The sequence below is a fragment of the Diadema antillarum genome, unplaced genomic scaffold (assembly GCF_040938485.1).
Source record: "Diadema antillarum isolate AM-2024a unplaced genomic scaffold, OU_Dant_1.0 seq00001279_RagTag, whole genome shotgun sequence".
NCBI lineage: Eukaryota > Metazoa > Echinodermata > Echinoidea > Diadematoida > Diadematidae > Diadema > Diadema antillarum.
In genome coordinates this window covers 15695-142500 of record NW_027272059.1, presented here as the reverse complement: position 1 = coordinate 142500, position 126806 = coordinate 15695, and the positions used below count along the sequence as shown (strand labels likewise).

The 126806-nt window shown below is 37.7% G+C and overlaps 3 protein-coding genes across 8 annotated transcripts in view; all 3 read right to left on the bottom strand.

Annotated features, from left to right (window-relative positions):
• Positions 1-5276: 5276 nt before the first annotated feature.
• On the bottom strand, positions 5277-88414 carry LOC139745610 (kinesin light chain-like). 6 transcript variants are annotated; one of them, XM_071656008.1, is made up of 15 exons: positions 88174-88412; positions 69286-69715; positions 58411-58641; positions 55977-56046; positions 54799-55030; positions 54038-54125; positions 50117-50218; positions 46042-46125; positions 45427-45669; positions 35473-35539; positions 33937-34058; positions 30704-30907; positions 29630-29713; positions 12705-12756; positions 5277-10808 (listed from the first exon to the last, which is right to left on the bottom strand). In XM_071656008.1, the coding sequence occupies exons 2-14, from the start codon at positions 69544-69546 to the stop codon at positions 12742-12744; spliced, it is 1803 nt and encodes a 600-aa protein (XP_071512109.1). In that variant the 5' UTR covers positions 69547-69715; positions 88174-88412; the 3' UTR covers positions 5277-10808; positions 12705-12741. The 6 variants fall into 6 exon arrangements, with proteins under 6 accessions (XP_071512109.1, XP_071512110.1, XP_071512111.1 ...); XM_071656009.1 differs by lacking the exon at positions 29630-29713 and having other exon boundaries at positions 30731-30907; positions 88174-88410; XM_071656010.1 differs by lacking the exons at positions 5277-10808; positions 12705-12756; positions 29630-29713 and adding an exon at positions 14818-15342 and having other exon boundaries at positions 30731-30907; positions 88174-88410.
• A 5493-nt stretch (positions 88415-93907) lies between these two features.
• On the bottom strand, positions 93908-108991 carry LOC139745609 (eukaryotic translation initiation factor 5-like). The gene is made up of 11 exons (XM_071656003.1): positions 108914-108991; positions 108599-108788; positions 104589-104847; positions 103903-103984; positions 102433-102605; positions 101493-101723; positions 100532-100678; positions 99502-99663; positions 98034-98198; positions 96915-97034; positions 93908-95609 (listed from the first exon to the last, which is right to left on the bottom strand). Exons 3-11 carry the CDS (start codon positions 104658-104660, stop codon positions 95478-95480), a joined length of 1284 nt encoding a protein of 427 aa, XP_071512104.1. The 5' UTR covers positions 104661-104847; positions 108599-108788; positions 108914-108991; the 3' UTR covers positions 93908-95477.
• A 12019-nt stretch (positions 108992-121010) lies between these two features.
• Positions 121011-126806, bottom strand: part of LOC139745585 (lysocardiolipin acyltransferase 1-like) — a 12630-nt gene continuing 6834 nt past the window's right edge. Inside the window, exons 5-6 of the mRNA XM_071655978.1 lie at positions 121985-122116; positions 121011-121519 (exon numbers count right to left, since the gene is read on the bottom strand). Coding sequence (XP_071512079.1) covers positions 121017-121519; positions 121985-122116 — 635 coding nt within the window. The 3' untranslated portion in view covers positions 121011-121016. The remainder of the gene's footprint in view (positions 121520-121984; positions 122117-126806) is intronic.

Genomic DNA, 126806 nt, shown 5'->3' with positions numbered 1-126806 from the left:
CATTAGGCCTTCGTCAGGACCTACCAACAGAATGATTATTAAATGAATAACCTGATGTGTCATATAATATATGATACAATTTCATATATTACCAATCTTCTAAATCATTTCCTTTATATATACAAATCATTCATTCAATTCAATACAAATATCCAATCTAACCTCAAATCATCATCAGAATAACATATGTCCAAAAAAATATATAAATAGATTCTTATATCATAATGCTGCCATATTAATCATATCAGGGAGACTAAGATCGAGAGCAACGTCCCGCCTCAGTCCAATTTCTTTCAATATATTGTATACATATATATGTATATATATATATACATGTACATGAAGAGTTTGTTCACAAAAACCTATAAGTCCATATTTGCCAAATGGAGATATATGTATTTGCGATTAAAGGTCAAGAAAAATAAAGAGAATGATAAGAAAATGTTTGCTTCTTTTGACCATAACTTCAAAAATGTACCTTTATATGTAATGACCAATATATCATTTAAAAGGTATAACATTTTGTACTTTATGGCAGAGACCGTAGTTCAAAATCTTCAAAAAATGGACTTCTCGGTTTTTGTGAACGAACTCTTCATATATACATATATAAATCTTTGCTCAAAGTTTTCACTACATATATATATATATATAGTCCAAACCTATGGTCACATTCTCATGACCAGTTAGGCAACTATTCAAAATGAAAATGAAAAAAAAAATGATGGTACTATATTTCACATCCTGTTTTAGATGCAGACTTTAGACCATCAGGTGAATGTGTGAATGCATGGTTCTTAGTGGCATTAAAGGGATGGTATAGTAATGGTCAGGTATGGTATTGGTGGAGGTGAGGATGGGCTTTTAACTTTTTGTAAGTATCCCAAAAACCACTTATGAAATGGTACCGAGCATACCATTCTAAGAGGAATTCAAAGTTTATTCAATAAAAATCTGGTTTGGAATGGCTGAGACATCCAAAAACAAAGTAAAATAAAGCTATCGTAATAAAAGGTGGGTCCACCTAAGTTTTAATAGGAATTTCTCTTTTGGATATCTCAGCCATTTCAAAACCAATTTTCATTAATTAAACATTGAATTCCTCTTGGAATTAAATGCTCTTTCACATTTTAAAAGAGTTTCTCATTATTTCACCAAAAAATGTTAGAAACCCGGAGTTAGGTCTCAACCAAAACTATTTCGATTGTGTGTATATGTATGTATGTTTCTGCACTTATGTCATGCAGTGATATACAGTGGATAATACCAGGATGGAGGTGAGATGCATTTCGTCTCACCTCCCTGATAATAACTATGCCTCATACACAATTTGAAGGGTGTTTTTTCCATTTTAGTATTGGTAGTTTCACAAAGTTTATGACAAAGTTAAAGTGTTCTTGCTTCATTTCTAGGATAATACTTCTCAGAAGAGATTCTTGAGTTCCCAAGCTAGAATAAAACAAAAACAAAACAAAGCTGAAACCTAAAAGTGAAGGGTTTTATCGCAAAACGAGCTAACTCCATTCTTGTTAAGTTGAGATATCTGTGATTAAAGCTGCTAAAAAACAAAGAAAATGATAAAAGATATCCCATATTTTTTATCATAACTTCTAGAATATACCTTGTTATATTACAGGTGAGGTATCACCGGAAAGGTTTTATTTTGCTCTCTCTGATGATGGGCATACTTTAAAATGTTTTAATTATTTATTTATTCACAACATCTTTTAACAGGGACATTCCGTTCAGTTCTGCTGACAGCCAGCAGACCTGCTTTTCAAGGAAGCCCTGAATACAATGCATACATAAACTTTCACATTAAAACAAACAATAGGTGACCTACACACAAAAAAATATATATATATGTATAACAGTATTTACTAATCATTCTTTACAAGTACATTCACAAAGGGTACTAGATGGGTACCAGTGTATTACAATAGCATGTGGTACATAAACAACTCAATATATAGTCAAATAAACAAAAAACAAACAAACATTATTTTCTATCATGCTTGACAACCTAAGATCATAAAGTATGTAGCAATGGTCGACAGTGTTTCTTGAGAAGAGGCAAAGAACTCAACGTCTGGACGGGAAGGGGTAACTTATTAGAGAGCATTGGACCATAATAAGAAAAGCTACATTTTTTGTACTCAGAGTTAACCTGAGGGGGAAAAAATGGCACTTAACTCATTGTGCAATGAAACTATTTAAGTTGTAATTCTAGGTCTGCTAAAGGAGAGTATTATTTTCCACATACTGAGAAAAACACAATAAGAGTTGAAAACTGAAAGTTAATGAATGGGTACTGCTAAAAGTCGTTTTAGCAGATTATGCTGCTCAGTCATTTTCATTTCACATCCTTTGGGAGGTGCATTGAGCAATCCTCATGGTCATAAGTATGATTGTGATTTTGCTAACATAAGACTTCTTACATGATTAATATGACAATAATAATACTCATTTATACATTTTCAAGAAATATTTTCCAAAAAGCATGTTTTTTCCTCACATAGCCAATTATACTCTCTGAAAACTGAATGTGTTTTTTTTTTTCAAGCCACATACTATATTTGTGAAGTTACAATTCTCCTGAATTTCAGGATCTTTATTCATCATACATTATTATATATTGCTGATTAATTCAATTATCACAAACATACTCCACAGGAGATGGGACCCGAGTCAAATCACTGTGAAATTCTATTTCACATTAAAGTTGACATTAAATCGCAATGAAACAGAAAATACACATGTGGATTGAGTGAATGCAGTAGTGTTAGTAGAATGCAATAGTGAAATGCAAGGACAACTGGACAATCCATTAAAAGGTGTATCAATTTTTAATGAGATGACTACTTTGCAGTTCATGACATCATATGGAAAATGAAAGAAAGTATAAAGCAAATTCCCCAAATTCATTTCTTAAATGAAAAGAACACCTTCCCTTGACTTGTAACAAACATGTTCAGGGCAATATTTTTCCCCTGCTTTCTGAAAGAGGTCAGACAAGTGCTAGCTCTTTCATTATGCTATGTTAAAAATGTGAAAACATGCTGAATTCTCTTCATACTTTCTTTATTTTCTTGTCCATGCATGACATCACAAAGATTTGTAGTCCTCTCATCCAGCAATGGCTTGCAGTGAAACTTTAAAAATCCATAACATTTTACAGGATTGTCTGACTTTCCCCAAACTTTGCTATAATGTTGCATAATATGGGGTATTGTTCCATTCCCTCAATTCACATATTATATATTTGGGGGGTTTCATTCTCCTGCAAGCAATGGTGTATAGGCAGGAGGGTACATGTAACAATTTTCATCAAATCATATATGAAATAGGAAAGTTGGTAACTTTTTTATTTTCATGCTTTTTCATGAATCATGACATTGGTTAAAGTCGCATATTCAAGTGTCATGTTGCCTTACTTGTGGATTTGTTTCATTTCGTGTTTTGAAGTGAAACCTGAAGGAAGAAATCATATCCTTTATATCATGTTTTACACTTGATATGTGACAATTTAGCAATGAGAGGGTGGTAGTTATGAATCATTGACCTGAATTCCATAACCATCTTTCATATATATGCAAACAAATGGACAAAAAATTGAGGCAGTGACATTATTGCTACTGAGTTTCTCAATTGTTTAATGCAGTTCCAACCCTCTATTACTCTAGTGCGAAAACATGTCAAAGTGTCATGAGGAACTGTAAAATTCCAGAACATTTAAAAAAAAAAAATTTAGGCCCAATATTAAGGCAATCTGTCACTCTTCTATTCTATTTCACTCCACTAATCATTAAAATAAATTTGACTAAGGAATAACATGTCTGTAGAATACCAGACCAAGTCTGGTGAATGTATAGAGCTATGAGCCATGGAGTAATTACACTGCAGACACTCTGAATTACATACATCTAGACCAGTTTGTGTCATTGGCTATGGCAGGGGATTTGGGTAGGAAGGGATCTCGGTCTACACACAACACACAACTTACATCCAAAGTGGTCCTTTGAATCACATCACACTACCCTTCACTTATAATGCGCATATGTCATTGAAGAAGCCACAGTCTGAATGTTTGGGTGTGTATCGTGCTCATTAGCCAAATACAGGTCTGAAAACACAGGAATGTAGTGTCCTTTCTGGCTCTTCATTAGGTCTCCATTGTCTGTGAGAATGGCAAGAAATAAAACCTCTCTCTCTCTCTCTCTCTCTCTCTCTCTCTCTCTCTCTCTCTCTCCAACATGCATCACACCAAAACTTGTGAAATTATAGTGTTTGTTGATGGTCATAAACATATCATTGACATGGAGAAAACATGTTATGATATTCTTGCCTGCTGTAATGTCCATGTTGATGTCACTCTGTGTTGACAAGTAATGCATCAAATGCTCATAAAAAAAAATAATAATTGGTATGTTGTTGTTTTTCCCTGCATCCTTGCCCCAGTACTTGTTCCCTTCTCTTTATGTCACCAGCTGGCTGGGAGCACTAGGTTTTCATTTCCAGCATACACTACATGAGTTTGATCTCAAAAACAGGTTAAGCAACATGCATTGACTAAAGTAAGGCCATAATCAAATAGAGCATAATAAAACCTTTCCAATGTTACCTCAATAGTCATTTGTTGAATAACAAGGAATGCATGTATTCTTGAAGTCATAAGTAAAGGTATCCTGTATTTTCTTATCTTTTTTCTCATATTTTAGCAGGTTTAATTGCAAAATATCTCAAATGGACAAAGATTGGAGTTCACCCATTTTGCAATGGAACTTTTCACTTGCTCACAGATATACTACATAATGTGTTTACAAAGTACATTTCTGATGTGTGACACTCAGATTAGAAGATAATGAACGCAGAATAAAAAAGTTGCTGAAAACTGTTCATCCAATGATAGCAAGCCAGTGGAGTAAAATTGAGTGAAAAGGGGCCTGAGCTTTTGATCCTAGCAGAATTTTTGTCCAAGGATACTGAAGCAAATGTTGAATCAGTGGACTCGTGAGTGCACAGTCACTTTGGAAGGTGCATAATCTCACTGTATATATCAGGCTTTCCTTTTTGGTTTTTATTTGTTATGTTTTTCCACGGACTGATACTTGTGAGTGAAAAGTTGTTTTTACAGGATTTTTGTATCAGGAAGAAAAAGAATATTGCTTCACACACATCAAATACAAGACACCACAACAAAACATTTCAAATTTTAAGTACCAGGAAATTAAAACACCTCTTCAGCAGGGAAAATGAACAAATAAAACACAGGCAAGTAGCACTTACATTTATATCTTTATTTGCACATGGACCTTATTTTTTCATACATATGTGTCATCATGTTCTTTTGCAAGCATCACACATTAATACACACAACAATGACTACACTGATTTTTTTTCCTGTTGTTTAAACTTTTATACAAGTACTTGTGGAACTCTTGAAAGAAAATGTTCATTCTGTGCTCAAGATACATCTGCTGTACATATTACATAATATATCATTAGGTATATTTCAACTTTACTGCAAAGTATGAGTCTAAATTGAGAAGGAATGCAGTTTGGGGTATGGATGCCTGTTTAGAAAAAGACTCCACTCAAAGGCTAGAAGATATACTGTAATGAAAAGCAGCTACAGCAAAGCTGAGGGCTAACACAGAATCTACACTCATCCCAAACAGTTTTGCTATTGACAAGCTTAACCAAGTAACTTCAGATTATCTAATACAGTAAGTAAGCATCTTGGAGCACATGTCAAGATACAAAATGTGGACAACTTTTTTTTTTTTCTTTTTATATCTCCTCTTGTCCTCTCTTTGAGCTACACCTAACCAGATTATGGTAAGTCACACTTGCGAATGGCATCATTATTGCTGCCTCACCACATTTTCCTGCAAATTCTGTCATCAGATTCAACTATATTAGTTACAAAACACTTTATGTACAGTCAAATTATCAGAGAAGTGTGAATAAATAACTAGCATCCGTCTGATAGATTTGAGCGTAATAAATGCAGATTTGATGACAAAGCTCTTATTAAATTTTACTCTCCCTTTTACTGCTTCCTACATCAAACAGAAGCTTGATTGAATAATCAAGTACATAATAAATATGTTGACTGCTGCCATCTTGTGGTGAGCATACACAGTTACCAGGAACTTAGAACATACTTTTATCATCTTATATCTATTTTTTGCTTTACAACCAAACCATGTACATTTATCATCATTAAAAAAAGTCCTGAAACAGAAGACTATAGTTGTGGGGGAACTTTTTGCAAGAGTAATATTCCACCTGAAATGTATAATATCGGATGAAAATGCAGTCTCCTTACACATCTACATCTACTGGACAACCTAGGCCCTGTCATTATGTGTTGATTTATTTCTCTAGTGGAATACATCATCATGAAGAGACGCCATAGCCATGGAATAATGCCAAACCTTATGAAGCCTTGAAACACGTCAACAGAGTGAGTAATCTTGACAAAGTCTTAACTGATGGAAAAGGATTCTAGCTGTTACAAAGCGAATGATAGTAGGCAGCAAAGATGTTATCCACGGATGTTCAAGCTGCACTTTACAAGCCTACCTAGACTAGAGTTTGAATTTCTACATATCAATTGACCTGCACATTATAATCATGGCAACACTGACTTCACAAAAGTCATAGCACAAGGTTTTGATGTGACACAGTCTGCACTGATTCTGAAGGCAAAGTGTTCCTTTTTTTTCAATGTGGCAGCATTATTTTGCGATAAAATATACATTTTCCTCCTGACTGAGCATTCGTTCCTGATTTGCACTAATTATCGGGATACACATCTAATAATGGTACACACTGCATTGCATCTCTATTAATGACCTAGAATAAATGCCTCTCACATCTACTCAAAACATGACATATAATGAGATGATTTCATTCTCAATTTGATGCAAATGAATTTGAATTAATTTCTTGCAAATTGTGCAATAGCATGGACTTCACCACTACACTGACATGGTTCACAGCCTTATGTGTTTAAAACACAGCGAAGTTTGTTGTCCTGAATGTTGATCTGCCGTTTCACCAAAAAAAAAAGAAAAAAAGAATGATATAAGAGTCTACTTCTATGACTGACACAGTTACACCACTATCAGTATATACATGTACAGACAGTCAGTAATCTAATTTGATGAAATATGTTGGCTCTGTGAACTAGGCAAGTTAATGTTTCTTACGCTATAATTATAGACAGCAAAATCTATATGCACAATATTTATGAGAAAAATTACTCTTTCATATCTATATTTCTTTTTTTCATTTACATATCACAACATAAATAAGATCTCTACACACAGACCATCTTCAAGGCACAAAATAAGAGCAAAATGCATCTAGCAAAAGAATCATTTTGAAGCATAACTATAAACCTCATCAAAAAATGTTGTCCAAAATGTATCAATCCTTCTCCTTGACTCTCCCACCATGTTAAGATCCTGCCACGTTAGTCAGGCATATCATCATGGTTAACATAGGAAAACAACAACAACACCTAGCTTCATCTTCTATTTCATAAGAAAAAAAAAAGGTTGATCACATCCTGAGATTTTTCTTCTGTTAATTCCTTCAGTCACCTTCAGAGCAGGCCCAATAAATTGTTTATGCTGATGCATCACATACATTGAGCTGACACAAAATATTTGATAGAAACATACACTCTTTTTTTTCAACTGCCTAGAGTATTCTATACATGATTAAAAATGAGTTTCCACTGCATCAAATCAAATCAAAAATGGCAAAGCTGATTTGAACCCTACTAGTTTTCCTGTACTCCTATCACCACTGTTGTCTTATGGCTGCTTAGCAGTGTACCACATGTGTGTGTGCGTGTGGAGGTTTACGATAAAGAGGTTTGCGTTTTTAGGCCGCTAAGAGAAGCTGTAATTCAACACCATGATCAAAGACACAAAAATACACTGCTACCTTGAGCACAGACATCCTGGTCAAAATATCCCAGTAACATGCAACTATCTTTATTATTATTACTTCTTTTTTTTTACATAGAGTCTCTGGAGACTCAGGGCTCCTTTAAAAGATTGTTTGACTGCAACATGATGATACATCCAAGTTTCACTTGTGCGTGGGAGGATCTAGCATTTAAAGTTATTTGATACACACTGAGGTCTTTTAATTTTGTACGACCTGTGACTACCCAAGGCAACTCTATACATTTCTATAAAAAAAAAAAGAATTAAAAGGTTGACGTGTGAATGGAAATCAACCTGACATACCGGTGTACAAAAGCATACAACCAATGATTCCTTTTTCTGCACAAATGCAAGTATTATGCGGATTATATACAGTAATCTGTCATTATAGAGAATCAACTTTCAGTGCATGCATTTGTTTCATTCCTGGCACTATGTATACTGCTAACTGCACAAATTCATATGTAACAGGAACAATGACTACCTAGTGGTACTTTGTATTTAATGCACACACATAACTAGCTTTGTTGTTTTGGCTGGAACTGCACACTCCTGCAAACAAGAGAACTCTCAGTAGCCTATATTCAGCACAATCTTTTCTTCAATTCATAATGCCCATGATATCATACTAGCCAACTTGGGTGTCATTATTTGCTCTGTAAACAATATGGGCTTGTGTCTTCATTACCTGCACAAGAGGAAATGCTAAATGTGACAAATGATGTGAAACAATTACCATGAAATACTGTGTCTTATCACAACATGACAAAGTCTCTACTTGGCAGTCACTCTTTTCAACCAGTAAAACATCACTCTGCTTTAATCTTACAGCCTTTGAGAATTGAATGTGTCTGTATCTTTCTACATGCAGCAAAACCTTAGGCAAACATTATTGCAATGCACTCAGTTTTCCCCAAAAAACATTACTCTGCAATTGACAGGTTTTATAGAATGTGTGTGCACTGACCTCATTCAAAGATGTAACCGTAACTTCACAGATTTAGTGATTTTGCATCCATAGAAATTGTACAAGCAAAAGTGATGACATCTTCTGTTGTAGGAAAGTAGTTTGTGCAAGAAAGGTTCAGGGTTTTACAGCAAATTGGAGCAAACAACAATTCACAGGTTTTTTTATGTACATGATGCTGATTTCACTTTGGTTTGCAGAGACTAATATGGACAAATAGTCCCAAGCTGCTGAGGGACTCTACTCTTCAAACATACAAATATCACAACTCAGACTGCACGGCTGGCCTCACAACTGGAAACAGAAAGCCACTGAAATACTCCACAATACAATCAATTCTCAACATATGAATTCTTACCTCATGCACACACACAAAATAATCAATCCAGAATTGACTGATTCAGTTTAAGTGTCCAAAAATGTCACATATTATACCAACATAGTATGACTCAACTGTGACTCTCATTAGAAAGGAAATGAAATGAGGAATTTTAGAGATCACTGTAGTAACACTCTTATCTGATTTTACCACATAATTCATTTCTAATATAACACAAATCTAAACAGCAAACCCTTAGGATATCTTTAAACAGAATAGCAACTCTTTTCCAAGGATGCAAAACCAGTGAGTTGAGGATAAGTTGAATGGAAATAGCTGATCTTTGTACAAAATCTACACTCCTTGAGAGCAAAGAAGAGATGGGTGAAATGCAAATAGACAACTGTCATTGGCAAACAGAGAGTACAGTGTATATCACTGAAGAGAATGCATTCATCCAAACCTCACTTCATCTGGATTCTTCAGCGTTCAAATTACTGAGTTTCTTTTTACAATTCTTGATTTGTTTTTACAATCAAACTCTATACTGCAAAAGTTTAGATAAGATTCTCCTCCTGGCTAAATCTCGCACTTTATCTCTGAGACTAAATCGATCACGCACACTCTTTCACATCTACAAGTCGATCACATTTGAGCCTCATCATCCGCTTGATTTCATCATCGATCTGTCAATTATGAAGTAAATGTACATGAAATCAAATCAGTAGGTGAATTTGAGCTATACAGTCTATCTAAGTTCATTTAAATACCAATTATGCTACGTACACGCCACTTTGGTATGGAATCTCCAAGGAAAATGACAACATCAGTCAGTCAGTATATGCATGATCTCATATGCTCAGTCAGTAAGGTCCAAAAAAATCAAACACCGCACTGTCAGTATCAATTTGTAAACATCAACGGATGTATGCTCAACATTGAAGTTTAATTGAACAAAAACTTGTGCCTCATCTATCTCTCAACTCTGTAGACCAAAGAAAACTGTCAACAATGAAACACTTGGAATTCAGTGGAGAAGAAAATTTTGCACAACCAGATGGAACGCATAAGAAACTTTGAGCACAATCTAAAATATTTGAATGTTCAGTCTTTGCTTTACTGAAATCTAGCACGATACTTGGTGAAATGATGCACATATATTATCAGTCTATATTCTGGTTTCAAACTTCAGTGATGAGCACATGTTGAAAAAAAAAAAAAAGAGGCTGAAATCTTCAAACATATACTGGCAGTAACATGTTATCAAACTGGAACATAGACTGCTGAACAAACTAATACTAAGTCTCTAACCATTCGTCAGTACAGCCCTAAAGAATGAGGGGGAGGGTGTGGGAATGGGAGAAAGAAATTATTTCAACTGCCAGGAAGGACTAGTTCTCTGCTTCAGGGATGATCTCAACTCTAACATTGTGCAATGGATGGAGGTTCTGATGAAGGGGTCATCTCAGAAGTTTCCAGACTGTCGACGATGTGATAAATTGTCATGGCTTCCAATGCGACCACGCTGACTGAGTTGAATAGGTGCTGGTGTTGACTGGAGAGGAAACCAATAGGCATGTTGATTTATGACATACAGCACTTCATACATTTCATCAATCTATCTTAATGCCAAATCTTAAGACTGACTTAAATGTCTGAACATCTTATGTATATCCAGGACTAATCAAAACCAAACAGGACTTTAAAATGCAAAACTCCTTTAAATATCAATGAAAATAAAATGAAAACTAGAAATGTCGCTATGGCGACTGGTCCGCCATAATGCATGATTCTCCCAATAGGTGTATAGTACAATGTCTTCACAATGTGTGATGACAGTTTCACATAACTGGCAAAATACTGAAATGACAGGTTTGTCAGATATGTCTTGAATGTTCACTTTCCTTGAACTAGGTTTGCTATAGTTGTCTAAGAGTGCAGGTACATGTATTTGGGGAATTGAGGATTTTTACTTGACTTTTGACCGACCCTTTTATAAGTTTATGCATTGAGTAATTTTCAAGGTATGAAGAAAAAGTGTAATTACAGTATAAAATTATTATAGTTATTTTTTTTTTTTTTTGCATTTTAGCCTGGCCTTTGACCCTTAACCTTTGATCTTCTGGCAGAAAATTTCCCAGAGAATCTCCATTAGGTAATACATGTATATATTACGTTTTTAAAACAATCCTGCAAGCATTGCAAGTAGTATATGAGGGAAATAGTGAAATTTTGAGGAGTTGACCTTGACCTTTGACCCCTGACTATTGACCCATGACCCCTAAATTCCCTAGATAATCCCTGCCAGTCAGTACATGCGTATGTACCAAGTTCCATGAAGATACATTGAACCATTTACGAGAAAATTGAAATTGTAACATTTTCACCTGACCTTTGACCTTGTGACATGAAACTCTCTCTGGAGAATCTTTACGCAGTAGTACATGTCTACACTAAGTTTCAAGAAAATACCTTTGGGCATTGCATAGATATGGGGAAATAGCAACATTTTTAGCATTTGACCTTGACCTTTTGACCTTTGACCTCTTGCCAATTTCACTTAAAACTACTCAACTAATTGCCCCATCATACGTCATCCTTGGACCAAGTTTGGTGAAAGTCGCTTCATCCAGTTTTGAGTTATCACATAAACAGATAAATTTCAGGATTTGACATTGATTTTTGACCTTTGACCTCTGTCCGATTTCACTCAAAAACTAATCAAGTAATTGTCCCATCATACGTCATTCTCGGACAAAGTTTGGTGAAATTTGCTAGATCCAGTCTTGATTTATTGCGTAAACGGATACAATTTCATGATTTGACCTGGACCTTTGACCTTTAGCCTTTAGCCGATTTCACCCAAAATCTAATCAAGTAATTGCCCCATCATACTTTATACTTGGACCAAGTTTGGTAAAATTCCAGTCAATATAACTCAAGTTATAGCGTAAACGAAAGCGGACGGACATACGGACAGACGGACAACCCGAAAACATAATGGCTCCGGCACCACTTCGTGGCGGAGGCATAAAAAAAAGAAACTAGGGAATTGTGTATGACTTTTGACGAAGGCATGATGCAAAGTAAATTTCAATTCATGACTGGAACTGTATTTTTGAGCATGCTCCCCTACTTCGCAATGAATTTGGAAAATTCTTTGCTGCCTGGCAGTTACTGTTGAAAGAAAATGCACATCACAAATGAGACTAGAATCACTTTGCACTCAACACAAGAGGCCAGTCACAAAAGGTTAACTAACTTCCAGAGATAAATGTTCTAATCTTGGAGGGGAATCCTCGGACTGGGTGTGTAATAGAGAGCTGCTACTCTGGATATACCCCTGACAGAATGAACAGACAGACAGACAGACAGACAGACAGACAGACAGACAGACAGACAAGACAAACTATCAAACAGAAGAAAGATCAATCCCACTTAGGTATCTCACCTCCTCATTTCCTCTGCTTGGTAGCACTGACATGGAACTAGCTCTTTTCATGCTGAATGGTAGATTGACAGGAGCAAAAAGAAAAATAATGAGACAAAATAATGAATATTCCCTTTTAATAGATAATATACTGGATTCTAAATGGTTACATGCCTTAAGTCTTTCAGAATAGTGTCTATTCATCTTATCAACAAAATGGACGATGCACAGAAGGACAATGTTCATTCCAGTCACTCTCAAGATTAAAATAAACATCTGCATGTTAGTCATAAACTTCTAATTCTATGAAATAAAAATGTAAGCAGGGTTTATTCACATGGCCCTTCTCTAGAACAGAATTATCATCACATTACTGTTCAAAAAGTAAATCAAAATCTTGACTGTAGTAGCATGCATTACAAATTAAATCAAAAGGTCAAGTTATAGGCAAGGTCACAGAAATTAAATAAACCTGTATCCATTTGCACAGAATTTAGAAGTAATAAAAATCATAAATGAGAAAAATATAAACATAGTAAAGCAATTAAACACAACAAAAGAGAGGAAAAAAAACATATGGTATGAAAGAATATACAGGAACTCTTGTTCTGGGGAATGATTTGGGGGTTGCTATGATATCACAAGAATTGGAGTACAGAGTAACAGTTGGGATTTCATTTTTTCCTATGAATGTGAAATATATCCTTTTTGTGTTTGCATGTGGAATGGTGCTTTGTAGTTGTATACATCTGTACTAATATTGTGAAACTCAAAACAGTCAGTGTATGAGTTCACATGAAAGTTTGCTATGACAGAGGAAGTACCGGTAACTATTATTAATATAAATTATATACTTTTTGAAAGAGTGTGGGTTGGCATATGCTCACTTGAGGTTGACTGTACAATACGAAACACAGAGGGCAACATCAATAACACACCCAACCCCACTGCATCATATACAAACATGTTCATATTCCCCTTTCTTGTGCTTTGTTCGATACAGACGTTAGATATATATTAGTAATGAGTTGTATGTATCCTTCTGTAGAAAAAAAAAATCCATGTCATTGATAATTTGATGGAATGGAAAGGCCATATTGCAATGTTACGATGTTAAAGTGGTGCAGATGTGTTTAACCTCGAAAAGTTTGATGTGATGATATTATGATAGATAGGGTAAAAAAATAAAAATGACTTTAAAATAGAATGGCAATACATCCATATATATTGCATGTGTGGATGCTGTTCCTGTGTCGTCTAATTACCACATACCTGTGAGTTTACAATATCAAACATGAGCAACCTTAAACATTACTTCCCATTCTCTCATCAAGTGATGGCCTTAGTTTAAGTTTGGTTTGGGTCTTAACATCAATATCCTAGGTCACAGAATTTCATTCCATGTACTTTCCTCTCTTGGCTTTGGTGTGAACAGCTTTTCTGACTATATTCCCCTATGATAACTTTCTTGTGTCATGACAGGCACAACACACGAGCTACTATTGCCTTATAGCCGCAGACACGCACTAGTCACATTGGAAATATCAGTTATAACTTGAATGTTACAAATGAAAAAATATAAGGGGACACGAATGTAAATAAATTAGGAGAGTATAAGACATCAACAAACAGCAATGAGATCTATGCAGATTCACAATGTAAATATAGTGGAAGGTGCAACATCATTACATTTATGGACAGATGGGAGAATGATTTTAATAACTGCAAATGATAAATATAATCAGACTGATTAAATAAAGAGCTTAAATTATAACAATGCATGCAGCCTGTGTATCAAGTAGCCATTCCAGGAACCAACATTATATGAATTAGATTTAGTCCAACATGATGGAAGCACGCCAGACTGGTGTTCAAGAAACCATCTGACACATATTGTTTTCCCAGTCTAAAGACGCATAAATTTGATACACACCATGTAATATTTGGTCTTGCATTTCCTTTCCTCTCTAAGAAACTTGGAATGTAAAATTCACTCTTAAAAACACCAGGCTGACATGTAAAGAAGGATATAAGCTCAAAACTGTTTCTATTGCTCAGTATTTTGCTCTGGGGAATCATATGATACAACATGCAGGCCCAGGCACTTATACATGATAATCTAAAATGCCACAGCTTTATCAAGCATAAATCAACCTGGATCCAAACAAGCCCAATTTACAGGGCTACAATATCTTTGAGAGAATGTTTGCGTGATGAACATTGGACGTGCATGTTGTATCACGATACACTCGCAGTCTGCTGATACACACATTTCAAAACAAAAACACTTTATTTGTCAAAAAAGCTGCTTCCATGGTAACCACAGTGCCTTAAAACTGATGCTGGGCAGATGAGAACACAAAGATTTGAGTTAGGTGTGAGACAAGGCAATACACTAGGGGATATTTCAAGTTACAATATCTCTTGGCACAAGGATGCAGAGAAGCAAGTCTGACACAGAGTTTACCACTAAATTAAACAATAGTCAAATAAATAAGATTCCAGGGGAATACGGCATGCAGGCTGGTCACATGACTTGGCCGGACATGCATCCGCCGTGACTACGAAACGAGCGAGGCCAGTGAGTGGCTTACGTACATATACCTCTACAGGGACGGAGTGACTTCTACACACCTCTATTCCATTACTTCTACGGAAACTGGCCAACCAACGTGAGGAACAAAGATAAAGGACAAAGATAAGACAAAGATATCAAGAAGATCAGGGCTGAGACTGTGAGGATCAATGGCAAACAAATGTTTCAAAATGTTTTTTTAACTGGAGATTCTCTTGAATCCTTTGACTGACAGTCTGGTGCTGCCGAAGGCCTGCACCTTTTGTCTCACAAGAAAAAAAAAAATCATGTACAAACCAAACAAGGTTATCAACTTGCAAACTAATGCACACTCAATGCCATGGTGAATTTCATGTTGCTTGGTAATGTGTTAATTGCATCGCAAGATGCTTCAGAAGTTGTGTATGGTTAAATTGCCACAATGCAAACAGAACAGTAGAGGGCAGCCTTCATCATTTCCAGCAAACCACTAGTTGCTTACAAGTTTACCAAATGAACTGTTGAAATAGCATATACAATCGGTTTTTCTTTTGTTTTGTTTTCTAATCACATATTTTGCAGGAGACTTCACGAAAGTTACTATAAAATGATAAAGATGAGTTTTGTCTTGTGTCAGCACAGAAAAACTGCAAACACCCATGTTGCCCATCACGTTTTTGGTGACTGACATCAAGATTACACTGTACTTCCAGCCACTAGATACTGAATTGTACTTACATCTCCATGGCATGAAATAATCTGCAAAGACACTAATTTCATCCTCTACCACTTAGCTCTCTCGTTCAATTCCACCTTGGCTATCTAAATGACCTACCTGTCACAAATCATAAAGTTGTTCAGAGAGTAATTTTGATTAGTCAGCTCCTGCAAACCTTTGAATAAGAATGTCACAATTCTTGATGGTCTGGACAATCACAAAATCGGAAATGAAAAAAAAAAGGAAGTCTGAAAAAAAAAGAAGTTAAAATCAAGACAGCTCATCCCTATCTAATAGCTGCTATATGTAGTATCTTTTTAAAAAGAAATACCAAGACAAAACATCACAGAAAAGCAACCAATCCCTATATTTTCCAGTAGAGCCCTCTCAATTTGTTTGTTATCACTGTTAGTTTCTTTCCTAATGTGTTTTTGTTTTCTTTTTCATGCAGAGTTTTTGAATTCAGCAACAAAGAATTTTTGAAAGTATCACATGCACATATCAGCAACGAGAAGGAAATTGGTGATTGTCAGGAAATGGAAGTAGCACAGGAATAAACTGAGGACAAAGAACCAGAGACATTACAAGAAACAACATTCACCACGGCAACGATTCCGAATCACAACGGGAAACAGTAACAAGACAAAGCTATCCCATAATGCAACTTTCCCTGCTATGGACAGGCAGACAACAGCTTGGTTGGTCTCTAGAAAATTATTAGTAGCCTCTGATGGGGGTTTGGGCTGGGAGTTGGGGTGTAGGAGCTGGGGTGTAGGAGCTGGGGTGTAGGAGCTGGGTGTAGGAGCTGGGGTGTAGGAGCTGGGGTATAGGAGCTGGGGTATAGGAGCTGGGGCAAGGGAGCCGGGGCAAGGGAGCCAGGGTGGGGGCGCTTTACCTTACGCTGCTTCTGAAGCGCGACTTTCACACAGGATTATTGTGGACAGAAGGTTGTGTCTGGGTAATTCACAAGTACAACTGCTGTAAACACGCACACAAAACACAAGCAGGTATTTGGGAGAAGGGGGTGTAAAATTAGTTTAAAACTATACTTCTGAAGCGAAGGGTTTGCAAAGCACTGAACAGCTGTTACACAGGGATATGACATATCACACAAATTGAAAGTGTGAGCCAAGTGTGTGCTAGTGTAAAAGTGTTACACTGATCTGTGTATAGAAAAGGAAAAGATTACAAATATAAGCACTGTGGTACCATGAAAGCTCAGCTCTCAGTTAACTTAAAGAGCACACCTTTCAGACAAAAGATAAGTAAAAAACAACAACAAACAAACAAAACAAAACAAAAAAGGAAATACACATTGCTATAGATGTACAGCACTGCACATCACTTTGAGTTGGAAGGGGTGACTACATTTGGAAATCACAGAATTATAATTGCGCTACAACTTACCAAAATCTTCATTTTTTTCCCTCATAACTCTAGAAATATGTGAATAATATTGAATAGTTGCCTTCTCTTTCAGTATGCATTAATGCCATACCCTAGTCTGGGTCTTGTCTCCTTTGCTCAGAGAAATCCAACATTTATTTCCACTGCTTTGCTGTGTGAGATCACTTAGAAACTGTTGTGATATTCACTAGAAAATATGATGTCATCACTTTCAAAGAAATTCCTTTTTGGATCATCAGTAAAATCAAGACCATATTATGATCTACCTGGTGTGGTGTTGTGTTGTGTATGTGTGTGTGTGTGTGTGTGTGTGTGTGTGTGTGTATTACAGTCAAACCTGTCTACAGCGGTCACCCAAGGGAGACGAAAAAAGTGGCCGTTGTAGACAGGTGGCGGCTATTACAGGGTCATCAATATGCCTTTTCGGGGGGGGGGGGGGGGGTGTGCTTAGAGGTCGCATACAGCAGGTGGTTGCTATAGATGGTTGTCGCCATAGACAGGTTTGACTGTAGCATATGAATGTCTCAACATGTGGATAAAACTGCCCCTTGGTTAACTGTGGGCACACATACACACTGCTTTTTGAATGTCCTCTGTTGCTACATAGATCTTCTAGACTGCAAATTGGGTAAAAATGCAGCTGATATGAGGGAAATGGGGAATTCATGGCCTGAGGCACTGGTGCTGATGTAAGAAAATCAAACCTGTGTCCTGTCTACTATCTTGCTCTGGTATGAGTAAACTATGCACAATAGACTGCTGTTCAGTAAATCTTAAGGCAAGTATCTGAATGTGTGTGTGTGTATGTGTGTGTGTGTGTGTGTGTTGTGTGTGTTTGTATATGTGTGAAAGTGCACCGATGTACAGCAAAATTGAGTGAATATTTACAGCAATTCATACACAATTTGTCTGCAAATATTAAGAAAAGGCACAAGATATTGATACACTCTAAAAAATGCCATTCACATTAAAAGCCACTGACATAATACCAATAGGAACAAAGACAGTAAATAAATGGTTATTTGACATCAACAGTTTGCAGGTGGGGGAGAGCTCACAAGCAGGAATTAAAAAAAAAAAAAATAAGCGAGTTCAGGCAACTTTTATGAAAATATTGAAGTACTATGCACACATTTTTCTTTCTTTTTTTTTTCTGATCTGAGTCTTGACAAGAAGATAGCGTTGAGAGAGCCACCGGGACCTGAACACCAGACAGAGTGTTTGGGTGAAAGATGCAGCACATGGACCTAACATCATCCCAACACTAACAGCAAATATACACCAATCAACTATAAGCACTAAATATATACAAAGATGTCATCAACTCCCACCAATAATGTGTCCTACATAACTTTCTCAGCTATGTTAGGTGATTTTGTTGCGGGGCAATCAATTATCTCCTTCTACTATTCTTCACTTGTCTTCTAGCACTCAGTGCCATGAAAGCATACTTTGTATGACACAGAACAAACACAAAAACTTGCTGGAAAAACAAGCGTCACCCTATAATTAAACCAAACCTTGTAAACACCTCTTTGATAATTGTTTCTTTTCTGAGCCAACGTCCATTCAAACTGCAATAAACCATTGAGGCAACTGAGCTAGAAAGCCAAAGGGCCATTTTTTAGACTCAATGGAAAATATAAGTGGGAAAAGTCACATGTGACACACCCAAGGCAGCATCATTATTCCAATCAAGATGTGTTTTTATAAGTCCAGTGCTTTTCCTCCCACCCTTACACTCCATCCATCAAAACATTGTCAATGAACCTATGCTTTTAGAAGGGCTGGGTACAGTTGATAAGACGCGACACCGATTCTAGCTCCCCCATAGGCACACAAGGCACTCTACACGAAAAAAAAAAAGTATATATACACCAGCTTAACAGGCTGGACTCACCCAGTTTTCACCATATCCATTAAACCATCAAAAATGTCAGACCTTTTGGAATTTTTTTCAAATGTTTGCAGGGAGTGAAAGGAAATAAAAATGTGGAAAAAATTATTAAAATACATATTCTCTGAGATCCTAGAAACAGTTACTGGAAGACGCAGAAGACAACCAAAATGGCAGCTTACAACCCTGACACTCCATTCCTCGACATTGACATGACTTACCAAAAAAGAAAGAAAAAGAGACAAATAAAAAATTCTACACAAGTTCTGAATCTATAAAAAAGCACAATAATTGCAAGAGCTACACTTGGTTGTCTGGTAAGAGCCTTATCTTTTCAAAGGATTGTCACTGCTTTGATTGGTTAAAGGGACTATATAGTACTGGATGAGGTGGGGATTCAGGTTTATAACATTAAGTAACAACTAAGTGAGATAATGAGAAACCTCTTATGAAATATGACAGAGCATGTAATTTTAAGAAGGATTCAACGTTTATTTGATGAAAATTGGCTTTGAAATGGCTGAGATGTCCCAAAAAGTGATAAGAATAAAAGGCGACAGGCCACGCCTTTTATTAGGATCTCTTTGTTTCATCTTGTTTTTGATACCCTTTAGAATTGCATGCTCTTTGACATCTCATTGAGTGGTTTCTGAATATCTCACAAAATGTTACAAGCTAAATCCTTACCTCAACCAAAACTGTACACAATCTTTCATACTAACCATAGTTACTGAACTAGTGACTTTTATCTACAGGTAGAAGCTTCATATCTAATGTATTTGAAACCACACTTTGGAGAGTTAGACCAAAAGATGACCCCCCCCCCCCCCCCCCCCTGGTGTTACCTGCATAACTTTTAACTACAATGGTTGATTTTATCACTTTGGATGTATGCTCATATATTTTGCCCAAAACACAATATCTGGGCAGATTTTACAGATCTGGAAAGATTTTTCATTCTTTTCTGATCACATGAAACATCAGTCCTCACAACCTTATCCTACATCATTCTCCACAACCTTTTTAATTTTCATTTTGCATTAATTCAAAGAACTTTTGAAATTTCTACATAATCATAGACATTGTGCTTGAAATATGTTTTATCTAGATAGAAGCTTAATAGCAACAAGCAGTGTCTGTCAAATGGTATTATCGAAAAATGATAGTTGAATTCTAGAAGCCCAAGTGTACAGTGCGTTCAAAAAAAAATACAATCAGATTTCCGCATTGATAACTTTTAATATGATTAAAGTGTCTGAATGCTATTTAAGAGTCTGAAAATATAACATCTTACCTATATTTTGCAGATAACCCTATTCAATTTGGTTTAGAGGTCACAGAGAAATGTGGATCGTTGTAACGCATATCATGGGTCTGTTTCTTTCAAGTTTAGCACTAGGATGTTCTTACAACTGCATATTAACGTGTGAACACAATTCACAAAACTTGGAGGGAAGGGATTCCTGACATGCTCTACAAAGATCCTCATTTCTCTTTGACCACTGAAGCAAATCGGATGGGGGTTTCTGTAAGATGTTGGTAATAAGTTACAGTCTCATACCCTGAAATTGTATGTGGAGTGATTCACTATTTCTATAGTTATCGTTGCAGAGGGTCCCATTGTATTCTTCTTCTTCTTTTTTTTGGACATATGGTGTATATACGGACAGGACCTTCAGTGTGTAGTCACCATACAGGTTGATTTGAAGGAGGTAGAAATTAATTTTCATTAAAAAAATTGTCAGTAGCATAGATTTACAGTATGGTGGTCCTTTGTAAAGACACTATCCCTGTAATAGATATGGTAATGTGTACTTTCATGCTAGCTGAATGATACATATTTGTAGGTGGTAGAAATAAAATCAAGTATACAAAGATAATCCCATACAGACATAGGTAAGAGTATTAGAAGTGATTTTTAACATGCCATTCGTTATGTTAGTGATGTGGAAAATACAAAATTCTAGTTTTTCACAAGGTAATGTGGCACAGCAAAATATAACACATCCTACTGTTATGTCATCATTTGCACACTATCTTACAATGACCTTCATTTTTGCTTACAGGTGTAATTAAAAACAAGTCTAACAATTAAATGTGCCTGATGACGACAGCATCACTAGGTTAGAAATCTGTATCTCTGTTCTTTGTCATATTGTGATTTACAGCAATGCTGTGATGGTAATCAAGAGTAGTGATTTTACACCTATAGGTATTGGGAGGAAAGACTTAGGTTTGAATCGAGCGTAGCTGTGATACACACCTCCATCATCGTCCGACTCACGGCCCTTGAGTTTGTTGAGGAGCTTAGAGCTGGACGCCGTACCGAGGCCCTGAGCTTTGACAGTGAACCGCTTCTCCTTAACTTTCCATCCCCATTCTGACATGATAAGAGAGACAATATACAGGGTTGGGTGTGACATGCAAGCATGCTGGGAGCTTTTTAATTTTCCTCCTTCTCTCTCACTCTCTCTCTAACACCATGTTTATTTCAGTATACTCCACCATTGATGGTGTACATCAACAGCGGAGCACACTGAGTCCAACAAAACGGATTTTAGTCCGTCACATCACTCGTACCACAGCACGAGGAAGGAGAGAAAAATGATGCCTGGAATCTATCTGTTTGCAATAAAATGGAAGGGGTTACAAGAGAAATGATATCAACATGTATTAAAAAGTGACAAATGAAATCATAACCGACAAGGACTTTGGAGAAACGTCATTCAAGGCAGCATGAAATTAAAAAAAATGAAATGAAATTGAATGGAGCAATAACCACAATAAAACAACAACTACTGACACAGCAGAGGAATGACTGTGAGCCCTTGTATCATACCAGAAAATAAAATACTGACATTAAAACCTCATTGTGACCACATTATTTGATTTCACAGAATGCAAGGCAAAATGTTTCAACTGAATTTGTATTAGTGTTTCACAAACTTATGAAAGATACATTGAGGGGAAATATAAAGCCATTTTGATTTAGTAGGGGCACTTCACATTAGGAAATAACTTCTTGATACTAACAGCTATCCAAATAGCTGGAGTTGAACCAATCAGACACAATGGCAAGTGTTACTACAAGAACTTAGAATGAAATATATACCAGTATGTAAGTTAATAGTGTCCGATTAATGTGTCTTGGAGAGCAGTGGCAGACTTTCTGCAAGGTTTTATTTTTTCTTTTCTGCTTGATTGCTGCAACAAACTTAACATTGCATTCACTCTGTCTTTACTAATCTTAGTATATTCCAGGTACTTGACCTCTTTCATAATGTTGCTTTTAAATGTGACTTAATTTTTTCATGAACATGAAGGGATGCAGTTTTCTATTGCACTCACACAAATCTAATCAAGTCAAATTCAGAAGCACGAGAAAAGGTAACAATGATGCATATCATCATGATATATCCACCATTCATTACACAGGAAATGGACATTATTCTCATTTTAGATTTTTGGAACAGAATGTAGAATCTTTCTGCACAGCCAAAAATCAATCTTCTTTGTTCACAAAACAGCTGTACCAAAGGGTGAGTTGAGGGGTCTTCCCCTTCACTAAATCACTATAGAATTTTCCAAAAATGGGACAACAAATCATGTCACATCCAAAAGGAATTAAAGCTGAATGATGAATTGTGTTGAAAAATATACCATTTTGTCTTTACTCAACAATCAAGCACTTTGAAGAATGCACAAACCATTGAACAGCAATAAATCCTTTCTTTGATTGTAGCCCACAAATTTTCTCCGTTTACATGTCATTACATTTTCCCCACAATAATGATAATGGTTTGTGTCATTTGATTACTCTGTGTAATAACAAATGAAAACTGCATTTCATTTTGGAACTCAGAAGCATGGCAGTGTTGCGCAAGTGCATAATGCAGTGGTGAAACTTGATTTGCGACATCAGTTTTGGTCATGTGAGCATGCTCACCAAAATTGCACATCAATAGAGTGACACACACACAAACAAACACATATACACATTTGGGGAACACTAACACATAGAGGTGCTATAATGGGGCATAAGCATGGTATTCTCTTCAAATGACTTCTAATCTATCATGTACAACCACATTTGGGGAGTGCATTCCACGTTGGTTGCCTACTGAGGTATTAAGACTAAGGGTAAAGGAAAGCTGTGTGGTTCACAGTCAGAAATGGTGATAGGAAAGAAAAGATCCTATGTGCTCTTTTTTAAATACAATCCTGACTTGACCAAGATCACAATTCAAATAAACTCTACTATGGTGGAAAACATAATCTTTCACAAAGTGTTTAACTAGCCCCTATATACAGGGTGTGTAAATAACTAATAAAACTGCAAGTCATATGAGCAGTCATTCGAATGACCTTGATAAGTTGGTCATGACTTCAATCCACACTATTTAACAATGTCATGAACTAAAGTACAAGAAAAAAAAAGGGGGTTGTGAACACCAGTTCACTAAAGTTCAATCTTGTCCCAACGGATTTTTATCACACACAAAATTCTCTTTTTCCTTTTCTTTTTTGACCATTCATAGCAAACATCAATATGTACCTTCTATGTAATATAGTCATATGTAATATCATCATAAATAAGGCAAATTATGTAACAAGTAAACTATAAATTAAAGCCTGGTAATTTAGCAAGTCAAAAAGGAACCTTCAAATATTTGACAGAAAGAAAAAGACCTCATGGAAATTGCACCCAGATAAAATTCTTGAGATGAACTGAACTGTCCATACACACAGTCGCACACTATGCCTTCATCATAAAACTTCCACAATGAACACAGGCATCAGTAGTCTAATCATATCAGCATGACAATGGTACAATGGTAGACTAATCACTCATTAACATCAGATGTTCACAAAACCTTAACAAGTGCAAAGGTATTTAACACAAATGACATGAAAACCAATGACAAATGGTTCTTCTTCGAACCTCTGTAACCAGATCTTAGTCATTGTCCCAATGTCCTCAATGTTATCATATTACAGTTATTGCAAATGTGTGCATTTTACTCATTTCATTTCATAGACGAAAGCATGGTAAAGATTATAGCTGTTTACAAAGTGAATAACACAACAAACGAGAACGACACATAACACAGACACAGAACATAAGAGTTACGAGCCAGTTATTGGATCCCTCAGTTGTTGGTGTTTTTTTTTTTTTTCTTTTCCTGTTAGTTTTCATCTGGTCCTACGTGTATGCATTCCTTGCCAGGGAGCTTTGATCCTACTCCTCAAACTGGGTAAGATCCTTTTCCCTTGGTTTGATACCATTTAATGCTGCATAAACAAGATATTTTCTTTGGCATGATAACTCGGGAGATGTTTTCCTACATGAATTGGCTTTCAAGGCAATTAAAAAATATATCTATGAAAATTTGATGGCAATTACAATTATGATCATCTCATTGTATTATTTTCTAAGTGTGCAATCCTTCATACTTTGATGTTACCAAAAACAATGACGGGTCAGCATGATTAATTGAAGACACATGGCAGAATTCTCCAGCAGGCAGCTTCGTTTGCAGGATGACAGAAACATGGATTTGATAGAATGAGAAATATTTTTTTCTTTACACAGAGCTCAAGACAAGACGAGGGCATGATTGACAGGCATGCAGGTGCATAATTGGTTTGATCTCTTTAAAACATGGAAATGTAATATGCCGATATGACATTTGTCCATGGAATGACTCTTGAAAATGCAGTCATGTCACACTGGTCTCTATAGAGGGACTCAAGAACCACATCATAAACATAATATCAGCATAATCAATGGATGGTATCCCTGGCAAAGAATGCACACTTATGTTGTAGATTACAACCAAATGAAAGAAACAAATCAATACAAACACAAATAGTGCAGACACAATACAATTTATTATACATGGATGTTAGGACAGAACAAACATTTGACATAAAGTGAGAGTTTTTTTGTTTTGCTCTATTTTTGTACTCACAAAGAAGCAATACAATCAGACACAGAAAACAACAGTTTCAATGAAATTCTGCTTCTGTTCTTAAATTATTGTACATGAATGAAAGTTCTTCACCATCCAAGATGGCATAAAAAAAGAACAATTTTGATAAATCAAAAACTGTGAAAATGTGACTTACAAAAGAAACTTTGCAAAGGCTATCTAAATCATCTCATTAGAAATCCGCTACACTACAATCAGTATCTTTTTGAAATAGCAAACTTCCTTTGGAAAGGGCTGCGAGTGCATTCTTTGTTTCAATTTTTGCTTTTGTTTTTTCCTATCAGAGAGATATAAATGAATGAGATAAGATTGACGAGGAGGCAGCAGCAAGATGCATCAAGTGTTCAGCAAGAAGAGTGGAAAGCTTGATAAATGCCAGACAGAACAGTGCACCATGCTTCAGTAGGCTTGCATGCACATGCATAGTAATATGTGGTCAATTCATTATCATATATGTAAAAAGGTCAAGGGATCACCTGCTGAAAAAAAACACACACACGTAAGAAGGGGGAAAATACAATGCTCAAAGCACCTATTACTCTTTAATGATCTTTTGCTTTGTCCAGTGAGATAGCTAAGATTGTTGGTAAACACCCAACCACATGCACTGCACCAGGAGAGAAGCATTTTCTACTTTCTAGCTGGGTGGTAAAGAGAAATATAACATCTTATCATTAGAAATGAATCAAACATCAAATGAAACAGTGTCTGAGGCACAGTATGTCAGACAAACTTGAAAACAAACAAACATGTGACATGGATACATGTGCTACAAGCAGAAGGTATTAAATAATATCAAAGCAGAGGTATACAATAAACATATTGAAATGCCAAGAATTTTAAATGTAAATTCTTGACAGTGAAACCAAGCATGCAATAAATAACTCCAAAGAATGGTACAAGGTCTTGCATATCATCCACAAATTTTTGATCAAGCAAGAGGGTTTGTTTTTTGTTTGTTTATTTTGCTTTGTTTTGTTTTTTTAATTCAAAGTCTCTTTTTTTTTTCTTTCTTTCTTTTAAAGTAGAAATACCCTGGATCAATCTTACTCCTAAGCACCTACCGGTATACTTTTATGTATTTTCTTCCCACCAGAGCAAATATCAAGGGAAATAGATGAAAATCTTCTGGTTTGTTTCCTATAAGACTCATAATGAAGCAAACTAAGCTCTCAATGCACGTACACAGCATTAGAATAGATTGATCCCTGACAGTAACCCAGCTTAATTCTCAATTTCTCATACAAAATTCGCTCAAAGCAACATGGTTATGGATGTGAAATGCAAGAGCTTGTACCTATAACAGCTGATTATGACTTAACAGAGTGCTTTAAAAAACACAACATTACAGTTTTAAAGGAAGCAAATGAAGAGAATGCTGTCGTTACCCCATACAGACAGAAACAAGAGTGAATATAGCAAAAACAACAGTGTTTGACCCAGTGAGGTAGTGAAAATATATCAACCAATGTGACCCATAGTTTTTCCCAGAGGAAATAAAAAAAGGACTGATATTTCAGCTGGGGTTTGGGTGTAAACCTTATGGGAGTGAAAGAAAAAGAAGCTTAGGAGAGAATAAGAAAAGTGGTTTACTTCAGGTGTTTCACAAAGCATTCTTGAAAGAGTCTTTGATCTATGTTTAAAAGATAAACTCCTTCATTCCTAGTATGCACAATTTGTTGCTTTTCCCCATAATTTTTCATTTCATAGACATGACTACCATTGTATGTTAATTTTTTGAAGTACATTTTCTTTGAATTGGTATCTTCAGCAATGCAATGCATATATACACTGTGAAATATTCACAGAAGTGGCCAAAATTTGGGACACAGAAATGTTTGTTTGGTTAACCTTGTTGCCTTTCTATAGGAATATGAACATCGTAGGCATGTACAATACGTTAATCACATGGTTTCACTTGGGGCTGCAAGTCAAATGCTTTGTGTAACGGTATCAAATACTAACTCTCAAACACTTTGGGTTAGGAGGCACACAACACTGTTAATACATATCACACATTTGTTATTCTACAATGCGTGCATATGTCACACATCTAGTATATATGTTGATATCTAATTTGTACTGATTTCACATGAAACAGCATGTGCCATCTTTGAAGTACTGTATAAGCTGCTATTTTCGCGAGGGTTTAGTTTTCGCGAAGTTCGCGAAATACTGTTGGACGGCAAATTTAACACCAGGCAAAAATGTCACCGATGAGCTGGTGTAATAGCGCACTTACGACAGCTTCGTGTCAATGCGCGAAAATGTCCATCACCTCCTCATTCGCAAAAATATCTGTATGCGAAAATAACAGCTTATACAGTAATGGTAGAGGTCAAGTGTGAAGTTAGTGGTACATCAAAGGATGTTGCATACACATCTTGCCATATTGAATCCGTTCTATAATTTGTGTCTTCGTCATGCAAGCAATCTAGTTCAAAATACAGTCGTGTGGCTCTGGACCTAGAACCCTTGATGAAAAATAGTGTTGTGTGATATCTCGTTGGCTGCTTTACACACAGAGACATGTTGACACTTGTATATCTCATCTGAAGATTTATTCCCCTAAGAGTCCGCCGTAACAATTGTATAATTTTGCGTCATTATGCCTCTTAAGAAGGTTTAATGACATATGCCCGTTTTCTTGTAACAGATATGGAAAGATTGTTAATGGGCCATAAAGAATGGATTGTAAATGATATCGACTGTTATAAAGTGAATAATTCAGCCCATTAGATGCACATGACAACCTTTATTAGAATGCAGTAGTCTGCTGTGCCAAAAAAACTAGGGAAAAAAAGAGTGTAAATTAGTATTATCAGATAATCCGCATAATAACTAATTTGTAAAAACAGTTATTTCACCCGTACAATCATGAGGTTGAAATAGTATGCCCCAGAAGACATAAAGTGAATTCCTTAAGAACGAATATTAGAAAAAGAAAACTACTAATATTCAGTTGTCCTCCTATCCCAACAAGTGGATTACTGTGCAATGGTAATGACTTCATTAATCAGCAGATCGAGTTATAATGATTAGTTGTGTTCTCATGATGTTGTCAGTTGTAATTCCCATAATGGCATCACGGAGATTGAAACAACAATTTTGAAACACTGTTTAACATATTTGTTTGCTTGTTCATTCATTTTCCATCCGAGAAGATGGCTGGATAGCCCATATTCAGCTACACTAAGCTGGTCTACCATGGGGTCTAGTTGGATGTGAGGCGGGACCACTTCACCGGGTTAAACACATGTACCTGAACTATATAAGGTTACATTTGCATAATATTTGGTCTATTCTGCATTTGTGTCGGCTTAAGGCAGCTCAAAGTATTACATACATTTTGTTTTGTTTTGTTTTGTTTTCTATTAGTCTATATAATGAAGCAGGATATGGTAAATAAATGTTGTCTACTCTACAATGCCGACTTTACACAAAGTCTGCAAAATCCACATCTTTGTCGTAAGTGTCTTGCCATGAACATTTATTGGTGTTAATTTCAAACCATCAGCCTCACTATACTACAAGCCTTTAATCTCAGCCAAATTCATTGCACACTACCATCTCTAATGAAAGATATAGGCAGACTCTAAATGCATAAAACACTTTCTTTTTCTGGGCTCTGCTATCTTGAATAGCACAAAAGTGTTCCATTCCTTTACCTTTCCCGGAAGAACATTATCGAAACCTTTCTGCAAAAGTAAATAATCATAAAAAAGTCAATAAAATCTGATTAATATGCAACTTCTATTTGATGGGGGGAAAAAAATCAATTAAAGTATATATAATATCGTGATGATCAGGAGTCTTTGCAAGAAACAACTTTTATCAGAAGATGAAAAATCTTTTGTGTTTAGCCTTAGTGTTTGGATTTATTATATAAACAATATTGGGTTGATATCAAGTGGTATATTAACTTCTGATCGACCCTGAGAATGTGGTCATATGAGTGTATCATGAAAGAACTTGAATAAAACAATGAATTCTGAGTCAATTCTAGTAGTGATATCAAGCCAACAAAAAGAAATAACCCCTCTCCTGAAAGCTGGAAATAAAAAGGAAAAAAGCTGCAAACGATCTGATGCGTGACAACAAAATATCAAAATAGGCACTGATGTACATAAATAAAATAAGTGAGAGATGATGGTTAGTTTGTGGCATTATATAAATCTTAATATTAGCTGTCATTCCCACAAAGATTGGCTACAGGTGGTGAATGGATGAATGTATATCATCTCCTTTGTTAGATTTTGATTTAAATAAAAGGCAGCTTGTCATGTTTGTGTACATGAAATGAATCGACAAGCTAAATGAGGGGTTAGTCTTTGTCAGGACAGATCTTTGGAGTGAATATGAGTCACATGATCTAACCTCGACGAGTACGTGAGGCGGGCTGCGTGGAATCTCTACATAGCCCTCTGGGATTGATCGGACCCGATCCTTCTGTTTCCGTTTCTATGGACACACACACATACACAGGATTGAGGGGAGTCAGGAGGGGTTTTTAACACATCATAATACTGGAAGAACCACAGGAGATACAATCATTCATATTCTTCATGTTCTATACAGTCCCTTTTCAGGCAGTATCTTGTTCTTGATCTTCCCACTGAGTTCGCCTCAATACTGAGCATATTGGAGCATGTACACTTGTTATTATCCATCCAATGTGTATCAAATATATTGTGCCTTTTACATTCACTGCATCATGTACCACACACCACCTAAAAATTCCAGGGAATGGTGGGGTTTCCTTCTGTACGTCTAGTCAAGTATGTGTTCATCAAGTTTTCAGTGTTTTGTGAGGGTGGTGTTACAAGAATCTCTTTAGGTTTAGACTTCACACGAAGCATGTGCAGTGCATAGACAGTGGCCTTGGGAACATCAACGCAGCGTTTAACACTGTCCTTCTCTTTAACATGACATGGAGGTTTAGAAAGCACATGCAAGAGATACTAGCTGACAATCAGAGAATTATCTTCAAAAAATCAACAGAAAGATGAGGAAGAAATCATAAACACTTCTTGCAAAATGGCATAGTTTAATAAACCAATGTCAAAAGGAATCATTGGTTACTAAAACTCAATGTAGCAACATCATTAATTTTCCTCAGAGAGAACCAAAACTTAGTGTCAACCGCAAAGTGTGATCTGAATGAACTGCATAAATCACACACAAGTGAACTGAGAAGAAGCAAAGAGTTGAGGGGTGGCTTGCAGGCAAAAATCACACAGGACTTGAGGAAAACACAGTGGGATCTTCAAAATTTGAAAGAGAAGTAGAAGAAAGGCACATATGTCACCCCATCCTCCACACTTAAATCTTTCAGAACCAAAAACCAGAAGGGGAAAAAAAAGTCATACAAGAACTGAAGGGGTGGACTTTTTAGAAGATTCAATCTGTATAAGCCGTGGTCAAACACTGTTGCATTTCTGCTATACTCACCCCTTTCCATGCCACGCCTATACTCACTTCCTCGCTACCGTCAGCCTTCTCATACGAGACACTTTCGGTACTGCCGTGGCGGGGCGTACCACTGCTGCGCCGGTGGTGCCGCTCCTTGGCCATGGCTTCGGACCGCGGCACGTCGGTTGACAGGTCCTGGCCTAGGATCTCACGTACTTTGGTCTCTCTCACCATGTCCAGGGCCTAGATAGTGGAGTACCGTGGGGGGGGGGGGGGCAAGGAAGGAAGAGCAAGAAAGGGGAGGACCGGAACATATAAAGCAAAATGAGATGGACAGAAAAAAAACCAGCTATCGCAGAAAGTGATCAAAGAAGAAATGCTTGCCTCTAAGAGAGCTATCGTGGAAGCAGCTGCGACAAACAGTTTGAGAGAAAGACAGAGAGTGTTGTGCTGAGCTGGCACCCTTAGGACCAAGGATTGCTTGAGAAAGGGGTCTGTTGTGACCCTTAAGCTCTCCTAATGTTATCCATTTTGCATTTACATGCTCTTTTTTGAAAAACCATTCACCCAAATATTCACTGTAATTTCTGCTAAGGTATATCCTGATGGGATCCCTCATACCAAACATGACGTCAACAAACAAGAACAATACAAAAACACTGATACACAATATGAGAATGAGATACAAGGGTAGCAACATATAACTCTACACCTTCCATGACCTATGCCAACAATCCCTAAATTCTTTAACAAGTTTTATGAATCATATGAGACACAACTCTAGGCACTACCAACAGACTAATCAGAGTTCCTTTTCTCTTAAATTCTTAGCAGACAGTGTATCAAAGCTTTCAGATTCCCTTGGGCTTGCACTGGCAAACTTAATGAAGTTATTTCAATTTTTCCCTGTCTAGTACCCTAGCGGTAATAAGACACTGCCTTCCAAAACCACTTCATGGAACCCATCTTACTAATGCCTTTCTTTGGAAGACTTTACTTGTAACATTGATGTACATTTTGCATCCTAGACTGTTTCAGCAACTACCATCTAAATTACAATAGTACAGGTATGCTTTCATGCACTCTCTTTGACAGATTTTCAAACTGGACAGCATGATCTACAAATGTTAATCAGAGCATACAAATGTCTTATGACAACTTTGTCACACAGCACTGATTACAATGTTTCTTATCACTTTTCTGAGATGTTGTAAAATATGAATGTGTCTTCCTCTGAATGTTATTATTTTTCTTTCCACCACATTACTGGATAACAAAACAGAATGAAACGACCAACTGAACGCACAAAAACATGTACAGACATTGAGCTACCCACAGACTGACAGTAATCACGGTAGTAAAAGTAAAGGTGAACGGGCATGTACCACACCATCTTCTACATCATAGACTTGTTGTGAAGATGTTGTGAAGATTTGCAATCAAAGCCACCTGTAACAATAACAGCAACTACCACTGCAACATGCAGATATCCTGGGGTGTGATTGGCTGTTGCTATGGTGGCTGTTTTCATGACATGAACCTATCAAAGGTGTTCTGCAACTGAGCCCATAAATGTTAAAGCATGTGCCATCAGAGGTGCTACACTGATGCCACAACGTGGCTGCAACATCGACCAAGACAGAGAGAGAGAGCATTTCAGTGACAACTAGGAATGACATGAGCTGGTTTGAATGTGATGTGACGTATTGTATGGAAAATCAGCAGCCATTTATGCAGACTGGAACCAAGATCTCCCAGCATGGGTTGAACCAGACTGTGCCAGATGATAAGCTAAGATCACATACCAATCTCTCTGTCACACTTCACAGCTGTATGACATTTTAATGTTAGGACACATACTGCAGTTAAAAACCACTCAGAGCGGGCATATGTTGTTGATGTTACCATCGACTTACACAGACAAGAAATGAAAGCACACTGATTTTGAACCCAATTCACTATCCCACCTTTAAGGTAAGAAGTAGGAGACACACAATACCAGTATGATTTAAATTGCAGTCTATCCCTCAATAACATTCAACAATATACTCAATGAAATGGATGCAAGGTGGATAACACTGTTTTATTTTGTTTGCTTGTATGTTTGTTTTTACAGTTGCATGTTGCTTGCTATGTTCACAGGACTGAATGAAAGTATTGCAAAACAGCACAGTGCAGTGATGTACAATGCTCTTCATTCGATTGATGCATGGGCAAGCTAATACAGACATATTCCATGTCTAAATACTAAGCACATTCCAGCAGAGTACACATCTTTGCTGGAGAATAAGGAAATTAACAAGAGACCCGCGGGTCTAGCGCTCACCTGAGTATCGCAAGTTCACCTTTCACGCAGTCACTAATCTAAATTATTCACAGCTCTACCAAAATTTGACGAGGCATTCTCAAGTGGAAGATGAAAATGTACAATAAGGGCCCAATTTTTTCAAGATTCCTTAATTTGGGGGAATTGGGGCCCCCTGGGGCCCTCTGGGTGGGGCATGGTGCCCAGTTTGATAAATTGAGATCCTGACCACCTAGGGATGCTACCTGCCAAGTTTGACAAAAATCCATCATGAGGTTTTCAGGAAGAAGATGAAAATGTACAATTCAGGCCCCCATTTGGACCCTTCCAACCACCCCCCCCCCCCCCCCACCCCCAAGAGGGGCACCCCTGGATCTCCTATGAACAAACTTGAAACTACAGTCATTAATGTACTCACTCATAGTATTATCTCAGCTCTATAACTTCTGATTCTAGAGAAGATTTTTAAAGATTCCTTCATTTGGGGGGTTTGTGCCCCCTGGGGGCCCCCTGGGCGGGGCATGGTGCCTATTTTAACAAATTGAGATCCTAACCCCCTAGGGATGCTACCTGCCAAGTTTGGTGAAAATGGGTCATGGGGTTCTCAAGAAGAAGATAAAAATGTACAATTTAGGCCCCATTAGGACCCCTCCTAATCACTGAAAAGTGATCACTTTGCATTTTAGGCAAAGACTCACACTGGAGGAAAAAAAAAAAGTTCACAAAACATATAATCATGTGAAACACCTTTAACAATGACTGTGAATATCAAAACTTGATCCTTCTTGCAAGTTTATACAAAGTGGAAAAGATTTGACTGCGCAAAAAAATGACCAAACATGACACAGTTTACAATTCCAAATCATACCGTGCCCATGTGCTGTGACAAAAAAAAACATTCTTTCATGATATAAAAAGTGTTTTCCGACCCTCACAGAGACAAAGAATGCCACCATTCCATACTTACATTCCTTCTTGACTTTGCAGCACACTCTTCGAGGATCTCGGCCGCCTCGTACTTGCCCTGTCTCCTGTAGAGCGCCCCCAGGTTCTTAAGGGTTGTCGTCACCGTCGGACTGCTTTGGGATCGGTAAGCGCAAAGAGTAACAAAAACTCCTGTCAGTATTGGAGGAGTTAATAAACCCACAGGAGCCCATGTTACACTCCAAGAGGTTAACTCTGACAACCCACATGCTTGCCAATGATACACAGATAGTGAGGTACACTGTATAATGATGGGAGTGTGAAAAGAGTGCTAAAAGAAATGTAGTTCTGTATGTGCCAGATGGATGTTTTGGGTGTTCTTTATTGATTACATATTCTCTAAAGGTACAATCACTACTAATATGATATTCTCTAGATATATGTGTTCCGATAAATGAGTGCATGCATTTCATCAGTCATATAATTATGTTGGAAAGAAACAGATGGCCAGGAGACTATACATACGCACACGCGCACAGACACACATACATACACACACACACACACACACACATATATATAAATATATACAAGGGTGACATTTTATCAAATGCAACTTGTGCTATAAACATTGAACTAGCTAAAATTAATCTTCATTAGTAAATATGTGAAGACATGAATGATGTGTATAATATGTAAATGAGATAAAGAGATGAGAATATTTGTGATTAATTAATGACAATGGTTAACCATTTCAGTTTTTGTCTGATTATACAATTTAGCAAGAACAACTCAATAAGGGTATTCATTTATAAATCACTAAGATAATCTACATTTTGTTCTTGCCTAAAATAGATGTAGAAAACCCCTACAAAAAATCTGAAGACAACTAATCTGATGCCTGTCAATAGCTTAAGTGATTCTTTCTTTGAGATTTTGGAATAAGATGTTGTTAACTTTATCACACGCATTCCAAAAGGTATTTATCAAGGGTAATCAGAATGCCTATGAGACAAAGCCATGTTCAACTTCACCTGAGTCAAAGATTGGATTAAAAGCACTTCTAGGAGGATTCAGAAAAAAGTCCTCACAATCTACATGCCTCTATCACCTCAATATCAGAACAATTTATTCCCTTTTCTATCATCTTTAACACAAAGCACGACAAATCATTACTTGAATTCCACAAATCTAATTTACAACATATGAAATTATCTTTTTAACTTTCAAGTTCAAACCACAAAATTTCACTGCAGAGTTTAAAATCAGAAAATCCTCTCTTTGTATAATCAAGGTTGCTTGTTGTTTCTCTATATCTTTGTCGGTTCTCTATTGTGTTTAATCAGCAGGAGGCAGTACTAAACCTGATTTACAATTGGTCTGTTATTGGAAGTATATTGAGTCCTCTAATACAAAAAGTAAATGAAAAAAACAAAAAACACACCTGAAATGTGGAAAAGGATACTGTTCTATTCTTTTCTTCTTACACAATCTTGTTATCCTGCTTGTTATGCTTTCTCAATACATCCCTACCCTATGTTACCGCTGGTTTCCATGGCAACAAATTTCAATGCTTACCTGTCAACCTTTGCCGCCTTGTGCCAACCACCGTAGTCACCGTACGGAGCATTATCCTTGAACTTCCCCTGCAGGTGACGAAAAGAAAACGAAGAAGAATAAACACGTCACCTTTACAGTCTACGAGTTGGATGACCATGTAAAGGCTAGGAAGCCCTCAAGAGTGACGAAAATTACAGCACAGAGAGGTGATGAGCAGAGACAGGTAGAGGATGTGGAATGTAGTATTGTTGTTTGGGAGAGACAAGTGGGCACTATATCTCTCACCTGTCAGGATAATGGAAGTTGAAGTGTGTGGCCAGCACTCTAATCCTGCTGGTTATGGGGAATACTTATAGGAGATGTACTTCAAGTCCCTGGGTGAGGTGATTAAACTAACACCTAGTTCCTATCCTCTGCATTACCCTTGCACAAGATATTGTCATCAGGTGAGAACAAGAAGGGCACTGTCACGTTCCACGATAAGAGCATAAATACAAACGAAAAAAAAAGAATTCAAATTTCATGAAATAAAAAGTTTATTCAATCAAAGGAGGTAGATTTATTATTAAGCATTGTTCCAATCACAGGGTAAAATAGCGATCTTGTGGTTTTAATTTTCAACATTTTACTTAAAATGATAATTCAAAATTGGCACCATAAAGTAGATGAGATCAAACTCTACAACATGATAAAAGCCCTTCTGGTTCTCAGCCGACATTGTAGTCTTAGGGTAATTTGGGGCGGGTTACATCTTATTATGTGCTACCACAGAAAACAAGTGAACAGATATGAACTTGTTATTACTACAAGTTGAATGCTTGATTTTATCATCCATAATATGTGCATGACGTTTCACATGCACATTTACCGCTTGCCTCCAACAAATGTTAGCTCCCATAGATTTCATACATGCCACACTCACAGACAGCAAGCAGTGGGTTAGACCTGACCACCACCAAATACCCAAGTTTCATTATTATATTAGTAATACATGTCTCATGATAATAATGTTTTGCTTTCAGTGCTAAGAATAGATAGCCCCTTGTTTGGAATTCACCTTTGAAAATGGTAAGGTTAAAAACTGAGCGTAGCACTTTAAATCACACATTAAAAGTGAAAAAAAAAAGATGACTTAATCTTGTATTTTGTAGTAGAGTGTTCTAATCAATTATGAGAATTGCAGTATCGTTACATTACAGGCACAAGAACTACTCACTCCTTTGGTAACTATAATCTCCATAGGAGAAGCAGTTCAGGCTATATTTATCATTATTTAAAGTTTTTTATTTTTCCTAAATTCAAGATTCAATGCCTTATACCAGGTAGACATGAATGAAATGTTGGTGATGGTAAAGCCCAAAAAGAATATGACATCAATAGTAATTATTCTAATCCTGCCACTTAGATAAGAACACATTGTACGGAACCAAGCTACGTAGGAAAACACATAAATCCTCTCCAAAAATGGCCAAGGTAGAATGCGAATCGCTCACATCAAAATGAATCAGGGTCTGAAAATTATATAACACCAGACTACCTCTCCAAGGCCATGCTTTCATGGTGTATGTGTGTGTGCATGGAGGGGGGCAAAAAGACATGGACCTGGAAATATTGCAGCCTTCAGCATTATTGACATTACTGATTTCTCCAACAGCTTGTTTCTACAACTGCACATGCAGTAAAGCAACCCATGAAGTGGTCAAGTTAAGGAGAAGGAAGGTAAACAGAGACTAAACCACTCCTTTGCACACACACACACACCCTCGCAGCCGGCACACGCACATATCATTAGAGACACACTGCATTTTCAACAAAAATCTTGCGAACATTTCTGCCATGTATATCCATAGTCTTCATAACAAGCCACTGTCGTGATAAGGTTGGACTCTTCTTTTCCAATAATTCTCATGTTTGTCCATTCCTCCTACCAACAAGAAATTTGATCATGTATGACCAACAAAAGACCACAATTATTTTCACAAGTTGCGTTGAAATTGTCAGCATGACCCAGCATCTCTGTTGATCAGATTATACCATTTGAGTACTATGTTACCATGGTAACATCCCGAGAGAAGAGAGTAGGATATACTTTCCAAAAGCAGCAAAGAGGCCTCGTGAGAGGATTGTCGATTGCGATCAGGACATATTATATTATATTGACACAGGGACTTGCAAGCACACACACAGACACACACACACACAGACACACACACACACACACATACACACACACACGAAGAAACAACCTAATCAGGGGCAAGCATGGTACAGAGTTTAACACCCTTCAAAATAGGAAGCAATAAACTTGCAAATATGTGGATGGATCAGGTAGGTCAGTCCATTGTCCATGACCTCTATAAAATAACTTTGTTCTACGTAGAGGACCCAATGCAAAACAGAAGCTTGAACTATTGGCAATTTCTACCCCTATACAATCAAGGGCAATATTCTGTTTCAATGTTCACCGTATGGACAAATATCCACTTTTGTTGGGACAATTTGTATTTGGCTTTTCTTTCTCTCTTCTCCGAGTATATTTGACACCAGTTCTGAAGAAATGTGGAGTATCTTCTTCATTCACATTACATTTAAATACTGAATATGTCAAATAAATGAAGTAAGTATATCATTTCATGAATTGAGACTTATGCAACAATTTGGGAGTGGTTGAATTCCAATCAAGAAAATATGTGGTAAAATGAGAATGAAGCACCATTCCTTTTTTAGAAGAATTAGTGATTTTCCACCACCATGGAGACCATAAATTTAGGCATTTGTGTCACAGGAGGCAATATTTTTGCACATAATTAATTTTGTGAATAATCTTCGTGAAGGCCTATATATAGTAAGAGACATGTATGCAGTCTGAAATTTTCGCGAATTGGAGCCGACAGCCTTTTTCACGGCATAAAATTTTTGAGAGTTGCCTCTAACATTTAATGCATATAGTGTAGATCAGAACTTTCACATGCATTTTAATTTTGCAAATCTTGGCTCTCGCAAAATTTGCGAAATTAAAATGCACGCAAACATTCCTTGTTAGTGTGATAATCGCTTCCCAAACCTATGGTGCAGAGGAAGTCTAGTAAAGAAGATGTGCAATATTCCACCACTGCTTCTGCAGTATCTTCAGAGAGAGCTAATCATATTAATGACTATTGGGAATAACAGCTGTTGTGTAACTCCAGACGGGGGAAGAAACGGGGGGAAAGGGGGCTGCTGGGAGAAAAAAACATTAACCCTATCAGCCCCATAACTTCACAATACTACCACTAAGGATACATTCAGGCGTAGTAGTTGAGTGTAGATGCCAGTATTAAGAATCAGAGATGAACTATGCATAGAATGTACAATCTGATGGAGGCTTTTATCAGCTTTCACACATGAACGTGACAATGTTCACAGGCACGGAAGCGGGATACTAGGCTGAATGTAAACACAAGGTCATGTTCAGAGCCAGTCAGACATGATAATAAACTTCTCTCTGCTAATTAATGGCTGACCTTCATGTCATCAGAGATTTTACATGCCAGAATGTTGTATCTACCGTCTATAAATGAATTCAGTTTGTTTGATGCTTGAAGACAAACATGGACATGGGGATGTCTGAACTGATAAACGTTGTAAAATATTGACATTGTGAACTGTATTTGATTGTGAACGTCAACACCACCTCAGTATTTCCGGAGTGATGCATGTGCTGCACATAATGACAAGTTGCACAGGTGCGAGATCTCTTTGTCAGTCTATATTACTCCTGCTTAATAGCCTACTATCCTCTTTTGACTGGCATAATGTCCCTGTATTTACATATATTCCTAAATTTACAGTATATTCTTTGTCAGGTTTGCAAGTATCACACACATTTTGCTATGAACATACTTTATAAAGATGAATAACATATTTGTTGTTGTTGTTGAATAGATCAATGTCTGAAGTGCTGTCATAATTCAGTAATAAACAAATTTCTTGAATACTGCGTACCCTGCATTTTGCAGCAGTTTTAACAACAGATTGATGTGGCATCTGGTTAGAAAATGAACGTAATATCCTTCAAACCGATAATATTTATATCTTTTTGCACTGGATCTGTAAATGAACACTCTTGAAAATGCTTTAGGCTGCGTTCACATAGAAGTATTCGGTATTCGGTATTCGGTATTCGGTGTTCGGTATTCGCTATTCGAGCACCGAATACACCATCACCCGCACCGTCAACTCACCATCCCATGCAGTGAGGATTTCTTCCTCCTACATCCCAGCAAATCTTATTAACAATTTCTAAACTGCATCAGAATGTCAGTCTACATGCTTATTTTTGCTAAAGGGCAAATCCAGACCAAAAGTGTCATTATTTCATAAACGAGAGATGGTATACGCTGCAAGAAAATCGAACAAGTTCGATTCCCACTTTGCTATACTTTTCGCAGCTATTTGGTACTTTCGAATAGTGCCCTCCTATGTGAACCGGTGTGAGGAAATCCTATCGTTCGATTCAAGCTTTTCGCGTGCCCTCGAAAAACGAGCCCGAATACCCGAATAGTATACTTCTATGTGAACGCAGCCTTACAAGCTCTGACTTGCAGGTATATTGTGCATACAGTATGGTTCCCAAGTTTTACACGTCCCTACAGTATAGCTCAAGCAAATGATTGTACATGGTCGTTGTAGTAGAATGGCTTAAAGACGCTGTTCAAGTTCAAGTTCAACTCTGTGTTCTACCTGCTGTTTTTCACTGTGTGTTAAAAGATGCCCTATTAATTTCATTCTCATTCAAGCACAGCCCATATTTCACTCATATTTTATCAGATTAAGCCACGTGTCACAGTCAGTGTGGATTAACGAGGCACTTTGCGACTGCTGAGTGTAAGACTAGCTGTAGTATCAGGCAGGAGCTTTGATAATTGCAGCCACCATAGCAACAGCCAGATCCCTTGCAGGCTGAACAACCGTTGCTATAGTTGCAATAACAATGTGCAATCATTATACTATGTCTGTAATGACATAAAGCACAAAAAATTATCTCTTTTCCACAATATTCTTAGAACATCACAGAATACCTAGTCAGCAGTACCTTTTGGGTGAGCCTAGCCTTTAGCAGTGTAGAATTGGCCAAGACTAATGCAATTTTTCAGCTAAAGCACAAATTGAACCTTGTTCCTTTACAGAGTCCGTTCTTTTATGGACCACTGACCTGGACAAGTGTTTGACTTTGCACTGCTGCCTATTTGTGATGTTGACTGTATGCTATCTAGAACCTGGTTTGCTTGCTAGGAAGTGTTTACTTGTGAACCCAATTAAGCAGAAAATGAGGCCCCCCTTTTTTAGCACAAGAATCACCCCTCTATCTACACAGTGTGCTGATTATGGCTTCTATCTCTCACACTCAGATTTCATTGACAGTATTAGCTCAATTAGATAGTATACGGTATACGCCGAATATTTCGTGAGGTTTTTTATTTTCGCGAATTTCGTTAGTCAGGTGCTATTCACGAAATTAAAGACACACGAAAATATTGACTCTGATCAAGCTATGAATGTGACGTACATGCACACGTATACATTTCACCATTCGGTACAGGACTCCACGATCGCGAATTTAACCACTCGCGAAATCGTCGGGAAGTTCTGATACTCGAAAATTTAGACTCGCTAAATATATGGCGTATACAGTATTATCTCCTGAAGCTGTCATACGGGACTCTAACTTTGCAACACTGACAACACAAGCAAGCATGCACATGCAAGAAATTCGACAGAGAACTACAAGGCACTTGGGTTGCAATTGGTCTGTTGAATTTATTGCACATGCATTTCACTGTATCACAATACCATGCTACAGAACAGCAGGGAGCCACATGCAGTTGGTAACAACAGAAAGATAAGTGACATGCATTCTGCATAAATACAGATTGGCATTCATATAACTGTAAGTGCTTCAGCAAAAATCACTCTGTGACTTGAAATTCTACAAAAGCTCTTATAAAGGTACTGCTGTGTGTAGTCTGCTGTGCAGTGCATCACATTAACATTTTTAGTTTTCTGTCATTACATTTGCTGTATGGTGAGTAATGAAAAAAGTGCTAGTTTTTCACCAATATACTGCCAATGAATCATGAGATAAAAAAGCATAGAGGTGCAGAAAAAAAGCCAAACTTAGCAGTGATATGGGAGCGGTGGTAACGTGGCAAGAATATATTGGTAATTCATATAGTACAAATGAAAAGTCATTATTGCTACTTTTATATCTTTTCTGTCATGCTCCACGTAGTTTTCTTGTGTTAAGTAGCGAGTGGAGATATCTTACAGAGTGAAAAAGTAGGTACACAATTGTTACAGTGCCCTGGAAATACTAAAGCTCATTAGTAAGTGCATGCCTTGTGTTAATCCTGGTACTTTCAGCAGCATAATGTGATTCTGATTTCGTGCAAATTGGCCTCGCTTTGAAGCTAGACATGCAAAGCACTTTCAGCGAAAAACAACAGCATAAATTTCAACAGACCAAGCAATGTACACTGAAGTGGAAAGACAATATTTATCGATGCAAATTTCTGTCGAAAGCAAGCCACACTAATCATCTCACCTTTAAGCTCATGTACAGTATCACACAATTGACATATTCATTATCAGTCAAAGTGTCCTGATTGTACTTTTAAACTGAAGCTTAACAGTTAACCAGCACACACAACTATTTTGCCTACATATATTCACTGATGTGGCGGACGATATGGCAGTTTAACTGCTGAATGAAACATACAGGGAACAATTCAATACATATCATACAAAGTCTGAAAATAAAATATTTTCTATGTACGCGATATTCAAGTACTGCAAAACTGACCATGGTCAATACCACCATATTACATGTTATACATGCACTTCCAAAAACAAGAATTCAAGTTTCTAATCTTATTGCTGTTTACATTTTCTGAAGGTTTAGAGTAACAGTATTTTAAAAAAAAAAGGAGAAGAAAAAAAAAAATAAACCAGAGCTTCACAATATTTATTATTCACTGCTATGCCATAAAAGGGAAATTTGACTAAAATGATCTAGGTGCATACCTTATTTCCATTCTACAAATTAAAGCATTAAATATGTCAGTTGATGATAATATTCTCACATTTATATATCTTATAGTATGATACAGATGATTATCAATTACAGATAGTCACACCTGTGTGCACTTTTACTCTGCTCTTCCTTTAAATAACAGCTCTTTCCAGTTTCTAGTCCTATCAAAGCAAATCCGAACACTAACCCAGCTGCAAAACCTTGCATTACTCTTTATAATCTCAGTAATCCAATCAGGAATCTGTCTTCATCCTCAGGCTTCTACGAATCTGCTTTCCACAACACAACAATGTGCCACAATATTTCACCTTTGATTACAGTCTTTCTACATTCCATAATAATAATAATAATGATGGTACAAAAATTAAATATCTGAGAGAAAATACTCTTTTAAATGCTTGGTATTGCACACTCTACAGAGGGTTAAAATCAGGTAGGGAGGTAAAAAGAAAAAGAGTAGGAGGAGGGGGGAGGTATAATGGGTGAGGGTGTAATCCGGTGCTGGTCAAAGCAAAGGCTGTTCAGCTGACAGGGTTAGGACGTTGAAGAGTTGGTCCCATGTCTGCTCAATGTAATGTCTGACTTGTCTTCTCCACAACACATACTATGTGACGAGGGTGTTAGAATCGCAGAGATAAGACATGCAGACAGATCGATATCAGATCAAAAACAAAAGACAGAAAACATACACCTAGAACTTACATAGATACAATATGCAGAGAGAAACAATAGACATCATCTTCTAAATCATGCAATGCTGTTTCACTTCTCTTCGATCAATTTTCTGCAAAGTGTCACTGCTAGGACATAATTTCTCTAACTTTGAAAGTGACATAGTTTAAGACACAACACACACAAAAAAAGCAATTCTACCCTTTAAAGCTTAGGTTCAAGATGTAAATATCATTCATACTCTTAGCAGATCTTTCCTATTGCAAAATTTCTGCATTTCCAAATCACAAAATTCCCTCCTAATTTTTTAACTAATCAAGTAACTGCACAATCTTTTTGATGTGCTTGATTTAAAAAAAATAAACGACTTTGACAGAAATTTAAACTCCAGCCCTGATCTGTGAGCAAATATTTTGATTTCTAGTCCTCATTTCAACTAACTGATGCTACAACATTAAACAACAAAAATCTATTGAAAAGTGAATTTCATCCTTTTCATCCTTCAGTAAAATCTCATTTTGGGTAAAAAGTATTTACTACATCATCAAAACAATCCCCAGAAATCCTAGGAATCCTAGACATCAGCAACAGCTTTATTTTATTCTTTCTTAATTCTCACATTCATTTCATCCATGTAACAGTCATTGCATTACATATGAAAGACAGAGATAGATGAAGATATAGTTTGTGCTTACAAAATCAGGTATAGTACAATAGGACTGAATTCTTGAGCATGAAGAGATAAACAAGGTAAAATGTCGACGTCACATATCATAGATATTTCATATTAGAATACCAATGCAAGTAGAATTGTTAAAAAGTTGATGAAATGTTAGAACAGGTTTGATGATGAATACTTGACTGCCTTGCTGGCTAGTTAGTTACCAAACACGTGATCAGGAATAGAATCATATATACTTTGTCAGTTGAGATGAAGAATACACAATATAATGAACAGTTCCACAAGAATAAAAACAAAACACTAACAACAACGATATAGGACGAGGGAAAGTTAGACAGAGTAGCATTCCAGTGCTTGGGGGGGGGGGGGGGGGGGAAGCAGACAGTGAAGTGTGGTCAATTTAAATATTCCGCCTCATGGAAAAGTGACATCACCAAATTAACAGATGATTCATTGTAACTCTCCCTGATGACATACCACATAGCGACAGCACACTGCATTGCACAGCACACTTGCTTCCATCCTACTTGTAGAGACATTTTAGATTTGTATCATCTTTTTTTATCAATTTGGCAGTAAACTAAACTTATGATTTCAGTGACATGACTGAACTCTCTGATGATCATCCGTCACTGAAAATTCCTAATAACAAAGAAAAAAAAAAATACCCCAAAACAGAAAAATGTAGCTGCATAATTATCTGAATTGGCTGTTGTTAAAGTTTATAGAAATACCACGGCAAATATATTTGGCTACCAAACAACGATGAGTTTGTATTAAGCTACAATTTACATGCTACATGTCTGGTACAGTATTATGAAATGACACATATGAGTCTGGTCTTCCACAAATGAACAGCAAACTTCATCTTTACAAGCATCATAAAGCCCACATACAGCTTTCTGATGTCTATAGCTAGCTTCACATCAATTGCAAAAGAGACATCTTCATGTACCAGTATGTGGTAATCAGATGAATGAGAACAATTTTGATTCTTCTGTAATGAACTGCAAACCACATCTTGAAACACTGTGTCAATGTATAGCCTGATTAAAGGCGACCCGTTGACCGTTTCAACTCACGGGTTCATCGTTAAATGAAGAACTAGAGCCTGTCAATGCATGTGATATTCAACAGTGACTAATAAAATGAATCATATTGAATCAAAACTGTTGATTTTTTTTTTCCAAGTGCAAGAAGATATGACTAAATCATGTTAATTCCTGGTTGAATCTAGTAATGCAGAGTGCTTTTCTCTAAGAAAATTCAATCCATGAAGCAACTCTCATCTTACCATGTCCATATAATTCTTATTTACCCCTTTAAATCATGATACGGAGTAATAATGGCTGAAGTGTAACAGTGTATGATATAGGGATATATATTGCATGTTTACGGTGTACATCATGCTCTGGGTTTAGTAAGTACATACATGCTGACCGGTATACATAAATGCAGTGAATACAGAGCATAAAGGCATAAGAGGGTGGGCAGGAGGGAAGGTTATATATTTATGATTTGGATGGCCTGCGTTTTCTTTTGTTCACCTTTTCTTCCCTCTCCTCTGCCTGCATCCAGATCGGTTTGTTGTCTTTATCGTCCCCGCTGATGCCGAACTCTCTCTCGTGGGCCCGGGTCAGGACCTGTTTGTAGAGAGTCTCGGCGGCCTTGTACTTGCCCTGCTTCAGGTACGCTGCAGCCAGGTTGTTCTTGGTCTTGGCCACGTTGGGGTCATCTGGGCCCAGCTTCTTCTCGTAGATTTCTAGCGCCCGCTGGTAGTACCATTCAACCTGGCTCCGCAAACAGGGCAGAGGAGAAATGATACAACAGAAAGAAAAAATAAACATGAGAGAAAAACCAAGTAGAAAGGAGACAGTATCATCACAAACTATCATAATAAACAGAAATGATGCAAATTAGGTCTTAGCAGATAATGTAACTTTTAGAACTGGTCATACTTGCTAAATCACAAACATCTTGTTATAACTGCAAGTTAGTTTACAAATGATTTCACTTGTGTCAGATACACCATAAAAACTCTGTTCAAGAAAGAGGAGTAGAAGCCATTAAGACAATTTGTCAACATTGTATCACCATCACAGGGCAACAGAAACATTCTTGAGGTACGCTTTGCGCCGTCATCCACCCACAGAAAGTCTTACCTCTTCATATTTTCCTTGGTTTTGGCAGAGCAGAGCCAGGTTATTAAGTTGTTTAGCTACATCAGGATGATCTTTTCCTAGAACCTGTGAAGGCAAAAGTGGAATATAATGCACAGAGTCACCATGAGCACTTAGATTCACTACCTATATCCATCAAACCAATTTAGCTTTTAATGCGACTCTGTGGTGATATTTTGTGTGAATATCTGTGTATAATGCTGGAGTAAAAGACCATGCACACATATGTGTATGCTGCCTTGCCCCGAGGCTGGAATTTACCTACTTCTCTGTACATACAACACTAGACTTCCTCTGAAATAAGCAATGAGACACCATCCAAATATCATAACCCTTTCAGAAATTCATTCTTAACACTCAAGAGTCTCTGCATATCATCTGCTTTGAATTATGTAATCTACATGGTGCAGCTGCAGTTTATGAAGAAGAAGAAAGAGAAAACACACACCCACACACACAAACACATTGACTTACCATATCTTGTCCCCCAAAACCAATATATTTTTAATTGCTGACTCGGTGTTACATCAACTGTCATTTGTGGCAGAATGCACAGAACTCAATAAGCAGCAAGTAATTCAGTTCTTTGCTTAGGGACAAAATTTACCAAGGAGGAGAGAATGGCAAGGATTATGCAGCACCAGCTTCCATCGAATGTTCAACTTACACTCCATACTCTGCATGCATGGCACACTTTCAAATGACAGTCATTTACTTTGTTACATTCTCACATCAATTCAATGCTACAAGTTAATTCATTAACATATATCCTACTCAATAAGCAATAGTGCAGTTACCTTGACGGCTCTCTGGGTGAATTTAAAATGTAATACCATTTTAAAATGTCCATTACTTAAGTGGTTAAGACCCCAATGTTTGCATGAGTCACTACTGACATCAATCATAATATGCATCATCATCATCATCATCATCATCATCATCATCATCATCATTATCATCATCATCATCATCATCATCACCATGAGGAATAATTGTTTAAAGAGGAGAAATTCACGTTGTGATGGCTTTCATGTTTGAAGTGGATTTGAGTGTGTGTGTGTGTGTGTGTGTGTGTGTGTGTTTGTGTGTATTTGTGTGTATGCATACATTTGTGCATGTGTCTGTGTACACTGAGGTTCCTTCCATCTATCCCCCCCCCCCCCCCACTTCTCTTTCTCTTTCAATTTCCTGAAGGTCATGCCCCATCTATAGTTTATCACCAGAGCTTAGCAACTAGCTCTACACTGGAACCACTGAAAGGGTTTCAAGGTGATCATTACCAATACCACTTGCTATGATGATCCACAGTATAGGAGCTCCAACAATTCCATTAGCTGCAGCACAAGTAAGAACACACGCAAACCCCATCTACCCAATGGCATTTTCTCCCCATCGTCTGACATTGTACTGACAGAGGTTGCAATCAATATTTCATTGTACCATCGATAATTCACTAGACGAAGCAGATGGTGTGTCTGAACGTGCCACACATACCTCAGTGTGGGCAAATATGGGTACAGAAGACAGTTCCACTTTAATGTTGGCCTAGTTATTTTTACTTAGCAGGCATAGTGTATGGTGAAGGGAATGCTGATTTACAGTGATGTTGGCATAGGAAAATGACATACAACTAGTCAAGACCATGGCTGCAAGTGCATGTACATGGGCAAGTGTTGCATTGAGGTGAACACTAATCCAGGCAGGTTGAATGTGCATGTTCAACAGGTACTTTTCATGAAGGTGCACATATCAAATGCACAACAACAACAACAACAACAACAACAAATTCCTGGTATCAGATAGCATTTCGCTATGCATTTTAGATATGACTGCTATACAAAATATCATGTGTGTAGCAATTTCATTACATAGACTTGTTTACCATTTTGTTCAAAATGTATGTCTATCAACTAAATTGCTATTCAATTTATTCCCTGAAATGTTAAGAGTTTGCAAATTAATTACACAAGACCATGACATTTACTGAATAAACCACAAAATGAATAACACAGCTCCTTTTGTAAACAACATTTCTTACCCGGTAAACAAAGCATCACATGTTGATTAGAACCTTTTGAAATATTTTGACTGTCTTTATTTCTTATCTACAATGTACTTTAGTTTTGAAATATCCACAGGGCCTACCTAATCAACATTAGGTCCTTTCCATGAAATCACATCTCCACTTGGTAATTTGATATTTGGCCTAATAAAGAAACTCTTTTGAACTGGGCAACTTGTGTATATGCTAAACTAAATTGTTATAGAGTATAGAAACATAAGACATAAACATAGTAACCATATAGCACATTCAAAACTGTCAACATGAGGGTAAGACCCCCCTATTTATTTCCTGACTGTGAGACAGCCAGGCAAGCATGCATGAAATCTACAGTCACTGCAGTCATCTCATTCCATCCAAGTATCTTTCACTCATCAAACCTAACCATGCACACATGCAAAATGCCCACTTGCACCGTGGCATGCGACATGCATATTTTCGAGCCCTAGCCATAGGCCTACTGTGTTATGAGATAGATGGCACTCCAGCACTACACCCCTGCTGGGGGGACCTGCGCTCTCTTTTTCTATTTCTCTCTCCCTCCCCCCTCCTTTTCTCTCCCTCCCTCACACAGACACAGACACATATACACACACAAACAGACACACACATCTTTTCCCATCTTTTTTATTCTAATCTCTCATCCCTGGACAGCGAGATTATCCATAGCTTGCAGCACAGATAGAGTGAAAGATGTCACATTACCATTCACCCTCAAGAAATTAGTTCACATGTAGAACACCTAGCTGACATGTTGTCACTAAAGCAGATGTTCATCACTGAAAGGAATTATCTGGCTCAGATATTTCTTTTTTTTTTTTTTTTTTTTTTTGGGGGGGGGGGGGGGGTAAGATTGAATATGAATCTCTTTCATTTCTTTTTTTGGCCAATATCACGACTCATCTGCACAGCCCACAGGCTGAGAAGCAGGGTCTTAGTCCATTGCCCAATAACAGCTAAATATTCAATTCAGCAAACAATCTTCATTCACATCACATCTAATCTAGTCCCCCCCCCCCCCCCCCCACCTCCCTAATCACTTGTTTATCAGCATTACCAGATCCTTTCTACCACACTGATTATGGGATAGAATGGAATGAAAAACTAATCATATACCACTGTCAGTTTGATACCAGACACAAGCAGGTTATGAAGAGTTTGCAAAACCATTATTGCAAAAGTCAAAATTTTTGATCAGTTTTCGGCAGGAGGCAAATTTCAATGAACTTCACATGTTTATAATTCATGGATGAAAGTATTTCTGTACACTACACACAAAAACAGCACCCCCAAAATATAACACTTCTATTTTCACACTTGTTCCATAAATTTTAGATTTGGGAAACATTTTTACCCCTTGAACTAATCCATGCTCGCTGATATAATTAGTGTTTAATTAACTGTCATATGAAAGTTTTAGAAGGCAGTTGAGTTTCCCAAAATGGCCAAATATCAAGAAAATAACTAATAGTCTACAAAATTCTTTATTGGTATGATATAATCGAAAAAGTTGTATGTATTAACAGCATTGGTCTATGAAAGAGAGAGAGAGAGAGAAAAAAAAAACATTACCAGAGCTCTCTTTTAAAGTTGACATGAAATTAGATGGGTATAAAATCAAGGGTACATACATGAGGACATGCATTCTCCCAAGCCAGAAATGACATGTACTTAGCAAGGACCTTTCTTGAACACACTTGCATATGATCTACATTGATGAACTTGAGACAGTGATATTTGTTTTCTTTTATGCCCAGTGAGAGGCCAGATCTTCACATACAGTAACTTGTATTAAATTTACAAAAACAAAGAGATAAAAGGTTCATGTATGACCCTAAATTCCCATATCCTCGACACTGTGTGAGGTCTCCCTGTCAAAGGATTTCACAGAACAAATCATCCCCCCCCCCAAAAAAAAAAAACCACCACCACCAACAACAACAACAAACTCTTCCTAAGACAGGTAGGAAAAGGCTTAAATGCTGGCTAACTTACCTTTTCCCTAATCTCAAGAGCTCTCTTACATAAAGGCTCTGCCTCCTTGTACTTGCCCCGCTTGCCATACAATACTGCCAAGTTGTTCAGTGTGGCAGCCACCTGTTCGTAATAGAGAGATAAAGAAAAAGAGGAAATACAAGACTTGTGACAGCTTGATTACTTTGGTACTTGTTATTTCCTGCCATAATCTTCATTTCATGGAATTCAGTGCATCCCCCTATTTGCATTTTTATGCTGGTGCCATCATATCAAATATCATCTTTTTGTCTGCAGCTTCTACCAACGAAACTGTATGAAAAGACGTTGAATTGGTCACATATCACAACATCCCTCTGAGCAAAGTAATGTGACAGTTTCTGCATGTACACTACCCCCCCCCCCCCCACACACACACACAAAATGTGGCATCTGACAAATGCTTGGAATCAGATCCTACGACACAAAGATCTTAATGGGATCTTGTAAGATCAAACTTCCAGAGCACAGATGACCATTTGAAGGCATCATGACAACATGGGAGGAATAAATCAAGAAAACATGAGCTTTAAAACTGAACATATTCATCTGGCAAACACCCAATATATAAAAAACAAAGACTGTGTACCACAGTGACCTGCCTCAGTGCCATGTTTCCCAGCCTTACATTTCCTCTTCCATAACAACGAAACAACCCGCCTGCTAGATATTACTCATCATCTGCATTGAGCAACTCTCAACCCTTCCAGTGCACAAATGTTTCTCATGAAAGTGAAAGGCTACTATCCTACCCTTTTGACACGCAATCATTTTATAGGTCAAAAACTTTTTGTCAACAAGACATTGCCCAATTCAGCCCTATATACTACAGTGGGAAGTGGCTTGATGAAACTTTGTCATATGACAGTGCAAAGAACCTAAAGGATTAATGAAATGAATCCTATTATGAATAGCTCTATAGAGGCTTTGTAACAGCAAGTCACAAAACCATACTCACTTTGGGGTAAAAAATATGAAACTTAATTTGCTCTGTACATGAAGAGATTGACACTTCATGGAACAGTGTACAATACTTACTGCGTAGCAATCTTACCATGAATTAATAAGTAAACGGTTTTATGGAAAGTAAGTAAAGCCAAATGTAGTTGCCTAAAAATGGCAGCACCTTATAGAGTTAGACTGCCTTAATCAAGTGTATTGTAAAAAATAAGAAATGCATTCTACAACAGGACTTTAAGACATTGAAATACCACATGTTCTCCTGAACCTGACAATGTTTTGATTTCACCAGTCCCTTGGATGTAAATATTTACAAATTCCTGTGAACCAAATTTCTCCCAGTGTGTAAAGATTCAGGGTAAAGCAGAGAAGAATAATGTACAGAGACAAATGACACAGGCTAACACCACATAAATCTTTTGTCTCCCCACTCTAAACAAACTTGCTTCTATTGATCACAAGGACTGAGCTAACTGCAGAAAGCATGATTAATGGCTCCTTTGTATGAAGATCCCATGACAAAGGTACTTCCACAAGGAGTGACTTGAAATGTAGACTGTGAATAACAACAACAACAAAAACACTATCCAGCCATACACTGCATGTATATCATGGCATGGTATGTAGATGTTTGTAAATCATTTTAAACATTTCTGTGCAGGGTCAGTCAAGGCAGATATGGATTGTATGGATAGATGTGGGTTATAAATGTCTGATTAAAAAACATAAGAGAAATAGAATGAGCAAATATTGTTTGATCACATGGATAGTCACACTGATCACGCTGAGGATCGTGTTTCTTTCACATGATGAGCATTACATGTAGTTGGTGTACGAAGGTACATGTACTTAACATTCAACACAGGGAATGAAATTACAAAGTTTACTGAAACAGGTAAAATGTACCATCATGTTGCAGTCAAAATGCTGCTCAAAAAAGTACCATTGCTCATTTACATAACTTTCATAAAAAAACATTCCCCCAACCTTTCATTTCAAAATCAATATTTCATCAGAGTTGTAGCTGACATCTTCCATGTGAAATTAGCTTTACGTCCGCCATGCATATCAAATTGCCTGTTCTTAATGTGATGATCTGACTCATCACACCCGAAAGTCACAATCGAATGATACTGGGCCTCGATGTCGACACCATTATCATTTCACCTCTTGGTGGGAAGAACTCTATGAGGTAGAAATAATCAGAATTTATTCATTGCCCACAGGCGACTGACTGAGAGAGCATAGGAGAGTACATTGACTCATCTTGTTTTCTTTTGCTCTGTTGGTTTCTTGGGTTCACAGGAGGACAATGAAGCTATCATATCCATTTTGTATTCATCTTTTGTCACCCCACTGGCAATTTCACCCCGGGTCCATTGCTCGAATCTTACATTTGACAACAGTATCTAATCATGCCTTGAGAAATTGTACTTCAAAGGATTTAATTCTTAACACTGCATTGAATTCTACTCATCTCAAAAAGATAAAGTCATCTCGCCAGCTTGATGTCAAGATTTATAAAGAGCTGCAAGGAGTCTCTTACATGAAACCAACACTTAAAAAAAATTAATACTTCTAAAACAATGCAACTGCATTTTTTTCCACTTACAGTACCAGACTATTTGCTACATTTGTCTGTGTGTGTGTGTGTGTGTGTGTGTGTGTGTGTGTGTGTGTGTGTGTGTGTGTTTTATAACACACATGTAACTCACAAAATGGACACTGCTCTTATCCAAGCTTGGGCGACATCTAAATGTCAAACATGGTACTAGGAGATGCAAAATGAAACAGCTCTGCCTCCCACGGAGACAGAGACTGGGAGGGAGAGTAATTATTCCTCGCGCAGAATTGTCACGTCAGGATTGAATGTGTAATATGACAGCATTCAATAACTGAGGTGAAGCGTGAAGCAATATCTCTCCCTGGAGGATACTGGCCACCGCCACACACACAGGGCATCATGATGCTTTGCAAGTCCAAACAGAAACCAATATCAAGAGTGCCGATCTCTGTCAATAAGAGCCGACGTGAATTCAAGCATGCTGTGGTGATTGTCATCCACTCTCATCACTTGGTTATTACACATCACCACCACCACTTGATTCCAGCCATGCTATTACAAGAGAATCACCATCATCTCTGCCACTCATGTCGACATCAAAACTCAAGACTGCTAGCGATATCATGCCAGTATCCATAATTTGTATGCAAAACATCCTGTTTTCACAAGCAGTGGCATCACCTTTGTAATTCTTACCACAATCATCATTCAAATCTTGGTTGATACCATTCTTCACTACTTATTGGATTTTTGTGCTACTGGTTTAATCATCAACTTCATCTTAATTATCACAACTGTTGGTATTGCATGGAAACTTATAGTATAAGTGTGTTATCAACCAGGGTCAGGAGTGACTTAGCAAAGCTTAGAATGGACTGTTTGAAATATTACATGGTCATAGGGAGATATTGTTTTTATCTGCAATGTTCTGCAGCTTCATCTACATATAAAACATTAGCTGAAGGAAATGCTGAAGAAAATAAATCTTCAGTCTCCACAATACATGTGTTTTAGGAAATGAATCAGTATCTGTGGGCAATATCTGAATTACAGTTAGAATATTGCATTACAAAGATACAGATGACCTAATTCTCATGTAAAGACAATATGAATATCATTATGTCCTGTACATACACAAGATTACTTTTGGGTGATAGTGAAACTGTAAATATGACCCCTTTCATCACATGAACTTCCTCTGCAGGAAGCACAGATTGAAAATCAACAAAGAAAAATATGAAACGAAAGAAAAAGAATACTGTCTAAACAATGTTCACATACAGCCAATGAATGTATCATTGTTATGAAAATCGATGGACACATACATCTCGGAGAAGACACAGTGAAACTGTATGGCTTTTTAAACCATAAATACTTACAGCAGGATGATCCGGTCCTAGGGTCTTTTCCCTGATGGCTAGAGCATCATGCAGTAAGTTACCAGCCTCCTTGTACTTATTTTGATCCCTGCAAGGTAAGAGTGGGCGTGGGTTAGGTACAGGTGATGATTGGAGTTATATGAGGAGGGTTCAAATTTTATGGGACAGTGATAAGAGCAGGGAGAAAGAACCAGACAGACAGACAGACAGACAGATGATATTACAGAAGGTCATGGAATGATAGACAGGAAATCACAAGATAACGACAAAAGATATCATGTGTGACCAGTATACTTCAATGAGAGAATCAGTCACAACAAAAAGTGCATACAATAGTAGGAATGATGAATATATCATACAAAAGAAGAGATTATAAGTTAGAATGTCACAAAAATATGGGCCTGATTCTTTTTGCAAGTTGTAGTTTCTTCCACATATATTATTATATAATGCTAACTCTTAAGCCAAGTAAGCTCCGTTTGTTACAAGCATTTGTTATAAAAAAATTTACAGTTGACTATATCTATCATCTTCAAGCACAGAGCATACTGTGAGTTATACATGTGAGAAATTAATCTCTTAATACAGACTACACACCTATCCAAAGCTATGACCAATAAGAGACAGACATCCATATGTCTCAAACACACATGGTAAAGTACTGAGAGATGGGAAATTGTTGTTTCATATGTAAGACCTTGTCCTCAGCTCTGCAATGCTAATTTGGCAAATGAGATTAAAACCGTCTGCGCGCCGCATACCTGTAGACAAGGGCAAGAATATTGAGCATCGTCGCAACGTCTGGATGGTCGTGACCTGACGTCTTCTCCAAGTCTTCCAGGGCCTGTTTACAGAGCGGCACGGCCACCTCGTAGCGGCTTTGTGAGGCATACTGGATGACCAGGTTGTGCAGGGTCCGCAGGCGGGCGGGGATTTCATAACCTCCGGCCACCGAAGACACAGACCCTCCACCAGACTGAGGCTGGTAGCTCTCTGTGCAGGCACAAATGTGGAGGATGGTAAATCCGTGAACAGTTGGCTAAAAATACATTGTTACAGATTTTTATCACACCAAAAGACTGCCTTTCCATATATTGGGATGTGTTGCATTACATTAAAAAATTATGCTTCAACCTCACTACCAAAAACACTAAAATATCATCTTAAAAGCAGGACTTGTATAAAACAAATCAATTTCAATTCAAAATGATTTCACTTTTAAAACCACCTCATTTAAAATTCAAAAGCAGCATCAGTTTAAATAGTAGTGGGGATTAAAGTCATCTCATTTCTCATTTTGAGGACACTGTCATTGTAAACATGGGAGTACTTCAAGGTATGGAAATTTTCACAAATTCTGCACACTTCAGAATGACCACAAAATAATAACACACAATTCTGTGTGTATGTAGATATTACATAAAACATACATGCAAAATGACAAACATGAAAGTTCACTAAAATTGGATCTGCATGAAGAACAACTGGCATGAAAGTTGTCACTCTACCAGAATGCAATCAAATGTCCCAGTTCCATTTAAATCGCTGCATAATCTGACAGGAAAGCATCCTCCATGCAGCCACCTCTCTGTATGTAAAATAGGTAGAATATGTCTGAAATCCTTGAGGCTTAATCAATACCAATCCAGTAGCCTTCGTGATATTAAAAGGGCTCGCCACATGAGACGGAATAGATGCTCTACTCCCGTGTTACTTTCAAGTGCCTCACGAGTATTTCTCACTTGTGAGGCTGCCTCGGGGTTAGAAGTGAAGCATGGAGGAAATATTACACACTGCATGGGAGAACGCACAGCTATGTTGCTATGTTGTCTCCCTACCATCCATCCCCCCAATCCTAACACAGTTTTTTCTCAGAATTGTGACACGTAGACGGAAGAGTTCCTGAGAGACATTCAGAGAATTAGGAAGAAGCTCTTACCATCTGCTTGTGAACCATCGTCATCTTCAGGGAAGCCAAGGTCTAAAGGTTCTGATGACGTGTCGTCCCCCTGAAGAAGATGAAGGAAAAGAAGAAAAAACAAACAAAATAAAGACAATAAACCTCAAAGAAAATTAGGCATGAAGTAGGCAAATTTATATGCTTCATCTGATGCCTTGTGGTTCCAACAAGATCCATCAGGATGCACATTGGTGTCATATACAACTCAAAAAGAAAGTTTTCGAATATAGCATATCTCATATTCTGCAATTATGCAGATATAATGAAAGAATAAAAATAATATTAAACTAAATTGTGAATGAGAGTATATTTCGCTGTCTCTGTAAAGCACTGTACCTGTGCTATTGCTAATTAATAAAAATCTAAAAATAAGACATGTTGCATAGTTCTACTGAATTTGTCACATAGCAATGATATGAATTTCGATTGCCATTGATTGCATGTATGCTACACTTCACATAAATAAAGAATAAATCAAATGATTCAACAATGTGTGGACTCTTCTGTTGAATAAGTTAAGATACACGCAAGATATGGAATGTATTGACATGATACTCATACTTTCACCTTTCCTTCAGGAAACACAGAATAGCACAATATACATCAAAGTTGACAAGTATGTTTGACATGTGTGCTCAACAAGCAATGAACATCATTCAATGTACAGACACAAAAAGAAAGTAACACATGTCTGCTTACAAATTAAATACAAGCTTAAATCTAATCTAAACACAATCCAATGAGACAATCTCAAACAATGCGTATCTATATAAATCACTCAAAATGAACCAAAAGAGATGCTCAACAAATGACTGAGTTGAACACAGTACATGGTTTTAATACATTTACCTCATACAAGGCTACTTATTTAAATGTGTATCCTATGTGGTGGGGATTGGAAACACTGACTCCTGACTCCAAACTGATTTCACATTATCAATTTCATTAAATGCACGGAGGGTACTCTGGTTGCTTTTAAACCTCCTATACCTGAGTACAAGTGCACATGAGACATGCATGTCAACTGAAAGTGAAACTGGAAAAGGAACAGGGGAATGAGAATCTATACCATGTGAACTCAATTGTGCATACATCACCATGTAATTCTGGCTAATGTAGAAACTCTGATTTAGATGTCAATAAAACCTTGGAAAATTGTAATTTCTATCTGCCATCACACCAACAATCTACAGGATCTACTGCCTTCCCCTCCCCCATTTTTTGCAGTTACTCTTTTTTTTATGTGCACACAAAACAATCAGCTTTCTTGTGGAAACTGAGTACAAAGAGTGTACTTTGGGTATACTTCCTGGAATGTCAACTATTCAATGGTGTATCTCTGTACCTGTACTTGTCAATCTATCAGGTAATCATGGGTGTTTTCAAAGTTTGCTTGGAGAAATTTATTGTAGCAGATGTACCACTGAGGTTATGCGAGTACCTAAAATCCACAGAAAACAATTGACACTATATCTAGATACAATTGTAGTACTAAATATAAAATGAAGATCAATGAAAGCAAATTTATATCAGCAAGGCACTGCCTGGAACTTGTACAAGATCAGTTTAAAGGAGTCTACATGTACGCGATGAGCAATGAATTCTACGAGACGAAAAAAACTCCATTTGCCCGTAATTTGCCATTAGAGCTCTCCCGACTCCATTCTGCTAATTCTGCAAGGCCATTACACGATCTCTGGGACCTTCATGTTGGCTCCTCATGACATTAGCCTTCACGTTCATTTCCATGGTATGACCTTTACATTGCATCGCCTCTAATCTACCATCCCGCAGCAAAATTACCAGCAACTCAACATTCCCACTCAGAGGCACAGTGGCAAGGATAGCCGCAAGTGATGGACAGAGCAATCAGTCCAATATTCCTCCTACACCATTTCCCTGAAATCTTGTACAGTTCCATTGTCATATTTTTTTTTCCAATTAACATATCCAAGAAGATCTCATGGTACATGATGCATAACTGTCAACATAGCTGCTTCCATTAAAAAAATCACTGAAAAATTTTCGATACTACATTACTCTTTGTCCCCTACATGTCATTCATCTTTTTAGCTGTTAATCATACAACTGAATAAAACTTTAGCCCTTTTAGAAGAGTGTATGAGGAAATGTTGATAAGACAATCATATTCAAATAAAAAGGCAATAAAAGTGGTGGATATATTGAAACACTGATAATGTTACTGTCTTGAGTAATAAATTTGCCATACATCAAACATTCAATCATACCTGCTGAACAAATGTGGTATTAGCTTGCCACAGGTCTACAAACCATGTGTAAGTCAAAAAAAGAAAAAAAGAGAAGAAAAGCTGAACGCTGAATCACAAACTGCGGTACGGATCTACATCTAATCTTCATCTACAACTCAAACTGATCAAGGCGAGAAACTCACATCTGGTGTTCTGTCCTCGTCAAACTTCTTGATGGAGTTCATGTACTCCAGGTGTTTGTACTTGACCTCCAGCTCTGCCAGGTTCTGTTCACTGGTCTGCAGCTTCTGCTGGGTGGCTGCCAGTTCGTCCCTCAGCCAGGTGTTCTCCTGCACCAGCCGCCTCACCTGTGCCCTCAGTTTCTGCTTCTCTGCCTCCACCATGTTGAGATGGTGGCCTAGAGCCATCATCACCTGCAGCGGGAAAGGGGAGGCAAAGAAGTCAGGACAGGTTAGCTCATGGCAACATGCTGGGCGGAATGTTACAGCACATCTTAATGACACTAACTGGAATATCCACATGGCTAGAGACCTTAATATTCACAAGGTGCTAGCTACTCTCTCAACTTATTTATCCAATTATAATACATAGAGCAACAATTCAACCTCACATCAACACTCTTAAGTTTGGATAAACACAAGCATAAACCCGGCATTCAGTTGTTGCTGTACATACTCTGGCAAATTCAATCCAAAGCTGAAAATGAGTTGTGGGTGTCTGGAGGACTGCATTACTTCAGCAGCAATCTGTGATTGCATTGGGGCAGGAAAGTTTATAAATCTGCTATACCTGTGAATAGTGGTCTCTTCATATTTTTGAAGAAAAATTTTCCGTATTTCGTAATGTGGGTGTTTCATTTTTAACCCGTTGAGGACGGACTGATTTTACTATAACACGCATTTCTCATAGACACCTGCCCGAGTACTCTCGGGACTCGGCTTCAACGGGTTAAGTCACAAAACGATTTCGCAGAGTACAAACTGTTATTCTTTGATTTTACTTAATCAAGAGATAATAATTCATGCCCTGACGAGAGACTGAGACATACTTTGTTGTGAGTGGCAAAACAGATTTCTCAATCCTATTTTCTCTTGAATTTTCATAAACAACACAAAGAAATAATTCACATACTTGGGCATAGCTTCATTTCTGCAGTGAAATCAATGGATTATGGCACATGCGCACACACACACACACAAACACATTTCAATTCCAGAAAATATGCGACCTGTTTTGCAATGTCTGCAAACATAATACCCACATCAACCGAACTACACATTCATAACCTTTTTTTTTTCTCTATCCTTCCACTTTCTCTCGCTGCCCCCCCCCCCCCCTCTCTCCTTTCTATTTTCTCCTTTCCAACCTGCTGTTCATCCCTTCTCCAATCAATCCCTTCCCGGGAGGCATGTGGAGACTTATTTATTCTGGCAAACACTGGCATGGCTTACTTCCTATGTTTATGCAGTACAGTGAAGGGATGGAGAAATAGGCAGGTATTCAAGGGAAGAACCATGAGAGATTTGCAAACTCCAAGAGAAATGCAAACCTCCACACTGCAAATAATTGATCTTCTTGATGATAGGACATCCTAGCTTTATTTCCATAGCAATCAGAGTGAGGGGGGGGGGGGGACATTCATCCTATTCATCCTATTGCTGCCTTTGGAGACTCTGCAAATTCTAGTCAAAGCATAATGTATATGACTACATCAATCACATTATTTCAAAGTCCATAAATTCTCAGAATCTATAAATGTGTGTAAATTTTGTGACACTTCCAACTAAGATGAATAAAAAAAAAACACCCAAGATTATTACAATTAAGAATACAAAATTCAGCTGCAAATTTGCCATTTACGTCACTGTATTCACGTTTATGTGTGGGCGACTGTCAGCAAGCTACTCACTCAGCCTACAATGGGGCCATGTTACATCAGATTTTCTTAATCATTTGTACACACTACTCCCCTCTATTCACTGAAATGGGTGTCCCTAAAGTCAGCACAAAAGATGGACATTATGTCATGAGAAGATACCACATACATGCATGCAACCATTAGTAATCATTAAATCCCTGAAACCACATTTACACTCAGGATGCTAAAATTAGTGTTGGAGTCTGACTCACAGTCTTTACACTCCCTGACAAAATTTCCACCCATGTAATATTTCATGTAATACTGCTCAAGGATTAATTTGAGTCTATAGCCACTAAACACAGCTGCATAGTGACTCTAAAATAGTGAGATATGAAATAACACATGAAAATGGTTGGGTAAAAATCAAATTCATTTGTGTAGAAGTTACTTGAAACAGGTGACAGATGCAATATTGTCATACAATGTATTTAGAATATCTAAAGAAAGAATTTCATCAGCCTCAGCCTTTTTCATCTTGTCATAGAAAAGAACTCCTACAAATGCCACATCAGTGCCATGCCACATCAAATCTTAAAACAAGCTCAGAATGCCTTGATGGAAATTTTAGAAGTAATTCTACAGTTCACTACATATTTTTTTAGTGTACCACTCTTAATGAACTGTGTACATGTATCTCAGCTTGCAGGAAATAACATACTGTGTATGTGCAGGGCAAATAATCAGCCGTTTGATATCAAATTCCCATTTAAAGGCATGGACATATTTTTTCTCCAAAAAGTCATTATCCACCATAAATATAAGCATGCTCCCTGTGTCTTTACTGAAAGATACCTGACTATCTCATGTAAACAGGGTAGCAACAGGTAATCAACTTCACTTTTTCTGCCAATCTTATCTCATCTTCTTTGTCGCTGGTAATTCCTCATGCCCTGACTACAAAGTGTGTCTCGAATGTTCTGTTCATCAAAGTTGATGCCGCGCGCCCTGGTTTGCATCAAACAGCACCCCCGTAACACGAGAAGGAGGCAGAATCAACGTGCAGATTTCTATGGGAGTGCCTGCAGCAGAAAACTGATTATGTGGCAATAGCTGGGAGGCAGGGAGGCAGGGAGGCAGGGAGGGTACTTCTCCTGAATGCCGCCACTTGTCCTCTTCAATAGTTCTCCTGCCTGGATACTTCCCCACACCTAATGCCGCAAAATTTCACTGGCTCTCCCCTCCGAAAAAAAGAAAAAGAAAAAGAAAAAATGTATTGTATGCGGCCCTCATTCAAGCTAAAATGCCAAAGTGCGCACGTTTTTCACCATCAAAGATGCTGTCGGGCACGTCCACTTGGGGAAGATTTAATTTTGGTTAGAAGGTGGGGCTTGTTGTAGACTGCTTTTTGAAGAGAAATGTGATGGCTACAAAGATTGTATAAATGTAGATTATCCTTTTCATTTAGAGCTTGCAAAATATGATTTCCCTAAAATTGTTGGAGTGAAATACTAAGCATAATTAATGTTGATATTTTGAAACCACAATACATCACGTATCATGCTGTTCATAATGATACATGGCTGCTGTTCTTGCTGCACAATATGGGATGAGAAGAAGAAATAAGTGATGATATCACAATCATGATAAAAAAACTCTTGTCCCAACATATGATTCTTCCTCCATATACTTTCTGTCTACTGTCAAGATATAAGTTTATTATTATTGGTAATAAACAGTGCAATTTGATAGATATTCACTTTAATTTGCCCTGCATTGTTGAATGGGTCATGTTTCTAACATTATGAATCAAACTGAAGGACAAAATTATACTTAAGCTTAAATATTACACTTCACTACAAACACTTGCTTTAGATGTGTACCCTAACACATTTACTGACAGTAAGAACACAACTTTTTGTCAGACATTTGCCTGTTCAAATTTTGTTCCAAGCAATATTGTGTCTCTACATTCTCTTGCACGCATAATGCTTTCTTCCATATTGTCATCAATGGAAAGCAAAGTCACCTATGGCTATATTCTAATAATTTTCCAAACAAAATCCAAGAATCTGTACATGTCATTGATAATCTGATTACTGATATAATGGTTAGTAAGCGAAAAAAACTACACACTGAATCAAAGTGAATATATCGATTTATCACCCATTCTATTTTGTCTTGCTTGCTGCCCTAAGTATGGGCAGCTTTATAAGAATGGAAAACAGTTCTACTGCTCATCTACAGTGATTGCCAGCAAAGGATGAAAAAGCACAGCTGAGGTACTCTGACTGTCAAATGCCTCAATGAACTATGAACTTTCCTTTGGCGAGAAACACAACAGTTATGGCGCATTTACTCCAGTATGTTGCTGATACAATGTACTGTTGAATGCTGTATACACATACAAATGTACACTACTTTACATCCACTGACTGCTAATGCATTTTGGCCACTGGTGACTCACCTCGGTTCATGGCACACACACAGTCTGTACAAATGATTATAATAAATGCCGCAGGTTGGAGGAGCGCAGTCGCAGTGTCGCAATTGATCATATAACTCTACGAAATCTTGCTATAATGCATCCCATTCAATAACGCAGCTTTCTACACTGAAATGCATTTGATAATGTAAAGACCATCATAGAGTGATATTTCTTTTTGAATATTCAATGCAGTGCATTACTGCATGTATGATCAAAATAGTCTGGTCTTTTTTGACCTGTTGTTTACTACTCCCTCAGTATCATCATCGAAACATAGATTTGTAATTTCTATCGAGTAAATCTGTACTAGAATTTTGATACTCAGGTATTTTGCTTTTCATTTCCATGCATTGCATCATCTCTACTTTGATCTGATTCCCCAAAATGCAACAGCAAAGTTTGGCAGGAAATGTTGTCTAATGATGATGTAAACATACTACCAGAATCTAACCTATGACACAAGTCCTGTGTTCTTCAATCTTTTAGGTTAAGAACTGAATGTCTTCATCTCAGAAAGCAGTTTACAATAAAAATCACACAGTGCTGATACTAAAATACCCTTTTCATACTGGACAGGGGTTCATATACAGGCATTACACCAATGATAGAACTGATCTCTTTGGAAAACATGACTCATTCTCTCATTTGTCCCGCTGTAAATTTTGTACATAACACAAAGGGAACATTTCACACTACGTAGCAAAATGATGTAGAACTCAATCCCTTCAAAACAGAGCTACATTGTAAATCTAAACTGTTCTGCTGACAAATCTGCAGAATGAACACTATTCTGCCACTAACACTGCTTGGAAGTCATCAAAAACTCCCTTTATACGCTTGATGTAATCGATAATGATCTGATGTCATATCTTCCTAAACCAAATGAAACATCCTGAAAAAAACCCAAAATTTTTATATATGTATTGCCTTTAATTGAATAAAACAAAAAGCCTTTCTGTATTACTGTCATAATAGCACAATGACCTTGCTCAATTAATCTGACATTTACATAATTATAGCAAAAATCAAGTAAATTCTTTACTTTTTCAAAAGGTTTATTGTATATGTTCCAGCGTCTAATGCTCCCATACATCTATCCCTCTTTATTTGGTTGGAAAATTACAAAATGTGGCTATATTCATCATAAGCTTCATTCTCTTCCTTTTTTTTTTCTCTCTCTCATTTCCTGTCTTCATCTCCTCCTATCTCCCTCTCTAGCTGTAAAGAAATAACAGGGAAATGGGGCCTCATTATCCTCCATCTCACGGAATAAAAAAAAATGCATCATCCGGCGGCATCAGGCATGCGCAGTCTCGAGAAGCAGGTGGGCTCCTCATACACACTGTACAGTACGTTCTCCTACCAAAGCCTGGTCTCCTCCTCCGCCGCTGCCGCATCACCATCATCACCATCCACGCATGTCCTCAACGAGATGTGGCCGTGCAATGGATGACTCATGGGTATGGGGCCCCAGAATCGGAGGAGAGGGGGAAGTTTTACATGCAGCGAAGTACATTTTTGGCGCTGATGTAATTTTTGTTTTGGCGACAAGTGTGAAAACAGTGGAGGAAAGAGCGCAGCTTCTCGCGGGAAGGCCTCCAAATTTACATGACGGACGAGTCAAACGAACTTGCCGATCAGCAATTATTGAAATCACTGGTCAATAATGCTGCTGCCTGTTGCCAATTTGTGTGGAGCCCAAACCGATACAGAGGTAATGAAAGTAAATACTATTTCCCTGGCAACAATATCGTGCCCTGCTTTCCATGAAATTTCTTTGTGTATTAGAATAGCATACTTTAACAGAGATTTATCACCAATGAAGCAAAGCACTTCAGGGCTTTCAGTTGCACTTTTACTGGCTTTATAATCCACTCAGCCTCAAGAATTATTCAAAATGATCAATCACAATCTGGTCCACAATCAAGCTTAATATGTCTAAGGAAATAATTTAAAAAATCAATTGCTCTAATCTTTATATCTAACTGACAAATTAGGGGGCAAATGAGCCTACCATTTAGTACCAAATACAAGAATATGCACTCCTTTTTTTTTAATGCAATCAAATTATCTGAGTGCTGTGTCCAATTCAAGCTGCTCAAGACATTCATGAATATTAAGTCCCCTCCATAAAACGGTTGGTCTACATTACAACATAAAAAGAAAAAAAAATCTTTGAAAATGTGGGTAAAATTAGACAAGTAACCAATAATATTGTAACCATTTAAGATCAAAGATTCGTCTGAGGATGAGATATGAACCAATAAAGCAAAAGTCTGAGCCACATGAGTTGACTTGTGTTGTAATAATGGATGTGCTGTAATCTCTATGGATGTAAATGTCATACACAAAAGCCCTGAAATGTACCCAAGTACTTTTTAAATTAGTCTGATCAATTTGCTTTCTCTGTATGAAAGCCCCATGCTAACATTTGCAGATGAAAAAAACAAAACAAAACAAAAAACCAACAGTTGCAGTGCTTCAAAATATTTCTAACATGTGAGTTAGGGATAAAAAAAACCATGAAAATATTAATCAGTGTTAACTATTGTTAAATATATACAAAATGTGAACAATAGTTCTATCAAAAACTAGCATAAAATGCACATAAGGAGAACAAATGTGCAATCACTCCTGCCTTGCATTATCATGATTTGTATATATATCCAGATATATGTCCATGAGGTCTTTGAAAATGAATGAAAGAAAATATATTGGCTTATAATATACAGTACATGACAGGCAATCCAATGTCAAGAATATAATGCATTCTCACTTTACAAAGTGAAGAGAAGAATGCGAAGAGATGACATAGTTTCCTGTGTATGTCTAGCAGACCTCAGAATGACTGCAGAAAGACCATCAAGCTTGCCAAAGGCATCCTTCATGATGGCGCTACAATATGATTCATAATCTCCAAATATTGCCTTAGTGTCTCAGTTGTTCTTCAGTTAATAGTTTCATCATCTTGTCTAGGGCATATTATCCAGCATCCTTGAAACAAATCAATACATTTCCAACTGCTTGATTCCTCTTACTCAGCTCATCACCCACTACAGTACTGTTACAAACCTGTCCACTTTCCACTATTAAAGAAGGCCTCCCTGCATTACTGAAATTTTCTACTGAACCGTGACTTGGAATGCTCAGAATGCCATGTCTGTTTCACACAAACCATGGTACAATGTACATACAGTATGGCCTGAAAGAGGCTTAAAGGGACTTATTCAAAATAAGCACACACAATTTCTCTATGACACATCATCACAATCATCAGCCTGATTTCAGGATTACAGCCCAAAAGGTTCACTCTCAATAGCAAGGGAAAATCTCAGCATTATCAGGCCTGACATTACAGAATAGTGGCAGAATACCGTATGCATCATCCACACATAACATGATTGTTGGTGCATGTGTGTTTTAAGTTTGTTTGGGCTTTTTTTTTCTTCCACAAACGGATTATACTCACTTAAAGGGCTTTCGGAACTCTCTTTAACTTCTGTATTGTAACATTCCCTAAAATGAGAACTGCAGGCTAATAACATTCATAACACGATTACTACAACTTTCTAAATCTACCTTCGATGAAAACAAAAACAAAAACATATAGCCTGATGATATTGATATGGACATTACTATCACGATGTTTCTAATACATAGTAAAACAAATGCTCTTAAACACACAGCAGTGATAATCTGTAAATCAAAGTCTGGAGATCATTGAATTTCATAATATGTGAGTATGTACTGCATAGAACCCAAAGCATTTAATGGCATGCATGTGCACACAGCACAGCAGCCAAGATGTAAAGCTGTATGGATACTTCTTTAATATCAAAACACTCAAGAACAGTGTGCTGAGAGATGATTTATACAAATGCTCAGGGAGTACAACTTACAATATGTCGTGCATAAACCTGCGTTCTCAAGTATTGCAAGCTAAGCTTTCTTTTGAATAATGCAGGAGAACTGAAAAGATTGTCTACCGGGATCAATAGCAGAAGCAGAACACCATAATCAGCTGCATTTATCAACAGAATGCTGCAAGGAATACAGTGTCATCCATGTGTGTAGCAGGACAAAATGGCAGACATGCTCCCCACCCCCTACCCCCTCCCTTGATGGATTTCTGCTCCATCCATCCCGATCTTTCATCCCTTGTCATCATCTAATGTATTCTATGTATTCATGCCCTGTGGGCGCCCAGCATCTAATCCCGGATGAGCAATGCTAACCTTTAGATACAGCATCTTATGGCACGGAATCAAACAGAAAACATCTCAATTTTTTTGTTCTCTAAAACTGAGAAGTACTTGCAGTGTTCAAAGATGTCTCCTGATGGTATCTTTCCATACAAAGCATGTAGTCCAAAATGTCAGCCCAAAGATGACTTTTCCAACGTACATTATGTAGACAAGACCAGGCAGGATGACACATTAATGCACCTCTATATCAAGGCTGTTTTCAATTACAGAAATATTTCAAAAAATACAACACACGACAGTTCTTTTCAGAACTAATGTTGTGACCTTTAAAAGTATTCAGCAGAAATTTTCATCTTTAGCAACCTTTCCCCACTGTCAACCTCAACTTGCAGTATTACACACAATATGCAGAATAATGTAATTACTGTATATTTCATAGGGTTTTTTATGTCAGAATTTTGCCAGTGAACTGATATTCATTATATAATAAAAGTAATAATAATGATGTAGTAATGAGCATAGAGGTGCTAGAAAAAGGATAAAATGCACATTGAAATTGTGTTGATGTTCATATATTTTTGTTTTTAATTGATAAGTTTAATCTATGATTGTTTTTTGGACTGTTTTCTAATTTTTTTTCACAATACGTAAAAATTGCTACCGTATGATTTGTTTTTGTTTTGTAGTATAGGTCCATTTTTATTGTGAAATATTCAAGATCCGTGGATATTTCTTATACTTTTTTATTCTCCCTATGCATCTTTTATTGTTTTGTACCCATTTTAGTGTTTTCAAACTGGTTTCAAAATGTTAACGTGTCTGCACTTCAGCCTGAGGGCTGCCATGCATAATTTTTATAATACCTTTCAATCAAATCAAATCAAATACTATAATCCACAGAATCACTACATTTTCCCCTTAAAAGAAACTGACTTGCCAAAACTAAAAAATAACAGGATGAACCATATGGTAATGAAAATAAAATACATTATAGTCCTAAGATACAAATGTCAAAACAACACTTTGACACTAAAAAAATTACAAAATTCCCATAAATTACTGCAAATCTATCTGTAGACACTTTTATTGCAAAGTCATGTTGTTGTTGTTGTTTTTTCAGCAGAAGCACAGTTTAGTAGACGGTACTCTGTAAATAGCATTGAAGCATAAATCTTAAACTTTAATTCAATTTCCACTGAATCAGTAACTGCAGATTCAAAGGAGCTTTACAAATGGCACCCCGGAAAGCAAAGCTGAATTAAGTGAGAGCATCACTGTCAGATTAATTGAAATTTCAGTTTTGAATGCTTTTAGCATCCTTCAAAACCCAGATTTAATGCATTTCCCACCCCCTTAGATTTCCAGAGCCATTATATTGGAAATACTCTGCCTGCAGTATTAATTAGTAAGAGTATTGATCCATGTGATGAACCCAGCCATAGGAGTGGTGCCTTCCATCAACAATAGACCCTGTCTCTTCCATGCTTTGTCCTTGGCACCATCTGACACTGTTTAATACAATGGTCCAATCAATATCTGAGATTCAGATTTCAAAACTCACACCTACACTGAAAAAAAGAAAACCCTATTATATGCAAGTATATTTCTGTCAATTTACCTTACAATGCATGCCATATTTGTAACCTCTGAAATCTGCTAGTATCCTTGCAAGCACACAATCTAATTTATGCCTGAGGCTACTGGAGTTGTCATCCATGCATGACAAAAAACAAACAAGTTTGTTTCATACTACCTCTTGCCAGTAACGATACATAGCCTCGGAAATCTGCATAATGGACAAATCTGTAACAAAATAAATTTCTTCCCAGTCATGCTTCAGTGGTTTCTCACATAAAATATATACTGTCGCTGAGGTGATAAGACCTTGTATCTCAAATTTTGGTAAAAATCACCTTCTTTTTTTAATTAATGGTCAGATAATCACTTCAGTGATGTCCTGTCCAAATTCTAGCTGTCTTACCCCCAAAAATGTAGCCATCACCGCATGTGATTGTCACAGGAAAGACTGTCCCATTTGTTATAGTGCTCTGGTTGCTATGTGTTTTTTTTTCACTCTCCAAAACATTTGGATTTTTTTGAGATATGAGATTTTGTTGCTCTAACAGCAACTCTAATATGCTTGCACTTGCCAATCGACAGAAGAATCAAACATGCTCAAGTCTAATTACAGCTGTAGCTGCTGTAATTCAATATATGTAGATGGTGTAATCACAGTAGATTATACCTCTAGCAGCCAAAAAAAAAAGAAAAGAAAAAGAAGAAGAAGAAGAAAAACAGAAAGGCTGACCAGTGTTATCACTGCAAGGTAAATCACAATCAACACTTTCATCACTAGCTATTCCTTCATCAGAAAAAAAAAAAATAAAAATCTACCACTCCTCATCATCACAATGCATTAGATACTCATTCAGACTCACTCTTCTCTCACCTCCCCCCCCCCCCCCATACCTCAGTACAGCTCTACAGCTCTCATTGCTAGACTCACCTTTGCCTCACCCAAACCCAGCTCAAGACTCTCAAGGGACTTCTCAATGATGTCGGTCTTCTCCTCCACGAGGTTGGAGTCACCCGGCTGGTCCTTCTTGAGCATCTTGAGGCTCTGGTAGAGGCTGTTGAGGATGTCATTGTGCTCGTTCTTGAGCTGCTCCAAGCCCTTGATGACTTCCTTGGTGCCTGTGATGATCTGCTCTTGGGACAGGTTCTGCACACCCCCACTGTTTGAGGTGGAGTTTTTGGAGCCAGACATGCTTGGCTGCAGTGGGTTAGGGGGTGTGGGGTACCAGAACCGCAGGGGGAGTCACACACGCCTTCTTCCCACAAGCAGCTGGCACAAGGTTTGTTTGGGCTGTTGCTACAGGCGATAAAAGTCAATGATGGTGGATCCTCTTCACAGCAGAAAGCACACTCTCTGAGTTCTAGGGGGAAAAAAAGGACAAAATCATTATTTCAATAAATTATGTACTAGTAAAAGACAGAAAATAATTCATAAAGGGTATACCTGATACAGGGCCAACTGCTCAGTACACCTGCCTTGTAATGATGACAGTTCGTGTCCAACATCATATCTACTGTCATGTCACTTTCTAATCTTGATCTGCTACAAATCTACCGATACAGTGGCATCCTTTCCTGTCCAGTGAACTTTGGTATCGCTACATGTGACAATTGTGGGACATGCAGCCATGTCATGTGATCACTAGATAACTGCTCATATCCCCTACAATGACCCAACAATGATTAAATGTCAATACAGGCGCTGAAAAACCCAGCATGCATCAGACACCAAATGTCAGTGATGAGGCTGATCAAACACTGGAGCTGCAAAGAGCCGCTCTTCTGACAGATCTCTACACAGTGGTACAATCTCATTGTTTCATGCATGACTAAGGTTGTTCAAATACTAGTAGCCATACAAATGCATGAATCGAAGTCAGTTCACATCCTAATGAAGATTAGTGCTCAATGGCTATGATGTGAAAAGATGGAGCAGTCAAATTTACAGTGTAGTGTCTAGATGAAACTGATTAAAGTTCACATTTACAGTACCTATATACATTGTATGCCCAGGGTGGTCCACAACTTGAAATTTGAGCATGTTGCAGGCTCTGAATGTGAGAATATTGTGGAAATTGAATGTGCACACATCACGAGCGTGCAGCGCACAATAATTCATGACTTATTTCTTGTTGTGATGCCCATGGATGTTTGATGTTCTGTCTCATATTTTGCACACAATTTTCTAAGAAGATAGATGTTTCTCAAGTTTTGGCAGTTTTCCACATGTTTGAGTACATACCGGTATTGTTTCGAGCATGCTGCTGGCTTTTGAGGATGTTGCACAAGGATTTGAGCATGATGCAGTGACATACTCAAACCCCTCATGGACCATCCCGTATGCTATTAATCCCATGCCTTTGTTCTGCATAATTTATTGACGACAAATAATGATTTTCCTGTTGTGATTTCATCCCATCTGCACAAATGGAATGCCCTTTGTTGTGGCATTCTTTCATGCAAATATCCACTTTGTTGTGGCATTCTTTCATGCAAATATCCACTGTGGGAAGGTAAATGCTAATGGCTACATATAGTGAGGGCTAAAACCCTTACAAGTCCAAAATGTGCAAGTCCTGAAACAAAGAAAGGCTCATTGCAACATGGTGTAGCATTACCCAAATCACTATGTACATTGCATTTTTTTTCTAATGTAATATTAATGAATACTTGCATGATACTAGAATATGCTTTAAATACAGATCCTACAATGACTTCATGTTTCAATGCCATTCTGCATGTTGACGACCCAAATGTAGGTTTTATTCTATATAATTTGAAATATCATGGCAATGATGTACATTACTATCAAAGCACATGACTATTCTACTACGTATAGCAATGGACATTTATAAACAAGTATGACAGGTTTACAGGGCACCTAGGTCTCTGAAAGAATGGTCGGTGGGATCAATTCTTCCAGACTCACAGACAGCAAAGTCCTTTGTAAAAGTAATTCTAGCTTGGATGATGGAGAAAGGGGAAACCCAATCCCAGGATGAACAATCTCGGGTGAGACTGGTCCTTAATCTCATGAATATGGACCGGCAGCAAACCTCCACATCAAATCCAAATCTCTTTGACTGCAAGCCTGAAGAAGGAATCCATACTGGACTGCTCTTTCATGTAGAATGATATGATACTGCTGTTTCATGCTAAACATAGCACTCACTGCATAGAAAGGTGTAATAAGTCATTCAAGCTGTAAAAACTACACAAGGTCTTGTCTGGCTTTAGGGCAAGGTCATACTGTATGTTACAGGAAATGATCATACTTTGTTAGCAGATGTTGTTCGGGGCTTCTGAAGATGTCCCCATGACAACTGGCGACATCATGATATATAATGAATTATGTTCAGTGCTTTAGAAAATATGAAAAACTTGCTGTTTTTCATGTTGGATGGCACTCCTGTGATCAAACATAGAATACGAGTGTATCTTTGTATGTTAGGCTATGACTGTCATCCCATTTTTTTTGTATCTCTTGAGCACTTTCCTTGCACTTACTACTTTCAGAACCTAAATATGTATTGCCTCTGACCATTGCTTCTCTTTGTGACACGCTTGTTAGTATAAGTTTTTGGTGGATGCATGGTGTAGATGATTAATAGCAAGTTTTCTCCATTTCTCGAGCTACAATTCTGCCCAAAAAGTATGAAACTGACACCAAGACAAGTCTTTAACAAACAGGAAACATCCCTACCAAATGCTGCTATCCTGAAAAATGTTCACGGAAGCTTGTGCTTCATCCAGCCTTGACTGGTAACCAAATCTTTCTCAAGCTGTGGGCCCTAGGGTATTCAGCAAGTTACTATTCACAGCACCTAATGAGGTCATGCACCATGTCTTCACCTTCCAAAATTCTGCATTGCTGCACCATCTGTGATTTAGGTCAGAAGTAATTACATGTTACACAGTTTGCCTCTCTCAGATGGCTGTTCATAGATCATTTGCTAATATATCCAAAGGCAGTGGTGGCTACTTTTCTCAATATTGCTCAACTTTACTCTTACAATAACAATCACAATATCCACTTACAGTGGTAAAGCTTTTGATAGGATAAAAATTTGTGATATTATCTCAAATGGTGCATCTATAGCATTCATGCACTGCATTGACAGACACAACATTAATGCAACAACATTAATGTCACATGTTCATATTTTTTAGGAATGTTTCTGGTCACTCATCAGTGCTAAGGATGGTAAGGAGAGCTGTTCCATTCACGAATATGTTAATATATTCACCATTGGACATGTCACTCTCATGTGTTTGCGCTAGCATTTAATATGTTCGAAATGTCACCTGCAGGTAGAAGTGAAAAACAACTTCTTTTCGCTTTCTTGAAAAGTTCTACTAAATTACTAATATAGGCTTTTGATATTCACAATAAAATAAATGACTTCATATGGTGTGAACTTCTGAAACTTACCATATTAGAATATTCCTGTGCCATTAGAAATTTGTCCCTTTAATATCCAGCAATGGCAAAATCCCATCATGGCAATCACAGCTGATAAAACAACTCACTCTGGTCTCTTGGATATCATTCTAAAGATATTCACACAGGTTTAATCCTTCCTTGCAGAAATACTACCAACATCAACTGAATTTGAATTGAGGCTAATACAGCCGAGTCCTGCTTGCCCAACCATGCACGCCTACTACACTTGTACTACTGCGTTTACGTCAGCAGGGAGCATGCATTAATTGTGCGCGCACGAATTAGATGTGTGTGAATATGATTTGCTGCAATCCATAAGCGTGCATTCGGCCTGCTTGTATTCCCATGCACTACTGTGCACAAGCCTATGCACAATACCTGTGCCTCTCCCAGAGTGTGTGGGAACCTGCATTGAAGCGTATGCAAAGTATATTGTGCAGTGTGTGTATTAGCTTTGTGTGTGAGGGACTGTAGGAATTCTAGCCAGACTCTTCACTCGCACCCTGCATATGTACCAAATCTCAGTGCCTCTCCACATTCTGAATTTACAATGACCCTAGCCCCTCAGTGTGGGGATCCATGGAGTGGGTGGGTGTTAGGACACTAGGTGGACAGCGCCAACTCTGCATACATTTTCACCATGAACGTGAGCACTGGTGGAAAACGTAATCATGCTCCTATAATCACAACATCCTTGGACACAAGGGATGACACCACAGCAATAAAGTAAGCCCAACCTCATTCCCTGCAGACAGAGCTAGAGGTCCTCCCATCTATTTTGTGAATTCAAATGTACATGTACACATGTACTGTACCATAAACAGAGAAGGCAACTCTCATTATGAAATATGAGGAAACAACCAGCATTATCCATAATTGCCTTACTGAAAAAAGCTACAGTTGGTCAAGTTCTCCAACAAGATTTTGTAGTCAAAGGGTCATAAACTGGCTCACTTTATATTGGGTCATACAGGTAAATATTTTGCTTATAGTTTGCTCTGCAGTCTATATAACTACAATGTATTCTCTCCAGGAGTTTGCTGTGGTTAGAACAAGGAAACAAAACACCACAAAATCTCATGTCTCACTATTTAGAAAAGTGAACTGACGATTAAAAACAAACCATTATTCCAGACTATGAATGATTTCAACTGCTTGAATAGGTATCACAGTGGATACCTAATGAGGATGAACACAATAACCTTTCCCACACTACATGTAGGATGCTACCATTTTCCATGGGCATGCTTTCTTAAAATACATCTCAAGCAACATTCTAAAAGCGCTTGTCCGTACAATGGGCAGCTACATTGTACATGTAATGATGGTGATTTAGGAACAGAAGACACAATAAAAATGTACAATTATCATAAATCTATTTGAGAATACTGAGATTTTCTACAGAGAAGAAACATTTTATTCTATGGTTACATTCTAAATGTGACAAAACATAATCTTTTTGGTAGATGGTCACCGCTGGTATCCTTGAGCTGATAATATACAGTAACAAATATGTAACACAAAACTATAATAGGTAAACATTTTGTGTGTGTGTGTGTCTGTGCATTACATGTGTGTGTGTGTGTGTGTGTGTGCATGTTTTCCTGGATGCATAAAGGCATAATTTACCATTTGCGGATGAAACAAAAGCCCAGCATTGGTGCTTTAAAATATTTCTAAAATGTCAGTTAGAGATAGAAACAACCACTGTAAAAAATTGAATCCGTATGAACGAGGTTAAGTATTGTTAAATACACAAAATGTGAACAGTAGTTGTAATAAAAATTTTTCCAGACTAAACCATCTACAGTTATAGTTTAATGAGAAAAATATTGATATCTCCTATATTTGAGGTTTTATTGCAAAAAAAAAAGGAAAAAATACATGGTAGGATGTTTTGTGATACAACAGACCTACACATATGCATCAAATGTGATATCTTGAAATGTTTTTAAATCACTGCTCCAAAAGGTAAACAGGACCTACAACATTCTGCAATCCCACTCAACTGTATAAAGGAAATTGTGTATGTATCTTGCTCCATTTTCCAAAAATCTCCCTTTTACAACACAATCCTTTTCTGCTGCTTGTACTCCATCCACCCCTCTTTCCTCCATGTCTTTCTCTCTCAAGTCCAAATGGAATTGAATCCACTTCTTAGAGACCAGAGAGGCAGTGGTATTCTCTCATAACATGCAAGTCCATGCCTGCAGGCTGCCCCTACAAATTAAATTCAGAGCCTTTGGATTTTACTGAAATATCACTATACTTTCCAAACATTGCATCTGAAAAGAGCTGTTCACGTAACTCGCATGCATCGCACTATACACAGTTGTACTTGTCCCTTTCCATGTATGAGAAACATGCATGCTTCTAGTTAGAGTACTGTAAAAGTGGAAATTTTCACGCATTTCGCGCAATCAGAAACTAGCGCGAAAATAAAAGCACGCGAATATTTTTGCTTGCCATATGTTCCTGCGCGTGATGTCTTGATTCCGCGGAATTAAAAACACGCGAAACTCTTCTCACCCGGCCAAGCGCGAAAAATTAGTCGCGCGAAAATATCCACTTTTACAGTAGTCTGTGCACACCCATATAGTTACTGTTGTTATTAACATTTGCACTGACTGTTGGTTTTTTTTATTCAAAAACATACATTGTTATATATACATGTACACTGCTGACTAGGTTAATTCATTACCATTAATATTGTTTTCCATTACATTTTTATATCTCCCCCTCTTTTTGATTGTCAAAAAGAAGGTATGATCACATCATTTACTTATATTTGTTGCTCTGAGCTAAAAGATGCCACAATTAATGGCTTAAGAGTTACTGTTGTTGTTTTCAGAAAACACTGTTTGAATAACAACCAGGATGTCTGAAGAAGCATTCTTGGAAGGGCTGGTCCATTAAAGGGTCCATATCAAAATTGTGCTACATTGTAACGTGGAAAAGAAGGACTTCAACAGCTACAGCAAATGAAGAATGATGCATGTCTGGTATGACATCATAACATTTGAGGAGAATGCATACATTAAGGGAATAAAAAAACAACAACAACACTCATCCTGACTAAACAACAACTACTTTATGTTTTTAATTTTGCCTCTCCCAAGGAAATGTACAGTCCTGTAACAGTATTTTAAGTTTCTAGGAATCATGATATATTCAATTTGATGGCAGAACAAGCCCATTTTTTTTTGTTTCTTTTTTTCTTCTTTGTTTTAAAGAGAGAGAGAGAAAGATAGAGAGTCATTCTTGAGGTGTTGGTAAGGAAAGTTAAGAAATTTACTTTGCAAACAATGACACTATTTGCATGTCATGCATACTTTCACATGAAACAATTTACTCCTTTTTGAAAGTGGCTTTATTAGCCCTGTGCTACTTTACCCAGCTTTGACTTCAATATAGCAGTGAAGGATATAATATTTTCATCTGAAAGTAGCATTTAGTGAAGATGTGTGCGCAGATATGTAGATCAAACAAAGACTTGTGAGGGCCTGGTATCACCACATTGTTATTTGCATTCAGTGTAATAATAACTAATAATATTGTAATGCAAAAATATATGACACTTTCAAATTCCTTCACTTTCTTACCTTCCTAAGCAAGATTTCTGTAAAACTTTCACTGTTCTATTCATCTGAATATTAATAAATTTTATATAAGGTTAAACTCAAACATGGCCTTGAGTTACATACTTAATCCTGAGAAATTGCTGGACCATGGGCAGGCATGTTGTCAATGATGAAAGGTTTAGTCTCATATGTATGTCCTAGCCAGCAACTGTTTTTCGTTTGTTTGTTTGTTTGTTTTTCAGCTTTCCAACCGAGCCAGCTGACCACATAGACTCTCATAACACATGTTCAAAACATGAAAATGTCCCTTCCAGCATCAGCATCCTAAATTTCCTCATTTTACAGGTGTGGGACTAATGTAATAAGACACAAAGACCCTTACAGTCTACATACATGTACCCAGCACCTCATGTCAAATCCTTATCCTATGGTGTACACTGTATATTGTATACTGTAAAGAATGTTTTGACAGGACATTTATTCTTCCTTCAGACTTAAATTTGAATAGCTGCATTTCTGTGAGTAATTATTTTTGTCATATTAATATCCACTATAAAGTACATTCTATCATGCAGTGAAAATGATCTTTGGAAAGTTTGGCGGTGTTGACTTTATTGACTATGACTGCTATCATTACTGAGAAATTGTACATGTATGCTGTAAGACTGAAATCTGCATGATCAGCAGACTCTCACTATGTTTGCATTATACTGTTGCTGTAGTAACTACATTAAATACAATTTCTTTCTTTTTTCAAATTCAATGGTGTTTTTTTTTTTTTTTTTTTTTTTTTTGGGGGGGGGGGGGGTAAATTGGGTTGAATGGGAAATATATGATAGAAAACATCATCAATGTTAAAATGTGACTTTCACTTTTTTATATCCATACAGGGAGAGATGCTATCACGAGAAATAATGCAGGATACATCAATTAGCCTTTTTCCCCCTTCATAAATGTTCAGTTTGGCACTTTTATATTGGAAAATCTTCAATGGAAATGGTTCTATTTTTAGATAATTTATCTTGTAAAATATTCACCATAGCCTACTCTTCACATCATGCATATCACATCCTGCAATAAGCACCAAATGTATAGACTTACATCGTACATGTAAGTATACTTTATCAAATCTTTATACCTAAAATACTGCAGAAAATAAGCATAAACTAGAAATGTCGCTACAGCGACTGGTTATACCCCCGCCAAACAACATTTCATAAGCTTTGGTCAAAACAACATTTCATAAGCTTTGGTCAAAAAACTGAGGAAGTAGTTAAATCCGCAAGATCTTTCCTTGATCTTCTGCCATTAATATGCCGTTACCATGGCAACGTACTTTCGGGTACTGTCGAAAAATGCGTCTTGCACATCTACAACCAAAGGCACACATCTGTACCAAGTTTCATGGAAATTGGGCAAAAACTGAGGAAGTGGTTTGCAACACAAAATTTTCCATCATTTTGGCTCATAATATGTGAGCTGTTACCATGGCAACATACTTTTTGTCACTGTCAAGAAATGTGTCATGCTGACCTATATCCTAGACAAACATTCAATATGAATTCCATGAGAATTGGAAGAACACTGATGAAGCAGTTTTGCAATGAAGCATTTTGCCCTATATTTTACCAATAACATGCCGTTACCATGGCAACGCACTTTTTGCCACTGCGGAAATATGTGTCTTGCACATTAACATATTCAGATGAACATCTGTACCTAATTTCATAAAAATTGATCAAAAACTGTGGGAGGAGTTCGCGACGCAAGATTTGTACCCATTTTTGCCCATAATATGCCGTTACCATGGCAACGTACTTTTGGGTACTGTTAAAAAATACGTCTTGCACATCTACAACCCAAGGCACACATCTGTGCCAAGTTTTATGGGAATCGGTTGAAAACTGAGGAAGTAGTTCGCGACGCAAGATTTGCAACGGACCGACCGCCCGACCGCCCGACCGCCCGACCGCCCGACCGCCCGACCGCCCGACCGCCCGACCGACCGCCCGACCGCCCGACCGTCCGCTGATTCCTATATACCCCCTTCAAACTTCGTTTGGCGGGGGTATAATTAGCTTCTTCATGGACCTGACATGGATATAAAAATGGATGCATAGAAACACCTACATACAATGATTCCTTGTTCTATGCAAACTGTTCACATGTATTGTACCTTTGGGTACTATGATTCAAAGCTTTCGTGATACCAAGGAAATATTTAGTTGTGCATTGGCAAATGCACTATGGGATATGTATCTGATGTCAATTACTAGCAAAAGAAAAGCTGGTAAAATGTCATACCTACATGTTTCAAGCAGCTTAAGGGGCTTTCATGACTATACCAAGCTTGCGCAGTGTTGCATAGCGACCACGCCTAGCGACCACGCCTAGCTTACGTTACCCTACGCTGTGCCCACCCCCTAGCCTGTGCAAAGTAAGCCAAATTACGCGAAGGGTACATGAAAAAATTGTTTTATTTTTGCTTTTTGCGTATTTTCGGCATGGAACAAAGAATGCACAAATATATGAAGTTTATACCTAACTCTATGCAACACTACACTACAGTACGCCATGTCTATGAGCGTGTTTCTACTGAGAGCACCTCACATCCCTGGCATCGCCACGAATTTTGTCCAACGCAGCACCTCGTATTTTACGACCACTCGAGCTGTTTCTACTGAGCGATAAAATACGAGGTGATGCAAAGGTGACGTGCAAATGCGGCGATTCCGGAAGTCAGGTATTTTTAAGTCACAGATTTGGGTCACGCGCGCATTGCCTGTTAATACGATCCGAACCCTGCCTGCTTTGCTACAACTGCGTCGGCTATTTTTTGATTAGGCATTTCTCTTCGTCTTCCCATCCAATATACCCCGAACTAACATACTGGTATCCTGCCACTGACTGATGAGAAATCTTTGGAGATCGAGGGTCCAGTTGAGATTTTCTCAAGGCTGCGACATACTAATGTGGTACTCTCACGATTCGAGACAATATAAAATGAAATAACGCGGTGTAAAATCAAGTAAGTGATGAGGGCTTAGTAATGCAATTATAGGCGAACAATAGACGATGAATGCCACAATTCTCATGTAACGTAACGTATAGGGCCTATAACACATACACAAGCGAGTTGGTACAAACAAAGCATGATGCGAACACGGTCGCTGTGTGTACACACGTATTTTGTACACGTGTGTCGAAGGAGTGTGTGCGATGAACCGATTGAAAAGCGCGGGAAAAAATTCTAGACGTCCGATACACCACGAATTTCGCTACCCGGTGTGTTTCTACTGAGAATCGTCCTTCGCGTCACCACGCATCGACCAACTCAATAGATGGACGACGGAGCACCTCGCATCAGCCGGCATCGGCCACTACCCGATCTGTTTCTACTGAGGAAAAATTCGAGGTGTCACCACGCATCAGCCGGTATTGGCCGGCATCGGCTGGTATCACCACACATCGGCTGGCATCACCTCGAATTTTCGTCGCTCAGTAGAAACACGCTCTATGTTATAGTACGCAACACGAACAGCGCTACAGCATGCCAGTGCCTATACAATACTACACTACCATGTACACCAGTCCGACAAAAAATCCTTGGAGACTTGATCCAAGAATTTACCCAAACACTTCTTTTTCTCATTCTTGATATCGCTTGCTTTTGTCAAAATGTCTTCCCCTTTTTTTTTTTATATGAGTACAAGTTTGCAGCCTATTTCAGCATAGTGGGTATGCTAAACACTATGCAACCCTAAGGAGGCCCAGTGTGCAGTGTAAAAAACCCTTTAGTGTGTCACAAAGATGTATCGATCATAAACAGCAAAACACTATATTAGGATACATGTACAGTGTACTATCCAAAATCAATGTACTGTACGTAGGTAGACACTGCATGTATTCATATGATTTATATTCCTACACAACCTGTGGGAAAAAAACAAGCCTTTCATCGCAGGTGTATTGTGTGAGCTGTGAAGTTCAGCTGTCCTTGATTACCTGAATGAAAATATAACTCATTCCAACAATAGACTTTACTTGCCAAACACACACACACACACACACACACACACACACACACACACACACACACACACACACACAAATACAAAACAGGAACACGATACAAGGAAACCTACCACAGCAATACTGAAGGTGTTTTTCATACAACTTGTACAACTTTGTGAAAACCTGTGAGGTACTGTAGGTTTTTTACGTGTATCTACAGAGAACTAGCATAACTTTCACAATATTCTTGTGGACATTGAATTCAAAAGGTACACCTCTGTATGTGATTTGCATGTATGTGTAGTAATTACACACTAGTGAGTACTTGTTTCCAAACAAGCCAGATAGTTTTCCAGTCTCAAGAAAAACGCCTCAACCACAATCACAATCACCCACTCATTCACTTAAAGGGGAAGGCTAGTAACTGATCAGTGGGAATCAGTGGAAATGCTGGGAGATGATTGTTCCAATCCTTATGGGATTCATTCAAGAGTTAATTGTATATCTATTGTTGTGTGAAAATGATTTGCTTCAGAACGGTCTCATATTCAAGTAATGTGCAGATTAATGCCCCGTCACTGACCAGGGACGCTAACCTGGAAGCATTAAACTGCACATTACTTGAATATGAGACCATTCTGAAGCAAATCATTTTCACACAACAATAGATATACGATGAACTCTTGAATGAATCCCATAAGGATTGGAACAATCATCTCCCAGCATTTCCACTGATTCCCACTGATCAGTTACTATCCTTCCCCTTTAAAGTCAGAAATTGTGAAAATTTTCAATTTGCGGAGCAGCATTTGAAGAATTGGACGAATCTCAACATGGTTCCTCAGTCACATGATAGAATATGAATTCACTTCGTATTAATGCCTTCGGAGATATGTGTACAAATGCAAAGGTACAACGTCTGAGTAAATACAATTTCATACAGAGAACAACTTCAATGTGGATTTGAGTTTCTGTACCTGGAAAGTTTGATCACTACTTTGCTAAGTTGTATTGAACTGAGTATAAATAATGTTTGCAAACCCTAAAACTAACAACCTTGGCTTCACATCAATGAAGGTAGCTGCCTTATTTGCAAAGCATCATAAGACCTGAGGTTGGACTCAGACACAAATGAGCGCAAGGAAGTTTAACATCTCATTTACACGCGCTAGATAAAACACAACGTGTCATGCATGGTGTATCAGGTAGTGTATAATTCATTTGCATGAAACAGACCCGTAACTATTCAAGGTAACTGACAGACATCCCGAGTCCAAAGCTCCAAGTAAACCCCAGGTATTGAATATGGTTTGTTTTTCTATGGCTACCTATTCCTTTCTTTCTTTCTTTCATATGAATTTGCAACATTCTATCCACAATCCCACATATACCGGGTACTGATTTCAGACCCATGTCTTCTGATAACATATATAGTTCTGGGAGGCATAAAAGTGAGTCTCACACTAACAGAACTTGTAGCTGATGAGTTGTTTTGAATACCACATGACAACTTTTGATAGAGTGGCAGAGCATATCTTCTAATGTTTATCAGATACATTTTGTTGGTATGTATGTATTATACAGATATGGATATACAATGCAGAACAATATTGATAATCTTAGACCCCGTTTACAGTGCGGGGCTAGGCCGAGCCGCGGCCGAGCCCGGCCTCAATTGCGGGGCCGAGCCCCGCAATTCTGTCCGTTTACAGTGTTGGGCTCGGCCCGGGCTTTTAATTCAAACCTTTCAATATTTTGTCGTAGTGGCGCTCTGCTTGTAAACAAACGCAATTTGGTATAGTTTGGTTTCCAGACCCTTTGCCAACTGGATTCCGTGGCGACCAGCAAAGGCCTTTGCCGAAGGAAAAATCCTTTGCAGGACAAAACCACCCTAAACTATACTAGTTTAACTATACTAGTTTTCGACGTTGAGGGGGTTGATATTCTGAATGGCAAAATAGTACGGGCAGAGGGTCTGGAAGCCAGACTAAATTTGGTACCGCATTTGGCCCAGTTTGCATTTACACTGAGAAAAGGCCAGGCTCGGCCGCGGCCGAGCTGTGGCCGAGACCACCTTCAGAGCGTGGCCAAATGCGCGGCCAATTTGGGCCCCGCATTTGGCCTTTTGTGCGTTTACACTGAAATGAAGGCTGGGCTTGGCCGCAGCTGAGCCTGGCCATTTCACTCACTGTAAACAGGGTCTTTTTAGAAGCATATGGATGCGTCATATAACCGGCTCATTCACAAAAAAAAAAATAGACAAATAAACATATACTAAATGAACATCAATAGTCTGCACAAGCCCAAGAAGAAAAAGACTGACAGTGAAGATAATCTGGGACAAAACCTAAAATTCATTTTACGAAAGGAGGGAAGAGGTAGTTGCACTGCTGGCTAATCATCCCTAAGGTGTCATAGACAGGACAAAACTACTAGAGACAGGAGGAGATAACCATTAAAATTATCCCAATGGCAGGCGTGGCGATATGGTGCAATTAACTCGGGCAAAGCATATGACCTCGAAGCCTCATTTGCATAAAGTAAACAGCTTGTGTACGCAAAACCGCTAGGGACGTGTTGCAGGACAATTGCAATATCTCGCCTCAGAAACCATCAAATGATAGAATTGAAGAAGAAACTATTCTCTAACTGGCAATGTTAGTTAGCTTGGATTTTGTTGAGGATAAGCCTGTGAAAATAATGTTGAAACCTAGCCTCCAAAAATGAAAATTTGGTCTCTAAAAACATGTTCATTTTTCACATTTTTCTTTATTGCCCAAAAATGAAACTTCGGTATATGACTTGTGGTGGTAGTATGTCCATACTGCATTCCAAATATCTTTTCTGTAATATTTGGCACATGGTTCTGTCGGGGAAAAAAAACGAGACCACTGTCATTTCTGACCCACGTAAAATCCGTATTATAAACAGTACACAGTTCGATGTATCGGTTTTCGTGCTGCATGAAACAATTGAAGCACATTGCAGGGTTCGTCTCTCGCCCACTCACACCACCCTGTGGATCGAAACCGAACCCTGTTGCCGTGCGTCAAACCTGACACCGCTGATTGGCTAAGCGTGCGCTGACCAGTAGAGAACGCATGCGCAGGATGATGATCTAGTTGTGTTTATCAAGTATTTTCTCCTAAATTTGGTTGTCTTTTTGCTCTGATTTTCACCTAACTACTAATTGCGCAAACACAAAACTTCGCAGGTAGTGAGTCTGGTGTATACAGACTAGCAATATGTTAATGAAATGCTTATATTCATGCTGGCGCAGACTTGTGTCGCGATATAATCGTAACCCTTTCCCACGGTCGACTCAAACAGAAAAATACACGTATCTCGAAAGATACATCAGCACTTTCACCCAAAATTCATATGAAGGACGACGTATCCATGATATTAGATACATAGTGTGAAGTTTCGAGGGATTTGGTGATAAAATAAGGGAGATATGAGGAGGTGAACTTTCTAGAGTTTTTGTCCTTCGCTTTGCACAGACAGTGCTTCGATGACCGTTACGAATTCAAAAGCTTTGGTCTCTTATCAGTGAGTTAATTGCACCGTATTGCCGGGCCTGGTACTGAATGGTGAAGGCAAGGGACAGACAACAGCTTACACCTTACATCCTGCATGTTCTGTTCGACTTTGGGTGTTTAGATAACAGCATCTTATATCGCTATATATTGTAAGATTCTAACATACAGCATTATCCACATTGTTACCAAGACATGGTGAACTACGTATCATCATTTTGCAGAACATGAAATTCATTGTTACAGACTTGAAAGTAGGCCAAGTTTACTTTGCAAGCATACATAATGTGCAATACTCAATATCCTACATTGTACACACATTCTTTGTTCCCCTCTACTGTGTACCGCAAGCAAGGTTAATAAGGTACAGGATGATGTCAATGAAAAAAAGACAATTATACTCTCAGATCTTCCTGGCAATGCAAAGTCGACTGATGATTTGATAGTGAATGCTTTGTAAAATATTGCTTCTCCATGGTAATGGATCAAAGTAGCCCTTCCTGCTCCTTACTACATCAAACCTGAAACTGAGCGCGATTTATAATCTGAGTGTAATTGTGACACTATCAACATCAGTTATTGATCTTACAAAATATAAATACCACACACGCACAAAACATGTATACAGTCGTAGAATGATAAACTTGTTCAGTTTTAAGCACTTTGACCATGATAATCTAATCCTGTTCAAAAGATGATTCCCGTAAATATACTACATGGTAAATCTACAAAATGCACTTTCAAGCGATGAGTTAACTCAAGCAAAGATCAGTTTGTAACACAGTCAGTCTGTAGTACAATTCTTCTGATACCATGATATAAAGAAGACTTAATTAGACGCAAATCCAGATCTATTAACTTAACTAACATTACGACTCAAATTTTTGTATGTAGTCCCTGGTATTTGGAGAAGACTCCATTTCAATGTCTACTGACTCACTGCTTTAATACATCAAGACAAATCAAAGACTCTATTACAGACGTTTCCTCTTTTTATTTTCTTTCTTTCTTCCTTTCTTTCTTCGTTGAATGCCAGGTGCTGCTTTAAATTACCTATAATCCCAATTTAACTGAGAAAGAAACACAGTGAGCCCCATGGGTAAAGTAAGCAAAATACCTAGGGTAAAGTAAGCAAAATACCTAGAAGAATACCCTTGACAGACAGTGAAGACAAATACACATTATACATGTACATTGTACACTGTTGTTTTCCTTCGTCCATTCATGATGCAAGCACAGACTTTAAATGGATGCATGCCCACATTAAAAGATAGACACATTCTATATGGCCAGAGAGGCAAAACTGCTGTTATGAAATACTTCAGCACTGTATGAAGCACATATTAGCAGAAACTTGCAGTCATAAGGAAACATGTATATGTACACTTGTATATCACACAGTGATACTGTGCCAAAATATTCTTAAAAACACCTTACAACTTATCTCACACTGATGATGGACAAATTATTCTACCATCATCAGTATTCTACTAATAATTTCAAAATGTTGAGGTTTCATCTATGGTCATGTCATACATGATGAAAGAAAAGAGGTTTTTTTCCCCCTCAATAGTAGAACTGTATCTGAATTAATTCAACAAACAGAAAGACTTCCTTATGCCCCCCCCCCCATAATTTTGCCATGTACCATTCTACACTTCCCTACCCTTGTTAGTGTAGGTATGGATTCATGCACACCCGACCCGCATATTAGGCAAGTGAGGGTGGGGGCACATAAGGAAGTGTTGCCACCATATGAAGCTCCCTTGCATTTTTAAAGGTGGGCTAGACAAAGGACTAGAAAAGTACTACGTACATTATACATCACATGGTTGTGTTTGGATTCTCAGTTTTACAAGATTAACTTTCCTGGCAAAGCACTAAGAAAATAAGGCAACTATCTCAAAAATGCACTAATCTTTAGCTGCAAAAGGGAACACCACATTACCATGAACAGCAACAACAAGCTACTAAGTAATTTCCTAAATCAATGATCAGCATGCCTACCAATCAAGTACCATAACACAGGGCTGCACGTTAACCCCATTTCTTCTACTGGTCCGACCTGTCTATCAGACCACTAGGCACCCAGTTTTTCCATTTTTTACTGGTTCATTCCTGAAAAAGTAATAGACTCTACTGGTCCGACGGTGATTTTTACTGGTCCTGGACTGTTGGACCAGTGCTAGTATGCAGTGTTGCATAAAACCCACACAACTCTTTGCCAATATGAATCAAATATCAACATGCAGATTTCATAAGAAGGGCCAACTGAATATTCGTTGAAAATTTCATGTGCAGAAATTCAGCTTCTGCTGGCTTCATACAGGAGGGTACGCCATATAATTTAAGCAAGCTGCCCACAACGCTGTCAAAAATTTTGACTGCCGATTACATGTTGGTATGTAAAACAGATGCTTTTGAGCACGGTCGAATTTTGGCACAGGTCGAACCTTGGTACATGTTTTTTAGTGCTTGGAAGTATTAAATGAAACACACAAATCACAATTAGAGTAGATCTCGGGTCTATCTAAACAGACAAGCATTAGATCTATAGTATAGATTAGATATAATGCCAAAGACAGAAAAATCCATTTGTCCAGAGGAGGCTTTGAATTATTTTGTAACTTTTATGGCTCTCCAGAGGAGATTCCATGAAGCCAGATAGAACTTAGAAGTAGTCTCCGCGGAGCATACAAACGACGACAAGAATACAAGATACAGACCAATCTTTCAGTCAAATAATCATAATGCCATGGTAAGGTGCGTATTATGGTGGTAACACTCGACAGACAGGAAATAGTAGTAATCAATCAAGAGTCTAGAACTCTAACGTTAGTCTTGGTAACATTAATACATTTCATGCGTCAATGGCACTAGAAATCTAGAGTAAAATATCCCGTTTGCGGCAGTTTAAGCATTGCTAAGGGTTTTTCCAACTTGTAAACATATCAGGCAAATTATTTTCAACCATTTCATATATCATAGACAAGATCATTCATTAACGCAATTGTTTTCATAAAAGAAATTTACCATTGACCAACGCAGTTTTCATGATTTACCAAGGCAAAACCCGGCACAATTTTCACCGATAAGGGCGATATGCGACGTAGTATTTCTGCTAGCGGCACGATGTACAATCCCTATGCAATACACGCGTGCTCCGCGATCTTTAGCTGAACGCCTTCACATGTCTCGCGAACATTGCGTAAGTGCCAATTCCCATTGCGAAAGCACGTGAAAATAGCGGGCGCACATGCATTGGCCGCAAACAAGATCGCAATTCTGGCGGTGTTGTTGATGTCTTTCTCGTGTTTTTCTCACTTTTTTTCGATGGTAACATCCACTTTCCGAAAAAATGGATGGCGGCGCACATCGGCTCGCGAAAGTTCTATTTTACGTGAGGATATGTTTTCAAAATCCACAAACATCGAGAAAATGACAAAAAATCCAGTCTCTTGGACCATTGTTTCTTAACTATTATGTTAAGAGGTACCGAAAATTTCATTTTGGATGCGATATGTTGTCATTTAGGTGAGAAAATTTCACTTTCGTCAGAGATCGTGCCCATTTTATCGGTTGGGCTTTGTTGATTGCTAGTGTGTTAGTATATGTGTAGTGTGCATGTAACAGTGCAGTGCTGTGTTTAGCGGTATATTATCGTGTATGTTGTACCTGCCGCGAATGGCTGCACGGCCGCATACTGCCGCAGTTACTCTATATGTAGAAATCGAACTAAAATGATGGTGAACGAACCGCAACAACAACTAACTAGTGTAATGACAAGTGAGGGAACAAGAATTTTACACTGAGCAATCAAGGCAGAAATGTCAGAATTGTTTTAGAAAAATTTTAACGTCAGAGCTAACGTTACACCACCAGCAAACGTCATCATCCACAGACCACACATTATTAACTTTTCTTCATGAAGCAAGGTCAAGAGGTGTCTATTCATGCTGGATAGTCTAGATACTTTGTGTATAACTAGCAATAGTAGCATAGAAAGCAACTCAGACCAGTGGCAGAATATAATTTAGAAATCTACCTAACGTTACTGGTCGTTAGATGTCAACATAGCATAGAAACTTGAACTAGATTCTAGGGGCATAACAGCAATGTATTGTTACAAGACTGGTAAACCTGTCTAACTAAACTCACTGTCACATGAATAAATGATTACAAATTTAATTTTAAAAAGGGTCCTAACGTACACTATCTTATCAGATCAACATAATACTCACTCTTTGAGGTCCCTGTCAACTAACGGTTTATCTGTCACTGTTTCACGCCATTTGGGAAATATGGATGAATATGTATTACGCTGAAACAGATTTTCGTTGACTTGCTCCGCATCAGCGATGGCAGTGCATCATGCAGTAACTCACGACTACAATCGAATCTGTACCGTATGCATGCGATGTGGAAGTTCTACTTGCTGCTTACGTAGTGCATTGGCTAATCGGTTTGGCTACACAGTACAGCCACAGCCTGTAGGCTACGGTCGTCTCCAGTACAAATGGCTACGATTGATTAGGGTGTGTGCCCCGCAGATGTACGTCAAAAGCTGGCGCTATTTCACAGAGATAAAAGGGGTCTGACGGTCAACTGCCGAGTTCTCTACGCACAGTAGTAGATGAGTAACACCGCCTGAGTAGAAGTGAAGAGTTTGTTCGCAAAACCGATAAGTCCATATTTGCCAAATGGAGATATTTGCGATTAAAGGTCAAGAAAAATAAAGAGAACAATAAGAAAATTTTTGCTTCTTTTGACCATAACTTAGGGGGCGTTTCACCAACGAGTTCGTCGGAGGTTTTCACCGACAAATTTGCTATCAGCCAATCAGACGCAAGGATTTCTGTAGCTTTTAACAGTTGTCAGTGTAAATCACTGACAAAAAGTTTCATGAAACGGTCCCCATTAATGTACCTCTATATGTAGCGACCAATATATCATTTAAAAGGTATTATTTTGTACTTTATGACAGAGACTATACTTCAAAATCTTAAAAAATGGACTTATCGGTTTTTGCAAACAAACTCTTCAAGTGTACGTTTTCCATTTTTATTAACTCTTTTTGTACCAATGAGTCAAATGTGCACAAATTTTCCACAAAAACCTATGAAGAGGTAACTAATGTGGCATTTAAAGAGTTGAACCAGCTTTCATCTGTTTACGATTAGTGAAAGGAAGAGAAGTGAGTGCATGGTATGATGACCGATTAGAGAGAACATATGCATTTCCTTCCCAAGAGGATTTGAAATGCTGTTTAGGAAATAATATCTTCAATTTTTGATTAGAGGTTCTAAAATATTATTGATCATTTTTTTGTAATCATATCATGCAATTCTTGTTTGTTTGTTTGTTTGTTTGTTTGTTTGTTTTTATCATGCTGCTCCAAATCCCTATGTTGTGAATGCAGTGCAGACAAGAATTAATCTTTCTTTTCTTTGCCATTATATAGCTGGGGCCCTGCCCCATTTTTTTTTGTGTCTAAAACAAACAAACAAACAAACAAACAAACAAACAAACAACAAACAAACAAAACAACAGCAACAGCAACAAAGAAAAAGAAATGAGGGAAAAATCGGACACAAAATATGAGACAACTCGTATAACCGTGACTTTCTAGAAGTTCCGTCCTTACATTTTTTGAAGTGGGGAGGGGAACCATTAACCCTTGATGACCTGTGACATCCCCTATTAGTCACAACCACATATGCAAATGAGCTGAGGTGATGATGTTATCAGCTTACAACCTTGCTATATTGGTCTGTGCTCCAAAATATCATCAAGATCATGTTTTCATTGATAAATTAGCAACTATAACCATACCTCATTCAAAGTCATAATTAAAGAGTTTTATCGCAAAACGAGCTAACTCCAATTTTGTTAAGTTGAGATATTTGTGATTAAAGCTGCTGAAAAACAAAGAAAATGATCAGAAAATTCAGGATCTTTTCATTCATAACTTCTAGAATATTCCTTGTTTTGTCACAAGTGAGGTGCATATCACTGGAAAGGTTTAATTTTGCTCAATCTGATGATGGACTTACTTTGAAATGTTTAAAAATGGTGCTTAGCTCGTGATAAACACTTCAATTGCTTGGTTATTGCCATACAGCAAATACATCCATTGAATGCCAAGAATGTATTTGTTTTCTCTTTTATTTCATATTTAAAGGACAAGTTCACCTTCATAGACATGTGGGTTGAGTGAATGCAGCAATATTAGTAGAACACATAAATGAGAGTTTGAAGAAAATCGGACAATCCATTCAAAAGTTATGAATTTTTGAAGTTTTTACTAAGTCACGGCTGGATGAGAAGTCTACTCTAGCTTGTGATGTCATATGAGTACAACCATATAAAGAAAGTACATGTATACAGAAAATTCAAAATATTCTCACTTTTCTCATATAATAAAAGAACGTTTGACTTCTGTCTTTCAGAAGTCAGGGGGAATAACATTACCCCTAATATAAGACAGTAACAAGTCGAAGAAATGTGCACTTTATTCAAAAAGTCAAGTTTTTGTGAAATTCTCTTTTTATTTTCCTTATATTGTTGTACGCATGTGACATCATACACTGTAGTAGTCTTCTCCTCCAGCAGTGATTGCACAGATACTTTAAAAATTCATAATTTTTGAATGGATTGTCAGATTTTCCCCAAACTTTCACTGATGTGTTCTACCAATATTGTTGCCTTCACTCAATCCACATGTATATGAAGGTGAACTTGTCCTTTAAGAAAACTTAAACGAAGATGTGCACCTACAGCTTTTTTTTTCTCTCTCTCTCTCCCTCTCTTTTTACGCGAGCTGCCTCTTGTTAGTTTGTATGTGTGTATGTTTTTTTCTTTTTAAGGCATTTTGCCTTGATTACATTAGTTCAGTTCAGTAATTCTTCACAAGGAGACTGCAAAATACAAGAACCTAAGATATGAAAACCTAACTAACCCGAAACAAACACCCTGGACAAATTCTTACACTAAGTTGCTTTCACAAAGGAAAAGAGAAGGAAGAGAGAGAGAAAAAAAAAACCAACTGATTACGTGGTGTGAAGATAAAAGATAAAAAATAGAAGACTACAGCAAGTTGGTTGGAGCCATGTGGTCAGCAGTGATTGCTTGATTTTAACAGAAAATAAAGTTGGATTCTCTAGTACTTTTGCAACCATTAAAGGATCAGCACAATTTTATGATTCCTTGGTGTTAGTATATAAGACATTAATTTTGGTATAAATTGAGACTCAGATAAATTCTTATGAATAATCAAAGTTTTTCTTATATTATTGTTTTTCTTATTATTAAAAGAACTAAAACTGTAATGGGGACGCTTTTAAGCTGTCACAGAGCCTATTATTCCAATAATTACGTCCAGCAAATGTAAATATTATAGACATATATGTATATATATATATATATGTATATATATATATATATATATATATATATATATATATTTACATTTGCATATATGTATACATGTATATATATAATGTATGTATGTATGTATGTATAAATATATATAAAACGATCATTAGAAGCATGCCTGTGAAATAAATACACTTTAGGCATGGGACTAGGGAGTAAGAGAATCAAAAGTTTTGGGTTCTTTTGGCAATATAAGTGAGTTTTTTCTTTGCCTTGATGTTTGCTAAGAATCATCAGTCATTTCTAACAGCTGTTGCTGGTACTTAAATTTTGTTAATCTGCAGTACATAATAACTTCATGCATGGATATTTGGTACAAGTGTAATGCCCTTTAAAAGCAGTCTCTATTACCAGAAATAAAAAACAAACAAAAACAAAAACAACCACACACACACACACACACACACACACACACACACAACTCATCAACCTCTGTCTTATTTTGCATTCAGCATTTTAGTCTGTCCTACGAAAGCAGTCTCTATTACCAGAAATTAAAAAAAAAATGAAATAAAATTTGGTCTGCACTTGTGCCTGTCTTTGTAGGTGTAGATCAGTTGACATACAAACTTTACAATACTTTCTAGTGTCCAAACATGCTTGACTAAAAGTTCTCTGCACTGCACATGTTCAGTTTAGATCTCGTGACACAAGTGGACTTCGGCATTGAGTCAGTATCTCACTGTATAGGCCTTGCTGTGACAAGAACATATTCTGTGTACACAAATAAAACACCATGTATTTTTGTGAACAGAATGTATGCCAAGTACAAAGTACAGTGTAGTACGGTTTTGGCCATGTACATACTGTACACACGAGTCTGGTACACACACACACACACACACACACACACACACACACACACACACACACACACACACACACACACACACACACACACACACACACACACACACACACACACACTTTTTTTGTTTTATGATATTCTTTATTTGAGTTTCATTCAATGTGAAATCCATATTAACAATAAAATTAATACGTCCACCAACAAAAAAAGAAAGCAGCTGTATTCTTCTTTCTTGTGCTGCTAAATCATTTTTCAAACATACAGTACGATATATTTGATTCTTTTTACCAAATCATACCCTGTTTTTATAAGAGAAATGACATAAAAGTCTGCATAATTCTCAGAAAAAGCTATTTTGATCAGCCTAATCAAGCCAATCCGAATGTGCCTTATCACTCACACACCGAATAAGAAATGTGTGCTACTCAATCACTTTTTCACTTAAGTTCCTTTTTTTTTTCTTTTTTTTTTGGCAGAGCACACGCTATATACATAAATATATCAGATAAAGTATAACTCTTAAAAGGGAAACACACACACTCACACACACCAAAATAATAACATGAGGACTTATTGTGTAAATTACAGTTACATACATGCACTTTGCCTGTATTCTTATATGTTACTGGAATGTGATCGAGGATTTATCCCCTGAATTTATTCTTGGATACATGTTAATCTGAGAATAAATCAGATACTGGAGACAAGTTGAATGTTATGTCACCATGTCATAATGTGTCCTTCTGCACTTTAGAAATAAACATCTTGATCATGATTCAATACTGGGTGTCATTTGTCCTCACAAGAGCCATTATAATACTTCTGTAGCCAATTTTCAATATCATTTCAGTGTTGCCAAATTTGCACTGACCTTCGAATATCCTATACTAGTATCCCAATTCACAACTCTCTCCGTTTTTCTTCCTTCCCAACTTCCCTCTTGGTTTCTCATTTCAGTCCTTCCTTCCTTCTGAAATACATCACTTTCACTTATCTGCGGTTTGTATTCTGTCCCCCACAACATTCTACAGCACATAAACCTGCTTCAATTTTGTAATTGACATGCTGTTAGTACATGTTCAGATGACATGTAGGGCCTATGTGTAAATGCTGATTAGGTGAATGTTTGTGAACACTAATTGAATTGATTAATTTGTACAACACTTCACACCATTACATGTAACCAATTTCTGTTTTTGTTGAACACAACACAATTTTGATTACCATTCTGTAATGGAACATTGTCATGTAGTCCTACAACTAGTGTACTTATCAACAAATAATTGCTACTTGAGTGTAAAAGACATTTATTAGAAATACTAGTTCCACACCATCCTCCACTTAATTTTTACCTCTCTCGCAATCCCTCAAACTTTCATGTTCTTTCACTGGATAAGACATAGGCTGTTGAACAGTTCATTACAAATGGCAACAACAGTCTTACTTGACACATATTTCTCAAGTTTAATTTCATATCAGGGCATGCACATAATACACACAAAACATATAACCATGCTTGTTCTGTAAACGTAGAACAAGTGAAGTTTTTTTCTTTTCTTTTTTTGCACAACAAAGTCAATCACAAAATAATGTCCTTCTTTAATCCTACACGTCACTGTATTTTGTGAGCGTCATACTCACTTTTTCAAATAGTCATGAAAACTGTGATATGTATTTAACAGCACAAGTAACAAGCGTCTGCTAAATCTGCAGTTCTGTACTTGACATCTAGGATGTGAAAAGTGACAACTGCCTTTCTTCACACAAGTTTCTTGAACCAACATACAGCACTACATCAGAGATCACAGTACATCATCTATAACATAGCTATGGCTATAATACCTACAGAATAAGGAGAAGTAACCAACATAAGCTCAGGGTATGAATGTTGCCTTACAATACTGTAGTTCACTCACTTCATTTGAGTTCTTTCACCTTACTTATCAATTCAGAAGTGTGATGAAAAGTAGCGTTTTGTTGTTCTTCTTTCCTCAAAGTGGAAGACCACTTCACAAAAGAATCATTTGTTGAAAGTCTGTCTTCTGGACCATATGAACAGTCTCTTGAACAGACCGCATCACACAAACTGTAAACCAATACATGTCCCAAATATATTGCCAACCATTTTGATTTGGAGGTTTCTACATCAATTCAATGTCTTGATACAGACATCACAAATTTATGCATATGGTTTTGCAATTGACAAATTAAAGTCACACATTGTATGCTCTAAAGGGCAACATTCTGATAAGGTTTCAACCATGTCATTCAAACTGTACTAAGTTGTAGAATAGGATGTGATTACATTGTTGCTCTTCATTACAAATCCTTCATATCAACTCATCTATACAGACTGCTGTTTACATGTTTGTTACAATTTGTTGATGATTCAGATACAGAAAGATAGCAGTATTGTATGAAGTATACAGATGAATTCAGAACTACACCAGTACGTCATAGTTCTTCAACATCATGCTTGATGGCAACAAAGCCATGAAGTCAATGAGACAATAAATGGTAATTTTGATCAATTCTTAATTACAATTTCATCTTCATGCATTCAAACAAATATTCAACAAATGAGAAATATAACTCAAAAGAGTGTACCACAAATACTAATACCGCAATAATATGACAAGTCTTTTATCATAAAGTTTCGGATGAAACCCCTCAGTCTCAACATCAATCAGACCCAATGTTTGTTTGTTTATTTGTTTTTTCATCACAATCATAATTTTAAAGATTTGTCCCTTTTTGTTTACAACCAGACATTCCATTCAATGAAACACCAATCAAAAATATGACTAAATAGCAATTTTGACACAAAATTCAAATGCAATTTCCTCTTTTCATTCCAATATATAATCTTCCAAAAACTGTTTTCCCTTTTCATGCAGAGAAAACATTCTCTTTCAAAGTACACAAAGTGATGAATTGTGTAGTGACACTAGCAATTACATATATTGTGGCTGAAATACTGTAAATACAAATAGGCAGCAGCAAGTGTTTTCATAATGCAATACACATGACATATGGACTGTTTCCTTCAATTCTTTTTAAATGTGACTTCTGAGAATGATAGAACATCAGTGAATATATATTGGTATAATCTGCACATCCACTAAATCCACCAACATCATAAATTTCTAGTGGTCAGAATGGATGAAGAAAGTCACCGTATATACTGCAGACCTATGAGCGGACACGGTAATGCTAGGATAGAGAAGGTGAAACAAGGGGAACAAATGTACAAGTGTCTATGGATGTCACAGGGAAAAGGAACAATGTGTTACAGGTGTCCCTTTAGATGTCATCGATGTCAAAGTCTTCCTCTTCCTGCTTGGCTGGGGCTGGAGGCTGGCCTGGTTTGGCGTTGCTAGGTGATGTCACAGTCTCCACTTTCAGGCCTGCTCCTCCACGGTGACTGAAGGCCACCTGAAGGTAGGAAGGAAAGAATTCATCTTGACTACCAAGCTGTCTCCATTGCACTCATCTTGAGCCACATTCACACACAGGAGGCTTTTTTTATTGTTGTTCTTGTGTTTTGTTTTTTTAATCTTGTCTAAAAGAAAAAAATTAAATTACTTGGATGCAAATGAAGCATTTTGATCTCCAGACTGTGCATGCCTAAACAATGACCAGAGCATGACCCTGGGCACCTGAGTTTTGCAGACGAAGGAACTGTTTTATCAAAAGATATAATCGATTTTAAATTTCCTTAGTTAACACACAGGCTGCCATAGACTTATGATAGAAATCAACTTTATAATCAATTTTAACTCTTCATAAAACAGGGCCCAAGTGTGGCAAGTAGCAATATGGGATTTTTTTTCCCATAACATTAACACATACTGTGTAGGGCAACTTGTCACTAGCTCCTCCTCCCCCCCCCCCCCCCCCCCCCCCAAAAAAGGGAGAAAATCCACCTGGACTGATTTTTGTATCGCAATGCATATCGCAAGAGTTTACCATTTTTGTGTATCTACATTTTTTTTTCACTTTGCAAAATTCAATTTTAAATAATGATCAATTCTGAGTGTGTGTGAAGGGGCCTTCTATAACATCTGCAGGGCTCCATTCAATCAAATCTTGAATGTATGGAAACTTGCTGGACAGAGAAACCTTAAAACCAAAGTTTCTGTGCAACTCAGAACATCAAAAAATAAGAAAAGAAAAGTGCAAGTGGTTGATATTCTCCTGCAACAAGTTACATGCTAAGGTTTGCATCATGACAGCATGTTTCACTGCTGAATTTAACTGGTTCAAGTTTATTTGTGCCAAGATGTCAGATTGGTGATGGGTTCTGCTTCTGACAAAGTAGCAAGAACATGTAAGCCAATCACCCATAGAAATACATCCACCAACAAGCATTCATACATACAGTGTACCAACAATAAAACTAAACAATGATCAGAAGGGGTCTGTCATATTGCTAAGGTTGGAGCAGTACACAAGAAATATATACGCCGAATATTTCGCGAGTCAGGTGCTATTTGCAAATTTAAAGACACGCGAAAATATTGACTCTGATCCAGACATGAATATGATGTGCACGTGTACATTTCTCTATTCAGTACCGTACTCCACGATCGCGAATTCAACCACACATGAAATTGTCGGGAACTCCCAATTTGCGAAAATTTAGAGTCGCTAAATATATGGCGTATACAGTAGCGGAGACAGTAAGTATGAGTGCCTCATCCTGCAGAAACAAGTCATGAGCAGCTCTCCACAGCCTACCTCCACTTCTTCATCCTCACTGGAGTCCTCCTCCTCGGCCTCCTTCAGCCACTTGATGAAAGGGGCTGCCTTCTCGTGGATCTGCTGGATCATCTCCTTGGATACATACTTCTTGCTGGGCTGCAGGCATTTGAATTAAAAGAGAAATTAAGTGTACCAGTTCACATTTCACTGAAATAATTTTTTTGTTTTCCTTTTGATAAATTTTTACAGCATTCCAGAGACCATTTCCATATCATGTAATCCAGTGGTGTAAATGCAAGACAACTTTTTTTCATCACTTCTAGTTGTCCTTCTTTATCATTGTTTCATTTCCTTGACTTATGTGGTATTTGAACAAGAATATTTTGGTACAGAGAAAATCTTGGCAATCTTCAAAATTCACAATCTTCATTGTTTGGCGACAAATCTTTGTTTTAAACACACTTTACTTTCTCTTTCATATGGAAGAAGAAAGGAGGGAGAAATCCTCTACTTGCAAGAGTTTCTGCTGCATTAACCTGTTGAGGACGAGTCCCGAGTATACTCGGGCAAGTGTCTATGGGAAATGCGTGTTGTAGCAAAATCAGACCGTCCTCAACAGGTTAAGGACCCTATAGCATGGAGATTCATGGAGTGGTAAGGTGGGCCTGGTTTCGGTATATTAGAGAATCCCAATAACAAATTGTGTACAGCTTTTTCACTGATCTCTACGTAAGTGCACACACAGCCAGAGAATCTCGATTGGCGTCAAACGTTACCGATGAGTGGGCACTTCGATGCACATATTTGCTGATATGTGGCTGGAGGCGCTATTCATAGTTTCGAATGTACCACAGTGGGTAGCGAATGAAGACAGATTTAATCAGACCACCCATGTTTCCCCATGCTACCAGGGTCCCTTTTCATAAAACTTGCTATCAGTGACAACTGCCACATTTCTATGACAAATTTGCTCTCAGCCAATCAGATGCAAGAATTTCAGTAGCTTGTAACAACTATAACAATTTGTCATTGATAACAAGTTTTATGAAGCGGGGCCCGGGTCTTCAAGAAAAGTACAGTGACATTTCACTTATTGATCATACTGATGAGACACTATTCTAATCATGGTAAATCTATCATGATAATCATCCTCACCTTAGCTGCCCATGCAATAATGACCTCCTCCTCGACGAGGTCCAGATCATAGATAGTCTTTAAGATGATGGGGACCTTTGGGATCAAGGTCTTGGAGTGGAGGGAGATGACCTGTTCCAGACCACCAAGAAGGTATTTCTGAGCCTTGGGGTTGTCAGTGACAAACTACCAGATAGAAGACAAAGGAAGAAAATATTTCATCATGAAGAAACACTGGTTAATAAGCCTGAAACTTTTGCTATGCTTTTGACCTTAAACAGACGTGTACAGTTATACATGAGTATCTACACTGTATATCAAATATCTTCTACTCAAGTTCATGAGGTCTGTGATGCTGTAACACGTGTAATTGTGTCTCTCAAAACAAAGAAGAAAATTGCTGATGGGCATCATGAAAATTATATCTTACAGTCAAGACAAAGTTCTCAGAAGGGCTCAAAATTTATCTTTCACCATTTGGAATTTGCTAATACATTGAAAGGGTCTACCAGGGAAGTTACCTGGCTGACAATATTTACCAGGACAATGAGTTATTTTTTATGATTTTCAAATCAAAGATGTTGCATACTTTAGATCGTATGCATACAGATTTTATTCCAGGTGCACCCTCCCCACCTGTAGTGGGTAGGTAGAATGTTACATGATGATCGATCGTGCCCTAGCCATCACATTTTCCAAGAAGCTGCATGTGATTCACTCTAGCACAGAAGATCAGAGGATACTGCCGTGACCAAACTTGTTAATTATCGATAATCACTTATTGAATTTGTGCATTTTTGTCATTACCTGAGTGAAATTGTGTTACTCTAGTGTTACTTTCACACTGCCTATGCATATGTGTACAGTTTAGAGCAAAAATTGACAATTCTGTAGGCACATGAAAACTATATTTTCCCTTTAAGAGGGTCTTGCTACATTGTTAGCATTTTTAGGCACAAAACAATGAGCAAACCATGTGAGCTATGATGTGAAGCACAATCTATAGACATGACTGGATGCCACCATACAAGCATCCATCAATAGACACATGGACATGTGAAAAGCCACCCCTTGATTCACTCATGAGACCTGAGCCGACGACTCTTATCACATTTCTGATGATGCATACTGATGATCAAACATATTAAGAGTTCTACCATTCCAGTGACTTGAAGGGGACAAATCTTATCTTGTTCACCACTATCTTCATCTTGGGCAAGTGCCATGCTTAAAAGCATTTAGTTACTGCTGTAAAACCATAAATTTTCATGTGCATGCATTTTTTGTGAATTGCGAGAGAAGCTAAAATTCACGAAAAAGAAATGCAGGCTAAAGCTTCTTTCTACAAAATGCATTGTATGCCAGTGGCAATTTCTGAAATGTTCATGCCACAAATGTTTCTACTTGTACAGTATCATATATATACATAGACTCTCTCATTGCTCGGCCCTCTACAGATAGCTTTGTGAGGTACGACTACTCCACTTACCCTAGCAAAATGCAGCTTGTACTGCTTGAGCTGCTTCAGCAAGTTTTCATCCAGCAGTAGCTCAACGAGGACGAGGGCAGCCTTGTCCTTAACTTCCAGACGCTCTGCTTCCCCCAGGAAGTCTTTGTCCACACCCTTTGGGAGGCCCTCTTCTTTCTTGGCCTTGGTAGATTAAGAGAGAGGAGGCATGTCCATCAATTCTTACTTACAGGCCACTCCCATTACAATGAAGTCCTTAGGACTGGCAGTTTTCTTTCACTACATCAAAATTTCATTATAGCTGAACAATAAAGTATGCAATGGAATAAAGACAGTAATTTTGGGACCTTGATTTTAACTTCATTGTAACAAGTTTTGTTAAAATTGTTTGTTATAATGCGAGTGCACTGCCCTAGTATATCTGTCTTACTTATAATGAGTGTTGTTCAAGTTATCAAAGTTTCTTTCATATCCTGGCAATGTTCTGCACCACAAGGGATTTTTCATGAGTGATGTTGCATGAAGCAATGATACACCACATGAATCCAGAGCTTCATACAAATATCAAGTTCCCTGACTCTTGGTGAAATGCAGCGATGACATTGCTGAGAACACCCTTGTTGTGCGAAGTACAAGGATGGAATTTCGAGTATCTCTATCTTTCTTTACTTCCCCTATTGTACTTTGAACTTGATTTATCAATTAAATCTTAAGGGCAGGATTAAAAAATTTGATGCACTTTATCAACTAGCTTGGGGCATGCACAGCAAGAAATTAGATACAACTGCAACCTCTATGTGTGCAACGCTTGTGGCATCTTTCTGTCACATTTCAGGGAGTCATTGTACTTGGTGCAATGTGTTTGGAACTCTTTACGGGTTTTTTGACCAAGCCCACAAATAAAAGGCTATCAATAGTGTCTGTAAAAGATGTTAGGCTAGTCCAAATTTTAGTGGACTTCCGTGAACATCATACTTGTTTTTGTTCTTTTTTTGTTTTTTGTATTTTTTCTGGCTTTTTAAAGATAAGACTCTCAAGAATATCTCCTTACCTTGACAAACTTGTAAAAGATGTCCAGTCTCTCTTGTTGAGTTTTCTCAAGGTCATCGTTGAGGGTCAAGCCTTTGGCTCCTCCGGTCAATGACTGCATTCTTTGGTTCACAGCATCCTCACTGGTATCAACAGACCACTCATAATCCTGTGGGATGAGAGACAATGTGGCCAATAATGATGAAACAGTCACGGAATCGTTGCACCTGGGCCTGTCTGGTATCACAGCTAGAACAGATCATTTCACTGGAATTTCATACTCAGCAAGATCGACATGGAACAGTCGAAGTGAAATCTAAAGTGATACCCAGACGGATATTGACCCACATACAGTGGACTCCCATTATAACGAAGTCCTCGGGACCGGCAGTTTTCTTTCGTTATACCGAAATTTCGTTATAACCGAACAAATAAACAATAGAAATAAATAAGAGCAGATAATGTTGCGGCCTGAATGTTTACTTCGTTGTAACCGGAATTTTGTTATAACCGTGTTCTTTATAATGGGAGTGCACTGTACTTAGTCTTTACCAGATGCAATTTTATGTGGAAGCTGAGATACTTCCACACATCAGTGTATTCCACTTGTCAATAACTAGATGTATACATTCTAGTGAAACTTCTGCAATTTTGAAGTCACAATTCAAAACAACATTTTTGTGTCAGCAATAGCCTACCAGTCAATACATGACGTGGTTCACACACTGTGTACATGGTACAAAGGTTGGATGAATACTACACACACTACAGCATTTGTGTCTTCCTTATTTGGGAGAGGGGAAGACGATAAGGTGATGAAGTAAACATACCTGATCTTGTCGGGAAACAGAAATGCACATAAATCAAATGGCATGGCAGCTTGCAAGATACGAGTTGGAAAAGAGTTGTGTAGTATACTCTCCTGGAATCTCATGAGATGAGAGGGGAGGGGGTAGAGGTAGGGGGTAGGAGGGAGGGCGTACCTCAGCGGTATCGTTGAATTCCTCCTCTTCTTGGCAAGCATCACCCTCGCCATTCTGGTGCTTGGACTTCGAACTTTTGGTCTTGCGTGTAGTCTTGGAGGAGCCAGCACTGCGGGGGTCATGCTCCGGTGGGTTTTTGATGATGAAAGTGCTCAGCTTGTGCCGCAGGTCCACCATGCCGACATGACCACACGCAATGCAGCGCTGCCCAATAGCACCCTTCTTGACCACCTGCATTGACCACATAAAACAAGACTTAACGTCACATCCTGCTTGACGTTTCCCACTGGGTCTGCTAGTGGAATAGTCTTGTTTAGCTCTTCTATTTTCAGGCTTGTGACAAAGAATTTCCACAATCTCATCTGGATATTACGACACTGGAGCTCAAGAACCTTCTTTCCACATTTGTCACACTGACAGTCACCATAATATACACTTGGGGAGCTTAATTCAGAACACTGCATACTGCTACTGGATACCTGTCGCTTCCTTAGCTCAACCCATGGTGACATCACTGTGATCTTGACTTACTCTTTTTGTTTTGTAATTTCATTTCTGCAAATATTATTGTCATTCAAAATGCAAGCAGGGCTTCTCAAACTTCTCTTTCAACTAAGTAAGGTATATCAATCTGATATCAAGATTCATACTATTTTCTGACACCTCCATGTTCATATCTAATGACTCACCAGCTACAAACTAAACAAGCTATCAAGCTAAAAATATACATGCTTGTTCAAATGTCCCAAACCACTTACACAGACAATTTAATGTACATGCTATTTACTTGTGCCTGGAGTATGTTCTAATACTTCCCCCACAATATTCTATGCATGGCACTCCTATTTGATGAATACATGTTGGGGCGCTAAGTTTGGTTAAATCACAAGTAAATTACACACTGTACAAATATATCTCATATGTCAGTACGAGTACTTACCAACAAAGTTTCTGGATTATCACAGGCTGGGCAGAGGACATAAGCTTTGATGAAGTCATCCAACAGGTCTTGCAGCTTGCTAGCATCATGCGAGCCATTTACAATGAAGCGATTATTCTTGAAATCAAATTGAGTTTGGGCGCCAAGCTCACAGCCAAAGAATTTTGTTGGATCTGAAATGGGCAATGGGGGATCAGTTTTAATAAATGCTATTCACAAATGATACTTTTCCTTTAAAAAAAACACCAAAAAAAAACCACCAAAAAAAAAAAAAATTGCAATTGCAATTATATCATATGGAGCTTCATAGGAATGTCTATTATCATTGGAATCATTCAAAAAATTCATATACAGCCTGTAGCTATTGGAAGCAATAATTTTTACATTGGTTACTCAAACAATTAGTGGAATCAGTCACAATCCTCACCTATTTTCTGTACAAACTTCAGCATATGGTGACTGTAACTGAAGCCTTGAGGTAGGCTACATTGACTGCTATTGTGAGAAAGCAACAGCTGATACTTGGCAAACTGTGGATCACATTATGGGCTGTCTGTGCACACAACATACCTCCGTGTGTGTGCAAAATCTCAATTGATCCCTGCACACTTCCTTTGAATATTAGATTAACCTCACTAATATGTGTCAATCAAATCTTACGTTTTGTCTGACTGAATACTGTCTACTTGTAAGATTAATATCCATTGTATGCCATGGTGGATTGAGTACTGAATCAACATAGTTAATGATCTATTGCTACTCTTTAACAGCACAAGACTCTGTAGAAATGAATGTAATATCTTCCATATTTTGAGGGGGAAAATGTTAATAACAATATTTTCATTCATGACATTTTTACTGACATGTTCAGAAGTTTTCACTTCCATTCTCATAAAAATGTAGTCATACAACTAGGATTTTGATTAATGCACCAACGCCCCGTTAGCTTGGCAATCATGATGTACAGGCCACAGCCCATGGCATGAGGAAAGATAGTTTGTGCATTGGAGGTACAACAGATACAGATCTCCTAACCTTACTAACAGAAAAATAGTGATGACTTGGCTCAGAAGTAGGGAAGAAAGAATAGTTCCCATAGGAGTGTGTGGTAAAATTATCCAAAAAAAAAAAATTAAAAAAATAGGCAACTCCTATTGAAACAAGGGCTGGGAATTATCAAACTTCATATTCTTTCCTCCAAATTCAGAATGGTTGGGAGGTCTCTGTATATCTTTACCTGACAATGGTTAAGTTGAGAGCATTAATACCTAGAAGCTGAAGTCAACATAAAAAGAATAAAGATGGCCACTGTATGTCTGGAAAGTGTTAACATTCCGGGAAGTGCACGGGGATCCTTCTTCAGACCCTGCTTCCCTTTCAGATCTTTATACCAATTCATGTGTAGAACATCTTGGGAGATGGTAATAAAGCCTCATTAGCTATTAGACTAGAACAACACCTGGTACTCACACGTGGGTGGCCTACTCAAGGATTTGCCGATCTCCACCATGTTTGTGATGACAGTTTTGATGCCATTACCACTTCCCTCGACCTGCAGCATCAACAAAAGAGTGACAATGGTGAATGGGATGCTAAATCTTTTATGAAACTATTAATCACATAAAAACTAGAAAAGCACTCAGAGAGCACAGACCTCTGTGCTCTGCTGAAAATTGCCTAAAGTTATAAAAGTCTTGTGTTTACCTCATCAGCTTCATGCTGTGCCGTGCCTTGAGCAGAGCATGCCTTTCAGTGTATGTATGCAAACCTCAAATATGTGCAGCTTGAACTCCCTAAGTTCATTGACCTTATTTGCCAAAACTGAAAAGATAAAAAAATCCTTTAAAAATTTGTAAAAATCCCTGGATCACTACCAACATTTAATCATCAGTTCTTTGTGTCATTATCAACTTTTCCTGGAAATTTCACCCAAATCCGATCACAACTTTTTGAGTAATCTGCAGACAGACAGACAGACAAACAAACAAATGCCGACAAATACATATCATCATCCTCGGGTGAGGTAAGAATATGAGAAAGAAACAAGGACAGCAGTGTCCTTAAACATCCAAACACCAATTGATGCAAACAATGAAATGAAAAGTGCATCAAAGACTACACAATTACTGTCATGCATTTTTGATAATGTGCCCTACCTTGGCTAAGAGACGTGGCATCTTGTAGCGGTAGAACTGGTCAGTGACCGCTCGGTTAACGTTGAGAGACATTTTGACCACGCTAGCTGTCTTCTAATGTTGTGGTGATGCTGGTGTTTACTAGGCCGCCTGGTACAGCGATGATTTGGACGTATGGAATATTGCGCCTGTGACGACATAAACCTGTCTGGGGGTTGCTTCTGGACTCTACAGGGATGCCTCTGGCACTGGGCACAGGTGAATCTCACCAACAGTGGTTCTGGCAGGGAAGAAACAGAGTAATTCATTTTATTTCATTTCGATCATTTATTTCCACATTAAAAAACAACCATAGCATTAACATATTTACTGTGGGGGACCAACAACGGGAAAAGGCTCCAAAGTCAATTCAATGGTGAAATAGTCAGTTTTAACGAGAGATCTTTGAATCAGTAATTTAATTTTCAACCCTCAGTAATTTAATTTTCAACCCATGCATGTGTTCTTGACACATGACTTATACTGTATAACAAGTTTGTTTAATCAAAGCAATGAATTACACGTAACAAATCTTCATGCATCAAACATGATGAATGGGAAGAGGCTACAAGGCCTTTTATGTGATTAAAACAATAGAATTAGACCCATGACCCAGTGGGTCTAGCACTCAGTGGAGTATCGCAAGTTTACCATTCACGCATCCACACTAACAACAATATCAGCCAAGTTTGTAGAAAATTTGACCAAGCGCTAAAAGAAAAGGAAAAAAACAAAACAAACAAACATCAAAATGTGAAACTGGTCTCAATTTCATACCAGCCCAATGGGGTCCATCCCTGGATCGGAGTCCTTTTGTACCACAGCCATGTAGTAGTAGGCCCTATATTTTATCACCCATAGCACTGTAGAATTTGTAGCAATAGTGCATGCCAAGTTTGGTGACATATTTGACCATGTGATTTCAAGAAGAAAATGAAAATGTGAAGATTGTGTGCTATACTGATCCCTTCTTCTTTCAGAGCAGAATAGATTATAGAACGTGTCTCGACTCCAAAATCGCATCTTCTATATTGATGATTAATCTGTAACTTTACATCAGCCACATTCATGCATGAATTGCAAATGGGCATTTCCATAGTAACCGAATTAAAAGCCTTTTGAAACTATTACTGTACTTTTCACTTTCAGGGATGCTGGGCTATTTTAGTATTTTACGTTTCTAAATTTGTTTTACATTACAAATTGTACCCTCCCCTTACCCACCCAAGCTACAATGATGATCTTTTGCGAATGCTTTGAGAGATAGCTTTGCCCTAAAACTGATTCAAACAAGAAATTGATTTTGTAATTAGAACTTATGCAAAAATGAAAGAAAATTGGGGAGCAAACGCACTGCGTACTGGGTAGGTAGATCTACACACTGGACTGGAGTACTCGCCAAACCTTTTCTTGGTCAGTCCAAAGTGGCATATTGCATGCTTACGAAAGGGGGAGGATCGGGTCTAGACATCTAACGTTAGACAACAGATTTCCAGGGATGCCAAGTTCAAAAAATTTTTATGAGTGAGATTTTCATGACTCAGAATCTTGGCGAGCGCAAGCCCCCCCCCCCCCCCCCCCCCCCCCCCCCCCCCCGGCCGTTAGTTCTTAAAGGACAAGTTCACCTTCATAAACATAAGGATTGAGAGAATGCAACAATATTAGTAGAACACATCAGTGAAAGTTTGAGGAAAATTGGACAATCGATGCAAAAGTTATGAATTTTTAAAATTTTTGTGTTGGAACCGCTGGATGAGGAGACTACTACAGCTTGTGAGTCATATGCGTACAACAGTATAAAGAAAATGTAAAGAAAATTCAACATATTTTCACTTTTTTCGCATAATAAAAGAGCACTTGACTTGCCTCTTTCTAAAGGCAGGGGGAATGATATTACCCATAACATTTGTCGATAACGAGTCGGGGGAATGTGTACTTTTTTCAAAAGATGAAATTTTGTGAAATTCTCTTTATATTTTCCTTATATTGTTGTACGCATGTGACATCTAAGTTATTCACACATTGCAGTAGTCTTCTCATCCAGCGGTTACTGCACAAAAACTTCAAAAATGCATAACTTTTGAACGGATTGTCCGATTTTCCTCAAACTTTCAATGATGTGTTCTGCTAATATTGCTACATTCTCTCAATCCTTATGTTTATGAAGGTGAACTTGTCCTTTAATGATGCGATCAGGTGCATACTTAAATGACTATTTCTTACTTATTTTAAGAGACAAAAGGAAAATATACCTTCAATCATAACTATCACTTTAATCCTTTGATCTATGCTCCTTATTATGGGCCCAAATTGCAGACTTTGCCCGATGCGCGAGACCGTGAGACGACCCCTAAATGCTTGAGTCTCACTCAGAATGCGTGAGACTTGGTAGCTCTGGATTTTGTTACACTGCTATATTAGAGTATAGACGCTTGTTACAAAACAGACTGAAGCTCAGTCCGGGAAACCCGCTCATGAGGACCGCCCCCGCGTACGAGGATGGTCCCTCCTCATGAGGACCTCCCCCCTCCTCATGAGGCCCCCCGGGGAACGCCTCATGAGGCCCCCCCTTCACTTCTTATTCATCTCACATCTGACGTATAAATTGTCGCAACTTTGCACGGTGATTTTTTGTTACACACACATGTCCACTATCCATGATGAAAAGAAGAAAAAATCCTGTCTGTTTTTTTTTTTTTTAATCGAGTTTTAATCACCCGATGCAGAGCGCCCATCAAAACACGGGCGCCAACGCGTTCGCACAATGCAAGACTGCCGCACCTAGCGGCCTGATCCGACTAAATATTTTCGATGCTTTTTTCTGCGGCTCTCACCTCTCCGCGCACGAATCAGCCTCGTGAAGCTGAAGTCTGACATCTTTTTACACAAATTCGTAACGAGAAAAATTAAATCAGTACTAACCTGATCTTGTCCATATATTCCAAATTACTATTCCACACTGATAGAGTAGGTGGGTAGATGACATACTCCAGTTTGTTAGCAAAATAATCACTTTGTAGGTATGACGAGTTCACTTTCTTCGTCAATTCCGCCCACGATTCCGCCGTTTGGGCGCTTTTTCTGGAATCATCCCGCGACGCGACGTACGTCGCATACATCACGCATCCAGCACATACTAAGTACCAGACTGGTATGTGCTGGATGCGTGATGTGATGCGACGTACGTCGCGTCGCGGGATGATTCCAGAGAAAGCGCCCAAACGGTAAGCGGGCGGCGGAATCGTGGGCGGAATTGACGAAGAAAGTGAACTCGTCATACCTACAAAGTGATTATTTTGCTAACAAACTGGAGTATGTCATCTACCCACCTACTCTATCAGTGTGGAATAGTAATTTGGAATATATGGACAAGATCAGGTTAGTACTGATTTAATTTTTCTCGTTACGAATTTGTGTAAAAAGATGTCAGACTTCAGCTTCACGAGGCTAATTCGTGCGCGGAGAGGTGAGAGCCGCAGAAAAAAGCATCGAAAATATTTAGTCGGATCAGGCCGCTAGGTGCGGCAGTCTTGCATTGTGCGCCCGTGTTTTGATGGGCGCTCTGCATCGGGTGATTAAAACTCGATTAAAAAAAAAAAAAACAGACAGGATTTTTTCTTCTTTTCATCATGGATAGTGGACATGTGTGTGTAACAAAAAATCACCGTGCAAAGTTGCGACAATCTATACGTCAGATGTGAGATGAATAAGAAGTGAAGGGGGGGCCTCATGAGGCGTTCCCCGGGGGGCCTCATGAGGAGGGGGGAGGTCCTCATGAGGAGGGACCATCCTCGTACGCGGGGGCGGTCCTCATGAGCGGGTTTCCCGGACTGAGCTAGCTTGGAGGATCACAGGAATTACGTTCACACAATGAGACATCTGGACATTAGACCATGTGATGTAGACAGACACAGACATTACTCTAGAGGTCTCTAGTCTCTACTCAATTCATAGATTCATTAATTCTAACTCTTGTCTACATCATCACTTACTGTTAAAACTGCAAAAAGACATAAACACGACGAGGTGTAGAATGTTTAAGAAGAAAAGCGGAATGACTTCGGCTGCCTTTTGTCACGGACGAACTTGGAATTCGCAGTTGGAACACGCGTGCCCACAAACGATATCGTATTTTCAGTCCACGCTACCACTCAGTTCAGGACCAAAAATGTTGACAAATGCCTGTGATAAGGACAAAAAACGAAAGAGTACCGACATGTAATTTCATTGAAAATAACAAAACCATTAATTATAGTACAATCGGTGAAAGGAGCGAGGAATGAAAACGTTTTCGATGATTATCTTACTTGAGCCTGAGGGATATGTGCACCACGCAATACACACTCTGTCATGGAGAATGAAGCTTCGATGTTGGGAAATTGCGGGAGTCGAGTGCATATCGCATACGGATCCTACAGCAGCATGGGCATGGGTACACTTGCACACAGTTACTACGCATCTTTTACACGCATTTGGCAATGCATAAAACATATGTCTCGTTCCCTTGCGCTATCTTTTAGTTTTTTTACGTGCAGGGAGGAGGGAAGATTTTTCTACGCAGTACAACATATACGTCAAAACTAGATTACAAATCCAGCTGTTTACAATGATACCTTGTCTGTGTGCATTCAATCCTTTGATTTTCTTTCTTACTTTTTTGTTTTTTCAAAGCTAGGATATGATCTATGGAGTTGGACCCCAGTTTTTGGAAAGATATTTGCTTGTATAAACTAACATGATATACTTTAAAAGAAAAATTCGGATCTGCATAGACACTCAACAAAAATGGCTTTATTGACATTTATTGATAACCTCAACTACAATAAGGCAAGGACGGGACGTTTTTGAGGGTGGGGGTGCTGTGGGACGGGGGGGGGGGGGGGGTCAAGGTCAATATCACCCCTCCTTATCTACTATAATATACGTTACGTCGACATTTTGGACTTTCTGCCGGAGTGTCTGATGAAATGATGTTATGTCCATCACCTGCTTCTTTTAAGCGTAGTTGATATATCAAACACTTCATGAATGATAGTGTGCTGGTAAGGTTCCATTTCTTTCCCGCTATTCTCTGTTTATTTGTTTTTGTTTGTTTGTTTCTTCTTTCTCTTTTAAGCACATATTAAAATGTATGTCTGGTAGAGCAGTGGCAACACTGGAGAGGCTACGATGGATAAATAAGACCTTATTATTATTATTACCGTGGTATTATCATTATTATTACTACTACTGCTACTACCATTATTATTATTTCTGTTATTGTTATTATTGTTGTTGTTCAGGTTAGACAAAATAATACAAACAGAACAAACCGGAACAACAAACTATAGAATGAATTAGCATCAATGATAATGGGTTTATTACAGGAAGGCACCACGGTGTTGCAATACATTCTTTGTGTTCTCTTGAATGAAGACATAGAAGCACATTGCTTCATGATATTTGGAAGACCATTCCACATTTTAAGGTTGAAATAACTTATTGTGCACTGCAAAAACTCATCCTTGATTTAAAATTGGGTTTTTTGTACATAAATTTCCACCTGTTTTGTACAGCATGTATACTTTTATACCTCATTTTCATTTTTTTAAACAAAATTAAAAGAGCATGGCAACATAATACTTCTAAACAAATACATAAAACAAACAGTTTGAGTTTTGTTAATATCAGACCCTTTCCAGACATTTGAATTTGATAATAAGATGGGAAATTGGTGGTCTTGAGTTTTTCATAATTCTTATTTCAAGCTTCTGAAGATTTAAAATTCCATTTTAATGACATGAATCTCAGTTCACCCAAATAATATTGCAGTAGGCCCTAAGGTATAAGGTGTGGCAAGATAAAGGTTTGATAAAATCTAATGTGAATATTTGAGATTCTTACTAGTAAATCATGTAACATATACATGTACATGACCTTGTGTTCCTTGTTAAGGAAATAAATTTACTTGAATTGAATTGACAAAAATATCAAAAGGGAAACATGCTTTAATTGGCCTATTCACAACACCTGTCTTCCTTATTTTCACACATACGGTATCAATTCCTTATTTTCACACATACGGTATCAATAATTATGTCCATTCCATGTTGATAAAAAAGATATTAAGATTTTTTCTTTCTTTTTTTTTTTGGCAATTGACTTTGACCTTAAGAATTTGACCCCGTGGCCAAAGACAATGAGACTCTTTACCTGCATAGCAATGGATAATACATGTACATGTAAATACTTTCAAGTACTGCAGAGATATGGAGGAAAGAGTGAAATTTTAAGAATTCGACCTTGATATTTGATCTTTGACCTTAAGCGTGTGCACCCAAAAAATGATAGGCACAACTGCATGGGTCTGCATCCACTCATCGATACATACATAATCTAATGTCAAGATTTATTTGGATACCTCAGATGGTTCTTAGTTATGTTGGTTATAAATGTATATGTTGGTAACTGATTGACAAATTGCCTTACATCGATGTAAATAACCACTGAATTGATCGGTGTTTTAGTAGTAGCCATGATAAAAAGAATCATGGGCGCACATACTCGAGCAGGATTCGAACCTACGTCCTCCTGATCACTGGACAGGCGTCATTTCCACTAGACCACCGAGCTTTTGACAGTCAGCAAGTGTTGGTTGCTAATCCTTATACATGTACAAATGTAGCATGCAACGGGTACTGCGTAATTATTCAAATTAAGTCGCAAAATTGATTATGGACAGAAGGACGGATGGACAGATGGAAGGACAGACAGAAAGATGGGCGGATAACCAGCGGAGGCATAAAACTGACAGGAACTCAGAACAAACACAAACAGACCAACACCCATTACCAACTACAAAAATTCACTTACCGTACACTGTTGAAATTAAGAAAGGGACTGCGACAAAGTCTAACTCTTATGACGTTTCCGCTGTACTAGATGACCGACGTAACTGAGCGATCCTCGGAGCGGAGACCATTCTGAAGCCAGGAACATTACGTCATTCTCCCAATTTCAACATGCGCGCGCGCGTCTCGCTAAATTACCGATGGGTAGAGCATGTAGAATCCGCGAAAAACTTGCTTGATGCCAGGCCTTGCAATACCGTGACTTGTCCCAATTTTACATTGTATCTGGGTAACTGCTGAGGTTTCTTTCGTCAGTAGGTATTGCGAATGTTTTCAACTATTTTTTTCCCCGCAAATATTAGGAAGAATTTGCAGATAAAAGAGAAAATACAGACGTTGAATATAGGGTATTTAGGTTCCTACCAGAATAAATTATTATTTTTTTTTCCTTCCAGTGACAAGTGGAGTAAAAGAAGTGATAAGTAATCTTCTCAGTCTGAATCCTAATCTAAAGCTACACAAATAAATGGCGCGAGTAATTACATGTACTTTCAAAGGTTCAAGATATCACTCTGCTCCTATTTTTCATAGTTTCAAAGAATATTGCTATGTAATTGGTATATTTGTGCATGTATGACATAGTATTTAACCACCAGCCTCATTCCTTATCTGATTATTTCTCAGTACTGGTACTAGAACACCCTTATCAAACAAGAAACAAAGTGAAATCTAATTTGAGTGTTTCAATGAGTAACACCAATCTAGGGAAACAATCACTTTCATATTCAGACATTTGCCAAAAGAATCTAAAAATATTACCTGATCAGCTTCGGCTACCCAAAGAAATATTTGGTGGCCCGACATCAATTTTTAGAGGCCCTGGGCCACCCGGCCACCAGTAATGTTGAGCCTTGCTTATGCTAGATATGAGATGTCAAATCTAGTGATGACAATTTAGCAAACACTTCCCCTTGTTCTACATTTTACCACATTAATGGGTTGATGGCTCAAAGACACAGTCACAAACGTGCAGAATGTGCAAATCAATCAATTTCAAATCAAAACAATATCTTCACTCCTTTCTAAGGTAAACTTAAAAAATATCTGCACTCCTTTCTAAGGTAAACTAAGTTAAAGATTTGACTGAAAGAGTTACTTTCTAGGCATATTGAACAATACAAATTTACTGACATTTGTATGACAATAATTTTTCTATTGATCCAAGTTTTTTGCTTAGATAAATGGAGTATACTTTATCATCCAACTATTGTAAGACAACATTCACCCTCAAGAAAACTTTCAATCTATGCTACTCAGGGCCCCATGGAAGACCACTGCTTATTGATGAATGGACTACCCTAACAAAAGATTACAAATTAAAAAATAAGTACATAAATAAATAAATGAATAAATGAATAAATAAATAAATAAGTATTACAATACAACACAAATACATGACTACTTAGTACAAATACCACATAGTTAGGCATACGGTATCATTGAAAAGCAATAAATATGTTTTATTTCATTACTTTCCACCAACAAAATGATAATGCACTTCACAGACAACATTTATATCTGAAGGGTCCAAAATAGTAAAAACAGACCAGAAATATATAACACCATGCATGATATCTCACAATTTTGTTGGTCTAGCTTCCAGGCTCTGAACTCTTTCTTGGTTGCTGTTTTTTTCTTTTTTTTTCCTAACCTTCCAAACAGAATTGTGCTCCATACAACTCAATAAACACATGAGCCTTGATCCATTTAGACCAACATTCTGATGAGGTACAGTTTTTCTGATGCTGACTAAGCATGTGTAAACTCATAAGAAAGTGTTCAGAGGTCTGGAAGTTAGGCTAATCAATCATCATGTCAAGATTTCCGTACACAGACATCATTAATCAAGATCAAACATTTAAATTTGCAGAAAATTGTAAGAAATTGGCAAACAGCAAATAATGTAAGAGTAAGATTGCACTTATTCTTCACAAGACTTTTCCTCTATTCTGAACAAATAATTCCACTGTGAAATGGAACAATGAAACAACAGAGAAAGAATGAACATCAAATATTGTTTGGGGTGGATATGGTATTGTTCTTAATTATACAATTTTTAATGCTGATCTAAAATTACACTGTACTTGAGACAAAGACACAAATTTGCAATTTAAGATCACATTAATATGTATATGCAGTCAGCCGATGTGGCAATTTCTCTGTATTTCACATGGCATTCCAAGACAATACAATTTTTTCTAAAATTCTGAAAATTTGATATTTTTAAAGATACAAAGTATTCACTACGACTATTTCTCACAAGTCCTTGAGAATAGATATGTAATTGTAATATATGATTTGACAGGGTCTGTTATTTTCAAGTCACCATACTTTGTATATTCATTTCCTATGTGTGAATAGAGATTCAAATTCATCAAATATACACCAGATATGATTTAGCATTCTCACTAACCCTTACAATATTTTCGACACACCTAAGCTGTCCTAAATATACATATCCATATCAAAGCAAGAGAAATGCAAGAAGAAAGAAAAATAATGTCCAATCTGCAATACATACCGGTAACTGCATGCAGAGATAAACACCATTTTTACAGCACCAAAAATGAACATACATGTACCTTTGGCATCATATGAACTGATTCAAACACACACACACACACACACACACACACACACGAAGAAAGCAGAATCCTAACCTTTACTAGCAAACTTAGAGATGGCATTCATCGCTTTCATCATTACATGCAGAAAGATCTTGTAAAGTATGGTCCATGGACCATACAATTGAAATAAAATTGCCATGATGTCCTAATAATATGACGATGATGTACATTTTCTTTTATGTTTGTTTTTTTCTATCTTTCTGCTTGCTAATATTGTTTTTCTGGCAGGACCAAACAACAAAATGACAGGTACTTCAACCTCTCCTGCCATTTGACCACATTTCAGGAAGTTTGGATTTCTGTGCTGCTCCATAGCATGGCAGCTGAAATGTTTTGTGCTTGACTCTCAATATTCTCACTGGAGTCTGAAGGTACGGAGAAGTGGCTTGTCGCAGAGATGGAAGAATAATTTTCTTGACAAACATGAGAACAGAGGCAGTCTTCATGAAACATATTGATTTCTTTGTACGACTCATCAACGACTGCATAAATAAAAATGATATATTTCTGCCATTTATAGAGTGCTAAGAAAACAGAGCCTCACAAAGATAATAAGCAGGCTTAGTTGCAAATTGCACTTAAATGCCATACAGCTTCCCATACCCACTTCCAGGAAGGGGGGTGGGGGATGGGGTCTTTTCATCATTGATGTAGGCAGCAAATAATTCTATTTATCGCAAATTTGCCCTCTCTCAGTAAACTGTTTGAAATGTCTTCACAGTAATGGATGTTCTTCACAAATCTTTATGTAAACTGAAAACATGATTAGTCCTCAAGTAGCGGACCCATCAAAACGACATTGGTTACTTGAAGTACACATTAGTACTGTTACAGATTAGTCTACTTGCCATCAAATTACAGAATCAACTTTGTACTGAAATAGCTTTATGCTTGTTAAACCTGAGAGAATAAGATTAAAAAGTCAAAGCAGAAAAGAGAGGGTTATTCAAACAGTATGCCCATTGTTGGTTAGCTTAAGTACCCTGTGTGACCTTGATTTTGTTTCAAGTGATAAATAGATTATACATTTCTTTTTTCATCATCATATATTAAATAATATAATCCTGCTATTTGACTCTATACTCTGAAAGCATAATAAAGATAAAGTTGAGTTTTCACTCTGAAGTACCTATGCTTCATGGGTGTCCTGGCTCTCAAAACTTGTCAATACACTTCCAATGGGTACACCTTCACATCCTATTCTGCCATCCACAATGAAAACATGTATCTGTCGGTAGCACTATCAGTAATTACACATACTTGGTTTACACACATTATGAGGGTAATCCACTGGCTACTGTGGCTTGAGCTGACAGTACCTCACACCAAGCTATTTCCTCTGATTTGCTTCCATAAATGAGTTGCCATTTTGAATTGTCATTTCAATAGCACTGGCAGTCAGAAGAGGTGGTCTAATTGTTGATCACAGTGAAAAGACGGAGAAAGAGAAGCACCAAACCCCCAAAGCATAACAAGTGGATTTCCATGTATGGCATGGGGTTACGAGTATGTACACACATACAACGTTGTACATCTACATGCATAGATATATATTTGTCTACCCACATTCAATGGTACTGTCCAAACTTTAAAATATAAGTTTATAAATGTCCTACTTCTATGGTTTTAAATACAATGGCTCTTTCTTTTTGTCAAAATATCTTTCCTATATAGTTGAACCTGTCCATAGTGATCACCCAAGGTAGATGAAAAAAAAAGTGGCTTGCTATAAACAGGTGATCGCTATAGACAGGGTTGTTAACATGGCTTTTTTTTTTGGGGGGGGGGATTGTTTTTAGTGGCCATATATGGCAGGTGGCTGTTATAGACAAGTGGCCGCTACGGTAGGATTGACTGAATGATATGGAGGGCACAGCATACATAAAATTGGGTCAAATTTTAGACAAGTCTCTTTGCTGTGGTACCTAATATGATAAAACTGGCCTATTTTGGGACATCAAAAGTATGACATTCACTTACAACATTCAGAAAGAAGTCAGTATTTGCACTTATTTCAAATATATACATATCATTTTTAGATTTGATTCCCAGCAAATACATGTATGACGCAGTGAATATCAGAAATTCCCCCTTAAGAATTTTAAGAGTGCCTCAAACAGCTAGATTCCTACGCGCACTTTACTCTTGGTTCCAAGTCTATTCTCTAGCAGTGAATATTACACCAAGGCGTTGGTAAAGCCCTAATATGAGACACAACTGAAACTTCTTTGGTTTGAAGATCTCTATAAAGTAAAAACACATAAAAAAGAAGCTCACTTAGAAGTCATTTGGCAATGCTGCTGGGTACTGAAATTGGAGAATATATTTTTGTTGTCCACAGTAATGGGCATAATGGCTGCATTGTTTATTTCATTTGTTTGTTTTTCTTAAAGCAATTTTACCTTTTACTACTTTAACTATATCCTGAAACCAACATACCAGTATGGGAATAATTCCCCAACATGTGACATGCACACATCATAGTTTATATTCAGAGGTTACAGCTGCAATTTTATTACAATTTGTTGATTACTACAGTGGACACCAAGGACAAATGACATAAACTATCGTATCTTTTCCTGTTACAAAGAACTCCCCAAACGACTGAATGAATATTTTTTAAATATTTTGGTCACTTTTAAAAGAAAGTGATATTTTAGAACTGTCACACTTCCAATCACAGATACGATAAAAGTACTCACATACATTTATATATACAGGCTTTCAAGCGAGATAATGTAAAAAAGTAGGAATAAAGTAGGAGCAAAATCTCTAAAAAAGTAGGAAAAAGTAGGACATGAGAGGGAAAAAGTAGGGCATTAAAGAAAAAAAAGTAGGAATAAATCAGGACACGTGCAGGCTTTTTGGAGTAGTTTTCGTTGATACTCACCAGAACTCTTGATCAGTGGCATATCTAGGGAAAACGGCGCCCAGGGCAAGTGCGAAAATTGCGCCCCTAAATTCTGAAAAAGTGTTCAACCCCAACCCCACCCCGGTAGGGACTTAAAAAAAAGTCCACATGATATGCTTTTTCAAGCACCTAAAAGGGGTCTTTTGAGGGTGATTTAAATGAAATAAATTTTGATGAATTTTGGCGAGCGAGCGCAGCGAGCGAGCTGAACATTTTTGTATTTCAGCTTACAAAACAATGGATTCTTGTCATTTTTTGCTTATTAAATCTTACAATTCCAATCAAGATATAGTGACGGCCTTACAGATAACGATTTATACCAACAAACTAAGGACTTGAAAAAATACTCTCAATTAGTATGTGCGAGTGAAGCGAAATTTGTATATTTCTGCGTCATCATCACGTTTTGTTCTTTTTTTTGGCTAAATTTTGGCGAGCGAGCGAGCCGCAGCTGACAAAACATGGAATTCTTGTCATTTTTTGCTTATTAAATCTTACAATTCCAATCAAGATATAGTGACGGCCTTATAGATAACGATTTATACCAACAAACTAAGGACTTGAAAAAATACTCTCAATTAGTATGCGCAAGTGAAGCGAAATTTGTATATTTCTGCGTCATCATCACGTTTTGTTCTTTTTTTTTTTTGCTAAATTTTGGCGAGGAGCGAGCGCAGTGAGCGAGCCGAAAAATTTTGTATTTCAGCTGACAAAACACTGGATTCTTGTCATTTTTTTTTGCTTATTAAATCTTACAATTCTAATCAAGATATAGTGACGGCCTTATAGATAAGGATTTATACCAACAAACTAAGGACTTGAAAAAAAAATACTCTCAATTAGTATGCGTTAGTGAGCGGAAATTTGTTTATTTCTGCATCATCATCACGTTTTGTTCTTATCTTTTTTTGATAAATTTTGGCAAGCGAGCGCAGCGAGCGAGCCGAAAATTTTTGTATTTCAGCTGACAAAACATGGGATTCTTGTCATTTTTTGCTTATTAAATCTTACAATTCTAATCAAGATATAGTGACGGCCTTATAGATAACGATTCATACCAACAAACTAAGGACTTGAAAAAAAATACTCTCAATTAGTATGCGCGAGTGAGCGGAAAATTTGTATATTTCTGCGTCATCATCACGTTTTGTTCTTATCTTTTTTTTTGGATAAATTCTGGCAAGCAAGTGCAGCGAGCGAGCCGAAAATGTTTGTATTTCAGCTTACAAACATGTCTTTTTTTCTTTTTTGCTTATTAAATCTTACAATTCTAATCAAGATATAGTGACAGTCTGATTGATAACGATTCATACCAACAAACTGAGGACTTGAGAAATACTCTAAATTAGTATGCGCGAGTGAGCCGAAATTTGTATATTTCTGCATCATCATCACGTTTTGTTCTTATCTTTTTTTTTGCTAAATTTTGGCGAGCGAGCGCAGCGAGCGAGCCGAAAATGTTTGTATTTCAGCTTACAAAACATGGAATTCGGAATTCTTGTGTGAACACAATAAACATTGTTATTTGTCCGCGTCATCATCATGTTTTGTTTTTATCTTGTTTGATTTGGTTTTCTGCCCCTCCCCCCTTCTCCCCCCCCCCCCACCCAGTCCAGGCGAGGTTTTTTTTTTCCCTTCTTCTTCCTCTTCTTTTTTTCTTTCATTTTCTTCTTCTTCTTCTTCTTTTTTCGTTTTTTGCGCCCCCAAGGAGTGGTGCCCGGGGCACGTGCCCCCCTTGCCCCCCCTAGATATGCCACTGCTACATGTAAATCTTAATTTGTACTCACAACCCTGCTGCCTCAGCCTCACTTTTGCTCCTTTGGAGAGCCTGGTAATTTTGAGCAATGATGAGAGCTGGATGAGCACTGCTCCATGTCCTAGGCTGCAATATCAGTGGGATCAATCACATCTACACAGGAGCAAAAGCTGAGGCTGGCAGCAGTTTTGTGGTGGATTGGTTTGTGTTATCCCTCTTTCATGCTGAAGAGGCTCTCCCCACCAGTAAGAATCTGCAACTAGAGTCTATTCATCATTTCTGAATATCAACTATTCAAGTAGCCTTGCACATTTTTTTTTTTTTTTTTTTGCGGGGTTTTTCACCAAAAAAGTAGGAAAAAGTAGGATTTTGAGCAAAAAAGTAGGAAAAGTAGGGACAGCAGTAAAAAAGTAGGAAAAAGTAGGAAAAGTAGGGCCACTTGAAAGCCTGTATATATTTAAACACATATCTCACTCAATTGCATGTTGAAAACACAGACCACCAACACAACCCAACATCAAATGCAAACAGTCAGCAATGAAAGTATTGTCGTCAACCTGTAGAACAATGGCACACTGAACCGATACACGATACAAACCTCCACAAAGCTTTGGGCAGAATGAAGTAGAAAAGTAACAATTTTTTTTTTTTTTTTTTTTTTTTTTTGCAGTGCAATATAATACCTGGCTAAATAGTACCAACAAATTTCTATAGTGAAAACGGTGAGTGTAAACTACAGCCATGCCAACAGCACTGCAGGACACCATTGTATACAGGAACATTGCATATCGAAGTCCTTACATTTCATATCAACTTCATAACAAAGGACCCAAGTTGTATGGCAAAGATGATTAAACAAAGACATACATTGATAATACAGGTAATACCAATGTGTTTTCATTGATAATGCTCAAAGCTATCACATTCATTTCATACTCACTTCCCCGAGTAAAATGCTACTTGCATCATGTGTTTGAATCCATTTTCAATCAAGATTGCCAAGGTCCTTGATGGTGATTAAAGAACTTTGTCTTTGAATTCTGTTATGTTTGTTTGTATTTCTTTCTGCCAGTCACCTCATGACAGCAGGGCCCTTTACAGAAGTAAATGTTACACGAGTGTAACTAAGAAAGTGAAGTGCTGTGATATTTGAGTTGTCACTGGAAACCGCAATACTCCATCAACGTTGTTTAACACTGGGCACCGCTGCATTAACCATCATCTCTCTCTACGGTAACCTGACAGAGGTAATAGAAAAATTGACTGCTACATGAAGCGATTCACCCCATCATAATACACAGCAGCATTTCATCAAAGCATCATGACTAAACCTCCATTCATTCAGTATAAACCAGGTTCATTTATGCTGGGTGACTGAGATATGATGTGAAGATGAAAAATTCAAAAGCAAGGGTAAAGAGATGCATCATGTTCTTGCCCGCTACTTTCCTAGTTTCTCCTGTATTTCACTTGTCTCATGAGCACACAGATTATGTTCCTCTGCCCTAACGTTTTCTTTATACACCTCTCTCTGTTTCTTGTACATTTATTGTTGGGTAAACAGATGTATTGTTGAAGTTAAACCCATGACGAGAGGGTGATGACTTGCATATTGAGGGTGAACTTTGGTTTAAGCATATTTTAATGATATGAAGTCAGTATTTGACTTGCTTGCTTGGAGAGAACATGGTATGCAATGTTTCTCCTAATAAACCAGGGCCCTGATCATTCAGTGTCAGTTTACATTTCTTTTCTGTTGTCAAGTGTAACAACATGAATCAAATACTGTGGGTGAAACTGGGGCATGGATTCATATCAAATCTATTGTAACTTCCCCTCAACTCTTGTTAAAGCAGTGTAGCCAAACAGATCTATGACGTCAATGAAAATGACTGTAAGAGTCTTCTACTGCAGGCATGATACCAGACATTGTCACTCTGTATACCAGTGGGGTGAGTATTTTGTATGTATTGGTGATAATCAGCCACAGTTCTACTAACTACTACAGTGAAGGCATAAAGTATGTTATGTGAGAATGAAGTGTATCTATATATTGCATATGATTGACTCCAATGACAAAGACACCAATTTTTATACTGAGAAAAAAAATCAGTCTCCTACTAACATAAACAGTCAAACAGTCATTAAAAGAAACAAATTGTGTGATGTGAATCAAGACAGAGTGCGAACACTTGCTCTGGACTAGAAATCATCCCTTTCCATCCACTATGAGCTCCCCAATGAGTTCTGCCCGGTGTGCCACCGGTATACATCCACCGTCAGCTGCTCCATACCACCATAAAAGACATCCACTGCCAGAAAGAAGGAGCCTACAATGAGCATATGCCACCAAGCAATGGAGGTGTACGCCATCAGACACACTAGAAAGACAAGGAAGAGTACCCAGTACACCATGGCACCATACAAGGCAAAGTACACCCCTGGCTCCTCAGCCACGCCCTTCCACCGGTCCCCATCCGCCCCATCCTTCTTCACAAACGAGCGGTCCTTGGTGTAGTAGTCCTGGAGCTGGGTTTCCTTCTCCGCCCATCGCTCCGTGCACCACTTCTCAAAGTCTGTATCCAGAGGAAGGGATCTAACTGGGTAGCGCTTGACATGGAAGTGTACCTCATCAGGTAGAGTACCACAGAAGACATCTATTTCTCCACGGACCGGTATCTGGTCTGGATAGCCAACTGTCACATCATAGATGGCATCAACCATGTCTCCTAGAATGAAAATTGAATGGAAATAGAGAAGTGTGAATTAAAGTGAATATTTTTGGTAATCGCTCTCCCTCCTTCTTCCTTTTTTTTAAAAAAAGAAGACAGGGTTCTTGCAATTAGAGAGATAAGACAGAACCTTATAATAACTCACTTAACTTCAATACTTACCTACCTTAAACATGAAAAATATTTCGTATTAATGTGACTACAAATTTTCCACTGTGACAAAATATTGTCTGTCTCCATTGCTCCTTGAATGGGTGAAATTAATTTGTGACAGTATTTCAACTTTTCTTCCTTTAACAGACACTTTATTATGCAAAAATCAGTTTGGATATTGTGTGACTATTTAACCACATCATCAAAACACATTATTAACTCAAAGGATTTCTACTTTCTTCAGTTGTCTTACAGTGACCTGAGCATTCAGTATATCTTTTACAGTAATAATCACAGCTCCAAACCCACGTTTTCGCAGATGATCCATGATGAACTTGAAACCCGTCGTGCGAGGATGTAAGACATACTCGTATCTTGGCAGATTATTTTTGTCAGCATATGAGTCACTCTTCTCCTTGCTGTTGGGAGCCATGTCAGTCCCTGTAGGATAAGAACAAAATCAGAGGATCCATGTTTCATATCAAACAAATCTAACCAGCTCTAAGCATGCATACAAAGCAAGGTATGCACAGTGGATATCTCCATTTAATTATTCTCATTTTTTAAGCTTCTCAACAGCCTTTTGATCAGAGAGCCTATAGTAGAGGCTACTATGTAATCCCGTGAGATTTTTGTGCCAAAATTGATTTTTTTGCCTAACTTAGTCAATTTGGGGGTGCTGAATCCAAAAAACTTTGGTTCCATTTTTTCCGACCACGTCTTCAGCCGCCATTTTGAATTTCAAAATGGCCGCCATAGCAAACTGTATTTTTATCCATATCTCATTAAGTGAGCATTGTAGAAGCTTTAAATTTGGTGCAAAATGCATGGTTGAGATGTCAAACACACTGGTATATCTTTTTCTGATATTGTAGATTGTTTTGATACATTATGTAGGCTGCCATCTTGAATTTCAAAATGGCCGCCATAGCAAACAATATTTTGAACCATATCTCATACAGTGAGCATTGTAGAAGCTACAAATTTGGTGCAAAATGCATGGTTGTGATGTCAAACACTCTGATATATCATTTTCTGATATTGTGGATTGTTTTGATACAATTCATAGGCTGCCATCTTGAAATTCAAAATGGCCGCCATAGCGTTTTTACCCATACCTCATGTTGCAATTATTGAAGGAGCATCAAATTTTCAGTAATGTACATGCTTGTGGTGTCCAACGTTCCAGTACAGCTGTTTCCTATTGTGGATCATTAGATACGCCACCATCTTGAGATTCAAGATGGTGGCCATATAAAAACATATAAGACTGTGGTAAGCGCCTTAGATAAATTTGCCAAAATTGTCCTAGTTTTCATTTTTCATGAAAACATTCATTTTCATTCGAATTCATTTTCAGGTCACACAGAACGACAGCCAGCTCTTAATTCAAAATGGCCACCATAAATTCAGACTGTAAGGACGAGGTTCCAATGACGTCATCAAGCCATCCTGAGGGGCGAAAACTGCATATGGTAGGGGGGGGGTAGGGGAGGGGTCCTATACCACTTCCCATAGGTGTGGGCAAGCGTGTAAGCATTACATCCCACGTCCCATAATAGCCAGGTATATGTGGTTTGCGTACTGTGTGCTACAGCTATGCGCTTAATACACACGTGATTTGTTTTTGCCTCTCAGGCAATACACTATTTGGTGTCGTGGAACCTCGTTAAAAGTTACATTCAATCCCAGTTATTAAATATCTGTACAAAAGCAAGCATTGATACGATTAAAGGTGATCTTCAAAAACTTGATGCTGCCTCGAGAGAATGAAGACAAACAAGCAAAAGTCTCGCAATGGCAAGAAATGCCATGGTCACCCTACCAGGCATCCCATTCACAAGCTTGTTTGTTGACCACAAAATGAAACAACTCATCAGGAAGCTCATAATTGCTGGATGTGTTTCTGGAATAACATAGAATGAATAAGGAATGTCAATGAGTAGGTTTTTTCCTGATTGCCCTGTGTGGGTCATCCTCAATTATCAAGACTTCCAAGATGCTTACTGCTTTACCGCCAATGATTCTAAAACTACAAAGGAGCAATAATAGCTCAGTTCTGTGGCACTTTCGATGCATCAAAATTCCTCAATGATTTAGAACACCATCACACAAGGGTAATCTCAAAAATTGTCACTGCATTGAAACTGATGAATATGGTGTTTGGCAATCAGGTTCAAGGAGGATATTCTAGAAAGAGATGAAAAGGGAAGTTTTCATGTTCTGTACGAAGAATTTGTATCTGAAAGAATAAAAAAAAATCTATCTGGGCTAATATGAGAAAGGCCAGACATTCAGCTCTTGCAATTGAAATACACCATTTAAGATTGGATCAAAAGTTATTAAGCTTAAGAGGACCAATACCTTCTTATAACACTACGATACAATTATCGGAAGTTATAAGTTCTACTGTTCTAAGTAATTCCACAATCACTCTTCATCTCATAATTTTATGGCCTTCTCCTCATTCTCACTAACAAAGGTTTTTCATACCCATGCCTTAGAAACCCACAAAACTGAGCCAAATAATCAGCCTGAAAGTTGAAATACTGAGCAGTCAATTCCATCTGACACAGATACCACATCACGGGGAAAAAAAAGAAACAAAGGGTTCATCGAAGATGCTATGGGAGCTGTCACCCGTCACAACGAGGAATCAGATATCCTCATTCCATTGCATGTATTAGATGCTACTTCAAGAGCAACAGGGAATTTCAGAGATATTGATGATTATTACGTATAGACACTGACATTTTCATTCTCCTAATTGATCTTTGCTTCTCTTTTAATACTGCATCGCATGTTGTCTACTCCATCACTGGAAAAGGAGATAAAAGTACAATTGACATTGTTGAGAGATTATGTTCTGCAAATTGTTGCGAAAAACAAAGGTCTGCTTGGTCATGCCTTTCATGGTGCAGGCTGAAGTTGAAAATTTGAGGATGTCTCAAAGAGCAGATGGATCAAGAATTCTCTAAGCCTTGAATCATGCAGAATGTGCAATGACACAGTCCATGCTTTCCAGAAGTTGGGCGTGGATGACTTCAACCTGGACAATCTCCCGCTTTGCTCTTGTATAGAGTCTTGATACAACACATCCAGAGAACAAACCTCGTAAACTTTCACAACCTAATTTGTGCCTCTACTTACAGGGGAATAAATATGGTACATTTTAGTTATTTTCAGCGGATAGGCCTATGCATAAACTGTGCAATTAAGTGCTTTGAGCTTCCTACACCAACGGTAGCCACAGAATTCATTATCATGTTCATGTGGCACGAAATGCAAATGCAATTGTTTCTGGAAGAATTTAGAACCAATTCTCCCCATTGTACAGCCCTATACAAGTGCTGTGACTTCAAAAACACATGCAGGGAATGAGCCTAGAAGACATAAACTAAGTAAATATCCCATGAATTTTTAGTACACGGTTAATATTGTTTATTTAAACTCTACAACCAAATCGTCTTAATGGGGGCATTTAGTCACTCAGACAGTTATTGAGGCACTTTTTCCAATTCACAAGTTTTACTCAAATGCAAGCTCTTAAAGGAATGTTTCCCATGGCAGCCATTTTGCATTTCAACATGGCAGTGTACCGACTGGAAGCAGTCCCGCTTACGCAATAATAATACTATTTACTAAAGTGATTGACTTACACATAGGTCCTACATGAAAGTGCTCCAGCATGCTTGAGTTTGCAGGGTAAAGATCTTACAGCACCAAATATGGGTCGAAATCCATCTTGAATTTCAAGAGTGGCAGCCAATGCGAATAATCCATTATTACAGAATGTATAATTATGTGTGTGTGTGTTTGTAAAAGAATGTACAATGTACACCACCATAAACATTGATATGCCAAAAAGTTGCTTGCCATTAGCTGAAAAGCAGTCATTTTGAATGATAAAATGGCAGCCTCAAAAATGATCTGCAATTTTAGGGAGGGGATCAAAGTGCATCTGAATGTTCAACATCATGAGCCCAGTTTATGCCCGAAATGTGAACTTTCTGTATTGGTTACAACATGAAATATGGGTCAAAATATACATTCTGGTATGGCGGCCATTTTGAATTTCAAGATGGCCACCTATAATATCAAAATGGACCATCATTTCAGATAAAGATGTTTCAGAAAGTTTGATAGCATATGCATGCTGTTTTCCCCAAATTAGAACCTATACACAATGCATATGATATGAGATATAGGCCCAATTACACTTGGTATGGTGGCCATTTTGAATTTCAAGATGGCCGCCAACCAAAATGATCCATCATTTAAAACAAAAATGTATATATTAACATGTCTGACATCATAAGTATGCTTTTTGCCCCAAATTTATACTTTTCATGGTGCTTACAACCTGAGACACAGGTAAAAATACATTTAGCTACGGTGGCCATTTTGAATTTCAAGATGGCAGCCCTCAAATTGTATTAAAACAATATACAACATCAGGAAATGGTGTATCAGAATGTCTGACATCATAAACATGATTTTTGCATCAAATTTGAACCTTCTATGGTGCTCACATTATGAGAATTGGGTCAAAATACAGTTTGCTATGGCGGCCATTTTGAAATCCAAAATGGCGGCTGAAGACGTGGTCGAAAAAAATGGAACCAAAGTTTTTTGGATTCAGCACCCCCAAATTGACAAAGTTAGCTAAAAAAATCAATTTTGGCACGAAAATCTCACGGGGTCCAATATTTCGACATGGCAGACCGTACTACTATGTGAACAACTCGAGAAAATAGAACGTCACAATACTGTATGTAAACATGAACATATGATTACAAATCCTAATTCATCTACGTCGAAATCAACCATTCTTAAATATATATGGAGTATTTTATAATTCACCATCAAGATTATTTAAATACATTTCCTGCAAAAACAAGATCTATAACTTTAATTTTCACACACTATTTCACACCTTTCGTTTGTAAATAATTCAACCTGATCAAACTAGAAATGTCGCTACAGCGACTGGTTATACCCCCACCAAACAACATTTCATAAGCTTTGGTCAAAACAACATTTCATAAGCTTTGGTCAAAAAACTGAGGAAGTAGTTAAATCCGCAAGATCTTTCCTTGATCTTCTGCCATTAATACGCCGTTACCATGGC

What these genes read in the sequence shown, in the direction of transcription:
- LOC139745609 (XM_071656003.1), bottom strand. Translation starts at nt 104,660, where the DNA reads ATGTCTCTCAACGTTAACCGAGCGGTCACTGACCAGTTCTACCGCTAC. An exon ending in ACAAGCTGCATTTTGCTAGG is followed by an intron (nt 98,199 to 99,501) that starts GTAAGTGGAGTA and finishes TCTATCTGGTAG; the next exon opens with TTTGTCACTGACAACCCCAA. An exon ending in GTGAGGATGAAGAAGTGGAG is followed by an intron (nt 95,610 to 96,914) that starts GTAGGCTGTGGA and finishes TCCTACCTTCAG; the next exon opens with GTGGCCTTCAGTCACCGTGG.
- LOC139745610 (XM_071656004.1), bottom strand. Translation starts at nt 69,546, where the DNA reads ATGTCTGGCTCCAAAAACTCCACCTCAAACAGTGGGGGTGTGCAGAAC. An exon ending in TGGGTTTGGGTGAGGCAAAG is followed by an intron (nt 58,642 to 69,285) that starts GTGAGTCTAGCA and finishes TTCCCGCTGCAG; the next exon opens with GTGATGATGGCTCTAGGCCA. An exon ending in CGATGGTTCACAAGCAGATG is followed by an intron (nt 55,031 to 55,976) that starts GTAAGAGCTTCT and finishes GTGCCTGCACAG; the next exon opens with AGAGCTACCAGCCTCAGTCT.